Here is a 144,179-nt window from a genome sequence, read left to right on the forward strand (position 1 = left end):
GTAAACAGTTTCTTTATAGGTATTTGGTGTCAATTCATAGAACATGTAGGATTGTTTTTCAAGAAACTAGGTGTGTAATGTCTGGTAAAAAAGTAGTTCGCCAAACCAATGGGGGAAATTCCACCTATGTTCACTTATTATAGAGAGTCTATTGTGTTTTTTTGTGAGAATTTGATTGGATTAAGAAATCTATTATGGCAGCTCACTGACGGCATCATTCAAGATATATAATAACAACAGGTAAATGCCCTTCTGAGGTCCTGTAATAGGTTTTATTTTCATTATAAACATGACAACAGGACCAACAGTGTCAATGTAAAACTTCATGTTAGCAAAAGCTTAACTGCTGGAGGAGCAGCATGCTCATTTAAACACACTGCAGCCAAGCTGTCAGGGGGCACACATATTCCTCAGTGGTCTGGTAAAAACGTCAGCCATATATCCAGAGAAAGAGCGGTGGAAGCTGCTCAGCGAAAACATTTCATTAGTACGCAGGCCACTAGTTTCCCGATGTGTTCAGATCCAAAGGCACTAATTTAAATACCATCAGCATTCATGTCTCCATCCTCACCTGCTCGGAGCACAAGGAGATCAGAAATCGAAACAGTGTTTACTTTTCGCAAGGAATAATATTCAGGGCATCATCATGAGCATTGATTACAGTTGTAGAATGCTAAAAACGTTGACTGCATGAGTAGATTATCTTGCTGAGGATTTGTATATAGAAATAGGATCTAACTTTGTCCCTTATGCCAGTATTGGGCCGGGGGAATATGCTTAGGTTTCGAATTCACAATTATGCAATGCCTGTTGTGAATTCGGCTTTATGTTCGCGCTCGCTTATTTTCTCCCTTGCTTTTTCTATTCTCCAGCGGTGCATATTTGCAGGTGTACAGGTGTCTGATGTGTACATAATAACCCATGTAGCCGTAATACAGCAGAAAAGATATCCGCTCTCAAGCAGAATGCAAATGCGACTATTTAGCGATGATTTATTCCTAAACAAATAGAAAAACAATAGCCAGAGCAGAGAGAATGTTGTTGTTGTTGTCAAGGAGAATTCGCTACGCTGGCGGAAAAACAATCAGCAAACCTTTTGTGTAATCTCTACCATAAATACTTTGAAAAATAGTAACTCCCTCAGGCTTGCTGTTGAAGCCAGATAAAGTGGACATGCTCGGTTTCCTTCTAAAGTATTCATAAAAAGCATTGTCGCACTGTAAACTATGTGTCTATTTATTAATGTAACACATATTTATTTGACTTTGAGTGTCACGACTGACACAAAATCTTGAGTTTTTTTTATTTGTATTTCTCATTTTCAAAATGTCTTAGTATTTAGATAAAGTGTATACTTTTCTATAACAATACACAACAGCATTGCCTAATCCCCACGGTTGATATTTTTCAGAACTGTTGGTCCACAAAATTGTTTTTCTGAAAGAAATTACATTTTTATTTATTTTTTCAATTTCTCAAACAACAGCAATTTGATCATTTCAGCTTTGCATTGTGCCATTGTTACATATTTTTCTTCCACCTCTGGGAACAGACACACTTGAGTGCGTTACCCCTTTATTATTAAACAAAACAATGCACATATCAATAAGTAATCACATATATAAACGAATAAATACATATTACACCGGGATTATAGCATGGCCGCAATGTGCCAATAAACATAGTGTTAACTAAATCAATACATGATAAAAAAAGAAAGGCCCAAGTAGCCTAGAGTAAGGTCACTGAATGTAGTGTTCATTACCATAAGCTCACAATATGTCCCCCGTAGAAATAATGTATATAATGATACAACATGCCAGAAAGCACTGCAAGGTCATATAACATTTACTGAGTGCCATACATATTATAAAGACATGGTTTCTCAGCACTGAGCCGAACAACAATGAAGCTGGAAAAAATGTGACTGAAAGGAATGAAAGACTGAAATGTGACAGAAAGGAATTTCAAAAGTCTTGTGTATGGCAAAAAATGAAGTTCATTGTTCAGGCACCAAACTGAGTAATTACCTGTGTTATCTTGGATGTTATTCTACTGTTTGACCCCAGAGGGGCTCCATTTAATTCTACATTTATTATGGGCACTGTCGCTGCCCGATCTGTATTGCGTAGCTACTTTCTGTCACTGCCATCGTTTGACAGCGTTGTTAAAAAAACATTTTATATATTACAGTTATTTTTGTTTTCAACTGTTTTTGAACAACAGTTTCAACAACATCCAAAAAAAGGCACTTCCCATCCATGTTTATATGAAGACAACACAGCTTTCCAAATTATCCAAAAATCCTTCAAAATCATGGATCCATAACTACAATTCGATGTCCTCCTGACTGACTTTTAATTGTCCTATCAATTATTGTTGCAGCAGAGCCTTAAAAGTGGTTTTATTTCTTTCGGTATGTACAGCCATGTCGAGATGGATAAATTATATCATTTCTTTTGTCTTATTATCTCTTTTTAAAACTAAGCACTTTAAAATGTATCTACTACAATAGTTACTTCAAAATGTAAAAAATCACAATTAAATAATGTCATAATTGTACCGTTAAAACCCTGATCAGCATGGAGGTATATGGTATCACCTTTTTCCAACTGATCCCTAATCAATTGAACCACTACATGACAGCATGATGGTTTTATTCCTTTACATAATTAACCAACACAACCAGAGAAAAAAGTCAAAACAGTGTTTCTATGTGACTTTAACTGACATACAGCGACCTAAATGATGAAAGTCCTCCTAGTCCCGGTTCAATAACCTAGTCCATCATCCAATGAAGCCTAAGGTTTCCTTTGATTCCCTTTGCTTGCACTCATGGCAGCCAATCACTAATCAGCGTGCCCTTTATTAACCCAATCAGCGTTAACACAGTATTTAATTTGCCATGGTAAATGATAGTGTACCACAAGGTTGAAGCAAAATATATATGTATACAATTGACTTCACGGTCACAGTGTAACAGTATGGCTAATGTCGCAATAATGTCGCAATAATGTAAAGTAATATTTTCACACCTAAAACAAGAAAAAAATGTATATATATATTTGTTTATGTCTTATGATATGCATTCTTTGACACCATCACTTTTTATTTCCCTTCACATTTCTATATTGTTTATAAAATACTGAGGAATAAAAATAACAATTAGATGTATACATCTCTGCAAATTGCATCACAATTTTTGCCATAAACTGTTGGAGAATAAACCTCTGACTCCTTTAGGGAATGAGTTACGGTCCATCAGCTTGGCTATAAAGTCGATGCCATGGGCTGCGTTGCAGTTTTGGTGAAGATATTACAGTCTCTTTGAGACAAATCACCACAAGCGCTGTATGTGTGTATGCAAACACTTGCTGGCAAGCGTAAAAACAAAACATAAACCACTGTAGCAGGTCTATGAATAAATTAATGTATTCCATAAATTTGCCATGTGTCTGATCTGCTTCACTGTAGGGATTTCATCATCCCAAAATAGAATGAATTGAACGTTGAGTACCTCTCAAAAGTGCTTATAGAAACCCGTTTTTTCAGATTAACAACAGGGATTATAGCAGGCATGTTCTCGGCATAGTCTCTGCATGTATGATTGATGTAGAACAATGTCGAATAAATCCTCATGTTTTCCATGCCGGAGGAAACATATAGTTGCGCTTGGAGAAGAAATGCACCGGTTGACTAATGTGAATGTACAGCAGCTCCGGAGTCACAGTTCATTCCGCGGTGAACGCTGCAAACTGAAACTCACCTCTCTGTGAAGCGTTTTTTTATCTTGGAGATGAGTTTGCCTTTGAGCGCTGGCAACAAACGTGAAGTCAGTTTACAGGGTCAGTGCATTCTGCAGAGTGTAAGTCATATTAGTCATTCATTGTTTACACCCATCTGTTGCCTCATATTGTATTCAACAGCTGCATAGCGAGAATTCAATATAATCACACCAGGGCAGGAATCTCCTCTCAGCCACTGTCAAGGGTAGAAAAATCAATGGCTGCTTATCTCGTCCGCTGTCCCACGAGTGGAACAACAGTTAGCAGTTTGCTTTCCCAAACGGACAATGTTACGTTGGCAGGCTGGGAGTTTTATGCTGTAGTGTGTCTGGTTAACCAATTCACATACCCCTGCAGCATGTGTGGCCATTCATGTTTTTGTATACTCTTGAGCAAGAGGCGGGTGCGCGCTAGTGGATTGTCATGCAACGGGGGATGCCTCGCTGCGGGGAAATTCTACAGATGGCCAGTCCGCCCCTGAAAAATGTCTATGCACACGTTATTATTAATAATAATACAAATAAAAAACATTTGTAATCATCTCGCGACCCCCCCTCGGGGGAACCCCTGGTCTAGGTTGTTGTCACAGTTAAAATGCTGTGGGAACAGCGTTGACTGGATGTATGCCCTGAGGAGAAGTAGGGATTTATAATTGTCACACCATCCACCTGCATCTCAAACAATAACCAGGGGTGTTTAGAATAATGAGAATCATCATCCAGTTATAATCAGAAACCCAGTGTTGCTCCCTCTTACGCAGAGTTTGATCTCATCGGTGTATAAATAGTGTTTCAGTCCAGTCAAATGCCAGTGGCAACGGGGAAAACATCTGTCCAACATATGTGCAGCACAAGTGATATTTTTGCAATTGTTTATGGCCCACCACTTTGTGTTTGCTACATAATGTTGTGTGTTGTGTTTTTTTCTTTTGGGTATGCTCCAAGATCTGAGGAGATGCTTTCAAAGCAGACAAAGATGAATCATACTTTCCCGAAGTGTGTTGCCACCCAATTAAAATTCATAGAAAAGTGGTTGAAAACTCACTCTGAATCACGTCAAGGCCTTAAGGATGGTACCTGAACACTTTTTTTTGTAAGCTGTTAAAACATACCAATACAAATTGAATTATAGACAAATAAAAAATCTCTTCTGGCCCAATGACACACAGTATCTTCATATATTACATGGATTATTGCACTTTACTTATCTTAAACCCTTAGAATAGATGTGGTTAGGTTTAAAAAAACAAGATGTTGACTTATCCACCTCATACTATTTTAATAGGATTATAAGTGATGCACTTTGCGAAAACATCTGGGTGTAAATAGTTTCAGAGCGAAAACTGCTTGCTCATCCTCTCCTACGTTTGATCTCAAAATACATTTTAACATCTATCAGTGTTTCCCACAGATCTGAAATATACTTGGGGGGGTGGTGGTAGCGGGGGGGGGTTGAGGTGACGTGCAACAACATTAACATTAAGCTTTCTGTTGGTCGCTTGTTTGCAGACGCTTCATGCGATGGCAGAGTGAACAGGTACAGGCAGGGCTCATAGTGATAGCCCTATAGTTTAAATCTACAACCCACAAATAAACATATGGACATGGGTTACTATTTAACACAAATGGTAAATGTATTTAGGAACCTATCCATGTGATTTTAAGTGGGGGTGGACCTCAAATCCTCTAGGGGGGTCTGGGGGCATGCTCCCCCGGTAAGATTGTTTTTAAATGTTGGAGTTAAATGCGTCAATCTGGTGCACTTTGAGGGGGAAATAAAGAGACTAGATCTATGGAAACACCTGAAAAAGAACTGTATACATTTTAATAATCATAAAATCATGGCCATAACCACATACCATTTCCAATATGAAAAAAACACTGAAACTTGTTTATTTATTTATTTTTGGTTCATTTATAGTTGTGAGTGTATCTGTGCTCCTGAATCAGCCTCTCCTGTCTCCCCCTCTCCCCCCTGCTCCTCTTTGAGGCAGCAGCAAAGACTAGTTTTAGCTCTCAACAAGTTTTAAAAGTGTATCTTACCTTTTTTCACCTAGTTAACTTTTTATTTATCTATTCATAATAATTCCTTACATTTATTATAACGCTTTTTCAATGACTCAAAGCGCTATTACATATACACACATTACACATATATCATACATGCAATGGTCAGAAACTGTGGACAATACCCACAGGAGCAAGTTCAGGTGAAGTGTCTTGCCCAAGGACACAACGGCCTGACGCAGTGGTGGCAGGAGTGGGTTTTGAACTGGAGTTCCCCAGCACTCCCCCTTGATCTGATGATCGGATGCACAGACCACTGCACCACCCGTCCCATTCATGCATATTTTACTAATCACTACCCTCTCAAATGGAAATATGTGTTTTTCAATAAATGGTGACCAAACCGCTTGAGACCCACAGAGAACTTAGACTAAGTTAACTATCTAAACACACAGAGTCCTTTACCTCACCTGAGCTGAGGTTATCCCAAGCTTGAATGACACACAGAGACCAATCAAGGGCTTTGATTTATGATCTGTATGACAGTGGCCATGTCGGCAGGCCACATCATGTAGACAGCCAGTCACCCTGTGTGAGACACACTGAAAAAAAAAGGCTGTTGGATTAACATGATTTTAATATGGAAACCGGTTGCACACATTAAAAACATGTGTACTCAAAACTATTCCATTATGTTAAAGACACACAACTATGTTATGTCAAAGAAACATGAAATTGTTATGTTAATGTGAACATTTCCTTTAATATAGGTATATTCATTTACCCTATGTTTAACCAACATGACTTATTGTGTTAGAACACAGCAAAGAAGCTTAAAGGAAACTATTCTCCCGACCAAAATAAAGGTTTATTGGGCCAGATGGCAAAGAAAGGCTTATTTTTGTAACTCATTCATAGTAAACAATTAACAGAAAATGTTAACGCCTAGCCGAAAAAAGGAAATGTTCTTGCAAATCCATTATTTAAATAGTAACCTGCTAATATGAAAGGGCACTTTAATACAAAAAAGCAATGGCATTGCTTTGGAAAAATACATGGAAGTATAATAATGGACTGGTTTCTCACCACATATGCACTAAAGAAAGTATTACAAATAAAAACAAGAACTGACATTTTGAAGTAGCGCATTAGTACATTCTGAAACACATGACAAGTGGTACATTCTGAAAACACATGACCCCAGGAAAAACACACATTTCTGAAATGACGTCTTCATCTTCTGCCTGCAGAGCGCACAGTCACAAAGGGAACAGAGTGAGATCTAACAAATCAATACATATATATACCCATTACTAAGTCCCTGTGTTTAACAAGTGCATTTTGTCAGATTTTAGTACTTTTAAGCCTCCTTGTTATCTGATATACTCCTGTCTGACCTGATAAAAAAGGTTTCATTTCCTGTATCCGTTTTAAATTAAAAGCCCTCTAGCTTTTCAGTGTAGTCTGGCTATTAAACAAAAAAACAGGGATGTTCACATACTTTAGGCTATATACTATGTGGTGTTTCAATAAATACATATTTTAACGCCCAACAAAAAAATCAAAAGGTCAAATATAACTTCTACTGACCACAAACTCTCTCATTGAGGTGCACACACAGCCCCTTGAGAAGACAATCCCGGCCTAAATCGACATCATCAACCTAAGTGAAGGGGAATAAGAAAAGAAAGAATCTATTTTGCTCAATGAAATGTGTACACTATTGACTCGATGTATAATTTCCTTAAGATTAATTCTTACTTGAGTCACGTTTGACATAATACAGTTCAGACGCTGGCCTATCTGTCCTCCTGTCTTTTCAAAAACCTTCAGAGGTTTGTCAGATAGCACATCCAGCTGAGAGAGGACTCTTGATCGGAGGGGCCGGGTTGTTATGCGCTTAAACTCCGCATTTATCAAAGACAACTAAATATCACAGTCATAAAAATCATGAAATCATTTCATTTCCTAATGATGTTATGATTGTAGTTGTGTGCTTGCCTCAAAACGATGCAGAGAAACTAGTCCATGCATTTGTTACTTCAAGGCTAGCTTATTGTAACTCTTTATTATCAGGGTGTACCAAAAACTCAGTTAAGTTGCTTCAGCTGATTCAAAATGTATTGACCAGAGCACGGACAAGGGACCACATTACTCCTGTTTTGGCTCTATAGTGAGAATAACTTTTTATATCAAGTACGAACAACCAGGTTAGACTACATTACATTTCATTTAGTTTACGTTTTTTTCCAAAGCGACTTAAAATAAGTATTACTGTAATATAAAACTACATAAGAAACACCCTTATAGCCATTTCAACAAACAAAACATTATCACTTTTGTGAAGGAGGCTTTATCACAGAATGTTTGGCTTTTACCTCTCACTTTCTGAATAACTTTTGCCTAATAAATCAGAAAATGTGTATATCCCTGCAATGTTTGCAGTATGTAAATGTTATGAATAAATATTCAGAAATGGTCAGACTAATACCAGTTTTCAATTAGTTAAAGATCAAGTTTAAATTAGTCAAGTAAATCACACAAAACATTTGAATACTCACCATTTACTACAGAGCCTTTGGAACAATGTTCAAAGGAAGGCTGAGGTCAATCTTCTCCACACCAATTACCTATCACAGAAAAACATATTTGAAATTATTTCATTATTCACACAAATAAAACAAAAATGTTCTGCTCCTTAAAGGCGACATTTACCATTTAATTATGTACCTTGAGGTTAATATGAACCGACTTCAGCCGAGATGGGCGCCTCCAGTGTAAAAAGCTACAGTAGCCTATACTATTGCAATGAGTACAACTTTGTACGGAGCCATACACGTCAGCGTTGCGAGCTCATTTCCATTGGTTTCAATGGAGACGTGCACTGCAGCAGCGCGCACCGCTCGTAATGTGACGAGAAACAACCAATCACAACCGAAAAACATCTCAACTTCCGTAAACACAAGTGTACGGCAAATATGGAAGATAAATTCATTTCACAGCGGGTGGATCGTCACCCTTACTTGATCTGTCCGGCATGTCCCCATATTCATGGTATGTGCACCGCTGCTATAATGTAACACAATCATTAATATCCTCCATTTTCCAGTATCAAGTGTCGCTTTCCGGGACACACCCCCACACACAATATTGTGTCTCTGTTTTGATCTGTGTGTATTTACGGTATTTACATGAACACAGAGCGTATCAAATCAGAGACATAAATACAGTTTTTTAGGGAAAACACTGCGGTCCCACAGACAATATTGTATCTTTAACAATCAACACCTTAAATGGGTAAAGATGGTCGCTTAACGTAAGGTAGGCCTACAACCTGCATCAGCGCCCTTAAAAGTCGGCACAAGAATAGACATACAGAGCCAGACCGACGCAGTAAAGTTCTACACCGCCTGACAGCATGAACAATCATTTAAAACAAGACGTATAGACATGCAAATATGCCGCAAGCTCATCCATCATCTATGACTCCCCCCTCTTCACTGAGCTCGGTTTAATGTGCATAACTTTGGGCAAGGTTCATAGTTTTACATATTGTAAATCAAGCAACTGTCGCTATCGGATTTACGCTCTACAAATACTCACAGTATAAAAAAACACGCTAAACACAAGTCAATCAATATAAACTCATCTTATGATTTTCATGGCTTTATCCTAGCTAACACCAGTGAATGACAATGTTTACAAATTGACAGCTGTATTTACGTTGCTGGTTGTAACGGCAAATGTGAAATCTGCTTTTTGCAAACAATGCGTCTTGTGATAACCTGTAACTATGCCGAACATTTGATGACATTAAATAACTTTAAATAACTTTTACCTTGTAGAGATGTTCTCGGGACAGAACCAGCTTACTCCTCCGATGCGGGAAGAAAATATGGTCATATATTAAATGCATACTTGCAAATTGAACAACCCCACTTTCCCCTTTTTTCAGTGCAGGCCACTTAACAGGTCAGGCCATCGGGAAATTCCCCGGTCTTCCCGATGGCCAGTCCGGGACTGGTACAGGAGTAGTAGAGCGAGGGATCATTGTCCACAAGTTAATCGATCGCAGATGGTCACGGAGACGTTTTTGTGTAACTGTTTTCTATTCAGTTGAACACTGACTACAGTTTCAGCAGTGACAAGTGACTTGTGACTTCAACAAGGGGTGAAAACTTGGCCAGTGGGCAGACTGAAGTGTGTTGTATAGGTTCTGCGGGGGTCCTGCTCACTACCACCTGAAATGGACTCCACTGTGCGCCGATCACACGAAGAAAGCAGGAATCCTACTCCCTGCTGAAATAAAACTCCACCATGGCTCATGCAATCAATGGGGGCTCTAGTGCATTGTGGATGCTCAGTGGTATTGATGGGTTCAAGCAAGGATTGCCTGACATGGCTATGCTAAATTACTTAACTGGACTGACCTTTAAAAGGGGAGAGGTCATGCTGCAAGGTTCATGAGGTCTGCAACATCACATGTACATGACCTACTGAACAGTAGACCTGATAGAGTAAATCCATCATGAAGCTTTCCATCAATAAAGTAGAATAAGATGTGAAAAGTTATGGCTACTTCCTTGGAAACAAACCCTATCACCAGACAAGTCAATTTTGGATGTTCGTGTAACAAATTATTAATATTCTTTCCATAATACCTGCCAGTGGCATGTGGTTTGAGTAATAGGCAAACCTTTTTTAAAGTATAGAGTAAAACAATCCTCACATTCTTATATGTACATTTAGGGGAACTGTGCTCAATTGGTATTCCTATCTCACAGTCAAACATATTTGTAAACATGAACAACTTGTTTGTGAAAAAGTTAAACAGTGAAAAAGCATATTGGGTCAATTTCTGTTCCATAATTTAAAGACTACAATAGAATAAAGACAATTTGGATATAAGATAAAGAAAAAACATTTGTCCATTCGGTCTCTACTGTATGTAGTGGCTAGCTACAGGATTTGTGACTCAAGTTCACAAACATTGATTATACTTTCCAAGGTCATTGAAACAACATTTTGAAATTCTTAATCCGGGGGCTGTTTTTAAAAAGTAGCCTACTGCTATAATGTCACTTCTTTAAGCGATTTAATCTTCTATGTGAGGGACCTGAAAACATCCCCTTTTCCCTGTCGTTTGGCAGATTGGGAACGATTGTGGTTAAGGCTAATAAACTGGTTAAATTTAACTAAAATACTTGTTACGTAAAGATTGTCTTTACCAGGCTTAGATATTGTTGCACGTTATACCAAAACTACAGCAGTATCACAATACACTGAGCCCCAGTACCCCATGGAGTCTCCACAGCCTTACTCTATCCATTCCTACCTTTCAAATAAGGAAGGATTGAACTTTTTCTAAGGAAATGTATCTTTAATCGACAGTTACGTTGATTAGACAGTGTAAAAAGTCAGTATGAGTTTGCAAACAATTCAGCTAAGTCCAGGCAAGATGGAGGTTCAGGGAAGCCAGCAGGGAGATGAACCTTATTGTCTAAGACAGTGACACTTCAGATGTTTTCACCTCTAAAGTGGATTTCTCTGTTTGTCTGGAAACTGTGCAGTAGTGGTAAAAAAAGATGAAGAGAACCTGAGAGTTCTACTTCAAAGGTTACCATTGACAGTGCGTTAATGGACACCGGCATGAGATGGAGGGAGCTGAATTGTGTTTGTAAGACATGAGAGACTGTTATTGTGTTTGTTTGACAGCAAAGAACATTGACATGAATCAAGCCCCTGCTTTATGCACCGCATTTTGGCCCATAATTTGGTCCCATGTTGGCAATGCCGAGAGAACAATTTAGCCAATAGAATAAAGAGAAATTGTGCTCCTAAAACAGGTCCCCATGCACTTAATGAGAAAAAGGTTGTGACGTAAATGTCACCTGAAGTGCTGTTTGCTGGCCTGCTTGCAAAACAATAAGAAAACAAGAATATTTTACCTTTTCTTCCAGTCATATTTGTTTCCATTTTTAGTTGATATTCTAAGAATGCCATGTTTGGGCGCAGCCGTCATCCTTTGGGGACCTTCCCCATAAAGCCAAAGTTGTGTTAGAAACACAGCCAGGAACAGCACAGCATACTAATGTGTTCTTATTCACTGCAGTTTTTTGTATATTAAAACATCATGCCAGTGGAGCACACACAGGGATTAAAGACTACTGTAACCTGGGGAACTGGGGAGAGAGGTTGCAACAACAATGGCTCTGATGAAAAGACAAAACAACAACAAAGGCAGCAAAGGGAATGTTTGATCAGAGTAATTATTTTGTGGTTAACAGGTTAGAGAGATGGGAACAAAGTACCACAACAGGAAAAGTCCAACAAGACACCACATTCCATACAAAGAACAGATCTAGGCTGTCTTTCGTCCCACAAGCCATCAAACTCCTTAATCAATGATGGCTAGGACGCACTGTTTACCCAGCTGGTCTAGCACTGCCCCCCCCCCCCCCCCTCTCACAAATGAGGCCTCTTGTCATGTCTGCCGATATCTGTTTTTTTATGTCTGTTCTTTTTAATCTGTGTCTATGTTGTTGTCAGCGACGTATGTTTTATCTTTTTGAATGCCTTGTGATTTGCTGCAACCCATTTTCCCCTCGGGGACAAATAAATGAATACTACTACATTCAGTCTATGTACAGGGTGTCCGCGGGGTCTTAAAAAGTATTAAAAGTTGATAAATCAATTTAGCGAAAATTAAGGCTATTAAAAAGTATTAAACGGCATTTTCCAAGGTATTACGTTTTGTAGCTTGTTTTCAATAAGTATATAAATTGTCCAAAGAGGTTGTGTTCTACAGTCTGCCTGAATGTAATCATTGCGTAGGTGTGTAGTGTGATTCTGTGTAGTTTATTTCTGGCATTCCGTTGGATTTGACGTCATCTGAACAGGACATCGCACGCTCACTGCTTGATAGCGCGAAGGTCCGTTCACGCCGGTTGTTAAACAACATCGGTATGGGGAAATGCAAGTTTGCGTCCAAATGGTTGGAAGATAAGGAGGAAGGAAAATCAATACTGTAAATAGTAAATTTGAGGTAAAGTGTGTCGCCAATGTAACCGGTTAGAACTTGATGTGGCGATGAGGTCTTCAAATTTATGGAAAGGGTCTTAAAAAAGGTCTTGAAAGGTCTTACATTTGACTTCAGGATTCCTGCATATACCCTGATGTATCAAACTGTACCTGTGTAGCCAATTTGATCAATTGCCCAAATTACGAAGTGGAAATACATACAAATGACCTGATTAGTAATTTCAGTCTTACTTTGATAAAAAACGGACTGCATTTTTTCAATGGGGAAAAAGCGTCCCTTTCTGTAATGTTTGAAGAACTATTCTAGCGGACACAAATGACAGTCTAGACAGGTCTAAACAGTCTGTAAGAACATTTCCATCTACCTGTTTATCTAGGCATTTTCTGTTTGCGTATTGACAGAAACTGTTAAAATGATGCATGTACTGTAAAGGCCTTGGCTGACGTGGACAAATTGGAAGGAAATAGGCACTGAACCGTAGAGTAGGATGTTCTCTGCACTTCTCACCATGAAAACTTACCTGGTATTTTGCTCAACTCTGACAAAGCTGTGGTGCTGACTTGTAGCAAGGAGGACACGGTGGATCCTGCCTGTAGACACCAGAGGTCATAAACACGTCTTATGTTAGCAAATATTGCTGCTAAAACCACCCAAGTAATGCAGTATGTTACCAGTATAAGATGAATGTATCTTCTGTTTCCTGTCAATATGCTTAATCGTGAAATGTGTAAGATATGGCCAGAACGTAATACATTCAAAATCCTATTATCATACTGGATTCCCTATTGAGTTACAGGGCTTCTCAAACTCCGGACCAAGGTCCGGATCGGGACCGAACTGCAAATTAATCCGGACCGAACCCAGTGTCCAATTATATTAAAAAAAAATATTATAAAAAAAAAAAGTGGACCTATCATGCTATATTGGAAACATATATTGTAGGGCCATACCTATACAAAACATGTCTGTGAAGTTTTTTTCTTAAAATACCAAACCGTTCACCCATTGTAGCCATGCCACTGCTCATACCCCTCTTTTGCAGCCCTGTTAGAGAAACGCGGATTTTGGGTCCTTAGCTTGAAAAAAAAATAAGAGGAGGCGGAGCTTATGCCTGATCAGAATTTAATAAAGTTAAATTCTGCTGTGATAAAACGCCATCCTGTTCTAAACCACATCAAAGATTATTTCTGAAACAGTATGGAGCTCAAATGCTTTTTCTCTTGCGGGTTTATCACAAGGTGAGTTCTTTGTTTATTTCCTGCTTTTTAAACACATGTGCTCTTCAGTACAGGTTAGCTCTGAGTGTTAGCGAGGCTTGCTAATGTAAACAAAGACGAGATTACGTCCAAAACACGTCAGGCATTGTTTCTGATAGCCATTTTCTGTGGGTCCTCTGCCGATTTGACGTCAGATCTGCAGCAAATCTGTATCCACTCATTGTACCCCTGTTTTTAAAAGATTTGGGTACGGAGGAAAAGAGAGGGTTTCATTTTCTGACACTGCGTGAGTTCCCCGACGCACCGGGGACACATATTTATGTATAAAACACATCACAGTGCATTTTGCATGATAGGTCCCCTTTAATGTATATTTCCTTGTGTCTAACGCGTTGAGAATGAACGTGCATATATATTTACTTACTGCGCGAGCATGACACGCATTGCAGTTAACCGCAAGTTTATCTTGACTTTCTAATGCTTCTAATGGCATAGGTTACAGACAAACAGTGCCATTTCTCCCACTAGTTCAAGCCATCATACTGTATGTATGTTTTGAATGTGTGTGTATACAGGGGCGCCGTTTACCAACAGGCAAGTGCTTGGACCAGAAGGGGGCCCCCAAATAAGGTAGATTAATCCAATCCAATCCAACGTTATTTGTATAGCACTTTAAAACTTCCAGACCAAAGTGCTGAGATACATAACATATAAAATCACACAGCTCAGCTCACAAAACATAAAATAAATACATTTAAAATAAAAGATACAAACACAAAACAAACCAGAATAAACGTAACAATTTCAAAATTAAAATAAGAAAAATGTAAAAAACATAAAAAAAGATTAAGAAGGTCCACAGCAACGACAACATGAAACACCCTTTAATTTACTGCAACGACATGTCGGGAAACCCCCTCAAGGTGGCCCCATGCATAGCATGCCGAAACGGCTTCTTAATTTCAGTTTCGTTACTCCGCTCCGCTCCGGGGGTGGGGGTGGGGGGGGACTTTACTGGCATTGATCCCGACCATTGACCTTGTATAAAATTCACAAGTGGACCTTCAACAAAAAAGTTTGAGTACTCCTGAGTTACAGTATAGCCAAAAGCTTGTTCAGTGAAATCTCCGTTACCTTGACCGTTGACTACAATAATCTTATCAGATCATCCTTGAGTCCAAGTGCCAGATTTGAAGAAATACCCTCAAGACGTTCCGGAAATATTGCATTTACAAGGATGGTACAGACATGCGGCAGCTCCAGGAGACAGGCCTTTTGTTAGCAGTTAGCTCAATTTCAATCTTTGCAAACTCCAAGAAGAAGAGGCTGATCCTGCTGGATCCACACACATCTGTTGCTTCCTTTGACCAAGTACTCCCCATCCCACTGTGGCTCTTGGTGCTTTACAACCAAGTCACCACAGCCGCTAACTGAATAGCACGATCCTCTCCCGGTGAAGTGCTCCCTGCTCAGTTGGATGTTAAACACAATTAAAAAAAAACCTTGACATTATTCAATGTACTGTAAGGAAGGAGCTTTAATAAATGTGGAAATAGTTTGTGTACTAAGGAAAACAACACTGGTATTATTTGCTGCTGCAGCTTCTCTGTTGCTGGGTCCCTTTTATGTGTAACACTGTTCACTTTTCTGCAACCTAGCAACTGAATTTGCCGCTTACGTCTTTACATCATGAGTGGGAGACCCACTCAAACAAAAGCTAAATTAAGCAAAATGAGAGATGGCCCACAGTTAGACTCCCATGCATTTCCAAACATTTGGACTACCTATGTTGCAAATGTATTATCTTTTAGATTTACACACGGCATCTATTGCACGTCTGTCCGTCCTGGGAGAGGGATCCCTCCTCTGTTGCTCTCCCTGAGGTTTCTCCCATTTTTCCCTTTAAACTGTGGGTTTTCTCCGGAAGTGTTTCCTTGTACGATGTGAGGGTCTAAGGACAGAGGGTGTCGTATTGTCATACTGATATTCTGTACAAACTGTGAAGACCGCTGAGACAAATGTAACATTTGTGATATTGGGCTGTATAAATAAACATTGATTGATTGATTCACTGTGATGTAGAGACATCAGTCTAAATGCTATCATTAAACAACTTAAATATTATTTCTCAATACAAGCTGCGCATATGTTTATACCGTGCAAACTAAATAGTTCTCTAGATGACCTTCATACAAAGAGCAGAAGAAGCTATTCCATTTACTTTATAGCTGAACCACACTTAGACTGTTTGCCTCAAGAGAGCAGTACAAACGAACATTGATGACCGTCTGCTAGATTGATGAGGAGTAGCTCCTTTTCTCTTTGTCTGTCCCTGTGTTTCTCTCTGTCTCGACTCTTTCAAACACACACAAAGACCCTCACTCTGAAGATTCTATTAAGATTATCCTGTATGGAATGGTACAAATCGAAAAACTGAAACTTCATTTCAGCTCCAAATAAAGTACACTAAGCGAGAGGCTCTCCTTTTTATCAGTGAAAGCAAGTCCTTGATTCTTTATCCTCCATAGATTAAAAACCCCAAAAGTCCACTCAGCAATCTCTCAATAAAGATTTCAACCTACGATGAATGTAGATTCCACTGGAGTTGTATTGATAAAGAACCAGTATCCTATAACCCTCACATTTTCAATGGATTAATGATATGAATGTGTCATTTGGAGTCTGGTAGGGACTACACCAATGTTTCACTTAGCACTTATTGTAGTTTTATAGAATACAAATCACTACAACACACTTACAGTAAAGGCAGACGCCAAAACAGACCGAACAGCCATAACTCCCTGCCCCCCATTGGAAACAAACTAATATCCATCCTAATCTTTAGGTGCTAACTGTTGTGGGTACTTCAGCACTGTAACTTGCAAGCCCGGCAAAGCATCTACTGTAGCAATTGCTGCCCCAAATGCAACTTCGGAAGTGCTCAAGACAGATAACACTCTTTGATAATTCTTTGAAAGTGGAGTCAAACTGGCAGGTCGACACTTTTATCGCCTCAACAAACTGTAGGAGAATCCGCTCTTAAGCCTACAGTGACAACAAAACAGAACATTGCGTACAAGACACGACCCTGTAGTTTCAGTACAGCTGCTTACATTAACCAAAAGTAGCAACACTTGCCTCACTCTTTGTTGTCTCCGTGACAAGAAGATTGCACGAGGTGAACCTGCTTACTCGGCTTCAGTTGATCTGATTCATAAGTTATTTTTACCCCATCAAGCCATTTTTTAAATCAACAAATTCAACTGAACTAATCTAACTGTTTAGGATAAATCCCAGACGAGCCCCCAACCGCTACAGCCCAGCTCAAATAATGCAACAAAGATGGGACACCAGATGAGGTTCGATGTTATAAAAGGCATATGTATGTACAACTAAACAATAAAGCACTGAAACAAAAAGTAAAAATGCAGCAAACAAAACCAACAGCTTTGTCCATATGAACAATGAGGGCAGGGGACTTTGTTAAACAGAAACAAAGAGCTAGCAAGCACATAACACAGACAACCCTACTAGAGTGTAGGAAGATGTAACATAGTGTAAAGAATATAGGAAAGTGAGTCTTTCTTTATGTTCACAGTGAAAGAACAAGTGATCCTCCCTGAAGCCTCAGCTTCAGACGAACACAACCGTTGCCTTCATTTAAACTTTCAAGGTCATTGAACACTCACATTTCTTCTTTGATCAGGCGAGGTTACCATCTGAGTGCAGGATATTCGCTTTTCTCTACGCTCAATGCTATCATGCAATTCAATTCAATTAAAAACCTTTATTTATCCAGGTAAAATCCCATTGAGATCAATGATCTCTTTTTTAAGGGAGAACTACATCAGTAGGTTCCACAAGAAGACATAAAAACATAAACAACAGAACAACAAAAGGACATCATACAGCTAAATGTACAGGGATTACAATTTACATATTTAACCACATGTACAGGTACCAACAGCATCTGATTTTGTAGCATCCAACCGAGCTTTAAAAACATGTAGTGGTACTAGCTTGGTAATTTTCCATTCCTTTTGCAGTCATGCTTTCTGTTGCATTCTCTCTTCAATGCCAGTGGTGCTTTACAAGGTTCCAGAGGTTGTATATAAAAGCCTGTAAAATACAAGTTAAAATGTTACTTTAGAAATATAGTATTTTACAGTAAGTTATTATTTAAAATGGTAATGTCACCATTGAAATGATTTGATATTTTACATTTAAATACTTTTTGCCTACTTTCTAACATAGTATGTGTGGCTATTTGTCAACAACAACAAAGTTTCAAAAGGCCACTGAGGCACCAGGCACAGTGGACCTTACGCAGATCAGGAGCCGGTAATTAATCCATTGTCCAGACAAGGCATCGACGTTTTTGTTGTATTTATTAGTTTCACCTTGCGGGAACAATACAGCAAAAGGTGTTTAAATGTTTTCTGAACTCAGCCCTGACACTGGTAAAAAACCATAGACCTTCCCGGTGCCCACTGATTGCTGCTGTGCCCTGATTGCCTTAAATAAACCCAGCTGTGTGCCCAAATTGACCCATCACCTTCAAAATAAAAGCATTTTAGCTGGAACACAACTTAACTTAAATAATGGCTGTAAATCAATTAATTCTACAAAACAAAAAATAACAAATAAATACATTAAATAAATGTGAAAAATACTGAATAGCTTCCACAGTATGCACTGCATGATACAACATTACATATTTTAAAACATAAAATAAACCAGGGTGTAAACAGTTCTCAACACTAATCACTAAACCTTTTATTGTTATAAACTCTTGATATCAGTTGAATTTAGATTAAACAAGAGGAACACATTTAATTCAATATAAGCTCTCTACAGAAAACTTCACATTGGGACGTACATTTTTTGAAATCCGATACTTTCATTAGTAAATGTAATTCAACAAAAACATTTCTTGTTAACTGTAGCCTATATTTTATTTATCTAGGGATTTAAGTCTGTGATACTTACTCTGCTACACATCAAACTCCCTCCTGCACTGAATATTAATGTCATTACTGATTGCAAATTGTCCCAGATTACCCTGAGTATCTATAATTGCATGAACTGTTTGTTCCACACCATGACTACCGGAAGAGAAGCTTTGCACATGAGCTGTGTTGTTATCCAAACTCCACAGGTGGTCATGTTCTTTTTTTAGAGAACATGTTAGTAGTCCCTATAAATCTCCTGTCTATTTTTAAAATGGAAATGTGTCTGTCATGTGTCGGTAACTCATCTTCCTTTTCTCAGGAAGATCCTATGAAACAGTATATCACTGTACCTTATGGTGAATGTGTTCAATTTAACCTATATTAAATTGGAGAAAAGGTAATAATATATTTATTATGTGACGTGACAGGAATGAGTAAATTGTGTTTGGGATTCAAGGCCATTTTACATTACAATGGCTACGTTTGAGAACATTGTCTTGTTTTATTATTTATTTGCGATAATGAAGAATAGAGAACTATTGCCCCAAATGCTAACATCAGAACAGACATACAGGGCAGGGCAGGGATCGTCCAGGGATAGCCTTCAATCATTTCTAACCACAGGATGAAAAGGAAGAGTTGGAAAAGCATCCAACCAATCCAACAAACAAACACAAGTGCAGTCTGATCTTTGAAAAGTGTTTTCAAACCGTAGCGGGGCGATCTGTTCACATTACATGGGCTGTCAAGCAGGCGCTAGCAGGATAGTTGTTATTGGAAAAAGTGCTTTTTGAGCCACTCCATTGCTGCCTCTGTCCATCACCTTAATGAAACGTTTTTATATCTAATATATTATACTGACACTGTTTTTATCTGAGATATACCATGACTACAATCACATACCAGTCAGATACCTTTCCCTGCATTTTCTGTATGTGATGCATCTCATATAGCAGTCAGGGGTTTCATTGGGATGTGTTATATTGGGGGTTTCTGTGTTGACATTGGTGTGCATTTGGGGTTGTAATGGTTACAATTCCTTCACAAGTACCGTTTTCAAGTACTATTTCCTCAAAGAGGGTACAAATAAACTACATGTGAACTGGCAGGATACAAATGATCCTGCATAATTATAGCAAATGTGATAATCACTATTACTTTGATCTGATATTGAGATATTTTTTATCAGAATTATTCATAGGTGTAAGTGACAATATATCTTTATTGCACATATTTAAATTGCAAGAGCACTTTTTTTTTTTTTTTTTTAAATTGCAAGAGCACTGCTTTCAAAATCCATGTTGTGCTACGACTCCGCTAATGAAACATGTTAGGCTGCACCTACAGACAAAACAGGCATTGTTATATTACACATTCCTTCAATATGTATATCAATATATAAAAAGAAGACCTTTTGTGCATTTCAAACTTAAATGAACCAAAGTATTGCACTTTAACATCAAAATTCAATGGGTGGATAAAGATGATAGGCAATCTTGTTCTCCTATTAACAATTTAACCAGGAAGACATGTGGTGTATGAATGCTCCTAAAGCACACCCACAAAGCATGGTTAATGAGAAAATACAATGCATTTCACAAAAAGCAACAAAAACATAGCGTATTTTTTAGAATTGAAGTCCGTTATGCTTTTGTTCTCAAGCCACCTATGCTACGGATACTATTAATTGACTTTACCAATTAATTGTTATAATTTAAGTTGTCTGACAATTCATATTGGTGATATTGGTGGGTCTGTTGCCTGCTGTTCTTATAGTCACAGTACCTCAATTATTGTTGAATGTGGCTTTTGTATCGCAATGCTGAAGCAGTCAATGGGCAGTCTGTTTTTTAGCTGTCTTTGAGGTAAACCTTTTTTTTGCATTAGTATCTTTACCTTTTGATATTTCACTGCCTCTTTTTTGTCTTAAAGGAGACCTATCATGCTATATTTGAATAATATATTGTAGGGCCATACCTATATAAGGTATATTTATACGTTTTTTTTTTCAAAATACCAAACAGATCATGCATTTTAGCCATGCCTTATTTTACTCTATTTTACTCTCCTCTACCCTGTCTTTGCATGCGCTGCAGCTGACCACGCCCCCCCTGTAAAGGAGGGGGCCGAGTTACGAGCGTCATGTTACCATGCTGTTACCATGCTGTTACCATGCCACGGCAACCTCTCATTCCCCTGATAGGTGGTCCAAATCTGGATCAGTCTGTATCAGATCCGTTGCAGCCCCGTTTTTAGAGATTTGGGTATGGAGGAAAAGAGAGACGGTTGTGTTTTCTGACACTTGGTGAGTTCCCTGACACACCGGGGACACATATTCATGTGTAAAAGATGTACAAAAGTGCATTTTGCATGATAGGTCCCCTTTAAATGACATTTGCAGTCAGCTGGAGTATGGTTTGAAGCTTGCACATTTAATTGCGTGTTGAAAAATAACAGTAAATCAGTAACAGTGAGTTTGAAGAGATATCATAGCTAATGCAGACCGGTTTACTTTTCACTTTTCATTTACTATGCTTTGTGGGTGTTTTCGCAATTGTTCTTGTTTGGCTAGACAACATATCGATATTATTTCGTGATATGAGACCACAAATTATCTTACATTTTGGATCACGCATTGTTGTTGTAAAATAGCATAAGTATTTTCTTCTCTTGGTTCTAAAGACTCAGTACTTAGATTTAATATGATGTAATTTATTGAAGCCTCAATGCTTTTGAAACAGTTTTATTATTTGACTTTACCTTCTTAGTCATTATATCCGAAAACACTGATTTATTTATAAACATCTCGCTCTGGTAATATTTTTTTAAAGCCACATAGTCAACCGCGCAAAATCATCGAGGAAACACGATTATACTGAAACATTTTCTCCATATTGCCCAGCCAAAATCGAAAGTCCTTCACAAGCATATTGAAGACCTATCCTAGACCGTGCTGCTACCAGGAGTCCAGAGCCTTAGCAATGCCTCGTTGCACACATTTGCTTTAATAACAAGAGATCAAGCATTTCAATAACTCTGAATTTTGACCCGGCGCAACATATTGCTATCACAGTATGTGATGGTTTTGATGTTCGGTCATTACAAGCCCTGGATTGCTGTCTGTAGATTATCCGAGCCAGCAAACAGTTTCCTGGCCTGTGCCAAGACTGTAAACACTGTAAACACATTCTGTGGTGGAGAGGCCCATCAGCTTCCTCCATGCCCTGCTGACCAGCCAAGGGTGAAAAATGCTTTTTAGCTGCTAGTTCATCTGCCTGGCACAGCTCAGCCATTAGCCAGAGTCCAACATGACCCTCTGAACACCTTCCCTTAGAGCAGGGGTGCCCAACCTTGTTTTAACCGAGAGCTACTTTTAAAGTTGCCAGTCTGCCGAGATCTACCAGTCCAAATAGAGAGGCGTAGCCATTACTGACAGCCTGCTACCAGGTAAATACACACTTCTACTTGTATAAAACTGACCTTTGTACGATTAATACCTCATAAAATACTGCAGATCCTTTATCTTACCTCTTTCTAATCTACACACATACAAGTATTTAACTGAAGTTACACAACAGTGTTGTTGATACAGAGTTGGAGTTTATTCACACGTCACATACTACAGTGGGTAATGTTTTCAAGACACATTGAACAGTGCTGCCACATATGACACAGGAAAAAAAGAAAATACGCTGAACCCTTTTTTTGCCATTATATAAAAATAGTGTTGCTACAAAAGTATAAATTAGGCTTACTAATAAGACAACTCAGATCTGAAGCTACACAGGAATCTGCTGCCAAAGTGCAATAAAAGAGACAACATTAATAGAATCAAACCCTTTTTTGTTGCATTTTAGTAGAGTAGAAAAATGAATGCCTTTAATAGGATGCAACCAAAACTAGTTTCTTAACCTGAATTGATAATAGACTATAATCAATTTACGTTTGCATTCTTATACCATTGTGTACAATAATTATAATGACTAAGTTCAAACAAACAAAAACGTACAGCTGATTAATAACGGTATCTAACTTGAGTTTTTATCAAAAACCTGTTGAAATGCTACTGTTATTTTTACTGTCCTCAAAAGCGCGTCGACAGCCTCCAGGAAATGCTTCTTTCACAACTTCGCCATCTTTGAAAGACTTCATGTGTTTCGCAAGAACGTGACTGACACGATAAGATGCTATGGTAGCAGCCTTGCTCTTGTTGTTGGGCCTCGTGAAAATGGACTGCTGTGCATTTAGCTGTCCTTTCAGGCCCCTCCCCTTTTGGGAGCGTAGGCAGATGCCGCCTACGCTCCTAAATGACCCTTCTTCGATAAAGCCACGCTCGCATTGCAGATGAGACAGATGGACTTTGAATTGGAATAGATACAAAAATAATCATCCTCCCACTCGGAGTGAAAATTATATATTTTGGGCTTTTTTGCTTCTGCCGTAATTGCGGTCTTGTGTGTGTGCGGACTGTCACTCCTGTTGACACGGACAACGTCAGCGAAATAGTGCCCACTGCCCACCAGCCACGCCCCGACACATGGGGTCACGCCGGCCAATCACAAAGCTTTGATGCGTTCAAGTGCATTATTCTGGAAGATTGTGTTATAGGACATTAACGATAAAACAGAATATTGTTGTTCTATTTTTAGACACATCTCGCGATCGACTGGGAATCTCCCCAACCAGACTGGTTGGGCACCCCTGCCTTAGAGCCTTCAAGTTCAGGGAACAAACTATGATCTGCTGGTGGACAGCAACAGGATGCACCTCAGCAGATGCAAGAGCTCACAGTGTGCCCTCTATTGAACTGTTAATGTTTATATTAGGGCTGGCAACGTTTCGAGTTAATGCTTGTGAGCAATCTGGAAACCTTCACTCGTTTAAAACATATGTAATCAATGATATTATCAAGTTTGACCACAACTTCTTCCCGTTACTCCTCTAATGAAATCTCTGGCAGTGAAAAGCCATAAGACAGAGATTTAGAAGTTGGAACAACATCCTGCATGTTTCGGACATCAGCAAGAACGACATGCCTAATTGGTCAAATATGGCAACTGCACTCGCTCTCTTCAGGTGCGGTTCAAACGGAGAAAAGTAATTTTGCTGAACCATTGAACTTTGGAAAAAAAACGGTCTTTTCTTCAATTCCTGTATGTTTTCATATCGCAATATATCGCAGGGGGAAAAAAATCGCAATGTCAGTTTTTTCCAATATCGTGCAGCCCTAATGCCAATAATCAATAAATAATGGTATAAAAAAAGTAAAACACACGTACAAAAGGATATTTGCATAGCACGATTAAATGTTTTAATAGATTGATGCTACTTGCATATGATACATGATATGTTTAGATGTTTTTCTTTCAATCAGATGACATATTTCTCAATTAGTTCCTATCAATATATGACTATTGATCACTTCAACTCTGCTCTGAAGGAAGTACATTTTTTAAAACCATACCCTCCCTGCACTGGCAATTACCTCTTCCTTCTAGGGAAGGGCACTCCAATTCAAAGGTGCTCCCACCTGTTATTTTGCTAACCCCGTATATTGACAAAACACATGCCTTTGCATTGGCCCCGCTGTGGGCAAGATGAATGCAACTTCTTCCATATGACTGATTGAACACTGGGCAATTGGCGAAACCGAGCATCATTGTCCCATGGTATCCAGCTTGGTTGTTAATGCCAATGCATAACTATGTTCAGCAGTATTTCTTAGCTGATGTCTGTCCCCTGGCATCGGCTAGAACGGTGTCATAGCTCAGTATGTAAGTACCCTGCAACCACGGCAACATAGGAACATACTGTTGGAGCCGGTGCTGATTCATGGCTGCCAAAAGAAAAGTTACCTAGGTGTTTGGGTCATTAATAGATGGGCTTGCGGCAAGTGATCACCATGATGCGTATCCATATTGTCACAGTCTTAAGGAGAACCCAAATGCAGCACTCGAGAAACCAAGGAGAATTGGTAATATCCTTTATTGGAGATTCCACTGGATTGGAGGAATACCAACCGGGCAGTATAACGCACCGGAGGACAGCGGGCAGAAGGTGAGTCAGGGACAGGCAGAGGGTCAGGGAATAAGCGAGGCGGTCAGCGTGGATACAGGCAGGGTCAGATAACAGGCCAGGCAGGATAGTCGAGGGACAGGCAGGATCAGGAAACAGGCAGAGCAGGCAGGTCGGGGACAGGCAGGGTCGGAACCGGGTAGGCAATCTAGTTTTGAACGCGGGAGAGACAAAGCATGAGGCAAAGTACAATCTGGCAAAGAGTGTGTGTCAGGTGCGAGTTTAAATACTGGCAGAAGCTAATGGGTGCAGAAGAGAAAGAGAGTGAGTTAACGAGTGGGTGTGGAAAACAGGTGAGACAGGTGAATGGAAAACTACTGGTGAATGATGGAGCAGACTATGACACATATGTTTTCCCCTATAATTACATTACACACAAGATCGCAGTCACGCACCAAAAATATTTCTGGCTGTCAGTGTTGTGTATTGATGAAACTTCACCGGACAGGATGAGCGCTGGTTTATTATGATAATGTGACCTTATCCGCCTGACTGACCTCTGTTTATAATGTTGAATAATTGATACGCTTCCTGCCAATTCATATCGAAACTTACATGCACCGTTTGGTTTAGTTAGGAGAAAGATTAGGCCTGAAGCTTCCGCTTGTAATTCTAAACTGATTTACAAAATATGACACCAGCCCTCCTTGGATTTGCATCAGCTTAGATTACGCAACCTCAGTTTTCGTTGTCTTTTCAATCTTTTATATCAAAGTCACTTTTATTTAAAGAGGCCCTATAATGATTGTAGGGGTTTTCTGACACATCTTCCTATACCGTTATATAATATCACGAGTTCCCCAGCGCCACCAGTTAAACGGTAACACCCCCACCTCCCGGACAGTTTACAATCAAAGATGCATTTGCCCGACAATGCAAACATGTTGGTGTTCCTTGCTCGAAATCTTATGGACAGTGGACTGTACACTTGACTGTTATTTTAAGGAAGTTTTTTTTTTGCTTGTGAGACAATGTGTGCTCATATTTATTTATATATATATATATATATATATATATATATTTATTTATATATATATATATATATATATATATTAGGGCTGTCAAACGATTAACATTTTTAATCAGATTAATCACAGCTTAAAAATGTATTAATCATGATTAATCACCATTCGAACTATGTCCAAAATATGCCATTTATTTATGTATATTGTTGTGGGAATGGAAAGATAAATGAAAGCAGGCGGATATATCCATTTAACATACAGTATCTATGTTTATTATAACATTTTTCTGCATGTCAAAATGAAAGACAGCCCACACACCTATCAATCATCAAACCGTGGGGTCTTAATTCATTACGTGTTGATTTCTATCAACGGGGGAGTACTTCAGGAAAGTCGACAGAGGGGGGGGGGGGGGGCTAGTGGAGTACTTCGTGACCACAGAGTGTAAACGTTGTGATCAGCTGTTTTAGCGCAGTTCTCCAGTGAAGGGGGGAGTCTCCCTCCGCAGCCGGTTGGCGTAGTTTTGGCACAGTTCCGTTGTACAGACCGACGTTAACAGCAGCCCTGTCTGTGCACACGGAGACCGACTCTGTCGTCCGGTGATCTAACCGCCTTCTGGAAAAGCTTCACAAGTACGTCGGTACGCAAATGCGCTTTGTGACACAAGAGACGGTACGCATTTCAGATTACGCACATAACCTGCGTACCAGTTATGTGCACCCCTGTACCAGAGCCATATTATTACTATTATATGGCTCTGCCCTGTACTACAGCAAAAGTATTCTGCGTCGGGGCTTCCTGCAACAACGCCACGCCGTTATCAAAGATGTTCTATTGAGAAGACGCCTCCTGGATGCCTATCTGATGAGCTACACCTGGTGAAGCGGGATAAAGGAGGAGCCCAGCCGGTTGCGTCACTCTCACTCCTTTGGGCACTCTCTCTGCGCCAGCTTCGGGGACCTGATGCTGGTGTCCATTTAGTGTTGTGTTGAAACAAATAAACTATATATTCTTACCTCTCGTCTCGCCTCCCTGTTTTATGTTACAGCCCAAGAGCCGGGTTGTAACATATGGGGGATCGTCCAGGATGAAGGGGGTATATATCGTGCAGGGAGATGGGAAGAGAAAGCTAATCCACACTGGGGTGAGCGTGAGATGCGAGGTCAGCCACAGGGTGAGCGTGAGATGCGAGGTCAGCCACAGGGTGAGCGTGAGATGCGAGGTCAGCCACAGGGTGAGCGTGAGATGCGAGGTCAGCCACAGGGTGATTCGGAAATCTGTCATTACTGCAGGGAGAGAGGGCACTGGAAGGCTGACTGTCCAAAAGCTAAGGCTAATAGGGGGAACTGTGTAGGCCAGTTTAACTCTGCTGCTTGTGCTGTGTCTGTGGTGCCGTTACCTGTCATCTCTCCCTGTCAGCAGATTAATGAGCCATGCGGGTGGAAGGACCCAGTGTTTTCTGCATTTTGGTCAACCGGATACGTGTCATTGGTGGGAAGTGATATCAGCGTGCCGGTAAAGATTTCGAGAGACACTGCATCATATGACTCATATATTCTGAGCTCTGTGTTACCGTTTTCGGACAAATCTGGAACTGGGGATTTTGTCCGGATGCGAGGGATGGGAATGAATGTTGTGCCTGTTCCTCTGCATTCTGTTGTGCTTAACTCAGGTCTGGTGCAGGGTGAGGTCACCATGGGGGTCCGTCCTGTAATGCCAATTGGTGGTGTGGATGTTATCCTGGGTAACGGCCTGGCTGGCAGCCGTGTGTGGGCTGAGGGTCCACCGCCTACCATGCAGTCATCTTCTCCTACTGGGATTGTTAAGGCAGAGGAGAATGCCAAGTGCTCTCCTGCAGTGTTGGTGGCTTGCTCTGTGACCCGGGCTGTGAGCCGTGCACAGGAGGAATCTGAGCAGGGTGAAGAGGTCAGTGCGAGAGATTCTGTGGTTATTCCTGACTTGTTGTTGTCGGTATTCCGCAGTGAGTTGGCGATGGAGCAGAAAGCGGATGTCTCCCTCAGTCCGTTTTTTGAGGCGGTTCTCTCCACCGAGGATGGAAATGTTGTCACCAGGGGTTGTCAGCTGCATGGGGGATTGCTGGTCAGAAAGTGGTGGTCACGTGGGAAAGGCTTTATTGGTGGGCCAGGGTATCAGATTGTGGTTCCTGTCAATCAATCAATCAATCAATCAATCAATCAATCAATCAATCAATCAAACAATCAAGCAATCAATCAATGTTTATTTATATAGCCCAATATCACAAATGTTACATTTGTCTCAGTGGTCTTCACAGTGTGTACAGAATATCAGTATGACAATACGACACCCTCTGTCCTTAGACCCTCACATCGTACAAGGAAAAACTTCCGAAAAAAACCCACAGTTTAAAGGGAAAAATGGGAGAAACCTCAGGGAGAGCAACAGAGGAGGGATCCCTCTCCCAGGACGGACAGACGTGCAATAGATGTCAGGTTTCGCGGGGAGGTCCTCAGAAAAGTGCATGGGCAGTCGGGACATCTGGGTGTCCGTAAAACATGTGGTTACCTGTTGCGGTATTTCTTTTGGCCTGGTTTGAGGAGAGATGTGTCTCGGCATGTTAGATCATGTCACGTGTGTCAGACGGGTGGGCCTGTTCGGCAGCGACCTGGGGGCCAGGTCTTGGGTTTGTTGCCGGGGGCTAGGTTGCGGTCTCTGGAGGGACATTCCGGGTTCTTCCAGGTGCTTGGCCAAGGGACTGGCCAGAGTGGTCTTCTGTCCACGCCAAAATATCGGAGAAGAGCTCCTAGCTATTTAGGTAGTTAACGGTGTTCTAGTGGAACTCCTTTGTTATGGGGGGGAGTGTGACGACCCCTCCACATCACGTGGGGTGCCGTGTGTTTGTGTGTGTGTGTGTGGTTTGTTCAGGTTGTTTCAGGTGCTGATGAGCCGCACCTGTGGGCGGATGCCTATCTGATGAGCTACACCTGGTGAAGCGGGATAAAGGAGGAGCCCAGCCGGTTGTGTCGCTCTCACTCCTTTGGGCACTCTCTCTGCGCCAGCGTCGGGGACCTGATGCTGGTGTCCATTTAGTGTTGTGTTGAAACAAATAAACTATATATTCTTACCTCTCGTCTCGCCTCCCTGTTTTATGTTACAGCCCATGAGCCGGGTTGTAAAACTGTGTTTTGACACCTGGTTATTGAACACGTCCTTTTTTTAGCAATTAAATTGTGAGCACTTCGAAATATCTCATCACCCCTTAACTTGGAAATTCCTTGAAACTCTGAATGCCCTCCGTCTATAGAGTGTGGTTTTACATATTTTGAAACTCAGGTACCAAGAGGTTCATTTTATACTTTCAGTTTATTAAAAAAGTGATTCCTTTACAATAAAAAGGCATATTATGGGGAATCACATCATCACCCTCAGATACAAATGGGCTAATTGAAGGCTCTCAGCTTTCCAGTTATAACCAATTTACGATTTTGAAAGACTCCTTTGGGACACCATCATCATCTTAAAACTCATAATTTTTAGAAAAATCGACATTAAAGGTTCTTTCTTTTTTTGACACAATCTGCATGGGATAAGCAAAAAGTGGGCATGTCTGTAAAGAGGAGTCTTGAGAACCCCAGTATTTTAGTTTTGCTTGTTTTCCCTTTCCAATAATGTAGTGTAATTTAGGAGCATTGTTTAGCATTCTTTACAACAAGCTAGCATGGTTTTTACCAATGACTAGAATAGGTTATTTAGTTTGAAACATCTTTAATCGAGTTTCAAAACCAAGCCTGTCGCAGCTTCCCAGAGCCAATAACTGTGTCTTATTGAAGTTTAAGGGGCTGATTTTCTTTTTCATTTCATCCCTTCCACTACTATTTCAGGCATTCACTTCATACATTGTTGCAGGAAACTAAAATGACTTGCAGTGATTAATCAATTATATAATTACATGTAGCAAGTCAAGAACACCATGTCAGTGATCGCACCACCATAGTGAGCTACTAGAAGATACTCTTGTCACTGCCTCTGCAACATAAAGCTCTCCCTGTTGAATGTTGGTGAATAATAGAGAGACTGAAACACAACTGCTGATTAAGAGACATTGAAAAACCTTAGCTGAGTTTAAGACACTAGAACTGCATTGTTGTTGCATTATTTAAAAAGAAACACAACCAACCATGGCTTAGAAATACACTTTACATCAGCAATAACACATGTAAGAATGTTCAAAAGTCTGGACTCTGCATTAAAAATGAAAATGTCTCACTCTTCTCTTCTTCAAAGCGGAGACTGTAGACTGGCTCTGGCATCAGCAGGGGTGATGTGATGGTTCCCTAGTTGGGACATTGAACAGTCGTTTTTCACAGCACAAGCTTTTGTTGTCCTAGATATGACAAAAAGTTTGTACCCCTGACTTGCAACTGATTCAACAACAGAATCAGGAGCAGACCCTTACTCTAATCACATCACTACTTCAGAGCATTGGAACACACAGAGGAAGAGGAAGCTCTGTTTTTTGCCCTTTTACTCACAGCCGATAAGCATTTATGAACTGTTAGGATCTGTAACATGCACAAATGCATGCAACACAATTTGTAACATTATTTCATCATACACATCTGCAAGGGGGCGACATTGAAGGTAATCTAAACCAGAATAAAATTGAACAGTGAGCCAAATGCACTATCTCAATATATTCACTTAAATATTTTTAACTTGAAGATAAATGTTACAAATTGTATTACTGCATGTTCAGACACAAAACAATATATTTCCTTCCTTTTTTTGCATAATATTGTCCCAATTATTATGATAGCTACAGTACTGTATATGGATACAAGCATATGTCAAAAGTAACAGGAAGGACTGAACAGTAATTATTTTCAATAACTATTTTTGATTTGCCTAAATGAAAACCTTATCCAAACTGGGTTTATATCACAAACAAAACATATTTTAAATCCAATTTTGAAAAGAAAGAGAAATAAAGAAAACTCTCTTGGGTAAATGGCTAAAGATTAAACAGATTGCATTAAACAAAATGCAATTTAGAAAAAAAAGGGTTAATGATTAGATCAGCTTTGATTACATTGACGGATTATAACAGTTTTTCCAGACTTGGGGGGTCCAGGTGTTTCCTAACGTAAAAGTAATTCAGTGATGTATCGAGGCCTGAGACCATTTAGATCTTTATAGACTTGTAACAGGATTTTAAAAGCTATCCGTTGACACTAAGGAGGCCAGTGCAGAGATTCAAGGACGGGTGTGATGTGCTCCACTTTCTCGGTGTCAGTGAAACACATGGCGGCACAATTCAAGACAAGCTGCAGCTGTACGATTGATTTTTTTTACATTTGAGTAGTCTAGCCAACTGAGGAATTGCATGAATACGTTTTTCTGTAACTTGTTTTCGACGGAAGACATGAATTCCTGCTATGTTTAAAGGGCCTGTTATGCTTTATGGGGTTATCCCTTTCCTGTAGTGTATTATACTGGTTTAAAGGAATGGTATGCTCATGACACTCATTTTTAAATAATTATCATCTGATAAAACAGACCAGTCTCTGCCAGTCTTTCTTTTTTTTTTTTTAATCCGATGACATTATCAGTGATTTTAAACTGATTATATACCGAAATAACATCAACACTGTGGGCGCCGCCATTTTCCGGATGTGACGTAAACCATGCGTTTGGTTTTCGAGGACACGTTGATCAGTACTGTACTGTTATTTACTGTAGTTTCTCTCTTCAAATATGCCTCACTGTATCGCGAAATATTGCCACAATTCTCCACGGAATGCTTAGTTCCATCTGTTGCCAAAAGGTAAGCGTAAGAAGTACATTCAGAGGCAGTGGCTAGCGAAATGTGGCCGGCCCGAACCGAAAGATTCACAGGCTCATGTATGCAGCGAACATTTCAAATTTCCGGACGACTACTCTGAGAGTATGATAAAACATAACATGGGATTTATGGAACAACCATTACTTAATGGAGATGCAGTACCATCGGTCTTTCTGGTGTCATCACCGACCAGGACACCAGTTCGGCCAGTTGAGAAATCGCCCTCTGCAAGTGTGAAGCGACGGAGGAGCAGACGTAGTGCTCGGAGTAAGAATAAGTAAGGGATAATGTGCTGCGACGCGGTCATTATGGGGAAAAGAACACCGACAGGCTGATCAGGAGCCCGACGCGAAGCGGAGGGATCTAGATCGGCATGAAGGTGTTCTTTTCCCCATAATGACCAAGTCGCTGCACATTATCCCGCTTATTACATGGCCACATTCTCAACAAAGTAACGGTATGACTCCCAATATTAATTGAAATGCTTTTATGGATTTAGAAAATGATTTTATTGATTTAAAAAATAGTTGTATGTATTGATTTAAATTTAAATGCATCCGCGAAGAAAAATAGTCCGTTGTTACTGTTTGAACTAACGTAGCAACGGCAGGAACTGCTTCTATAGCGTTTTTGAGGAGCTTTCTAATTACAGATTTGAAAACATCGCTGCTTGCTTTAAAAGTAGCACAATTCATGATGTCAAACCTTGGAAAGTATCTCGATATCCCTGCCCTGATGCCAAAGTAACTGCACACTGTATGTTTTGCCGTTTGATGTCTATGTCTGGACCGCTGCGTAAAAAGGAGGGTTTCTGCCCGTTACTTCTCCGCTGTTTTCTTGTCCCTCTTGTCTTTTTCTTTTCTTCACTGGGGACTCATCAGCCACTAACCATTACTCCAAATTACTGTGCTCTCTAAATATATTAAAATGAATGTTAAAATCCTCCATGTTGCTATCACACGACAGCGGAAAACTAAAGACAATCAGACAGTTTGCTTGCTTTTCAAACTGTTACATTTGAAAAACAGTTAGAGCGTCTCTTGTCAGTTTGAAAAGCCAACGGTAGGACCTGCTTGCGTTTTTGAGGAGCTTTTTGATTACAGATTTGAAAACATCGCTCCTTGCTTTAAAAGTAGCACAGGAATCTACAGGTCTTGATAAAAAAGAGCTATAAAATCATTATTTACCGGGGAATATCGCTGATTTCTTCTGGGTATGGTTTAAACATAACGTTTCACTAAATACTGAAGTTTTGATGAATTATCTAATGAGTGGACCATTCCTTTAAGTGAATGTAAATGGTTTGCGAATACAAACATCCCAAAGTTCCTGTAACGCCTTGATTGTAGTCCTTTGTTTACTTCCACGACATAGTGACATCACTATGTAACACTCAAGCTTCTATAGGATAGTGCTCCAACACATTGTACGTGATAGGCTAAGGGGCGAGAAATCTCTAAGCAGTTGACCAATCAGAGCAGACTGGGCTTAAATGTGACTGTTGAAACTTAGTGCCCAGTCAATAACTACACTAACATTTATGGAATTATTTGTCGATTTTAGTGTAGTAGATATTTTAATCTTGCTTTTTCAGGGCTAAAAACAATAATTAGTTTTTTTCACACAAAAAACAAAACCTTCTTTATGGGAACTCTGAGTAATCAACCCTGATGCTGTCATCCGCAGAAAAACATGCATTCAACTAAACGCTGACGTCATGTTTGTGTTGCAATGTAAACGCTCTCTATGGTTTTAGGAATTCTGCGTCTGGCTCTATAGAAGCAGAGCAATAAACAGCATGACGTTGATGTTTTTCTTTTATCCATGCACCTGTTCCTTATCCCTCACCGCACGGTTATTATTGAAACCATGGAAACGAACAAACGTAAAAGAGAAATGGTTAATCCCAATCGCCTGCCAAGTATCTTCCTAACCTTTCCAATGACGGTTTGTCAGATAGTTGTCTGCAATAAACAATCTGGCGAGTCAGGTTATGACTTCTTGTTACGTACTTTCAATTTCAAGCTGCAAGCCATTTTTATTTGCAAAACAAATGCTGAGTTTGGCACATTTAGTGACGTCAGCTTATATAGCTTTTTCTGTATTTATCTTCCCTTTTCAGATCCCTGTTGTCTCTTTCTACACTCCATCTTGTCTTTTTAATCAACTTTCTTTTGGGGGAATTTCTTGTTTTTTATTTAGTCTTTCAGATGTGTATTTAATCCTACCTGTTGACTTTTACCCTCTCTGTTGCTGAGGTCGAAAACGCTATTGACCTCCGCTCTGTCCCAATGTTGAACCAAAATAATTATGTTTCCGAACAAAGTCTTTTTTAGATCCAAACCTAACCCACATTTTAAAACACCATTTGAGTATTTCATTATTTTCCAAACAAGAGCCATTTTCCCTTCGGTAGCAGGAGGCCTTTTTCACATAAAGATGTCTTATAGAGACAGACCCCAAGAGACAGACATGCTTTTCACAGCTCACCCAAGTGGCATCACCTGTCGTCCTCCTCCTCCTCCTCCTCCTCCTCCTCCTCCTCCTCCTCCTCCTCCTCCTCCTCCTCCTCCTCCTCCTCTTGCATTTACCTGACACCTCTCTGCTGACACCACATTTCGTTGCTGTTTGCCATTCGTCCTCTTCACAAGCAGCACCAAGGCCCCGTCTGAGGTCAACGAGGAGAAGGAGGAGGTTAGTGGAAGGGGTTTGGGGGGGGGGTACCCATAGCGCTACTGATTTACAGCCCTGCCTCCTTGTGACATGCGGCTCCATGGGGACGGGGCCAACATCAGACCTCCATGGGCCAGCTCCCTGCGCTTGTTACATTCATTTCACGGCTCTTGTCACTGCTTGTCTCAAATGTCATTCCTGACTGAGCTGCACTGGACTAAATGTTATATCAGGAACTAAATGTTATCACCGGGGCGGACTCTATTTAAAAACATGGACACATTTCCAGAAAGCACTGCAGGAACTGGATAATAACAGCACCTCATTTTAGACGAGAGCTAAAGGATTTAATCCTGTTTCTCCGAAAAATCTTGTCTTTGAGGTTTCATAAATCCACACACAAATAAAGAAGTGGGGTTGCTATGTGACCGGCTCAAATAAACAGAACAAGTCAGACAGTTAAAGAACACATCATTATTTTTGCTGCTGTTGGTCTGACCACAGAAAGCCAGATACTTTGATTTGCCCACAATAGAAACAATCGACTAGGTAATCAGGTAGGTTTTGTACCCCTGTTGCTCAGTTTGCATTTACATTCTTCCATTTCTTCTTGTTATAAAGATTACTGTGACACATGCACACCAAACTAATAATTTGAACTCAGTTTGCGACTGAAGACATGCAGGGTTTCTGCTGTCGTGATCACAGTGGGGAGCTCGTTCCACCATTTAGGAGGATAGCAAACCGGCGTGTTTTGGAGGGGTACCTGGGTCCCACTCGCAGAGATGAAGAGGCAAGCCGATTGGCTGACTGGCCGAGCGAAGTGCACGTGATGGATTGTATGGTTTAACCAGGGCCGGAAGGGGCTGATCCCTTTATAGCTGGGTCGGCCAGTACCAGTGTCTTGAAGCAGATTTTGGAAGCCACTGGCCAAGACACTGGTACATGGTTCACATTACCTGTAAACAAAATCTAATTAATTATCTAATCCAATTATCAAATTATAAAAGAATGTAACCTGATTACTTTCCTTACTACTTTTTATAACCTCAATATCAGATGCAATGCAACTTAATTAAATATAAAATTAAATATCATGAAGATGGTTTTGCTGTACTATACAGTATTAGACAACCTTAGAAAATAAGAAACCAAGTTATTTTGTATCATTCCTTCCTTATCAACAGAACATGCTCTAACTATAGTATATGGAGCATAAGAGCACCCACAGTATTTTAAACAAAGCAGGTGTCCACCTACTGAACTGTCAGAAGAAAAGACACAGTGAAACACACGCCTCAGGATTTCAGATACATTATAGAAAAAGCCTGCCGATGACTAATGCTGTTCAACAAATGCTTTTGTAGTTGGCCTTATTATGCTTTGTTGAGTTTACCCTTCCCTGCAGCGCGTTATATAGGATTTAGTGCATGTACCTGGTCTACAAAGGTTAGAATCCCAGAGTTCCCTCCAGAGTGAGATTCTCTCCTGCACACCCTCCCCCCCCGCCCTTCCATTGGTTTCCTTTGTTTACTTTCGCGACATCACTCGTAATACTTGTGCTTCTTGGCTAGCGCTATGCTAAGAGTGGGACATTCCTAAATAGATGAACATTCACAACAGAGCTGGCCTTCTAACCAATCAGAGCAGACTTGGCTCTTGCTTAAAAGAGGTGCAGCAACACAGCAGTATTAGAAAAATAAAGCACCTTTTGAACATTAAAGCATGAAAACATATCACATTTGAACAAATAAACCAACACATAAGTATAATAGGGCCCCTTTAAAAAAGGATTACATATTTTTTTGACTTCCCCTTTGTACCAGCCTGCAGTTTCTCTCAATGCAAAACCCAAAGCCTGACTGAAGACAGTTAATCGTCTGTATTTGCTCACTTTGAACGTCCTACTGTACTTTCAATGTCACACCGTCATAAATGTTCACTAAGTCACTAAATGGTGTGCCAAGACTATCCCAGAAGTCACGCCAGGCTGGAGCTATTTCTCCTAATGGCAACAGTTGTATAATTGATTTTTTGTCCTAGTGTCTGAAACATCTGAAAAGAAAGTACCAATTTAGAGACCAAATACCATCCTAGGAATAAGAAAGGATGAGGGGGGGGGACTAAATCAAATATTTGAAGGTGTTATGGACTGTGGGGATAACTTTGCAATACTTCAATCTGAGTATTTCATGTTAAAGAGAATTCGCATTGCAGTGGGACTTTTATTGGGATACAATAAGGATTATAATGGCTGGAAACAACCATTTTCTCTCTAATTCAGACATTGACCGGTTCCCTAATGGTATACATGCTTCACTGTTTTAAAATGTCTCGGGGAAAGTATTGCTGTTGCAAACCCAGGCAATACATCCTTGCTATCCACAATAATTATGCAACAAGAGGTGGGATCAGGCATACCCACTCATGCTATAATGATGACCACTTAGCCCTCAGCATATACACCTGCATAATGGACATGGTAAAGCAAGAGACTTCATTGGTTTGTTTGTGTCGGTGGATATGGAGAAAATCCCATCCACGAAAAAAAACTACAACATCTCACATTTGACCATATCTGCCTGCAGCTGTTAAACACTGCATTGAATCCTCTTTCCCGTTTCTTGTTCTCCCACGTGCACACGCGCAAACACACGTCCCCCACGCAGCCGGGCGCGCACACGCGGAACCCGCTCTCCGATGCGCTGCACACAGGAGCCCCTGACAGTGCCCGCGCCTGCTGCCTGCGATCACTGCTCGCCTCGCGTCTCCGCTGGATGTTTGCGCAGCAGAGGACACCTGCCTCGGCCGATCACCGCACCGAATCCCACCTCGTCGTTAACTTTTGCACCGTGTGACGTTTTTTTCACCTGTTCCAAGACTATCGGTTGAAAACAAAACCTATATACCCTGGCGTTTGACTTCCAACTTGGATGGATATGTGCGACATGTTTAGAAAGTTCCCCCTGCGTCAAGGAGCATGGGCGCAAACTTTAGAAGCTTTTTTATAATACAAGGCAGTTTTTTAGAATGAAGGCAGGCGAGTCACCCGAAGCGTGAGTGGCGCGTGGAGCTGCGGGGGCTCTCCAGGTGCTGGGAAAGGAAAAGGAGACAGGAGGAAGTCGTGATCTGTGCGGCGGATTGCGCCACGGAGGACCGGGGGGGAACGGACCGATGAGCCATCATGGGTAAGTACGAGCAGGCATCATCAGTCTGAATCATCACTAGTATTAGTTGAGCGTATATGTGGTCCTTATTATAACAATGAGGGTTGATGTGACGCATATGATAGTGTGGATGTTTGGATAATTCCATCTTTCTTGCGGTTTATTCGCTCCAGGTAACTACTTTTTTTCCAACTGCCAATATTTCTTGAGATTATTTTCGTCGCATCATCACCACTGAGAGGTTTTCCTGCTCGATTAAATGTAAAAACACAAACACTGCAGGAGGGAGTGGTGGTGCCTCAAGAGGAGGATGGAGACAATAATGCTCACACCTTTATGATGTGGAAGTGAAGCCAAAATGTGCGACGTGCAGGTGCACAATGAGCTGCGGCTAATAATAGACAATTATGTGTCATTTATTTTCATTTAATGTAATCGTTTATTTGAACAGGGACAATGCACATTGATGAACACTTTAAACAAATAATGCTTCAAGTGTAAATATGCCGGATTTGAGCTTTGAGCTAATTTCCATCCGTAGTCCCTGACAACATTTAAGTGTCATATATCCCCCGTATTGAAGTTGCATATCCCCCCCCCCTCCCTCTTCTCCTTATTTTCAAATCAGAGCTCTGGCATGTTTTGACTGCATCCACCTCCCCTCTTCTCCTGACAGCTCTGGGCACCTACAATCTCATCCCACACTGCCTATCAGCCTCCTCCATTTTACTGACTGTGGGTGCTCCAAACCTCACAAACCCACACTTCTCGTCGGTTTTCCCAGCTAATTTTTTTGCATATTCTTTAGGTGCTCAAAGAGAACGGTGGGTGTTCAGAATGTCACTGAAAATGCGTGAAACGAGGTTGAAATTCAAGCCCTCTGCAGGTGTTATGATGGAAAGCCTCATCTCCTCATAAAGTGCAACTTTAGTTGAAAATCTCAGTGAAGGACTATTATTCAGCAGAGGCACACTCATGCACACTTGTTTGATTGGCGGTTAGGTGCAGAGAGAGGCGTTTTGAAACTGCAGCCCCACTGTGATGGATTTTTGTTTGTCTCGCTTTAGTTATGCCTCTTCTTTTGTTTCGTTTTTTATTTTTAAATGAACCGGAAAGCTGGCACAGGCTGCAGAGATGCGCGCGGCCCCGCACATCTGTGCAGAATGGTGGCACTTATCCAAGTAATTAGCAGTTTAGCTCGACTAATGAGCACATGCTTTTACAGTTTTAATTATGTCATCCCAGTTACTTTCAGCCAAAATAAGTGGCTGCATTGCTTAGGATATCAACACTTGTGACTGAATTGCTCCCTCGCAGTGTCTTGTTTTTCACAAATTACGTAGGAGGGCAACATTAACACTGTCTCTAGATATGACCTTTTCTTCCTTGGGACAATTAAACATGACATCAACATGATGTGGCCTAATGCTTGTAGTGTAGGTAATCGTGGTAATCTTCCATGCAAATTATCCTAAAATGCTGTTTGTAGCTTCTCAAATATGGGGATTTTCTGGCTGATGTCATATTACACTAAACTATGTTCAGCTTTTTAAGTGACAAACACGATTTTAAAACATCAACTTGGATTTTGAGAAACTAGTAAGGCCATCATTCTCCATTTTCTGATATTTGTTATCAATCAATCAATGAATCAAAGTTTATTTAAATAGACCAATATCACACATTTTACAATTGTCTCATGTCTCACAAATTTTTCATTCTAATAAATCAATGAATCTAGAATGTCAGGCAGATTAATCAATAATGAAAATAATCCTTGTTTGCAACCCTGACAGGGCCCTGATTAGGATCTGCACGGACACTTGTTGCTGTATTTGAGAATACCAGCGTAGTAAGAACTACTCAGAATAGCAACTAGAGTTACAGCAAACAATTATCTAAAGCATGATATACTTTGACTACATTTGATTAACTCCCATCCCAATTTCCCTGAAATGCTTGAATTTCCTGGCCACAACACCATCATTTGCAATTTACAGTGATATAAAACCAAAAAGAGCAACATTTTCTCACATTTGAAATGCAGAACTACAGCATATTTTGAATTTGTGTTTAATTTTATCTTCTATAATTGACTAATGTCAATGTCCCCTCCCTCTGGAACTCACTCCCACAACCCATCAGAGACTGCACTGACCTCACCACCTTCAAAACACTCAGCTCTTCAATCTGGCTTTTAATGTGATTGTTTTTGTATTATTTGACTTTGACTTTAACTATATATTTATTTGTTGTTCCTTTCTTTTCTTTTCTCTTCACTATATCTGTAAAGCGTCTTTGAGCACCTGTAAAAGCGCTAATAAATTAAATCTATTATTACTAATCTATTAATGTATAGGCCTGCAATTTACGAATATTTGCAGAATAATCCCTTGATGATGTCTTTTTTATCTGAAAAATGAAGAAAATTGTGTAAAATGGCGTCCAGTGTTTCTCAGAAGCCCAAGATTAGGTCTTTAAATGTTCCATTAGTCAAGTGAGAAGTAATGAAAAGCAAATAATATTCACATTTGAGAAGCTAAAGTAGACACTTTATTGTTCTTAATAAATTACTTAAAAAAATGAATCAATTGTTGGCGAATCAATAGTTGACAATTTATCGATTAATAAAGCATCAAGTAATGTCGTATGGTTAGGCCTAAGGGCTTATACGAGCCAAAACAAGCTACGAGGTACATACTGGTTACTGACGAGGCCAACACTGATTCTAATCACATGTGTGGCCTTAGCTGTGAAATGTATATTCAGCTCATCAACCCACAACAACAAAGCTCTGTAAACGATGCAAAGAGGGATACATTAACTTTAGTTGGGGCGGACAAAACAGGAGTCATTGTGAACAACAAGAGGCCTGACAGACTGTACTCAACTCATGTTGTAGTACTGCTTAGCAAGAGCAACTGGACAATTATGTTGAAATAACCTTCAATTGTTACGATAATCCATCAGTTTCCTACAGCACACAGACAGTAATTGGCCTTTGGAGCCATGTCTGGAAACATAAGCTGAATTTCTGCTTGAAAACAAAACAAACCTGTGTACACATTTTTTGCAATTCCAAACATAATTAGAAGATCCAGAGGTTTGCCACTGGCTGAGAACCGCTAATTTCTCCTGCAGATTTAACGCCATTATGCAGAATTTGAGAATATGATTGGATCAAATGTCTTTGCTCTATCAATTAATTATCAAGTAGATGAAATAAACATTGAAATTCTAGTTCTCTCTATGCAACAGATTAAAGGCAGTGGCAGAAAATGTTACCAGTACTTCTTCCGGAGCCATGTTATGCATAATAAAGACACATTTCACTCACATTTTAAACGGCAGAGAAGAAGTAACCTTGAATATTGTAAATGGCTCCAGCAGCTCCTTTAAAACAAGCTCAAGCCATCAATAAGGATTACTGTGTCAGCGTGATGCATGTTTCCTCATTCTGAGCTGACTGAAAGCTCCCATCAGGCTCTTTCTGCAGCAGTTTAGTAATATTCACTTCACCACTTCCCACACACGCTTTTAAACCGCCAAAACACAGCATATGAAATTCCTTCACTGCAACTCTTGGTCATTCCTTTCATTTCATTCGTCCTGGTCGACCTTTCGGAGTGCTGGACTTTCTAGCATCTCAAGGTTTGGACTTCTCATCTGTTTTGTGTTCTCAAGTGTGAAAAACAAAGAGTGTGTCCTGCACATTGAAGTAGTGCAATGTGATACGGGCAGAGACACAGAACTGAGAACAAAGTCTGGCAGTGAGCAATGTGGGAGCTGAGCTTGCACAACAACAAAAAACAGACTACAAGCACATGGTAATGCGTTGTGTATATGTGTACGTCCCCAAAGCCCACTACAGCCTACGTTGTTTTTTTATACATTTTTACGGTCTCCCTGAGAGCTCTGAAAATTAACAATGCTTGCAAATAGACACAACACAAGCAAATTAAGAAACACCTTCACCAGTTTCACAACACAAACACAGCAAGCAATGACAAAGGCAGAAAACCCCTGCAAGGAGCTAACAACGGAACCAAAGCAGTTATACATTGGGCAGCACTTGTTGCCTTTTCTGTATTATCAAATTATTTAAGTCTGCTATCCTTCAGTGGTGTTGAAAAATGACCTGATATCTAAAAAAAGCTTGATTGCTTTTACATTTAAATGGATTTGCAAACATTGCAGCCCTTGCCAAAATAGTTAATCTATGCCTTGAATAAGCCTATATCCCCCAGGGAAAGAGTTATCTGTATTTATATTTATATATAACGTAGTTTCAGATTTTTTAGATATACAATGTGTTCGGCGTCTTTGGCTACTTTTCTGCGTGAGCATATCCATTTTATGGCATTTTCTTTTAATTTAAAGCTACCTCTGAATGCTGGCTGACTTTTTTATTATTATAAAGTCAGTGTAATGTGATTACCGTGCTAGCCAACTTCGATATCTTCATAAGCCAAAACTATAGCAACAGCTAGCTTGTTCTCACTGTTTGCACCACTTGTAGTGTCCCCCGGAAAAAGTTTGCGTTGTTTTGTGACCATTTTTTGTTTTCTTAACAACATGATAATAATTGTACTCCACATGCCTTCAACCCATAGTCGTTACTCTCTTGGCCACAAGAGGTCAGCAGAAAAAATATTCTAAAGGAATCAGGTAAGATTAAGCAAAAGTATTCAAATAAATGTATATTTTATTACCTTTCATCTTAATTTGTCGCTTCCTGTAACTTTACTAAGCATTCTTGTCGTTTAAAGTTCAAATGACTAATTAAAGGTGGGGTAGGTAAGTTTCAGAAACCGGCTCGAAATACACTTTTTGTTATATTCCATGGAATGCTCTTAACATCCCGATAGCAATGAATATCTTAAGTGCTTTGACAAAAAATCCATAAAAAAATGTCATCTGTAGAAGCTGTAATACTGTAAAAAGTACAACCAATCGATTGGATGGCCTACCTGCCTGTCAGCCTTCCATCGGGGCACACACTTATCTCGTGCCCTCATTGGTCATGTGCGCGTTCGTGTGTTGGAGGAGGGGCTCTATAAGGAAGTGGCAGATATTCTCCGGTTGTGTATTTTCAAATTCTAGCGATCTCGAGCTGGTTTCTCAAACTTACCTACCCCACCTTTAAGGAAAAATGGAGAACAGTAAATGATATATAGTCTATATAAAATGTAACTTTAATTTTAAGTATTTATTTTTTCACTTCAGAATAAGTATGCTTCTGACCTTGACTGACTCCCAGCATACCCGACACACACTCATCATCCATGGTGTGAACTCCTCGGGCTTTACATCAGGCCCTCCTCGCCAGCTTTAACGACTTGTGTGTACTGATCTTTTGACACCAGCACTTATATCGATAAATGCAGCTTTCTGCCTCTCTGCACATATTTCTAATAACTTGGGTGTGTAAGTAGGTCCATTGGAAAGCCACTCTCATTTAAGTACCGAACATATAGGCTTGTGTATAGTTTAAGCTGTCACATTTCAAATGGCTGTTTAAGATTGATGCTGCTGTTAGAGAGGCAAACTGTCCACCTTGCGCTGCTGTACGAGAAAAACTGTATGATGTTGGAAAATTCATATATTCTATATCGAAAACTATGTTCAACATGAATAGGTTTAATATTCAAAGTAACATTTGCCAAGTTAAAGTCATACCTCACCGCGTTATGACCTTTTGAATTCCCTCATATCAAAAAGTGTCCATTATGCTGTAATCTTTTTAGGGGAACACATCCTTAAAGAAGTATTTCACAGCTAGAAAAATGTTCTCGTCACATGAGACTAGACACAGCTGGACTGTCTAATATAATATTTTTGATATTGCTACATGACTTTAAAGAAAAAGGGAAAAGGGGCTGTGGTATTCCCTTTAGCTCAACATTTAAAAAAACTACAACAACCAGAATGCACCACACTAATTATTTGTATAAATGTAATTATGATCTATCTTTGACGGATCTTCATCAGGAAGGAACTTGTGACATATCAAAACACTGCTGATAATCACTTTTGCCCTCTGTTTAGTACCATCAATATTTTTCATTTGGAATATTCACATGGTGCATAGGTTGTTTACAATGAAACAGGATTCATCCATGTTTTCATTTAAATATCCCTTGCATGGTCAACATGGTCATACAGAGGCTTAATTGTGGATTTCCAAAGGCTCAAAGCCTAAACAGACTTTCTTCCTTAGTCATTCTGCATTTCTTTCACAGCAGACAGCATTCATGTCCCCAAAGACATGTTGTGTGAACATTTTGACATTCAAAATAACCAATTAGCCTTTATAAAGGCTAATTGGTTATTTTGTACCCTCACCCACAAAATGTCAAAAGGTAAAAAAATAATGATTTATATGAAACGACTGTCTGGCTTCTATCATTTGTTGTTTTTAAATGAGTACATCCACATACAAGCTAGTTAAACACAAAAGAGTCACAATCAAGACGTCAAAAACATCAGATTTTTTACGAGAAATGCATTATTAATCAACTATTATTCAAAACATGTTCTGCCCCAGTTACTTAGAAGTGCGGATTTGCTGCTGTTTGTCTTATACCAAAGTACATTTAATATCTTTATTCTTTGAAGTGTTACGCAGACAAACACCTTTTGCTCTGGGAAGGACTGTCATCAGTCAGTTAACATAGCTCACCCTGTTAAACTTGCATGCTAAGAATTTTTTTTCTTAATTTACAGATTTCAAAAAATGCAACTTGGAAGGTATTATCCTCCCTATACGAAGTCGATTTGTTTAAAATCCATTTATAGTTTAAATTACTTTTAATCAAGTAACTTTGTTGTTCGTAAGATAATAAAATATAGATCCTTAAAGTAGGAATCTCACCTTGTATAAATACAAAAGTAATACAGTCTAAAAGTATACAAACAAGCATCCTTGCAATAATTCCTGCTGCTTGTAATGTAAAAACAATACTGTGTCTACAAGATGTAAATAGTTGTGACACATATTAACATCATAAGAGGGAAACAAATCTGATGATTGCCAAAAAAACACACTCAATTTATAGGATTGGTGAATAATCCTAACCTCAAAGTTAACGGTGTAAATTGAAATGTTAGACACGTGAATCAATAGACATGGTGGCCAGCTATGCTGCACTGCACTTACAGAGAGAAGTTGTACATTACAGGCAGTTTGTTTTGTGGATACATTAAAACTATACACACCGTATGTTAAGTCCCATTCATCTGGAATGTTAATGCTTGGACTTAGAAAATCAATACTCCTTGTCATGGCATTAAGTCTTTAAGTGGTAATAATTTAGGCTTCTCTCTTTTTCCACATAAAAGTGCCAGCAGGATAAGCTATAGCAAGCAAAGCAATATGTCTGTCTTCATTCCCCGTCTGTTATTGTTGCACTAGAGTAAGTCACGGACTCCATGGACATTAGTAACTACATCCCTTACAAATCCAAGCAGAATAGCTGAGTTAAGATAATTGACTGTTCATTTAATTAGAATTGTAAATGCTTGCTGCTCCATTTAAGCCGTAGTTTGCCACTACTGGTGTGATATTTGCCAGCTTTACTCTATTCCTCCATTTGTCTTGTTCTTGTTGAATTGTAAAGTATGTGTTTCCTACTGGCATGTTTGTGCAGCTTCAGTAGTAAAATAAGCTTTTATCATAAATCTGCTGTGAGTTGAAATTACGACTGACTCCAATTTTCAAATGAATGTGCGTGGAATAATGGGTTTTAAGTGTGTAAAAGGTACCTCATTTTAATATTTCAATGTCGCATGATGGGCCATGTGACTGGTAATATGTCACACACTTGGTTGCCCTGAAATCATTTTTAATTTTATTTGCCTTAAATCTGGGCGAACACACTCAATAATGTAATCCATCACACATGCTGTCGTGCCCTAGAATTCTGCTTGCCTAAGCTCAACCACACTTTAAGACCCTTGGCTCCAGTATCAGAGAGTAGAACAGTCTAAGAAGGGCGAAGGAAATGATGGAGGCGGTGTTGGAATTATTATCAAATCCATATTTGGGGTTTGTAATGATTTAAAAAGACCTATTGTATATAAACGACAGCCTCCTGGTTACCAATAAGGCACTTACATATTAATTGTATTTTTCTATAAAAGAAGATCAAGCTAAATATACTGGGAGAATGGTTTATTCATTTCTACCAGTGTATAACCTTGTACAGCTGCCACAAAGAACTCTCCATTGTAATGTGTATAGCCTCTTCTAAAGTAGACCACTTAATAAGAAATATTCAGTTTTCTTCCTCACTTTTCATTTCTTTGAAGTGCCCCATGTGCGGCCCTAGCCTCTCTGGCCAACCCACTTGGGCACTCTGGGTAATAGCCTTTGCATCAGTGCTCGGTGTATTCAAATGAAATATCAACTTGTCGCACTGCCAAGGAATACGACAGCTGACTCCGTTAGTCCTGCCAGAATCCACTCTGTCCCCAGCCAGGGGGAGGGGAGGGGAGTGGTCTCACTTTTATGGGATTCCAGAAACGTCGGAAGTTAAATGTATAGGGGAGGTAATTGGGGATAAGATATATTTGATGGAATTATATAATGATTTACCTTTTGCTGTTGTGCAACAAATTTTCATTGACATTTAGTCTGAACATCTGAGTCCAACTTCCATAAACTACTCCCCGTTGGTCTGTAGTTGAGCCCAGAGGGAAGCTGGAGAACAGAGTTTGTTCCGTAATGGATATTCATTGGCCGCAATTGCATCTTTATCAGACACAAATTATGAAATTGTGACACAAAAAAAAGAAAGAGCAATGTGCTTTAGCCTTTTTGAGGCCATGAAACCATATTGTGCTTCACTATTCCACTTGCTAAAGGGCAAAACACTGCGTTTTTCGACATTCCACGGTTAGAACTTAAATTATCTTAATATGAAACGTGTACTCTTGCAATGAGGTGATAAAGGTTTCAGGTTTTTGACATAGGAGAAACATGGTTTCATTTTCATAGATTATGATACTTTGTGATGAGTCTGACATTCTTTTAAAGGAGGAAAAGCGTTTTAATTTAAGCTTTAACATTGCCGGTGTGACTCCAGATTTAAGCTAAATCAGGTCACCCAAAAAAAGTTCTTGATGGTTAGGGTTACGTTTTAAAGGTGACATCCCTGCAGAAAATAGGGAGCAATCCATTAAAGTGCTTAGAAATAAATGAATCTATTAATCTATAAGACTTGCAGCTTACCACACAAACCCCATCCACTGCTGTAAAAAGTAGAGGGGAAAAAATGACTTTGGACTTGAAAGTTAGGAACAGATTTATCTTCGTGATAAAGCGCCCTAATGTGTACTTCTGTATTACTGCAGTGCAAGTTGTTCAAAACCCCGAGTTCTACAAGATATGAAATCTCCCAAACCCTCTGGCTGTGATTGGTCATGCTCTACTAAGAAGAGAGAGCCAGGTAAACAGATCTATGTGTGAAGCTTAGCACAAAAGATCAAATCTCTTCCAAGAGGGAACAGATAGCATTTCCTGCCAAAGGCCATGGTTGTAGCATTGTATTAATATTAAAGGGACTACAATTTAGTTTCTTCCCATAGATGTAGGGATATAGATCCTCGCAATTAGAAATAATGTTTCTGTCGGCTACTGCCGCTGTTAGCCAGACTAAGAGACAAGTGTTTGAAATGATTCATTTGAAAAGCTGTAGGAGGCCCGGTATATATTTTGTCTGATGGGAGTCCTTGTTTCTTCTTCTTACAGCATCTGATGCATTGAAGAACATACAACAAACCTGAGTGATGCCTGTGCAGAATACAACATGTGATAGTGTTAGATAATCAACCTGTGCTTAAGAGAAAGCCTTATATTCATTTTGCTCTGTATTGCCTCCTATGGAAGCTTGGTGTGCACATGTCCGGTGGGTTTTTATTACTCCTCCGTCTACACAGAAATCCATGCTGAACCAATGTGTGCTAATTAAAGATGGTGTCTTGCGGAGGCGTTAATGAGCCAGTGGCTGAATGTTGTGGCTTTCGATAACATTTTCCTACCATGTAAAATATGTGTGAGTCAAACTCTCTGTTTGATCCCAAATGTATTTGTTTCCCCTAAGGGCAGAGCCTTTTTAAAGCTCCAATGGAATCATCATTTAGAGAAGACTAATGACTAGAGTGCCGTGGATGCTTGGTCAGTTTGGTACCTAATGGAGGTGATGAGAGTGGCAGTGTACTGTATCTGTTGCTTGGAGGACTTTAGGGGTTTATTTATAGCGCACATTATCACAACGGGTGATATCTGCACTGAATTATCATACTCAGTGTCACTAGGACTCATTTACCTCCTCTATCGTTCTACTTCTTTTTCACTTGCATTCTTGCATATTCAGAATCAGAATACCTTTATTAGTCCCACAGAGGGGACATTTGCAGCGTTACAGCAGGAAAGAGCCACAGACAGCTTAGTGTTGCATATCTTACATGCGTTAAAAAAAAGTACTAAGTTATAATATAATAAACAATATGCTAAAAAAGTACTACGTTTTAATATAATAAACAATATGCTAAAAAAAGCTAAAAAGTTACATAATTTTCAAAAATACAGATCAAAAACAAATCAAATCTACAAATCAAATCCTATTGACATAAATCCAGCAATAGTTTGCATTCATTCTCTTCTTCAATTCAATGTGTTATTATTTATAAACTCATTAAAGAAGCAGTTTAAAGATTGTTGGACTGCCTATCTTATTGTTAGTATGCAGGAAATCACAGTGGAAAATGTCTATTACTTTTGCCATACTACTCTTATCTTAAGATATGTCTATGGAAATATACATATTCAACCCATGTTTGTCATTCTCTTATATTTCGATGCGAATCCAGATGCACAATAATGTGCTTTTTAGTAGTAACATGGGAAATGGAATTTGGGCAGATCCATTAAGATTGTGCGATTTTCTGAACTAACATACACCATAACTGATGTTGAGCAGAAGCTAGGAATTAGGAACAACTTTGCCATGTACGACTTCCACTCATGCAATTGCAATAAATGTCAGCCTCAAACCAATGTATTGTTCCACATTCCAACTCATTGCAGCATGGAATCAATTCCAACTTCCAAAAAATAATTATTGTTTTTGAAAAGGGATATAGTTTCTCCATATTTGGTCTTTATATGGCTCAATTCAAACCTGCCCGTATTGAGTATTATACTAACACTGAAGTAGCTTTTGAATAGTTGTATCTGGATGACCCACAACAAACTGTGTTGTGGGTCATCCCTTAAGGTCTTGTATAATATGGCATTAGAATGTGTTCCGCATACTATGAGTTAGACAACAGAGGATTACAAAAATTAGTTTACAGCTAACAGCAGAAGCTCAACACATAGAAATGATAAGTAAACTAGCTGCACTGATTGTACATTCCTTGCCAATTCCAATTTTTTTAAATGTTTGCTGCTGATTCCATTTTCAGTTTTTCTTATAACTATTTTGCTTTGAAACACACATTTTATAACTTTTGTTCAATGGAAAATTGTAATCCAAGTGTCTGATCATAGTTAAACTTGACTTTTGAAAAACATCATCAAGTCACAAGACCTTCTCGTACTTTAACTAGATGTGCTCGATGATTGGCTGTTCTAGCAAGTGGCTCTTTTCTTAATTCGGCAGACACATTGGGGGCATATGCCAGCAATTGTTCATAGTGGAACGCGAGTGACCAACACAACACAGTGTGAGAAAAAGTTTTTAGAGAGTACTTGTCCATGGACAAGTGAGTTTGGCAATTTACTTGTCCGAATACATTTTTCACTTGTCCAGAATTGACAAAAATTGGGGCCACTGAAATCTTCTTCTTCGTCATCGTATTTTTTACATTTTCCCACGGTTTTTACAACACCGCTCAACGTAAGTGAGCGGTAAGATTTTACTGCATCACACATAGGGTTGGGTATCGTCTGGATTTTAACGATTCCGGTTCTGCTTTTCGATTCCGGTTATTTTTGTTTCTCGATTCCGGTTCTTTGAGAGGGTAAAAATAAGCCCCATGACAAACTGGGAGAAAAATATATTTATGAAAACATTAAGTCAAATCTGTATTCCTATTTACAAATCACTTCATACTGTTTAATTTCTTACGGTTATTGAATACAATTATATAAAAATAATCTCTGCATTGTTTAGTTAGTTCTAAGTGGTGCAGTTTGAGAATGTACAAAGACTCCAGCTCATTAAAAACTCTGCAGCTAGACTACTAACGAATACAAAAGGAGGGAACACATTAGTCCTGTCTTAGCTACTCTACACTGGCTTCCTGTAACTTTTAGAATTGATTTGAAGGTGCTTCTCCTCATATACAAAGCTCTAAATGGACAAGGACCCAGCTACATTGCTGACTCTCTAATGAACTACACACCTGCCAGAACACTGCGATTATCAGATGCAGGTCTATTAGAGGTCACCAGAAAGAGTCATAAGAAGATCGGTGATGCAGCCTTTGTAAACTACGCCCCAAAACTGTGGAACATGTTACCCAACAATATTAGGGAAGCCAATACATTAGGCATTTTTAAAAGGCTTAATCTCTTTACCAAAGCATTTTTACTGATTTTACACTATTATACTGCACTATTCTCTGTGATTGACATTGCACTATTTCTCTATGTTTTATTCCCCATGTTTTTATTTTTAATTATTTTATCCCACTTTATGCTTTGCTCTTGCTGCTTGTTTTACACTGATGTTATGTCTTATTTTTTACTGATGTAAAGCACATTGAACTGCAATCCCCTGTATGAAAGGTGCTATACAAATAAAGTTATTATTATTATTATATTTATAGCCTATCCTAGCGCATTTCTACAACTCAAAGACACTTGCACGCTTACACATGTCCTGCAATACACATGCTGGCAGCTGCCCAGCTACTCACTGTTTGTAAAAGTTAATAAATAGTATAAATAGCATTTTAATAATTTACTTTCTATACCCTGCTTCATAAACAATACTGACATCCCTGTGCTCCTCCGAGTCTGGGGGTCCAGGGATGTGAGGACAGCGCAAGGACACAGACAGGGAGGCTGCTTCCCTTCATAAAGGAAATGGTGGTCAATATTAACAACACAGGAGCTAAAACGCTTAATAACCTTCATTACGTGTTAGAGACAGAACATAAGAAAGTTTGACAAAGATGAGGCTGTTAAACGGGCTGCGGATCCGCTGTGTGTAGAGAGAGAGAGAGAGAGACGCTGAGCTGCACCGTGCAGCGATCAGCTGATACGGAGCATAGAGAGAGAGAGCTGCTGTCCGCGGGGCTCGGCCTTGCCTCCTGTCCTCACAACTCTTAATCACGGGACCGGAGAATTGTTATTTGTTCCTACTCGGAACCGAGTTTTGCTTCCCAACCCTGCCACTGTGCTACACTTCCCGCCCCGCTCCGCCCCGCCCCCGTCTAACTGTACAGAAAGCGGCGAGATGCATTTCCTTAGGAATCGACAAGCAGAACCGAAACTAACATTTCTAAACGAACAATGGCGGACACGGACAATTTGCGAATGAGTTCTGCCATTTGTAAACTGAATTTATCAATCATTTGTCAATAAATCGGGGCGAAAAACGTCACTTGTCCGCCGGACAAGTCAATTGAAAGATCTACTTGTCCGATATTGTAAACAACACGTCCCGGACGGTGGGACGTGTACTTTTTCGCACACTGCAACATTTAGCTAGAACAAAGTTATTGAGATGGAACAGATAAACATCGTCCACTGCCATTAACAACCATCTTATTTGCCGATAGTCCTATGGAGGTCCACAAGGCGAGTACATAGATGCATCCCAAATAAGATGTAATTATCCGACTTTGAAATAAGCCTGGAGCCTTTCTAAGTAGCCAACTTTCTAAAATACTTGTCGATTTGAATACAAAGTGACTCAAATGCATATTTTTGAATTTGCATCTTCAATTCTTGCAATCTTTCCATCACAATCATGGTCTTCCTCTGTTTGTGAACCTTACATTGCCTGTTTGTCCGTACTGGACAAGCAATATGTCTCTCCAGAACTTAAGTATACAGAGTGGCACATTCTGCCAGTAATGTAATGCACTTTTGTTTTTGTATTCATGTCATTCACTTGCTGTCATTTCAAAAACCTTGTCCAAAGTCAAACAGTAACTTCTCATGCATACTGTATACCCAGTGTTGGGAAAGTTCACTTTCTACATGAACTAGTTCAGTTCACAGTTCACATATTTTAAAATGAACTAGTTCAGTTCATAGTTCATAATTCAAAATGTTGAACTAAAGTTCATGGTTTCAAAAATGAACTAATTTATAGTTCATAGTTCTTTTTTCAATAAGTTGCTGCGAGCTATTATTTGTCTCCTGTACGATGTTAATGGGCCATTTCAATTTTTACAATATCCTCAGAGGGCCGTACAAGTTATTGACCTCTGCTTAAAAAAACTAAAATCACAGCTCATTCATTTCATTCTGTGCAAAGAAAAAGCAACCTCCTAATCCAGATATCTCACCATGACTCGCGTATGCATGCACGTGCAGGGTGTGGCGTGACCACCTAAACAGAAAGATAATTTATGGACACAAGATGTGTGCAAATGTATTTAGTTTCCTATCCATGTGAACATGGTTTAAGTGGGGGGGACCTAACCTCCTCTAGAGGGGTCCGGGGGGCATGCTCCCCTGGCAAGATGTGTTGCACTTTGAGAGCAACATTAGGAGATCTATGGACACATCTCTCAACACCCAAACACAACTGTAAGCAGATTTTCTTTTAATTTATGGATATTTGACAAATCACTACCCTTTCAAACTGTATTCTTCTTTATTAATAACTGTCTTATAGTATTTTATACCTGTTTACTTTATTCTCTTATTTTTTTTATAACTATAATGATCATATAAAGATGTGCCTTTACCTCACTGGTTGTAGACAAAGCTTCTTATATTCGTTAGCATAGCTAGCTAACCAGATGCTAATGACAACAACACAGTTATTGACTGTATGACAGATGAGCAGATCGCCACTGGGCTTACAACTAAAGACACAGACACGCAGAAACTGTGGCATGTGTACGGACTTATCGGTACTGCAATTTCTGAAGTGCTGGAGTGGCGTTCTGGTGCTCTCCGTCAGAACTGCACCCCTGTCAGTCGAGACATATACCACGTGATGACACGTTAGGCTCGTGTTGTGTTCAAGGACCCTGACCTTGGCCAGGAAAAACAGGTACTCGCTTGTTTAATTTTTTTGCGGTCTAGATTTCTTTCATTTTTTTATTTTTTGCGTGTGTTTATAAATTACCTCGAGGGCCGTACCAAATTGTCTCGCGGGCCGTATACGGCCGGAGGCCGGAGGTTCCCCACCCCTGCCGTAGAGTCTCACTCTGAGCGAGTGCTGCTGCAGCTGCTCTCGGCTTCGTCCATACTAATTCATTCATTCATTCAATGCTCGCCGGTTCCGCGGTTCCACATTGTTTGTTGTGAGGAGTCTGATATATTTAGTATATTTATATTTTAGTTCGACAGCCAGGGGTGACAGGCGCGTACGCGTCACAGGCAGCTTGCTGTTGCCAGATTGGGTGGTTTTCCGCATTATTTTGAAGCCTGTTTACGGTGTGTTTTAACTGGATTTTCGGCTGAAAGGCATATGAAATCTGGCACACTTTTGAACGCCGTTATAATACAGTGCTGAGAATGAACGCACGTTTGAACGCCGTTATACAGCGCTGAGAATGAACGCGTTCTCAATTACGTTCATCTAGCGGAAATACAGTACGTTCAGTTCACGTTCGCCCAAAATATGAACGCGTTCATGAACGATCGTTCATTGAACGCGTTCAGGTACATCACTGTGTATACCAAACAAATCACAATATTTGGAGTTCATGTGTGTGCTCTTGTACTTCAAATTCTTCTGAGAACAAATTGTAGGGGGTTAGACCTTGATAGAGAACCTTTTTCCACACCCTACCTCTACAAAATTATGCAAGTTTAGATTTGTGTAAATGGCTGAGGTTAGTATCAGGTTAAGGTTAAGATATCGGTATTTTTAGTTTTTCCGAACGAGATAGGATGACAGTGTATATGGATATTGTTTGATGTTGTCATTCATGAGCCGTTTCTTCTGCCATCCACTCACAATCCGCTCACGATCCCCCACTGCCAGCCCCCCCTTTTTGGCTTCACTACAGCTAAGCAGGGGACAGCACTATAAACGTGAAGAACTTTCACTGACATTGACAGATTGAAAAAGTCGCTTCTGTGCTCACGTTATTCCATCAGCTGTTTCTCTTTCAAAATGAATCAGCAAAACAGTTTCTCAGTTCCTAGCATCCCCTCCGCAATCAGCTAAACTTTTCCTCCCTTAAACGGTTCAGTTTTTTCTATAGGACTATACAATGTGTATTTTCCCGTTCATTTGTTTCAATCATAGTCAAGTCTTGTGTTTGTGAGGTGTTGACACAGTTGACTGCATAGTTAATAAGACAGAATATGGGTGTAGCTGTGAGGCGTTGCAAAATACGGAGAAAGGCAGATGCACTTAGAGCAGGTGTTCAGCTGTATTAGCATAACGTTGTCAAATTGTGGTAAATATACCACCACAAAATCCAAATTCTAGTTTGTATATGAAGAAACAGTTTTCAGCCAAATTCGCTGTGGGTATGTCTGTGGGATGCTAGCTGGTCTGGCGAATAACACTTAAGATTAGTCATACAGAACAAACCATTTTTATGGCCTCAACCGTCTTAGGATATATACATTTTTATCAAAAGTGCTTTAGACATCTTCTAAGTTGCTTTAACCTGCAACTCGAAATATATCTGACTTCGTAAAAAGTACCGAGATGTATATTGTGTATAATAATTTCAAGCATAACTAATGGCCTGCTGTTGTTCTTATTATTTAATGCATTTTTACCCTAATAGTCTCCACCAAGAGAAATTATTTATATCATTCTCTATAGAGTTTAATAATCACCCACGTTTATAATTTTAGTAATTCACCAACTAATAGTGCTGCCTACTAGAATTTACAAACTTCATGCAGGTTGCATCATGTATCATTAAAATCCACTAGACCTTGAAACCGTCTATAATATTAATAGCATAATTAAACACTACTGTTTTATACATTTCCACAATGTTTATAATTCCCGCCCTCACATACCTCCTACTTTGATACCATTGGCATTGCAGCCTGTTCATACAACATCATTCCTCCCTTTACGCTATACTAGACAAGCTCCTCATTGTTAATTGTCAAATCTGTAGCTGTTAATAGCAAGGCGGCTACTTTAAGAAACAGAGCAGGGAACAGACATGTGCCTGCGGGGAGGTCAAAGTACATTTGAAAGCATATGAATATCCTTTGTCGAAGCGTTACTCAGTGTGAGACCAGATAAGAGCCATGGGTCAGGGATTTGTCCTTTGTGCAGTCTGAATGTATTAGGGCAGTGACACATCTTCTTACGTGTTTGATCCGTACTGCAGGATGTTGAATTAGAAATCAAAAGAGAATGTTAAATTAAAACATGAGGCTACTGACAAGGACATTCAAGCACCTACCATTATTTAAAGAAAAACCCTCGATTGCCTTGCTTGTTTGTTGAAAATGATTGTCCAGTCGCATTGTCATTTTAATTGTAGTATTGCTTTAAAAGCAGGCCACAAGTCCTAGACTGATCATACAGCATGGATATAAGCAACCTCAAGCAGACCCTGTAATTTGACAGCCGTTGCATTTGCATGGATTGAAAGGATTCAGGTCATGCCATTGATCCATAGGACAATATATTTATTTGGGCTGTGCATCTTCACTGGTCTCACGATTCGATTCGATTACGATTATCCTGTCAACGATTCGATTCGGTTCGATATCCCGGTGCATCACGGTGCATCACGATTCATACCAATGCGTTGCATCCTCAATTTTCTATATTACTGCACATGGCTTATTTTTCATCAATGCATACATGCAGTAAATACATATGAACTCTCTTTTTATTATTTAGAAAGTGCTTCAGAAATCAATAACATAACTGTCTTGACATTAATTTATAAACCAAAATAAATGAATTGTATAGGTCTAGCCTCCCTATATCTGTGTGTGAAGTTGTTCCATCCTCAAAAACAAAAAGCTAATGCTTCTGCAGTCTAGCTGCAGCTTCTAGCAACGGTCTTCTGTTAAAAAAAGGACACTGAATGTCCTGAATGTGGCATCACACACAGGACTTGAGTCTGAACACAGGAGACAACAGGAGTATTTACAACAGCATATACAAACAAAAATACTGCATGTGGGTGCACACTCACATTCTCTGTCTTACTGTTACATAAATCCCATGAATGTATGAGATTAAATTAGCTTCATTATATCTCAGTGATTAAGTGAATAACAAAGTTTCTATCGGGTCAGCATGTCACTCATTATTTTCAGGGAGGGGGCGGGGCTTAGAGGAACAGAGGAGACGGTGATCGCGGAAGCTTTTTTCCTCGTGCCTTCACAAACTTTACACACGTATATATCGTCTGCAAATTGCTAGAGGACATTCATACTTTGCAATCCAGGACTTAATTAAATCCACCAAAAACCTGACATGATTGTAACGCGATTATTTTTGAAAAACATAAATCCCTGTGCAGCAGCGACACGGAGTGATTCAGAGCGGGTCATTCTGCTTTTGGTTCTGGACTGGTGGTGTTGTGTTGGTGGATAAAGCAGACTGCTCCGTGTTTGGTGTTGCTGTGCCGCTGTCACGTCTGTTCCCTGATCTCTGCGTCACCGACCGATTTGATATTAAAGTGACAGAAAAAACGTTATAGTAAAGCCGCGGCCGGAAAATCAGGAAGCAACGTTAGCCTACTACTCTATAACCGATTATCTTCCATCACTGCATCGAGACCGAATCGTCCACGTCCGCATCGCAATGCATCGTAGAAACGATTATTTATAACACCCCTAATATTTATATTATTGGTTTGGCTCAATTTGGTTAGTAAATATCATACAGCATCTGGAGTGAATGAGTGTTGGACCTTTAAACCTTTTTATATGTCTTCATTATAAGTGGAATGATCAGATAAGTACATCTGTGTCAAGTAGGGCTTACCTGAATATTCGGTCGTTGGAGTACTATTCGGATTTCGTTATTCGTTTTTTTGTTTTGTTTTCATAGCAACAACATAGCAACAACAACTTCCTGTCAACAGCGCTAACTCTCATTCAAAATAAAAGCATGTCCATGCAAAATAGGAAGCCAAGCCAAGTTACACTTATGACATATACAACTGCAACAAAAGTAACAAACACAATGCAATATCCTTTTCAATTTCAAAGAACATAAATTGGGTTGTAACACATAAATATAAAACAACAATACTGTATAATAACAAAATGGATGCCTTGAATAAACCGAAATACATGTGTTGAAGCCCGCGCCGAATATTCGCTGCTGATTACTACCGAATATCCGGAGCCTGAAAAATGGTATTCGGGACAGCCCTAGTGTCAAGGTCCTCCTTGTCTTTGACAAAACTAACTAGGAAAACAGTATGTTCATATACTCGTGTTATAGTTTTGCCATTCATATGCATCTGTTGACATACAACAAAGAACTTTAAATGAGTTCTAACATCCGTTTTGAACCCTTTCTGCTTCACAGGGGATACTGAATTTTGTATTTGTCCATGGCTTTTTTGTATATAACATCTGAAAATGGGACTTCATTAAAATCCTCTCTTCTCTCTCTGTCTTATTCTCTTTCAGGTCCATTGATGTGTGATGGACGCCTGACACACCTCCTCCTCCCTCTCCTCCTCCTTTTGCGGGCTCCCCCACTGTTCAGCTTTGGTGAGCGCACCTGTCCAAATAGCTGCCGATGCGAGGGGAAAACGGTACATTGTGATTCAGCTGGCTTCTTAGATGTTCCTGAAAACATCTCAGTTGGCTGCCAAGGCCTCTCCCTGCGCTACAACGATCTACACACTCTGCTGCCGTATCAATTTGCTCATCTGGGCCAGCTTCTCTGGATATACTTGGACCATAATAAAATTTCAGCTGTTGACAGTCGTGCGTTCCAGGGGGTTCGCAGGCTTAAAGAGCTGATACTGAGCTCCAATAGGATCACATCGCTGCACAACTCAACATTCCATGGAATTCCCAATCTTCGCAGTTTGGACTTGTCTTACAACAAATTAGAAGTCCTTCAGCCAGGTCAGTTCCATGGCTTACGAAAACTACAAAACCTACACCTGCGCTCAAACGGTCTCTCCAATATCCCAATTCGAGCATTCCTGGAGTGTCGAAGTTTGGAGTTTCTGGATTTGGGTTACAATCGTATCAAGGCTCTTACCCGCACTACATTTTTGGGGCTTCAGAAGCTAATGGAGTTGCATCTGGAGCACAACCAGTTCTCACGGATCAACTTTTTTCTGTTTCCACGCTTGGCCAATCTGAGATCACTCTTCCTGCAGTGGAACCGCATTAAGGTGGTCAACCAGGGCCTTCCATGGACTTGGTATACACTGCAGAAACTCGATCTGTCCGGAAATGAAATCCAGACCCTGGACCCAGCTGTGTTTCACTGCTTGCCCAACCTTCAAGTCCTCAACCTGGAATCCAACAAACTGTCCAATGTGTCTCAGGAGGCGGTGTCAGCATGGATATCCCTGACCTCCATGAGCCTTGCCGGGAACATGTGGGATTGTGGAACTGGGATATGCCCGCTTGTGGCTTGGTTGAGAAGTTTTCGAGGTAGCAAAGACACCACTATGATATGCAGCAGCCCTAAGTATCTCCAGGGAGAAAAAATTATGGAAGCCACAAGGAACCATGGAATTTGTGAGGAAACTGATTACGTTCTGACAGAAACACCCTCACCAATGTCAGAACTCATTTCTGAAGCAACAGGAGAACCAACCTTTGCCCCCACTAGCGCCTCTCCACCAATGCCAATAGCAAGCACCTTTGGTCCTGTCCCACCATACAGACCTCGACCTATTCCTCATCCTACCTTTCCAGGGCATATGAGCAAAGACCCAATAGACTCAGTTGCCCCCACCCGACCCACCCTCATACCACCTCCAGAGCTGGAACACATGACTCTTCACAAAGTGGTGGTGGGCAGCGTGGCACTCTTCTTCACTATGTCCCTAATCTTGACAATTATCTATGTGTTTTGGCGGCGATATCCAGCTGCAACGAGGTTGCTGCCGCAGCGATCCATGGTGGGGCGGAAGCGTCGTAAAAAGAGTCCAGAGCCTGAGCAGAACCTGAGCTCCCAGCTCCAAGAGTATTACATGAGCTACAACCCTGCTGCCACTCCAGAGGCATTGGAGGTGCTAAGCAATGGCACTGGTTCCTGCACATGCACAATTTCTGGCTCCAGGGAGTGTGAGGTATGATTCATCGCATCAGCCAAAAATAACAAATCTAAATCAAAATGCAAAGGCTCAACAGAGAGGTAAATCCTTTATCAAGTATGCCCTGTAACAAATACACCGTTGAATCACAGTTAAGCATCCTTGACTCTTGATTCACAAACTCCAAATGTTAGATTTGTCCAATTACTCAGGTTTTACTTTTAAAACCATAAAGTGGAGAATAGAGAATCTAATTTGATCCATGGTCTGAGGTTGATTGAGTGTACAATTAACACACGTATAATCTGTGCGTTATTTGTTATAGACATGTTATTGTACATGTCAACTTGTAGAGAACATGAATAATTGGACATTATCTAACAATTTTGCATAATATCACATAAGCATGGCATGACTCATTTTCAAGCAATTATGTTCTGGCACTTGTGTGTGTTTCGGGGAGTTTTGTTGGTGGGTTCATTAATGCGTGTCTAAAAAACATTTTCTTGTATTTTTTATCATGAATGGAATTATATTCAACATTTCCAGCACTTCACAATGGATTGCGTATAATTGAATTTTTTGTTTGACAGTTCTGCTGTAATGGAGCAAAGCTATTATGGAGTTGCATAAGAGCACTTTATTGCAACTGAAAGTGGAACACATTGAATTGTTTGTTACAAGGTCCAACATCAGTTATACAGTAGGTGACTCAGGTTTATGTTGTCTTGTTTATGGAGTTGCACTGTAACTGCCTTTCAGATTTTCTCTGGAATATTCCACACTTCCTCAACTGTGTTGATAGATTTATGGTAATCTGCACCGAGGTGATGTACGGTAATCCCGAAGCTTATGAGATGGCTTGAAAGTGGATCCTTCCACTGTGATAAGGAGTATATTTATAAACCAGGGTTCGCTTGGAAACTGAAAAAAGATTTGCATGTTGTCTTTGTTAGATCTCAGGTTTCGGGTATGATAGATTCACCAAGGGTCATATAGAGTTTAAAAGATTAGTAAATCATCCTGTTTGATACATGTTTTGTATAAAGGTAAAGAAATAAGTGATAAACACCAAGAGTGTGTGATACCATTGCAAATTGCAATTTGGTGATAAGTTGCAAATAGTTTTGACTACATTCTCACTATAAAATTATTTACAAACGTTAGATGTTGAATATATATATACTATTCTTTGGAAACAATGAATCAGCTTTTTAAAGTTATGATTTTTTATTTACAATATACCCTGTGCTGTAAAATATAGTTATATAACTTACTTAAGGGAACATTTTTCACTTGACCTGAATGCAGCTTCTCCTTTTCAGTGGTGAAAGAAACTGCTTATCTTGAATATTTGGTTACAAATAGCGCAGGATATATTATTTTCCGAGGGATCCATCAGCATAACTGCAACAGGGAACTCAAATCAATGTCACCTCAATCCATATAAGATGTGCATCTCTTAATATTGACAATGGAGCAGTTCCAGCTTTTATCTTTTTACATGGATTGTAAAAGTTTACTCAAAAAGCCTTCCTGCAGTTACTGCATTTCCTTTATTGCATCTCTCTCTATGCTGTGTGTTCAAGAGGAAATCTTGACAGTTACAACAAAGTGAGTCTATTTACATGACAAGTCATTACATTTGGAGCTATAGTGGATTGTTGCAGTCGTGCTGAATTATGATTATTTTAAGTAGTGTATAAGCAATTTTGAAAAGGCATTTGTGAAGAACAATATTGTAAGAGTGAAATGGTTTTGGGGCGTTCACGATGCACAACTGAAAGATGTTTTCTCCTGCCTCACTGAGAGATTTGTGGTCCGTTGATATATGCATATGATTTGGAAAGGTGGAAGCTATTCAATCAATCAGTGACTGGAGCTGTCTTCTAGGTGTTCTCTTTGAGTGAATGAGCTTTCAGAGCAATGTTAATTAATGGGCGGAACCAATGTTTAATCTAAACCAAATTATAATGCTATTTGTAGAGAAAGCTCCTTTCACATATTCGACAATCCACCTACGTACTTCAACTACAACCTCAACTTCAACTACAACTCATAGCTCCACGGTTAGGGAAAGGGGTTAGGAGAAACGTCATATATGCAAATTCATTTGTTGTACCATGAGATGAGCCACAGCCTAAAGTCCACTTTCATCCAGTAAGTTTAAAAAACACATACAATTATGTGGGTTTGTAAACAAAGAAGCTGTTTCTTTAGCATGCTCAGCTACAGCCTCAATAATGAGCGTCTCTCAGGAGACGGAAAAAGCAGTTGCTGAGTTTTCTTAGAAAACAAATGTAGGGCTTGTGCCGTGTACACGAACAAAATAAATCCCTGTGTAAATTGCTAAGTACCATTGCGACATCCGATTAATATTGATAGAGCGGGGTCTCATTATGTTCCAAACCTGGCATTGACGGATAATCATTTTAAAGCTGCCAACATGCTCTATGCTAAATATACTATGGTATTTCATCAACAAATTCCCATTATTACAAACCCATTTATTTTGAGACTCAAAGACAGGCACAGAAAAGGTTTATGAGACCCAATCTTAGTTGGTGGCATGCACTGCCATGTGCCTGATTTGTTAGTCATACATCTGGCACCAATATGCTGCTTGACTGCACTTTGCCACACGACAAAAGCAGGGTTCTGATTCTCTCCTCAAGCAATGCACATATTTCTGTAGCAATCAGTGCCAGAGTATTGTCTCTCGAAATATAACCATAATCCAAATCCAGTGTCTTTCAAAGACACTGACAGGTGTTTGCAGTAGTTGTTGCAGCGAGTTGGGGGTGCTTCACTGTTGCTTATTTCAGGCGTTTAATAGTTGAAGAAGCTGGCGTAAGCTTGGTTTAGTTTGATGAAAATGGGATCTTGCTGACCGGCTCAGTTGGCTGTGTCTTTTATCTTTGGTCTGTGCAGCGCCTGCAGTCTCTGTGGAGGAACAACAGGCAACACAACACATTTACCCTGCTGTAGGACTGAGTGAGCTATTATCAAGAATGTTTTAGGCAGGAAATAGTTTGAACCATGTACCGTCTATCACTTTGGGCCTGGATATTCCAAAAGTATAAGCCCTTGCAAACCAAGACAGGTGCCATTATTTATTCAGGCTGATTGGATTTTGGTTCACTCTGGAGTTATGCTATGAGATTGCTGAGATTACCAGAATCCCTTTAGCCAATCCCACATTCCCATCATGTTGTACAGAATGTAAACGTCAGCAATTAAAAAAGGTAATACAATTTAGGTGGTCTAGCCGTTATTGGGAATATCTGACAGCCACAAACTCTTTTTTAAATAAGAGAACTACCGAAGTGTACCATAACAATTATAATACTAAGAAAATAATCTGGATAAAAGATAAGCCTATGAAGGGCTGAATAATTAGGTATTCCTATATCCAGGGGCAATAGCCATATTTTGTTATTGTAATTAAAATAATTGATAAAGCCCTAGTGTATGCGAATGAATGACGAGAGAATTTCAATGATTCTGAATCAAGTCAAAGATCACAAAAGTAGCGCATTTAATCCAAAAAAAGGCGAATGTTCATGCCAATTTTGAATTCAAATGTATACATCTAAAGCTAAAATAGGCAACAAGGAAAATAGCTTTTCAAATTAAGATTGCAGCATCAACCAGTCAACTCAGAGAAACTCACTACTTGACCAAACTTTTCCCAACCGCGATGAGAGAAACTAAATGAGTAAACTCACATCCCTCCCTTGTACTAAGCTCAAAGCACGGAATGTATTCTCCATTGCCAGAGATATAAAAAAAATGGACGAACACTCTTTTTTCCATTTCTCTTGAGCATTTGGATAAAATGTTGTTTTACAAGAAAAGATATATCTATGGATGGTACCCAGTACATTATTAACGTTACACTTTCCTTTGAGCCGTTTACTCCCACACAATTCTCTCTGCTTTCTTTTCTTAAGTTGAGCTTCATCACCAGTTAGCTCAACTGCCAGTTATGTTTCATATTGCATTTCTATTGACCTAATAAACATTTAATACATAGTCCATGATTGTATTTAAGGTTGTTTATGTCATGTTCTCATAAATGTTCTGCTGTGACCATGTTGGCAAAAATTGGTCAAACCAATATGCTGATTGTTTTTATTACTGAATATTTTGCATTTGTAAATTGTACACAACAAACATTCTTATTGACAAGGTCTAATCTTTCAAAACACAAGTGGTTGATTGGCAAAAATACATAAAGCGTCGCATAACGCATCGGCCAACGTCATGTTTCCCCCCCCTGAAGCATACCCTGCCTTATGGTTTATCATACACTAAATCAGAGATGGGCAACTTTGATGGTGGTGGGGGCCACATCATTTATGTACTGGCCACCAGGGGCCGCAGATTCACTTGGAACACACACACACAAATTCCATGTATTGTATGTAATTATTAACAAATATAATAAGTCTGACATCTGCATTGACATTTTACAATCTTTCAGGGAACATCCTCTAATCCTCTAAGCTCACTAAACAAATATCAGTTCACAGAAATGTTATCTAATTTTTACAAGTGGCATGTTTGTATTGAAAAGGTTATTTAACAGTGGAATAAAACAATTTTAAACTATTGGAAAGCACGGAAAATGTGTGTGCATTGAGATGAACCATTAAGATGACATCAACATGAAGTCATGAACACTAACCCAGACATTAGTTGTCTAACTTGAACCGAAGACACTTGTAGCCTGTCTCTGCATTCCCCGTATTCCACAATAAGGGGAATGTCAACGCAGACACCCGCAGCCCTCACTCTGCTGTTCCTCAGCACCACTCCCCCCCCCTCCCGCTGAAATTATGAATGAAAAGCATAGTAATCATAGATAACACGGCAGGGTCCGTGACAGTTTGTTTTCATCTAATTTCAAATAAACAAAGTCTTGGTTTTTCGCCAAATTCAGATGATAAAAACAACTTTGAAGCTTGTAAAGGCATAATTACAAGCGGTGACTTAACATCACAGCAGGCATAACAACAGTCGGTGTTTCTTGTGAGTGTTTCCTCGGGAAACAAACACAATACACACAAACGCGTCACAGGTTATTTTTGCGGTATTTGGCTGCCGAACAAAATCATGTACGCAGCTCGTGACCTAACTAGGAGTCTAGTGGGCGGTATCAGTACTAAAGGTAAATATATATATATATTTTTATTAATTACGTTGTTTATAAATTAATCTGAAGGCCGCAAAAAGAGGAGGTGGGGGCCCCCGGGCCGCCATTTGCCCATCCCTGCTCTTAATGAAACTCTATATTAGAAAATCAATATCATGCTTTATTGAACCAGGCTTGAAGCTTAATATCAAGACCATAAACTCATGTTTACAATATTAACTCAATTGCGAGGTAAGATTTGCTCACAGACTTCTAAACAATTTCACAAAAAATATTTTGACAAAATGTTTAAGACAGTTTTCAAACATTAAAGTTGCAGTAGAATATATAGGTAAGTGTTAGGGCTATGGGGATTACTTTGGTTAGAAACTCCATCATATTGGTAATGCTTAGAGTACTGGTGAAGTGTTGATTGAGAGGTATAAGCCGCGTTCACACTGCGGTACTTTTCCCACAAAGGTTCATGCGAACTTAGTTCATGCGAACTTAGTTCATGCTCGCGTTCACACCAAAAAGAGCCGGTACTAAAAGTAGTTCATGCGAACCTTTTAATCCCCTCGAAAGTCCCTGCTAGAAAGCAGGGACTTTCGAGCGGCTCTTTTTTGAGAAAAGAGCTATATTCCTGATTGGCTGGGCGAATTGCAAACCACGCCCCGTAAAACTCCCAAAAAGTTTTGTGAAGCCGCCATTTTATTATCCTCGCATTAGCATTAGCATTAGCCCAGCGCAGAAACGCAGAGAGACTAACTTATGGCAACACAAAATAAAACATGGGAGCGGTGGAGATGAGGAGGTGTCGGCGTTCTGGCGATTTACTCGGAAGTCCCCAACTCCGGGGACTTCCGGCCGGGGACTTTGGGCGGCAGTATACGCCGTGAAGTGGGTTGCGGCCTGCCAGTAAACCCAAAGCAGAAGAAGAAGAAGTGACGTCAGCGGCTTAATTTGCCTAATCCACCCCAGGGACTTTTTCTGATGTGAACGCGATCTGTACTTAGTTCATGCGAACTAAAGAGTTCGCATGAACTAAGTTCGCATGAACCTTTGTGGGAAAAGTACCGCAGTGTGAACGCGGCTATTGATCAAATGCTAAGGACACCCATCCTTAGCCTTAATGGATGTTGTAATTCATCTACATGTACAACTTTAAAAGTGCAAGTAAATGAAAGGAAAAGGCATAAACATTTGCAAAAAGAGACTCGAAATCAGCACTTCCTTACAAGAGACAATCACTAGCCCGGATTAGACAGCCACCATCTCCCTGTGGTCTTTTCCTCAAGCACTCCCTGCCTCTTGGAGATTTTGTGCCTGTGCCCCTCCCCCCTCAGACAGCTTTGAAGAGAGAAGGATGTCACACATCCAGCCAGAGCACTCACTTTGCATGTCTCCTGGCTAATTCCCCCCTCCCCTAGTTCCGTTCCACTTGATAGGCGTTGCTCCAAAATACATTTAAAAAAAGAACACTTTCATTTTACGCTCCCTCTCCTCTCCTCTTTACCTCATCAGTTTTTAAGGAATCATTAAGAGCTTAAGGGCAAGCAGGGGTATAGCACAGAGGGAGATCTCAATGAAAATACACACTGGGTCTCATATTCCAGTTAAGTCTTTTGACTCCCGCCTTTTTTTCTGTCTAGCAAATCCCCCTTCCAGGAAGAGGACCAGCAGCTGGAAATGTGTATATCATGAAATGCTCGCTGGCCTTAAATTATTAAATCTCTGTGATCAAGATAACGTTTTTAAAGAATTGAATTATTAAGGGGGTTTTATATTTCATAGAAAGCTTTCTGTTTCTTTCCAATGCAGCCTTTTAACTCAAAGTGTTGTACTTTTGAGTGGGAAGGAGACCACGCTGCTGTTTTCAGCCAATAAACAAACTACTATAATTGGATATGGGGGGCTAATGAGGGCAAGATATATGTTTTTCTCTGCTTGGCGCTGGTGTAACAAAACTAAAGAACAGAAAAACACCCTGTTTATCATCATTTGGAAATGCGCTGCGGTGAGAACAGCTGCTCTGCTCAACCTCTCGGAGAGAAGTATTTCCACTTATTCAGTGCAACAGCCTCTCAAATATCTCTGAGGGGCAATTTCATGCCCTCTTCCCTCAAATGGCGGGTCACCCTCAAAAGAACTCCTGTAGGGGAGGATGATGCATGTACTGAAATGTTGTAAACGTGGCTTTTCACCCACGGCACTTCTTCCAAGTGTACACGCAGTAATACTGCCATACGACACAAACCCTAATGAGCGGTGTGTTATTGGCAACATCTGGAGCTTGGATTAGCCCTGCAGCAAACACAAATAGAGATCTTCCATTTTAAAGGGTGTCACAACAAAAAACACCATTGTACAGCAGCTTTTAGAAAGTTTGTGCATGTGTTTGTCTTTTCGATGGAGACGGGGAGAAGAGCTCAGTGACGCCTTTATATAAAAGATCCACCCCCTCTATTGCCCTAAATTGAATTGTATAATCTCCTACCTGCCCCTATCTATCTCTGTCTAAGAGTGTAACAAAACAATCCATACAAGAGACGCCAGCTTTGGGACTTTGTGATCGACTTTTTTTGTCTAATTTTCTGACATTTATATCGTGATTACCCAGAGAACAATATCTTCTAGTTCCAGACTAACTGCCCATACTGGTCGGAAACAATCTCTTTGTCGCACCTACTCTGTTTATGGGGGGCAATTCTTGGGGGGTCTTGACTTTGTAAAATCAAGTTCTTGTGTTTGAGTCTTAAACTGTCTTGTGTTTCTGCTGCCCGTGTGTACTCATGGTGGAAGGAAACCTCCTTTAGATTTCATTGCCGAGGGTTTTATACCACCTGATGGACTATGTGCATTGATGAACTCAGACTGAAGAGTTATGCAATCCAGGTGGAAAACACAATTTGGAATAAACAACTAGATGCGATTAGTAACTTCACTTTTTTGGGTTTTGTGTTTGGGCCCTTTGTTGGCTGTGTGACAAGGGCTAACAGGATTTTTATAACAATTATTTTCCAATCGGGATATGATTGATTGCGATATTACTTGTTACTTGTTAGGGCAGTTGATCATTTCTGAAATATTAAGAATATAATAAAATGTCCATGGAGAAAGAGGATCTGTACCGAACAAGGACTTCTTAATAAGTGTGTAGAATACCGTTTGTTGGCCGGGACTTCTCTGCAACAGCACAATACTACTAATGATAGTTTCACATATTTTGCATGTACTTAATATAGGGCTTCAATATGGACTTTATTTAATGTGCAACCCTTTTAGAACCACTGTACTGAATGAATAATACCTTTATGAATCTTGAGAATAATTGTCTGACCCATACTTCTACAGAAAATTAGCCGATCAACCCATTTTCTTTAATAAATGAAACCTTTGCACATTGCACCTTTAGTTACATTTTTGCAGTGTTATCTACAACTGTGATCGAACTGAGTTTAGCTCACATGGGAAAATATACGCTGCAGGAAACCAGCTGGAATCTAGTGGAAAGAAGGAGGCTCCATGCTTTTTCCAAGTTCTATTTATATCATTATGAGGTTGGGAGATAATGTGCAATCAGGCAAGCAGTGGCACGAAATCACCTCCATAAAGAGAGAGCTGGGATGCAGCCCCTTAAGGAGAGACAGCAGTGACCAGGGTACTCTAAGAATAAAGGATGGTAACAAAGGGAAACTGTGAGGAGGCGCACATAAAAGCATACAATTGTTCTCATCAAGAGAGACAGGCATTCGGAAATAGTTTATAGTTTGAGTTTATGTGCTTTCATGAATTTGACCATATGAGTCCTTTGTAAGTAGTTTATGCTGTTCATTGTTCCGTGCTCAGAGGCATTTTGGGATGAAAACATTTCCATTCAGTTAGAAACAAATATGTAATTTCCACACCAAAGCTCCCAGTATAATCTGAATCACAGTGTATAACATTCAACACAGTCTATTTTTCATCGTCTTGACCTTCTAGTTCTGAAAATGAACCGTGTCTGCGGTCCCATGTTCTTTTTTGCTACTGTCACATGAATTTTCATTTCACAAGGCTCTGTCTCTTTCTCCGCAAATGTTTGAATTATTAAAGTGTGGTTTTCAGAAGGGAGCAGATACATTTGTGTAGATCACATCTTTTTGAATGGTGCCCACAAGGCATAATGTTCGTAGAACCAGGCAGCAGCAACAGCCGCCCACGGAGGCGTTGCCTATTAAAGAGCACTTTTGAAAAGTTTACATTTTATTAATTTCATGGACCTAAGAACAGTTTTCTTAAACTGAGATTAGGAAAGCGAAACAAATGCGAGATGGGGCTACGGAAGACGCAATGGTCCTAAATCGAGGTATTCAATACTCAATAATCAGGCCTTTCATTGGGATTAATTTGGCCCCGCCTCCAACGTTGTGTCCAGTTTTCTTTATACATCCATGGTCATACAAGTCATACAGCTGGAGGAAGCCATTAGAAGACACGGACAATGTGTTTCTAAAGGAGGGGAGACAAATATTTCAGGAATAATGTGGCATTTAAACAATGTTCACTTCACAAAAATATCCCACACACCATTAAACCCTCAATAGCAACATGAGCTATTGATGGATAAATCCATTATGTTATGTTGTTTACAGCAAATCCAGACCCTACCATGAATATTGCAGCTAAGATAGAAGGTCATTGGACAGTCAAGGCTTTTCTCAATCCTCTTTTGTCCAATTTTGAAGATACTGTTCTAGTAGTAGCCTCAGTTTCCCGTTTTTAGCTGGCAACAATGGGTTTTCTTTCATTTTCAGGGTTCAAAGAGTTGCACTCTTTGCACTCTTTTGCGTACCTCAGTTGTATTGAATGCTTATCACAGTTATTGTTAATATCAGCTCGGATGTTGGCCCTTCGCCACTGCCATCAACAAGGCCGTTTGAGCTGCCATTCACTGCATATTTTCTCTCATTTGGATCGTTCTTTCGAAAGCCTCTAGGCTTTCGAAAGAACGATCCAAATGAGAGAAAGTGAGAGAGAGTGGTTGTGCGTCGAAACTCCATTAGATCGGAAGTTCCTGAAATACTCAAACCAGCCTCTCCAGCATGCCACGTTCAAAGTCACTTAAATCACCATCCCAGGAATGGTGTGGTTATGTTTTATGTATACTGTAGTGGTGAGTCTATTAAGTGGTTCGATTGAGACACATTTCAGGTGACCTTTACAGAAATGATTGATATTCACTGTCTCTTTGATATTGAATCCTTGGATTGCAGCTGATGTTTCCAATTATTAAGAATTATCTAGCTTATAAGCATAACAGGGCCCAGTTAAGACAATTACAAAATCAGCCAAGTTCAATCTTTAAACATAGCAGGAATTCATGTCTTCCGTCGAAAACAAGTTACAGAAACACGTATTCATGCAATTCCTCAGTTGGCTAGACTACTCAAATGTAAAAAAATCAATCTTACAGCTGCAGCTTGTCTTGAATTGTGCCGCCATGTGTTTCACTGAAACCGAGAAAGTGGAGCACATCACACCCGTCCTTGATTCTCTGCACTGGCCACCTTAGTGTCAACGCATAGCTTTTAAAATCCTGTTACAAGTCTATAAAGATCTAAATGGTCTCAGGCCTCGATACATCACTGAGTTACTTTTACATTAGGAAACACCTGGACCCCCCAAGACATTTGGGACAAGTACACATGCAGGGTGTATCGATAATGTGAACAACAGGAGGGTGGCTGTGTGTTTCTAAGATCTCCACCAATGGAACATGCTTCATGAATATCTGAGGTCTGGAAAAACTGTTATAATCCATCAATGTAATCAAAGCTGATCTAATCATTAACCCTTTTTTTTCTAAATTGCATTTTGTTTAATGCAATTTATGTTTAATCTTTAGCCATTTACCCAAGAGAGTTTTCTTTCTTTCTCTTTCTATTCAAAATTTGATATTTGATTTAAAATATATATATTTGTTGTGATATAAACCCAGTTTGGATAAGGTTTTCATTTAGGCAAATCAAAAATAGTTATTGAAAATAATTACTGTTCAGTCCTTCTTTGTAGTCTTAACTGTTACTTTTGACATCTGCTTGTATCCATATACTGTAGCTATCATAATCAAAATGGAAGGAAATATATTGTTTTGTGTCTGAACATGCAGTAATACAATTCGTAACATTTTATCTTCGTGTTAAAAATACTTAAGTGAATATATACATTATTGAGATAGTGGATTTGGCTCACTGTTCAATTTTATTCTGGTTTAGATTACCTTCAATGTCGCCCCCTTGCAGATGTGTATGATGAAATAATGTTACAAATTGTGTTGCATGCATTTGTGCATGTTACAGATCCTAACAGTTCATAAATTCTTATCGGCTGTGAGTAAAAGGGCAAAAAACAGAGCTTCCTCTTCCTCTGTGTGTTCCAATGCTCTGAAGTAGTGATGTGATTAGAGTAAGGGTCTGCTCCTGATTCTGTTGTTGAATCAGTTGCAAGTCAGGGGTACGAACTTTTTGTCATATCTAGGACAACAAAAGCTTGTGCTGTGAAAAACGACTGTTCAATGTCCCAACTAGGGAACCATCACATCACCCCTGCTGATGCCAGAGCCAGTTTACAGTCTCCGCTTTGAAGAAGAGAAGAGTGAGACATTTTCATTTTTAATGCAGAGTCCAGACTTTTGAACATTGTTAAATGTGTTATTGCTGATGTAAAGTGTATTTCTAAGCCATGGTTGGTTGGTTCTTTTTCAATAATGCAACAACAATGCAATTCTAGTGTCTTAAACTCAGCTAAGGTTTTTCAATGTCTCTTAATCAGCAGTTGTGTTTCAGTCTCTCTATTATTCACCAACATTCAACAGGGAGAGCTTTATGTTGCAGAGGAAGTGACAAGAGTATCTTCTAGTAGCTCACTATGGTGGTGCGATCACTGACATGGTGTTCTTGACTTGCTACATGTAATAATATCCCAACTCTCCCACCTATTGATTGATCAATTCATGCAAGTCATTTTAGTTTCCTGCAACAATGTACGAAGTGAATGCCTGAAATAGTAGTGGAAGGGATGAAATGAAAAAGAAAATCAGCCCCTTAAACTTCAATAAGACACAGTTATCGGCTCTGGGAAGCTGCGACAGGCTTGGTTTTGAAACTCGATTTCAGATGTTTCAAACTAAATAACCTATTCTAGTCATTGGTAAAAACCATGCTAGCTTGTTGTAAAGAATGCTAAACAATGCTCCTAAATTACACTACATTCTTGGAAAGGGAAAACAAGCAAATCAAAAATACTGGGGTTCTCAAGACTCCTCTTTACAGACATGCCCACTTTTTGCTTATCCCATGCAGATTGTGTCAACAAAAAGAAAGTAGCATTAATGTCAATCAAACAATTATGAGTTTTAAGATTAAAAAGTAAATTGGTTATAACTGGAAAGCTGAGAGCCTTCAATTAGCCCATTTGTATCCGAGGGTGATGATGTGATTCCCCATAATATGCCTTTTTATTGTAAAGGAAGCACTTTTTTAATAAACTGAATGTATCCAATGAACCTCTTGCTACCTGAGTTTCAAAATATGTAAAACCACACTCTATAGACGGAGGGCATTCAGAGTTTCAAGGAATTTCCAAGGTAAGTGCTCACAATTGAATTGCTAAAAAAAAGACGTGTTCAATAACCAGGTGTCAAAACACAGCATGTTTTTTCAATGGTGTTCCTCCAGGTTTGGTTTCTGAATGTGATGATTTGGAGGCATCTTTAACCATTTAAATTAATACTTGAATGGACAAAAGTGGTTAAAATGTGGCACGAAATCAGTGAAGAAAATGCTATCCACCCAAAAATTGCTTCAATCACATGATCATGTGAATTGCCATCATATACTTCTATCACTATGTTTAAAAATCCTATATGCTAAACATTTCCATAGTTGGAATCGTCGCCAAACCCAAACACAATTTTTCTTAGAGATAAAGAAAATCTTGAAACTTCACAAATACATTTCCCCAGGTTAAGAAGATGTACAGCACAAACTGTTGATCTGCTATCTGCACCTATCCGCTTTACCATCTAAAGAAAGGGAAAGGGACTTCAGAAGTGAGCCATTAAAATCGAGTTTTTTAAAGCCAAATTCATACTTCTGAGTCCATGATTTCAAGTACAATAAGTGAACTGTAGCAGTAGACAAAGGTAAAATGGTCACCTGGAGGCAACCGACAAACTACTTTCTTTCAGCCATCATTGGTAAGTCTTTCAGAAAGTGGACATTGGAGGCACTAAGGGATATTGTCTCCCTTGGTTGCCTGGCAACACTTTGAGGCTAAACCCTCTAAACTTTTTTAAGCAATGTTGAAAGTCCTTGTAACTAATAAATGCCTCTGCTACTAACTTGAGCTAGATTTTGCCAGGTCTCCATCAAAAATATATATATCTCTTCCTGGTGAAATACATTTTAAAGAAGTGAATATTAATTTAAGTCTGGATGCGTCTGCCTCTTCTTGTTTTGTCTGGTTATATGGCTATAGTTATTCGTAGGGCTGGGGGATATAGAGTATATCAAATATTGCAATATCTTTTTACTAAATACATATCGATTTGCAACATTATTCTAGGGTTGAATATTGGTGCTTTCCTCAAATATTAACCAAATTAGATATTTGGTAAATATCCATTTGTACTGTGAATATATTGTATATTGGAAATTACATAAATTAACTGTTATGCAGCATTTTTACCCGGAAGTAAAAACAAATCAACAAATATAGTATGCCTTATTTGTTGATTTGTTGGATGCGACATCCAATTGTGCATTTAATTTTGTTGAAGTTAAATGCATCAATCTGGTGTACTTTGAGCACAACATGCATTTATGGATACAGCTCTCAACACTCATATGAAAGGGAGCTGTATACTTTTCAATAATCCAACCAATAACAAATCATTTAAACTTGTTTATTCTTATCTTATGTTACCTATTTTTACTGTCCTATAGTACACATTGGAATTATTTCTTACTTTATTTTGTACAACTATATGACATAGATAAAGGTGTGCTCTCTCTAATGGGTCCGACTAGAATTACAAATATCGTTAGTTCCGCCAATACCGTCAGCCAAGAAATCGTTTAATCATAAACTTTTTTTTTCTTTTCTTCATTTTCAGGCGGGCCACAGGGGGGTCCAAAGTCAGTGTTAGGGGGGGCACTGGCCCTCTCTGCCCCCCTAGAACCGCCCCTGGAGTGGTGATGAACAAATGTCTAAACTGCCAGTGCCTCCAGTTTAAAGCTAATTAGCCAAAAGACAAAAACAAATATAGTTAACTAAGGTAGGCTACTAGCTAATAGATAAGTTAGCTCAAGGATGCTAAGGCAATTTATCATAGGCATACAGGCTAATGTACTGTACTTAAGGGGAGACTGACACTAAAGGTGAATACAGTAACATGTGTATCTGATAACGTCATCACAATCGGCACATTGATATGCAAATTAGGCGTTAACTAGGCCTAATTAAAATGCACTAATTTGTGCTCTCAGGGTGGACGCCCTCTCAGCCCTGGTCTGGCGGAAACACTGGCTTCAGGATAATATATTAAACACAATAAAAGGAAAGTATAATTTATATTACAATCACAATTTTAAATGATTGCAGTTCATCTGGAAGTTGGTGCATTTCCTGTTATATTTGTTATTGAAATACAAAACGTTAAAGCAATTTGGCCAATACATTATTTCCCATACTCGCATATAACAAATTCTAGCATAGTCTTTTTCAATTGTATTCAATTAGATTGGTTGGGAACCTGATCGTATTGTTATACAGGTTCATAAAAGTTCAAGGTATCACATTCAGGATTATGATATCATTTGCATAGCCTTTTCTTGTTAAATGTCGCATTACGTCTGCCACTGGTGAACAGCAGGGTATGACATTGTCACTAGCAGTTGCAGTAGGAGTGCTAATTGCACAATTGGACCCTCTGGCAAGTGTCAACAGCCACTCCAGTGGGAAAGAATGGGATATGAAAAAGATTTGGCAGTTCTTCAGAATCATATTCTGTTATATCAGGAATTCACTGCCGATTTAGAACGGAATTTGCATATAAAATAATTAAATAATATGAAGACCTAATACTATTCTTTATAGTTAACGTAGATTTTTTGTTATACTCGCAGATCCTTGGCAGGGTCGAGTCCAAAAGAACGGCAATTAATTATTCGAAACAAACTATAAAACATACACTGGTCATTTTGGCCAGAAATTAGAAGGCCCAGCTGCCTGAAAATCAAATTGTAATTGGAGTATTAAATTGTCCAGCGCGAGACTACACCAACCCTTAACGACATCCAATTGTGTATAGTACGGTTCTTAGGTTGTCATTTTTTATCCCCTTTTTTTTTTATCAACTCTTTTCAAAGCCAGGAAACTAATGTAGGACCACAAAACCTAACATTAAACAAAACATAAATGTGACATATAATTCTGCATTGGTCCAATAGAGATTTTTTGGAAAGCAGCCTTTTTGACTAAAAGGTCAGAATCGTATTAGATGTGTTGTTAGGAGTGTGTGAGTAACGCTCTCCCCCTCAAAACAACTGAATGAGGCACTATTCACTCGGCCCTGGTCTCCTGTCATTTCATATCATCTGCACCATTGTCTTCAAATGCAAATGCCCTGTGCACAACACAACAGAACAATATTCATTCCAGACTGGAAGGACCACATTAATAAGATGAGTAAATACAGGTTTCATAAAAAGAAATGTGATATGTTGTCCTTTGCAGTAGTCAGTTTAACTGCCTTGCATCCCGGATAAAATACAGAGGAGATATTATTTTGGGCTAATGTACCTAAAGCTGCCTGGTAACTATCAGAATTGCCCAAAGAAGAAGAGTATCTGCACCTTGGCAGTTAAGCAGTCAAGCCACCGTTAGCTAGCGAACAAATATACCAACTTGGGGATGATTCGTATTTATAATCAACAACAGTTTTACAATGTTCACTGTAATAGATCAATACTCTATTACCCACACACATCATTCAGTTATTGTACTAACTCTAAAATAAGGGACATTTCTTAACTTTATTGCAATACAACTGAAAAGACTTGCTGCTTCACATTATTGCACCAAACTATAAGAAGTCGAGAACTAATGTGTTTTCCATGCTTATGGGGTGTTGATAATTGAGCTGTCAGATGCAATACACATAATATAGACTGACTTATTCTTTCCTCAATAAGTTATTAGAGGGTCATTTCATACAGCAAGTAATTACAATCTGTCAACTACTTAACTTCCCATATAAGAAAAAGTCTATTAGAAAATTAGAAAAATTTATTTTGCAGCTAGGAGTAATCACAGTGTATCGATGTCTTATTAACTGTTACTCAAATATGAACCATTCTTAGCAAATACAAAAGGAATGGCTGGTTATGGATTTAGCAATTTGTATTAAAACAAGTCTAGGCACTGGTGTACAAGCTTTATGTTAGTCAAAGAAAATAACTGAGGGAACATCCTGAGCTGAGATTAGTGGATCTGCAGGGAACCAACATGACAGAACCATTGCGTTCCTCAATTTCCAACAGGGCCCCAGATCAGATGTGGGGAAAAAAAGAGAGATTTTGATTGGAACACTGACAAAGAGAGTTTTTCTTCAACTGCATATTTTAGGCTGGAATCTTATTTCTTATTTGTCCGGCAGTGGCTCAGTCAGCAGGGGCTTGGACTGGGAGCTGTAGGGTTGCCGGTTCAAGTCCCCGACCAGGCCTAAAAAATATGGAGTGTGAACTACTACTTGGAGAGCTCCCAGTTCACCTCCTGCCCTGCCGTGGTGCCCTTTAGCAAGCCACCGGACACCCCCCTTCCCCCCTCACTCCCATTGCTCCCCGGGTGCTGTACAATAGCTGCCCACTGCTCCTAGTACTAGACTCCTGGTACTAGGATGGGTTAAATGCAGAGAACACATGTATGTGCTGTGGGCTCTGCATGTGTGACCATTAAAAGAGGGTTTCATCACTCCCAATTCTATTCTAGAATTCTTCTTCTATTTAGTTTTGCCCAAGATATACTTTATTTCAACTTGATAATAATAGCAGCAATTTTGTCAAGTTTATAAAAAGTGTATTAATAATATTTTCCAGAAAAGGTACTATATTAAAGGTGGGGTAGGTAAGTTTGAGAAACCGGCTCGAGATACACTTTTTGTTATATTCCATGGAATGCTCTTAACATCCCGATAGCAATGAATATCTGAAGTGCTTTGACAAAAAATCTATAAAGAAATGTCATCTGTGGAAGCCGTAGTACTGTAAAAAGCACGACCAATCATTTGAGCCGGCCCGGCTAAAGTAACTGGATGGCCTACCTGCCTGTCAGCCTTCCATCTGTGCACAAATGTATCTCGTGCCCTCATTGGTCATGTGTGCGTTCGTGTGTGTTGGAGGAGGGCTCTGTGAGGAAGTGGCAGATTTTTTCCGGTTGTGTATTTTCAAATTCTAGCGCACTCGAGCTGATTTCTCCAAAATTACCTACCCCACCTTTAACCTTTCATTTTAAGTATTTTTTTATCACATACACAATAAATGTGCGTAATAAAATGTATTTGGCTTTCTCTTTAAAAATGCAATGAATAATATCTGGTCACATGCTCAAAACAAATATGGATTGAATTTTAAGTCTAACAGTGAAAAAAATATACTACTTACTAACAGCAGAGCAAGAATATGCGATATTCGACCAACCTGTTTGCATCTCTTAGAGCTAACCAAAACAAGATTCAATTCAAATTTTATATAGCCCAATATCACAAAACATATTGTGAAAGATTGCTTTCCAAGAGTCTCTACAAGTTTCCTTATGCAAGGTCCATGCACGTTTTTGATAGTTTAACAGTTGTTTCATTTGTATTTACTGTGTTTTGGACATCTAGTGGCAGAAGCGTGAAACCAACTCATATTTTCGTTTCTACCTCCTCACCACCAGTAGACTTATTCGCGTAGAGTTAACAAATCTGGAGACAGACTTTCAGTTTGCAGCTAAAGAAACTCAAATTCAGCCATCGCAAACTACAACCATTCGAGTTGGAATTTCATGTGTTAATATAACATGTAGAAAAAGGTGTTTCAAGATTTGAATTTTAAATGAATCTGCCAACCCCCCAAAAAGTGGATTACATTTCCAAGTGCTGTTTCTGACTTCAGCCACGTAACTTCTTTGCAGAGTGTAGACTTGCAGGGTTTGAAGGACAGCTATACGGGAAAAGAAAAGGAAAATGTGAAACTGCTGACATCTCCTAATATTAAGGGGATAGGGAGAGTTCACAAGATTGAACGTGAGAGAGAAAGGAAGAGATGTCTGTGTTTTAGTGAAAAATAGGTGGAGAAGGAGCGAAAAGTTAAGTAATGCATTTCTCAGATCCTCTTAACCTCCACTTGTCCGTGATGCAACATCCCTTATATGCTGTCAGTGTGTCCGTGATTCCAGAGCAGACAATCACTGAGGCTTTGTTTGATGAAACCCTAAAAACCTGTATCCCTGCATAGTCATACACTTGTCAAGCTGACATCAGCCCTTTCATGTTTAGCTAGGCTACATGTTGCCAAGCAACCCACGTAGCAGTATTTCTAAAGCGCAGGAGCAATTATGTTTGCGTTATTTATAACAAAATATCAAAGATAAGATATATAACAATAACAAAACAATTATAACGATTTTCAAATTGAAGACCTGCAGCTGTGTATCCCTTCATGTATCCTAACAAGGGTGTTCTTGCTTTGTTTATAGGATTTATTTTTATTTATTGGGTGCCACATGATATATGCAGAGGAAGACTTAGGAGTGGGAAAGAAAATGCAGCTCCTAATGTGGTCATCCATCACCTGCATAAATGCCTATAATCATCAATCATAACACTCTCAGACAAACATCCATGTGCATTACATAAACAGCACAACGCGACGTTTCATCAGGAATGTGCTCAGATTTTTCTTCTCCCAGTGTCAACTCACGGGCTCAGACTTCCTCGGGCAGATCGTTGAGTTCTACCTTTTAGACTGTGGTTTGCAATTCTTGCTTACCGCATACAGTACACACACAGAACGTCTCTCTCTTTAACTTCAAATGATACTCTTTGAGAGCTGCTTATTCTCACTGGCCCACTTACATATGGGTCACTTCCCCGCTTCTAATGAAATATATTTTGTGATGTTCCGTACATGCATATTGCATCGGGGGAACACACTTGTGCTTTTTTCTCTTCTCTCAGAAACTGTAGTTAGTCACAAACTTGGGCATAATAGTAGGCTATATTAAAAATACCTTTTGTTACAAAGAAATATACAAAAATAACAGCTTTTGCTAGATCTCCATCATAAAGTCAATATCGGCCACTAGTCTCTTCAAGAGGCGTTGCAGTGACTAAAGAAACATAACACCGAAACAGGAAACTGACCCTCAGTCTTCTTTCTTGAAGCAAATGCAATTAGTTTAATTTCACCACTGCTGCCGTAGTTTTCCTTACAGCTTGAATAAGCTAATGAGGTGTTTCAAATAAATTGCTATATTTTTTACATGCCAATCAAACTCTTCTGTGTGAATCTAGTTATTGCATGTAGGTTGAAATTATGCATTTGTTATATTATATCCATACGGTTACCATCTGTTTTGCTTTATTGCTGCCCTGCAACAGTCTGAATGCTTGCATTGCAAAGACTGCATTTTTAGTTGGAGTCATAAAGTATTGCTTGGAGGCAAAATATTGCATATTCTGTCAAGTGTTATATATATTCATAAATTCATGCTCTCAGCACCAATATAAATATAATAATTTAATAATTCCTTACATTTATTATAGCGCATTATCAATGACTCAAAGCGCTTTACATATACACACATTGCACATCATACATGCAATGGTCAGAAACTGTGGACAATACCCACAGGAGCAATATGGGTACACTTTATTTATGTATCGATAAAGAGATGGGATGCATTTAAAAAACAACAAATTGGTGCAATCTACTGCATGTGTTTTAATTATCAACCTTTTAATTGGTAGAAGACATGGCATATCATCCATGAAGTGGTGTCTGCTTTTAAAAAAAGCAATTTAATTTCCCCATGACTGCTGAGAACACAATTAGAACTGTGTCAGACCATCAGCTGGAGTTCCTGTCTGTCAAAGAGTGGATGCCAATTATTCCAAACTAACTTCTAAAGACAAGTACAGAAGTCTTTGTTCACAGCGATCTATCTACCGCTGTTCTTTTACAGTCTACTGACACCTCAGACAGGAACTCATTTCTATAGGAATATCACACTGTCTTGGTTAATCAGAGGATTCAGTATTTGTTTGAGTCAAAGAGAGATAATTCAATCAGGAGAGACGTGATGTATGAAATACATGTTTATTACCGGACACATAATATGAAGGAATCATGATTGACGGATTACAACAAGTGAATGAAATGATGTTTGGCAGTTAGGCCCCGGTTTGCAGGATGATCATTCAGGAGGGGAAAACCGCTCCGATGAACCCCCCGGAGTCTAGACACTGGTGGTGGTGATAAGTAGTTCGGTCTGGTCTGGAGGGAGAAGGTTTTTTTTTTTTTTTTTCTTGGCCCTGTATTAAGAGACAGGAGGTGAAGGGGTGGAGGAGCGTTGACACCTGAAATGACAACTGACAGAGAGGGATGAGCAGATTTAAAGGGGTTAGCGGGTGCAATGATTGGCTAGCCGGGGAGTAACGCCCCTGATCACTTATTGAGAGAGGAGAGAGTATTGAAATGACGTGTAACACCAGAGGATATTGGTCTTCCTTATTGAACTTGCGCTAAGCTTCATTAGTCAGAGCAATAGCTTAAGAAAAAGTGTGTTGCTAAGATCAAGAGCTTATGCAGGCGTCAGCTCCTTCAAGAAGAGTGACCTTAATGATCATTGTTTCTCTTTAAGCTGAAATAAGCTCTTTTGTGGTGCTTTAATTTAACCTCTTTTGTCTGTATTGTATATGGGGATTACAGCTGTTCCATGGTTGCGGTCAAATTGATCATTTTGCTTAGAAGGGTTCCTCACTGAAGTACTGACCCAGAAGTACCTATGTGGCAGCCATGATTAGGGCTACTCGATTATGGCAAAAATAATAATCACGATTATTTTGGTCAATATTGATATCGTGATTATTAAATACGATTATTCGTTGACTTTGAAAACATCCATTTATTGAACTTTAAAAACAAATACAAATTATAATTTGAACAGTATCTTTTTAACAGTTGATTACCCTGAACTTTAAGTATAATTCAACTGCAAAGTATTCAGCTGAAGCCACATCTTTTTCAACTTCCCCACGACATATGTCATATAGGGCAGGCAATGCAGATCTGGTGAAATTATGCCGGGATGGCATGGCGTAACGCTTGTCCATAGTGTTGTTAACCGGTTGTCCACAGTGTTAACCGGTTGTCCACAGTGTTAACCGGTTGTCCACAGTGTTAACCGGTTGTCCACAGTGATAACCGGTTGTCCACAGTGTTAACGGGTTGTCCATAGTGTTAACCGGTTGTCCACAGTGTTAACCGGTTGTCCACAGTGTTAACCGGTTGTCCACAGTGATAACCGGTTGTCCACAGTGTTAACCGGTTGTCCACAGTGTTAACCGGTTGTCCACAGTGTTAACCGGTTGTCCACAGTGTTAACCAGTCGCTTAAACCCCTGGTTGCTTACCGTGCTAACTGGGCACATGTCTTTAGCAATGTAGAATGTGATGGCATCTGTTATATCTTTGTGTCTTTGTGAGCTGGTTGAGTAGGCCGTTGCACTGTAAAGCGCGTCCTTAATTGATGACTGTGATGTGGTGGATGAAGTCGAGGGGGCACGCTCGTGAACTGTCAACGGGGGGGCGGGGGGAGACTCGATGCGGGGAAACTGTGGACCTCTGTCGCCTGTCAGTGCAACTGAACTGATGACGTTTAAAAAAAGCGGCCCGGCCCGGCCGTCAGCAACCCGGGCGTCTGTGATTCTCCAGAACTCACAGATGGCCAGTACGCCCCTGCTGCACTGTACTTTTCTTTGTTCCACTCCTTAAACCCAAAGTATTTCCAAACAGCGGAATTCGTTTTACCTTTCTTGTTCACGAGTTGCTCTTGTTCTGCCATCTTCGCTCGCGCTGAACTCACAACTAATGTCACTGACAACCTGACCGAGAGGGCTTTTAGGGAGGGGCGAAAGCGCAAGCAGCAAAATAATCGTTTTATTATCGAGATTAAAATACGATTAATTGCACAGCCCTAGCCATGATAAGAGCTGTTCAAAATCTCTGGATGCTAGGAAAGGCGCTTCAATACTTCCCTTAAAACCTTCTTTAGTTTAGTATACACTGGATCATCCTTTACCAAGGTACATTTTGTTGCCAATTTCAATTCCAACTTTGTAAATGAAGAAAATCCCTGTTGTTTAGTTTACAAAGCATAACCATAAAAGCAAACGGGGCACAGTATATAGATGTGCTTATAATAGTCTCCACGGCTGACGCACATCACTAAAATCCGCTGGCGCATCATAATTACGTTTCCCAGTGTTAGTGGAGTCAGATTCTCTAAGCACCGCAGTTGACCTTAGTCCTTATGAATTAATCGTTCTTTTAACCCCATGATGTTTTTCCCTGAAGTTCAGGAATAGTGGTAAGAAAAAGATTTTTTTTTGACAATTTAGCCGCATCCCAAGTCAACTCATTGGACAGATTGTGTGAGGTTCACACTATACATATGCACATACTGTACATGATCATGAATGAGCAGCTGTGATGACGCATTGAAAACATGCTTGACATGCCTGCCTCTTCTCGCTGGTGCTTCAGGGAAATGAGGGAAACATGAAAAGTCACACTATCACACAGGCGTGGGGGTGGGGGTGGGGGGTAGGACAGGGTAATTGGAGCTCCGAGAGGAATAAGAGCCTTGTGATCCCTTTGCGTGTGGCTTTTATACGTCTGTTACCTCCAGCTGTCCTGACTGAGAGCAAGCTAATTACATCATGCCTGATAATTAGTATTATAATTAAAAGAACAGAAAGGCGTCAGTGGGGGTGGATTAAAGTAGGAATGGCCTCAGACATGTAACCTGTGTTCTTGCAAAGACCACAACTTACTTTTCAGACGTGGTCCGTTTAATTTTGGAATTCCTGCTTAGGCAGGGGAACAACACTTTTAATTATGTACCTTTCAATTATGGTTGTTGGTGTTGTTTTGTTGTCCATGCAATTATTTCAAAAATATTGTGAGTAATAATTACATTCAGATACTCATAGTTGAATAGATTCATGCAGACTTTATGCCAGATTTGATCTCCCCATAAACACCCAAATATTGGTTTCTTGCCATGACAAACATGGTCTTCTCATGATGTTTAAAGCTTGGATAGCTTGTTATCTTATGTGACATTCTAATTTAGCACAGAATGATTTTTGGTATTTTGTCACATATCACAATCAATGTAAGTGGGTTTTTTGTTTTACTGTTGCCTCTAAAATTATCATCATCATCTTTATTTAAAGAGACTCTTGGTCCATTATTACAAAACATACAACACTCAAATACAAACTAAAAAAAGGCAGCCATACCAATGTTTCCACAGAGGTGACTGGTATCGTACAGCACTGAGACACGGATTTGAAAGCAGCATAATGACAGAGTTATGAGAAACATTCAATCGACAGATGAATTTGTACATCAGACCTCTCAAACGAGCATGGAACGTGTTGACTCGTGCATTACAGAACATTTCACTTGCACTGCACCACCTTGGTTTTCTAAGCAGTATACGCAAACAGTCATTATATGCAACCTGGAGCTTCCGGAGGCTCGCCTTCTTATACTTGACCCACAAGGGGGCAGTATAGAGAGGAGTGCAATACGCTCTAAAGAGGTTCACCTTAACCTTATCTGAACACCAAGAGAATTTTCTAGCCAACATGTTGGCTTGTATATATAAGACACGCCGCTGTCTATACATGTCATCATCATCAGCCATTTCATCTGTGATGATGTGTCCCAGATACTTCGTGTTACAGCAAACAGACAGCACCTGTCCTGACAGATAGAATGTTGGAAAACAAAGGTTCTTATCCCCTTTTGCTCTACAGATCATTACAGCGCTCTTCTTAGCATTGTATTTAACGTCAAATTTGACTCCGTAATCAGAACAAACATTTAGCAACTGTTGAAAACCAGCACTGCTAGGAGAAACAATTGCCAGATCATCGGCATACATAAGATGGTTTACAATCACATTACCAATCACACACCCTGTTTTACAGACACTTAAATCATCTGATAGATCATTCATATAGATATTAAAAAGGCTCGGTGAGAGGAGCCCCCCCTGGCGGACTCCATTACCAACACCAAATGGCGCCGAGACTGCATTCCCCCATTTGATCCGCATGCTCTGGTTGGCATACCAATAAGCCAGGATCCTAATTATACTGTTAGGCACACCTCTTTGTCTCAATTTTAAAAACAGTTTATGATGGTTAACTCGGTCAAAAGCCTTAGAGGCATCAATGAAACCAATCAGAACAGTGGAATTCTGTCTTCTATATGTTTCTACCATTTCCTTCAAAGCATAGATGCATAGCTCAGTACCATGCTTAGCCTTGAAGCCAAACTGGTTATCTGAGGTACATAAATAAGAACATAGTCTATCCAACAAAATTCTTTCCAGGACTTTGGATAACACACTGGCCAGAGCAATTGGTCTATAGTTATCCAAGCTCCCTACCTTGCCCGCTTTGTCCTTAATGACAGGGACCAAGGTAACCGTCAACATGGAGTCTCGCAACATACCATGAGTCATGAGGCCGGTAAAACAAATGGCAAGAAGAACTGCAACCTTCGGGCTTGCCAGTTTAAGGTGCTCTGCAGTGATTCGGTCAGAGCCGCATGCTTTGTTATCAGCTAGCTGTTCAATTGCTCGATAAACCTCTTTAGCTGTGATTCCCACTGTGTCACTTTTCACAACACTACCAACTTTGTAGGGGTCACTTTTAACACAATTAAGTATAGTAGAGTAATGTTGCCTCCACAACTCGGCTATGTTATCGGCTCCAGATACTCCCTCTATGGTACACGGTAATGACGTACTGGCCCTGTTCAGAGCTCTCACCTCCTTCCAGAAGCCAGTCACATCATTATGAAGGAGCTTTTCAGCCATCGAGTCCGCTCTCAATGTTTCTGTGTGTTTGTTGACATAACGAACTGCATATTTATATCTAGCATGTGTACGCTTTTTGAGATCCAGGACAGGCCCCTCTCTGGGCCTTCCTGCCTGGACCCAGGCCCCAAAAGCATTCTTGGCTTCAGCGTATTGATCAGCCACATGTGTATTCCACCCTGGCTTGACGTTGTGTCTCTTCCTAGAGTAGGTACAGCACGGTCTACTGGCCTCCCATACAGCTCCCACAATACAATCATACATGTTACAGAGGTCTTCACGGTGAGAGCTTTCATTACAACCCACATCAACACACAGAGTTGCCACTTTGGGTAGATATACATCACTTAATAGGACATCAGTTCTCCCATAGTACAATAGCCTATCCTCATTTGTGAGCTTGGACCAGTCCACTTTAGTGGTACAGGCATGTTTAGCCTCCTGAGACATCTCAGGGAGACTATCACAATCTAGTGACATTATAAAAGGAATGTGATCTGACATTGATGCCTCATACACAATCTCAATTGATCTTACAATGTCATGGGCATTAGCGGTGCTTATGCAATGGTCAAGCCATGAAGTTGTATGCCAGGCCTCGCTTATATATGAATAGCTATCTGTAGGCAGAAGTATTTGGCTTGATAATATAAGATTGTTATCATCACAAAACTGTAGCATATGCTTAGCAAACAAGGACCTTTTGTCTGATATGTCAGCATTCATATCACCCACTACATAAACACTGGAGGAATGATTATCAACAATAAAAGAATGTATAAAAGCAAGTCTGTTCAGGTATTCATCTTCATTATGCTGTGACTCATATGGTGTATATACATTGAGAATGCTAAACTCCTTGTTATTCATTTTGATCTGTACAGCAATACACCAGTCAACTTCAAGCCTGATGACATTAATGACAGCGTCCAGCTTTTTGTGCCACAGGATAGCCACGCCCCCTGCTATCCTTCCTCTCACTATTCCCAGAGATAGGTCCGTAGTGGACTCACCAGCCCCGTGAAAATTGTCATTAAGAGAGTTCAACTTTCCCAAGTCCTGCTTAGGTAAGAAAGTTTCTTGCAAGCATAAAATGTCACATTTTTGTAGCAAGTTGTCCACCACTACACGTCGGATCCTATCAGCAGCGCTGTTGCCCAGGCGCAGCCCGCGACAGTTAAATGATCCAACCCGCATAACGTTTAGCTAAGCAGCTCAGCCGTAGCCCCATTCAGTACCCTCGCACCAGCAAAAGGTCTAGCTCTGCTAGCCCCTATCACCTCCGCTTTACGTGGTTCATAGTATCGCCTCACAACTGAGCCTTCAGGCCAGAGTTCTGGGTTAAACATCTCCGCAACTTCATTGCACTCAGCACACACTTTAAACGAGCTATATCTGCTGCTCGCAGTGTCAATACGGTGACAGTTAACATCACGGCCGAGTTGTTCAGTTAGATATTCGGACAGTGTCTCAGCGTCAAGGTCTGGCGAGAATTTGGTAGCAAAAACACTCACCAACTTCGTACGGATCACTTTTATATTCCCTTGTGCAGCAGTGCCAACAATAGGCTTAGGCATCCTCCGTTCAGGTTTCCCAACAAGCTGTTTAGATAAGGCAGACTGGCCCTCGGCCCTATTCCTCCGACCTCGGCCCTGTTTCACAACTTGACTCCATACCTGCGAATTTACCGCAGTTCCTCCAGGGCTCACACAGGCACTCACGGTCCCTGACGCAGCGAGCGGGTCAACACAGTTGGGATGTACATCAGTAGAAGAGCCGGGGGGGCTCGCATCCTTCACCGACACCGCACCATCCTGGCCATCACCCTGAGCGCTCCCACAGATAATTTCAGCGTCACTTGGTACAGCCAGTCCTCCACCATGACTCGGCTCCAACTGGCGTTCTACGGCAGCAACTCTGCTGTCCATGGTCGCAGCCACAGCACGCAGGTTCTGACCGATATCTGCCTGAACTTCCACTACGTGTCTTAATGCGCAAACCTCGCTGTGCAGTCGCTCCATCTTGCTCAGCAGGTTGGACACATCCAGGTTGTTAAACGTAACCGGCGGCAGCTCATCCAGGTAGTGGGAGACAAAACGGGGGATGTTTTCACCGCATTCATTTAGTACTTTTAGACAGCTTTTGATATTGTTTGCATCCTTATGGTTGCCTTTAAAGGTCACACACCGCTGCTTGGTTTCAGGACAGAGTTCAAACAACGTCTTTTTAGAAGTCTCGATCCATTCGGATTCAAAGGTGTTAGAGGCTACAAGGACTATCTCGTCCTGGGTCATAGTTTTAATTTTAACCGCCAGGAAGTTGAGTAACTCATCCTCTACAATAACTAGGCCGTCAACAGTCTTGTATATTGTAGGTTTTAATCGAGGCCAGTGGTTTGAATCAGGAGCTACCGAGCCACGACACACACCATCAGCCATCTTATATAAATCAGAAGCAATGTTTGCACATTTTATGTCCAGGCAGTTAATTATACTGTACATTTATTTTCTAACTCTGTATTTCTAACTCACAGGGCTCAGCTTTCATGCCAGTTTTTGTACCTGGATGTTGGCTTTGCACAAACATTCTTGCCTAAAGGTGGACAGATGGACACAGCTGAGGTTTTTCGCTGTAGAACAGATTAATGAGACATGCAGGGCGAGGTTCATATCATGTTACTAACAGAGAAAGGAAAATCTGTCACTAGGCTCATTTTTTGGTAGCAGAGGTTTGTTTGCTGTAAACGGAGGTATGCTAAACTAAATAGGCTAAATTATAAAATCAGAGTAGCACTGCCCAAATTGTCCTGTTTGTTCAGTCTTTGACTTTGCTTTATTTAGCCATGACAAATTGTGATTTGATGAAACATTTTCACATGTCTGTTTAAATTAGCATGAGTTAATACTTTGATCCATTAGATTAATTGGATGTATGAGGGCCTTGCATGTAAGTACATACATTAAGTCCATCATAAAGAATCAGGAATCATTCAAACTTCAACATTGTCTCTACACTATATCAAGTTTTAGAAATAATGGGTCAGTCCCCCCCAAGGTTGGACGCTGTGCATGCCATTTATCCATTGTGACAATGTGTTCGGGGCTCAACAGCATGATGCCTACATATGCCAAGTAATCTTCGCCTATCGAGCGAAAGTTGTCCAATCTGTAACCACCAGGATCCCCGCCAGCTTCTCTTGTCTTGTTTTCCAACAACTAGCAGCTCATGCGGGGGAAGAAAGTCATAAAGTATGAAAACAAAATCCTCTCCAGGGTAGATGTCATTGGGTGGCCTGAGAGCCACAAAGGGCAGTGGTTTTTTGTCCTTTGGCGAAAAAGACATGTCCTGTCAGATTTTGGCTTGTCTTTTAGGTGATTCCTCCTGGCCAAGCAACAAAGGTTTTCTGAGATCTCAAACAGTGTAAATAGCCGACAATTACACTTCTACCACGCGCTGCCATGATGCATTGTTGGAAAAGAAGGAACTCTGACCATAGTATTTGCCAAGTTGGTTCTGGGCCTTTGCCATCTTTTCTTCATTTATGCTAACACAATCTTCTCCAGGGTAGATGTCATTGGGTGGCCTGATATCCACAAAGGGCTTTGGCTTTTTGTCCTTTCGTCAACATGTTCTTTCTCTTACCAAAATTGATGAAACATGATTGTATCTTGTCAGCTTGACCTATCTCTTGGGCATAAGAGATTCCTCTTGGCCTAGCAACACAGGATCTCTGAGATCTCGAAGAGTGTAAATACAGTAGCCAACAGCTACCTTTCTACCACACGCTGCCATGATGCATTGGTGGGAAGGGAGGACCCCTGACCATGTTGTTTGCCAAGTTTGTTCTGGGCCATTGCCAGCTTGTCGTATGACTTTGGCTATCGGAGAGGAATCTACTTTTGCCTAGCTTCCAGAGATGACAAACTTCCACTTTTGTGCTGTCTTTGGTAAGTTGAAGATGTTACCTTGGTGAAAAAAGACAATTGCTCCTTCAGACATATTAAGAAAGTTGCTCTGTTAGAAAGGCCACTCTTTCTATCCAGGTTTCCCAAAGATCAATTCTTGTGAAATGCCAGCAGAAAAACCCTTCTTCCAATAAAAAGTTCCACTTGTTCCAACAACTAGCAGCTCATGCGGGGGAAGCAAGTCATAAAGTGTGGAAACACGATCCTCTCAATGGTAGATTGTCCTTAGGTGACCAAACACACATTCTTTCTCTTTCCAAAATTCTAAATCAAACTTAAAGTTGGTCAGCTATTGGCTTGTCTCTTGGGCATATGTGAGCCCTCTTGGCACAGCGACATTGATTATCTGAGATCTCAGAGGATACAATTAGCCAACAGTTACACTTCTACCACGCGCTGCATTGGTGGAAAGGACCATAATAGAGATGACAAACTCTTCTACTGTTGGGCTTTCTTCAGTAAAGTGAAAGGCGTAATTGCTGCTGACAATTGCTACTTCAGATATATTAAGACAGATGTGAAAGGATACTTTGTTTATCTAGATGTCCCAATTTTAGAGAACCGGCAGCAAAAAGTGTTTTTCTTTTGCCACTGCAAAGTTTGACTTCTGAAAGAGTAAAGAAGGGAAGAACATGTCCCTGTTGACAGAGACAAAGCCTCCTCACAGAAGCATCAGCACTTCTTTATTGTCACAATAAAGAAAGCGAGCTGTCATTCAATGCTTGCAGCAAAAGAGATGTGAATTAGTGGAGTCTGGGGACAGAAACATTTCAAAGTCATCCGGTCCTTCTATGAAACTGATGTAAAAAGACCTGTCTTGTTGCTTCCTGTTAGCTTACCTGGTAGATCGCACATCCCATGTACTAAGATGTAGTCCTTACCACAGACGCCCATGTTCAACTAATAGGTGATTTATATATTTGTATTTATCATTGTTAAAAAAAGTCTTTTTTTATTGAAAAGTCTTTAATAGCTTTTATGTCATGTGACATTTTGACTTCAATTCAATGCAGAATTGAAGTCACAAGACAAGTAAGATAAACCTCATTTTATGATATTTTTTTATTTAATTTAAATATTCTTTAGTGTGTAAGGCCGTGAATATTGTTATGAAAACTCAGTACTTTTTAAGTATGACTTTTTTTTTATCTTCTATAGTGGTAATCCATGGAACAGCTACTGGCTGTTTGCAATGCACGTTTTGAAGAGGTGTGAGCAGCAGAGTGAATTATAGTTCCTCTAATTAACTAAGCACTTAGAGAAATCATGTTGGATGAGTATAATGAGTTTCTGCAAATAAAAGCTCAGCTGTGTCCATGAAGCAAAGATTTAAACGGCTTCTGAAATGGCTATGCATCGTGACAGCAAGAAAAACTAAACTGTAAAGTAAGATATTTGGTCAGGTTGTAAACAGTGCTCCTACCATCAAACAAAGCATAATGAGCCGCACAACAGTTGACCCTGTGATCTCAATATAACAAGCAATGCACTTAACCAAACAAAAAAAAAGGAACATCTCTTGGATTCACATGTAAGAGATGCGACTGCAATTACTTGTAAATTGCTGCTATGTCGGTGCATCTACAAAGCACTGAATATATTTTCATGTTTGTTATCACCAGAAGGACCCTTTGTTACAAACCTTTATGTCCACTTGTCAGAGATTTAGACTCAACGAAGCCCTATTATGCTCCTTTTTGAGGGTCATATTTGTATTTTGTGCTGCGAGACGTTGTAGGCTACATGTTTTAAAAAAGCTCTGTATTTTTCTCTTACTGCCGTTGCCGCTTCACCTCTTTTCACCCTCTGTCTGAAACCAGAGCCCAGTCTGCTCTGATTGGTTAGCTGTCTGGCTCTGTTGTGATTGGTCAACTGCTTGGAGATGTCCCGCCCCTTAGCCTACGCACAATCTGTTCAGGCGCTAGCCAATAGAAGCATGAGTGTTATGTGGTGATGTCACTATGTTCGGAAGTAAACGAAGGGCTACAATAGAGAACCGCAGTGACGCGTCCTAAAACACGGATGTAAACTCCTTCCGGTTCCTTCGTCAAAAACGCAATACAATTTCTCCATAGGATTTTGGAAAATAGCTCGAAATAAGGTCTGTGGTTGACACACATTTAAGAGAGGGATCACGTTTTGTTCAGCCGGATAATCTCCACATGTCTACCCTACTTTTATAATTTTTGAATCATAAATCTAGTCGCCAAAAGCGAAATGCTAACGTTATGCTATAAACGAACTACAAGCCAGTACAGCAGCAGGGTCGCACGACTTCAACGTCATGCCAATTTAAGATCGTTTCAACTGACTTGCACTGAAACTGCACTTTGAACACTTTAAATATATTAACATTTTAAACTGTATACCCCGTTTATCTAGGCCCTTTTTGTTTTGTTTTATGTATACCACGTTTATCTAGGCCCTTTTTGTTTTGTTTAATGTATACATGTCACACTGTGGGAAACGATATTTCGATATTTCTGGATGTATAACACATGTCGAATTTTTTACAATAAAGCGGACTTTGACTTCCGCGTGCTTGCATATTTTAACAAAGCTTTTCATTTTAGCCACACTGAATTTAACTAGAAGTCATGGCTGTGTCAATTACCAGTCTGATATTGTTTTACAAAGATGACAAGAAGAGTGTAGATAGAGGAGAGAACCGCTACAAGTCAGGACACGTACAACAGTGCAGCCTAGATGAAGGTGTGCTTACCGGTGTTGTCAGGGCTAGCATGAGGCACAAGGTTTATAGAGTGTCGGTGAGTACTAGTGTTAGTGTATTCTAGAACCCTGATGGCAGGAGAGACTGAAAAGAGTCAAGGGAAGCTTATAAAAGTTAACAGCATTTAATTACACAAAAGATGCGGTGGTGTACAAAATGAAATGTGCGAGTGGAGGCGCTCTCCTCATCCGACCGGTCAGTCCAGGTCAGCAGGTAGAAGAGGTCAATTATTGGCTTGCTCTTCCTGTTGTCATCTGAGGTCTTCTCCTATTGGCTGGCGTCGTCGGGGGGCGGGTCCAATGCAATTCCTGCCTTTTTCTGTTGTTAATTTACATCATTCTGGTGTCTGTGGTTATTTAAACATTCCCTAATAAACGTTATTCAGCGGCAATACATGAGTGCTAAACCCAGTGTGCTCAGTGTACAACATCACATGTCATTTCACCTTTGATTCACGGTTTGAAAATGCAGCATTTCGCCACATGCTAATGCTAACCGGAAGTGAAGAATTTTCAGAATAAAAGTATTACGTTAATAGTAAGTGAACTTCAGGTTTTTCAGAATAAAACTGATTTAAATTAAATAGTGTATTTAATTCCAATTACGCCATATCAACATTGATTTTAATTTCTAACAGTAGTGATAGCAAGAGTACCGTTAACCTAGAGTTAATTTATTCACATTAATTCCCATCAACAAATCCATTTTATGTGTCACATGAAATCTTTATTAGGCAAGGCAAGTTTATTTATATAACACAAGGCAATTCAAAGTGAAATGGTTACGTAAATGTGTGTGTGTCATCTGCATAGCTATGGTAACTTATTTTGTTGTTCTTCATTATCTGAGCCAGTGGTAGCATGTCGACGTTAAAGAGAAGAGGCCCCAAGATTACAAATATTACACACCAGAAAACACAGAAATATCCATGAAATAAACATACAGTAGGCTCTAAACAATTAAAGGGATAATTGGGAAGGCATTACAAATGTAAATATATTTTAAATAATAAAACAATCCCACCACCACAGGTATCTACAGGAGAAGAGGGAATTCTCTCCACAAAATGTGAATGCCCACGTGGAGAATGGAAATGCAGTCATGCGGCTGCATTAGCCATCTTTGCCATCCACAATTTCAGCTGCATTGACACCCCCTGTCAGTGGAAGAAGCCAAAGGCAGCTAAACGTACACATTCAGTGGAGGAGCTATTTCCTCCAACCAATAAGTCATTCAACCCGCTGACAAGAAAGCCCACCTCCGAATATCGTGACTGGCTGAGGGACAGACTCGGGGGCAGGTTCTCAGGAATTTCTTGGCTTATCTCCCCCGAGCCAGAAGAGGAACACTACAGCTTGGAAACACTTACTGTTCCTGAAATACTCAAATCTGTTGGGCATCAGGGACCTGAGGCAATTGTGGCAAGCATGGCATTGTCTGAGGAGCAACAGAGGGCAATTCAGGTGGCTACCACTGGTCAGCAAACCAACCCAAACTGGCATTTGTTCAGGAAAGGAAGGTTCACTGCCAGCAACTTTGGAGCTGTGCTGAGGTCAAAGCGTGTGACTGCTTCCCTTATTGCCAGGGTGCTAGGGCAACAACAGGCCCTTGATGGTGTTTTGTCTGTACAATGGGGGACTATGAATGAATGTGAGGGTGTCAGGGCATTCACCACTGCAACCCAGATGCAGGTCCATGAGTCAGGTTTGTGGCTCTCCCAATCAGGAGTGTTGGGGGCATCTCGAGATGGTCTGGTAGGGTCTTTCGCTGTGCTGGAGGTAAAGTGTCCCTACGGAGCCAGGGCAATCACAATTAGTGAAGCATTGCAAATCAAGGGCTTCTGTGTCAGTAAGGAAGGAGAAACATTCAGCCTACGTGAGGAGCATCCTGACTGGCACCAAGTGCAAGGTCAGCTTCACCTCACTGCAAGAAAGAAGAAGAAATTAGGAAATTGTGAATCGTTTTCAATTTACATTCACTCGCCTTTGCAATGTTGTGGTTGTTAGAGTGTTAGGTTTCCTGTCAGCTCGTCTGTTGGGAAGATATAAAATATTAGTTTCATGGAAGTCACACCGTCACATATAAGAGCATTAAGACATACAGTACATAGGCTAAAACAAAACATCTAAAGATATAACCTTGCACTTTGTCTCGTGAACATTTTCACTATTTTGACATTTTTATAGATGAAAATTGAACTAAAGAAATAAATGGTAGATTAATCCATATTGAAAATAGGTGTCAGCTGCTACACTAATTATAATAGTTATATTTTTTATGAATTAAGATAAGATATTACTGTATTGATCCCAATTTGGGAAATGTTTGTGTTGCAGCAGCATAACAAGAAAAACTAAATATAAGTTATTATATATACAAAAGTATGTGAGGGATGGAATATTAAATTGAATATAAATGTAAAATGTACATGTGATTTTACATCAAAGAGAAGCTATGGAGCAGAGAGTTCTCTGCCAGCCAGAGGTGATTTGTTATTAGTTCAATATGTCAAACTGATTTCCCTGACTACAATCTTTAGTTACATGGTGAAACGTTATGCTGCTTGTACTAATTAGACTTATCATATAAGCCACACAGGTTTTAATAGGATGTATTCATTATCTTTACTTATGTTGTGGTCTTTTCAGCAGCGCCATCTCTAAAACGGCGATACAGACTGTATCATACAGTCACTACCCATAATTTATATTTCACCGTGACATGGACAAAAATGTAACGTCAGCTTACCTCATAGCACGAATCCAGACTCTCCTTTGGAAAACATTGGCCGGGAAACGATAGAACGAGCACGTTTCATGCGAAGACCTGTGGCTGCAACCCGGAGCAAAGCAACACACCATTGCGTAGCTAACTAGTAGCGCTAGCTTTAGCTAGCTTTAGCTAACGTTAGCTAACGAAACGAACTGCCGAGTAAAATTGTAAAACACTGGTAATTAATTATTCTATAATTTGTAAAACTACGGTGTTAAAAACGACAATTTCAAAAATACAGATTCTAATGGTCAGATATAGATATACAGATACTACAGATAGGCAGGTACTTACTTTCAAGCAGAACACAGGGGAAAACAAATTTAGCGCGAGTGTTTACGTGTTAGGCGTAATGACGTACAACGTCCTCGACAATTTCTGTAGTCCTATTCAGCCACTCGGTAACAACCATCGTTTTTCAGACACGTAAACTCTTCAAAAATCACCAGTGGGGTCACTGCTGATGTATTTAATGTCGTAGAACAAAACGTGAATTATCTCTTAAATTTGTGTCAACCACAGACCTTATTTCGAGCTATTTTCCAAAACCCTATGGAGAAAATGCATTGCTTTTTGACGAAGGAACCGGAAGTGCTAAAAAAGCTAACTTACTTCCGGGTTTTACGATGCGTCACTGCGGTTCTCTATAGTGTTGTGGGAGATGTTTTTATACCCCTGTTAGACTCTTGTTCTTGTCTACTCATCTGTCGGCTGAGGAAGCGTCCAACCATTTGCTTCTTATTTACTTTTTTCTTTACTTTCTTTACCCTTTAATGTAAAATTGGTTTATATTATAAACAATAAATATTATTATGTATGCACCCTGCCATGTTTTTGCTTACATAATCATGTGTTTCCAGTATCTCTTATTTGCTTAGTTGTACCAGTTAAACAAGGCTGTCAACATCAGCGCATGCTCCATTACCAGTTTCAGTGGGGCGAACATTTTAATATGAAATCCAGAGTAATGATAACATCTAGACGGGTAGATGATCGCCTTATTACATCATGTATTGCATCCTCTATTCCACGACCATCATCAAAGGGTGATGTGTTCCTGTCTCTCTTTGAGGGTGTGCTTTTGTGTCTGCATCGTTGCTTGAAGTTCAGATTACCACGCATGTGTTCACAGCCAGGGGCGGTTCTAAGGGGGGGCCAGTGTTCCGCCACTGTTCACAGCACATCCTGAGCTTTTTGCTGCAAATTGTGTGTGTGTGTGTGTGTGTGTGTGTGTGTGTGTGTGTGTGTGTGTGTGTGTGTGTGTGTGTGTGTGTGTGTGTGTGTGTGTGTGTGTGTGTGTGTGTGTGTGTGTGTGCGTGTGCGTGTGTGTGTGCCTCTGCTTAAAAATGAATTCAAAGCTTTAGTGAGAGTAAAATGTCAAAATCCCTCGAGAATTTGCAACCAGATCTCAACAAGTTTGAGTTGACCAGCGCTGACTACGATACGTACAACACTGAACAAGAATGGAGTTCATGGGAGGACACCACGGAGGAAGCCACTGCTGTCCAGAAAAAACATTGCTGCACGTTTGAAGTTTGTAAAAGAGCACCTGGATGTTCCACAGCACTACTGGCAAAATATTCTGTGGACATATGAAACCAAAGTTGAGTTGTTTGGAAGGAACACACAACGCTATGTGTGGAGAATCCAAAGGATTCAACTGTATTGTTGTAGGCCGACAAAAAATATCATAAATTCAGAAAGATCTATTTCATAAATGAAAACCATTTTTCTGATTCTTAAGGAGGCCCTGTTATGCTTTTTAGGGTTTTCCCTTAACTGTACTGTATGATATAGATGTGTGTGCATGTTAATGGTCTTCAACGGATTAGGGTAGGCTCATGGGCAAAATATCTCTTAGCGGTTGACCAATCATAACAGAACTGGCCAGCTTACCAATCAGAGCAGACTGGGCTCTGGTTTCAGACAGAGGGTGAAAAGAGGTGCTGCAGCACAGGCAGTATGAGAAAAATAAAGACCTTTTTGAACATTAAAACATGGAAACATGTCACAGTGGTGAAACTAAATACAAATGGGAACCTGAAAAGGAAAATAAGTGCCTCTTTAAAGCATAAATGCTATTGCAATAGGTAAAATGCTAACTTTAGGCTATAAATGTAACACACGGTAGCATGACTTCATATCACCTCCACCGAGCTAAAGGAGGGCTCGTGTTTGGCATGATGACACTTAATTGACTAATTTTGCCAATTGTTAGCAATAGGCAAGGCAAGGCAAGTTTATTTATATAGCACTTTTTTGTACGCGACAATTCAAAGTGCTTTACAAAACAAATTAAAATACTTTTTAGGAATAAATACATTAAAAACACATTATACAATTTTACAACAGACATTACAAAGCAAAGCTAATAAAATAATAAAAATAAACACCACAGGTATACAATACATGTTTAAAAGGTATACTGTAGTTCGAATGAGCATCTCAATTAAAAGCAGCGGCAAAGAGATATGTTTTTAGTCTCGATTTAAAAATAGTAAGCGTTTCTGCGGACATGTATGATTTGGGTAGTTTATTCCAGAGTGTCGGGCATAATAGCTAAATGCTGCCTCTCCATGTTTTGTTTTTACTCTTGGAACCGATAGCAGACCCGTCCCAGAAGACCTGAGGTACCTTGATGGCTCGTAATTATGCAGGAGTTCAACAATATACTTTGGTCCTAAACCATGTAATGATTTAAAAACTAGCAATAGTACTTTAAAATAAATTATTTGGCCGACTGGAAGCCAATGTAGAGATTTCAGAACCGGACTGATGTGATCCACTCTTTTAGTGTTAGTGAGGACACGTGCAGCAGCGTTCTGGATCAGCTGCAGTTTTCTGATGGTCAGCCCTGTGAATACACTATTGCAGTAGTCAAGTCTACTGAAAATAAAAGCATGGACAAGCTTTTCTAAGTCCTGTTGTGACATTAGTTTTGTAATCCTCGATATATTCTTCAGGTGATAATAAGCAGACCTAATGACTGTTGTAATGTGGCTGTTGAAATTCAGGTCTGAGTCCATCACTAGACCTAGATTTCTGGCTTTATTAGTGGTTTTGTAGTCTGCTGACTGAAGCTCTGCGATTACTTTTAATCGGTCCTTCTTTGCTCCAAAAACAATGATCTCAGTTTTTTGTTTGTTCAGTTGAAGAAAGTTCTGAGTCATCCAGTCAGTGATGTGCTCAATGCACTTGCTCAGTGTTCTAATCGGAGAACAGTCTCCTGGTGTGATTTAAAAATAAATCTGGGTGTCGTCTGCATAGATGTGATAACTTAGATCGCTCTTTTTAATAATTTCAGCCAGAGGTAGCATATAAATATTAAAAAGCAAAGGTCCTAAGATGGAGCCTTGAGGAACCCCGCATGACATATTTATCAGGGTTGATGTGTAGTTGCCTATTGAGACACAGTTTTTTCTGTCCTTTAAGTAGGTACTAAACCAATTTAGAGCTGTTCCTGAAATTCCCACCCAGTTTTCTAGATGGTCTAGCAATATGTTGTGGTCAACAGTGTCAAAGGCAGCGCTGAGATCTAATGATACTAAAACTGATATTCTGCCACTGTCTGTGTTTAAATGAATGTCATTTAAGACCTTAACAAGAGCAGTTTCAGTGCTGTGGTTAGGTCTAAAGCCTGACTGAAACACACGAAAACCGTCATTTAAGAAAATGAAATGACTCAACTGTTGAAAAACAACTTTTTCAATCAATTTGCTTAAAAAAGGAAGGTTTGATATTGGCCTGTATGATACTTCATTACGGTTGTGTCCAAGTTATGCTTTTTTAGGAGCGGTTTAATTACTGCAGTTTTCAGGGCCTGTGGAAATACACCTGATTGAAGAGAGTTGTTTACTATGTGTAGTATATCTGAGGCCATACAGGGAAAAACTGTTTTGAAAAATCCTGTCGGAATAATATTGAGGCTACATGATGTCTGGATTGGCTTTAGGTGGACACAGGGAAAACACATTTGCTGTACCTGATGCAGAGGCACTGACTGCCTGTCTAAATTGCATGATTTTGTCAGTGAAGAAGGAGGCACAATCATTGCAGGCCCTGGTGGATAGACATTCTGAAGCTACTGACACTGTGGGGTTAATAAACCTTTTTTTTTTTTTATTATCTAATGACATATTTTATTTTAACAAAACATGTTTTAAGCTAGACCTTTTTTCAGGCATTTAAACAAAATAACATTCAAAGACCTGCTGCTCTCTATGATATATTTAGAGCAGGAATACAATTGATAACCTAATTCTTGAAAATATAAAAAACGTACTGGCTGTCATATTATTAACTTACATACACTGAACTAATTATAGTTTGCATCCAGCTTTTGTTCCAATGGCAACCAATGCTGAATAGAGGATAATTGGAATCTCTACTGTTGCAAACAACCTGACACGGGTGAATCTTTTTTTTATTTGAGCAGCTTCAATGGAACGGCTTTATTTAAACGTAATTATTTCAGTTTTAATTGAAATGTTGAACATGTTGGAGTGTTGCGCTTTCATTTAATCTCTGAAAGACACTGGGGAAGTCTCTCCACCTCAGCCTTTTCTAAGCTTTCTCAGTACAGAACAGGATTTCATCATCTGCTTAATTGCTCACCCTAATTTGCTTTGCTGGCACTGTCACAGCCCCATTGTACCGTTATCAAATCACTGGACACTGTAATTAACTTTACATTGTAACCACCACCTCTGTATCTGCCGCAGCCCAGCTGTTAAATGGTTTTAACTTTATTGTCTTTCTGTTCTTCTTTCCTCGCAGAATGAGTATACGTGCCCACGCCCGCTACCTGGTGCCTGGCTGGGAGATGTGCCTACGATCCATTAACCGCTAAAAGGAACTGCTTTGAAGGAAAAAGGAAAGAGACATATGCAGAGAACCTATCCGGATCCTACTCACATTATTCAAAGGATACATTTAAACGGTCCTCCACGCTAACAAGGGCAACCACTGACAAAGACAAAGAGGAGATAAAACGGTCTTTTTCTTAAGATTTTACATTGTCTTATTTTTTTCCCGCTCATAGGCTTTGCTGCATCCCATCATGCTCCATCACTAAATGAATACATGGTTGTGGAAACGCAGTCCTATGGTAAATAGCGGAGCCTTGGAGGAAGACTCATGAGCGCTGATGGATGGTTATATCCAACACGAGAGCTTATTGTATAGACTCTAATAGCCTATTGTCTCCCTGAGGACAACATGGCATTGTTTTAAACCAAGGAAAGAGACTGTACAAATTCAAGAGGCTTTAAAAAAAATTGTAAAACCCAGCAAGGAGTTTTTGACTAAAAATGAATTGAGCAGCTGGAGCTGAGCACTCTGCTAATGCAGTTATGTATAATTTTAAGTGTGTTTCCATACTTTGACTTCCCCACGTTATCACCTTTCAACCTTTTTTTTTTCGTAAGAAAGCCCAATTAAAGGCGAGGATGGTGTAAATGTGCCTCACTGGAGCAGAAACATTATTGAAAAGGAGCTTCGGTGCACCTGTCAGGAAAGAGGACTCCGCTCCATCAGGTGGAAATCGAGCAGCAGCTGGAAGATTGCTTTCGAAGCCTGAGAGGAAAAGCAAACTATCCCCCAGCCACCTTTGGTGAAGTCTTTGTGGTTTGTTTGCTTTTTTTTAAAGAACATTTTTCTAAGTTGTTTCTAATTGCAATCAAACCTTGACTATATCGTTTGATTTGGAAGACCTGAGGGGTCAATCAGAAGCAAGGGGAAAGTAAAAAGCCCCTATCAAGGGTATACAATGTAATTTTCTGCAATTATAATGTTGTTAATGTTGTACTTTATGAATATGTGTTTCTGCGATTTTCAACACCAAATACCAAAGAGCCAAATGGAGCACTTTTGGCTCTCCCAATTGGGTCGTAACAGATCCAGGATTTGATCTACGAAAAATCTAAAAGAAGCCTCAACTCGCATCATGTCCAGTAGGCCTAGTGCTCCATTACCCGATTGGCTTTTTTTATTTTCTACGTGTGTAAACTAATTTGTACGTCTTTGTGAACAAAGGGTCTTGCAACCACGGTCACTAGGATGATCTTGTCTTGAAAGATTACTTTGGCACTGCTTGCATTTTACGACTTGCGTTGAAAACATGCTTCACTTTCCTTTGAATAACCCCCTCAAAGAGAATGCAGATGTTGCTGCGCGGCTCCGCGTGTGCTTGTGTTCCATCCATTATGAGTTATTGATTACATTTGAACCACGTTGTGAATTGTTTCAACCCTCAGACATCTTTCTACACTGGAAAATGATAATTTTCTATTGTAAATGTCTGCCCCCCCACCCGTTGTTGATATTTAGTAAGTTGCTGTGTTCTTGGTTCACTTTCAACAGTATGTTTTTTAATGAAAATAACTACTTTGTTGGTGAGCAATATGAATTGATTAAAAATGTTCATTAATAATTTCCTTGTGTTCCAGCTCTGTGTGTATGAAGCAATTTCTTATTGAGTGTGCGCTCCCTGGCCACAGTGATGTAATAACACATATCCGTGTCTCCACTGATGCCTATTGAAATCCTTCCTATTCCCCGCAGATCGCCGGTGACAAGGCGGTCACATCAACATTAGCCTCATTCATTTAGAGAGCAGAACATTGATCTCTGTTCGACCGTTCTGCTCAGTGACGCTCACTGCGGGCCCTCACCAGCCCTCTAATTACTCCTCTTGTGCTATGTGTTGTATATCTCAAGAGGGGGCCCTGCTCGGTAAATTTGCTCCACGTTCGATGCACTTGGAACATGTCAAGCTGTCAGCTCGGAGGTCCAGATGGCCAATCTGCCCGGCCCTCCCTCTGGTGTTTTCTCATCCTCCTCTCTACCTATCTCCCCGTTCCTACTCTCCCCCCTCGCTCGTCTTGTGTTCCGGGTGCCCGGTTTATTGTCAGTTTTCTGCATCTTTATGTCAATTTATTCCTTTTTCAAACTATCAGTTTACCCAAATTAAAGAAATGTATCCTCTTAACTCCGGGGGTAGAGTCTTGCAGATGGTGACTGTTTTACACTCCTTATTGGAATCATTGCAGGGCTTATACGTTTTAGACAACTAAACTTTTTTTCAGTTTAGGTCCCCTTAGCATCGCTTTGTAAACACCCTCCCTAGCTGATACGGGAGGGTGTTTAAATCCTCCATTACGCTTTCGGTAAACAGGTGGTCAACGCTGAGATATCAAACAAAACTATCTGATCATTTTGAGGAAATTGCGGGTTTCGGCTACTACTTTTATTACCAAAGTTAAGTAGCCTATGTTGCTTAACATTGTATCCATATCAGCTAGTGCTCCAACACATTGTACGTGATAGGCTAAGGGGCCAGATTTATCTAACCGGTTTACCAATCAGAGCAGACTGGGCTCTGGTTTCAAACCTTTTACTTCATTATTGACGGACAGGAAGCATTAAGAGTTAGGAAAGCCACATGCACCAAAGTGTATTTGCCATTATTTTAACAAACGATTATGCTAACTAATAGTTTAGAAAATTGTCATCCTAATTTCCAGTCCAAGGTGACACTTTTAAGACTTTGTTTTGACAAACAGACCGAAACCCAAATTCATCAACCTGTACGTCTTTGTCTTTTTGGGCTGTTTAATGCGGGGAAAAGTAATTTATTTGTAGACACCACATAGGCTCGGCTCTGTGTAATTGTCCCATTTTCTGAAAACAAATCAGTAGTTGCAGTGGTTCGTGAACATTTTAATTTGAGTGAACTGACCCTTCAAGTATCTTGTCGTTTTATTTCACTGTCAAGAGCATTGCACATCTCTTTGCTCCTGTTTCTCCTCACTGCGTCTGTGTCTTCTCTGCCGATGTTCACTATGATCTCCGTAACTCAGTCTCCAGCACAGACAGGGCTGTATGCCTGTGAGCAGACACCATGCATTATTCATGTGGCATGGGCTCCCTCCTGACCCGACTCCTAACAGTTGGCAGTCTGTAATACTTCCGCAGAAAGCTTCCACAGGCCCCTGGAAAGAAAAACCATAATCAAAATATACTAATATATACACCATATCAGATGAGATTGTACTCTGTGAAGCAAAGACAAGCCAGGCAAGACAATGGGTTACAATTTTGAGACCTTGAGAAAGTTCAACATATGATAAGAAAGAGCATCTCATTTTATTCTGATGATTTCATGGGGAAAACTATGGTAGCTGACAAGGGCAAAAGCGGTGCAACGGCCATTTCAGAAACTATGCTAATTTTAAAAACCGCTGCCTAAACAAAACGCTACAAGAATCTCAAAACACAACGGAAACTGGGATGCTAAAAGTGATTCAAACAACTGCGACCAGAGCGCTTGTTGATGTTTGGGGATAATAAAATTGGCCAACTGTCACTGGAAACTTAACATTTAAGTTTTATCTTAATTTAACAAATGATCAAATCATTCCTTCTGATATAATTGCAGATCTGCTGTAAACTAGCTATCTAAAGTAGCTATAGTCATTTCAAATATACTGACTAAACACTTATAATATGAAACTGACTAAGTCTCCGACAGTGGCACTTGGCCAACTTTATAATCCTGAATGTTAACAAGCACTCCGGTCCCGGCTGTGTGTGTCACTTTCTGTATCGCATTTTCCCCTGTCGGCCTCTGTGGTAACAATAAAGTAAAGGACACCTAATACGAAAGGGCCAGCTTCAAGAAGATCAAAAAGCTAGCAAGCATTTTCAGCACAGAGACCCTTTTGAACCATAAGTTATTTTGATTGGCAACAATGTGAAAGGAAGCAGAAAAACAATGCCCTTTGATTCCTGCGTTCCTCTTCCTTCTGGTGTTCTTGGCTTCAAACAAATGTTCCACTAATAACTGTTGACGACTGACTCAAAGATGAATAATGTTTTTCATGTTGGGCATGTTCATTTGATTTGACACTTCAATGCACGGATTTCTTCAGGTGTGTTTCTATTTAGCAGCAAAATGTCAGACTGAAGGAATCATTCGCTATCACTCGTAACCTTATGAAATCTCCAACTTGACACAAAGTTCAATGGGTGTTGTTCAGTTTAATTATGACTTGTCGGGGCAATTAGTCAGTGACGCATCAACTAAAATGTCATACTCCATCATCGGACTGAATGTCAACCCTTCATGTAAGCTCCATCTTTTTCCAAACGCAGTCACTGCCTTTGCAACCCACCCCAGGAGGGGCGTTGGACAGATCATGTGCTCCAGCCATCTGTTCCTCAGTGGGGGGGACCACAGTGTTCTCATGGAGATCATCTCTGCTGCCATCATCGGCCAACTGCTGGTCTGGTGCTTCCTCCTGTTTCCGCCGCCTTCCTTAACCTTGAATCATGGTGAGCAAACAGTGCCATGGAAACTAAGGATGGATTTGCTCTTAACCCGTGTGCCATTGCTTCCTAGTGTGCACTCTCTAAAGTTACAACTGTGAGTGAACCTCCAATGCTTTAAAAGCTGATTTAAAAATACCAGGTATCTTGGGGGACATTTTAGAAAGTCAGTCAAAAATAGCATTATTTACCAGTGCCAAATAAGGGCCATTATACATACAAATACAAAATACAGAGCCAAGGGAAGGGGTCAATTCATCTGAGAAAAAAATGGATTTCATAAAACAAACGGGAGAGTTATGGACACGTTGGGCAAAATACAGCATAGGGTGTATGGTGTATTTTTAGATATGTGCCAAAGATCATATTTGAGGCTTTTTTTTTATACATTTGAGTCTCTTAAATCTATGACGTGGACTTGAATGTCTCCCTCCACGGCCCCATATTTATTTATTTTGTCATGGCCCTGATACATCTTCATAGTATTTCAATTAGATAACTTATAACAACTGGATTTATTGACTAAAGTGTGCAGACATGATATCTTTGATCACAAGAACACTCAGTGCAGCAGTGTGACAGTAAACTTAATTCCTAAAACTTCATATGATACAGTTATATAAAGCTACTGTATGATATCATTACCATCTGCTGGAGAGAGTAGCCACAAGAAAGCATCTCCAGCCACTGCAGGAAAATATACACTACCCTGAAGTGAAATGGTTCAATTTATTTGGAATAATCCACCTGATGTCGGCAGCAGATGATGATCAATGTACGGATATTAGAATCAGACATTCATTCCGTGGGGCAGACTATAAGAAAGTCATGTAGTGTTGACAGATGCTATATACTGTATGAGTATAAACATAACATGAACTATGGATGAGGCTGAGTGGAGCGGCAGAGTAAACCATCAATAGGAAATGGCTGAATGTTGGCTGAATATAAAGTGTGTGAAAAGGACTTGAATACTTCTCCTATATGAGGCATTGATTTTCCCTCTGAGCCATTTGTGGGGAATAATTAAATGAATGGGCTGTGAGCAGCACAGAAGACATATGTATGCTCTGAAAGCCAACATACATTATTGTGTACTAGCACTTTTCCAACAACAACCAGCCCATAACATTCAAACACAAGTACTTATAAATAAAACTCACAAATGTGGCATACAATCATCACAATGCTCCTGACGAACAATAACCTAAAAAAGAAACATGAGCTCTGTCACACCAAGGGATTAACTCAAAATCTGAATGTGTAACTATCGCCCAGAAGACAAGCGTAGGCAGTTAACACACACTGATTAAACACAGCCCAGGCAAAGGATACACATGTTAGCAGAAGCACCACTTACTCTGTTCAAGTGAAACAGTGAGTGACCACTGGCCTAGCTGATGATAACCCCCACTCTGGGAAATTCTAGGTGCTGACAGCAGGGCTCGAAAAAAACTTGGCTTTTGGGTTGAAGTGGCATTTGAGTCAACACCGCTGATTTAAGCCCCTGCCCTTTGAAGAGTCAAAACCAGAAGCCTGCTATTTCCTCCAGAAACATATTTGCTCTATCCTTACCCTACTTCTCTCTTTAGGGTTACAATATAGCCGACAACAAATCTTAACCCTAAAAAGTCAAGGTCAAGTAAAAGGTCTACCTGCACAATCAATAAATTACAGGGTTACATCCAGTGGTGTGAATATTGATGGTGGCTGTTAGGGGCATTTACAGGAAGGACATTTTTTGCTCCTATTTTGAAGTATTTAAACCCATTAAAAACTGATGCAGTTTAAAAACATGGTTACTGTTGTGAATTGACACAACTTAGTTGGTTACAGTATGTTCATTCACTTTATTTAATAACTCTAGTGGGAACTTTGGGAATTTAGCCTTTGCAGACCATTTACATCAGGGTCCAAACTATGGCCCGGGGACCAAATGCGGCCCGCGGACCATTTTGAATCGGCCCTCAGCTAATTCAAAAAGTATAATGGAATATGGCCGACAAATGAAACTTGTGCTTATCTTATATTGTACTTCTTAAATATACATGTACAAATATATGACACAGTAGTATTCATGTGTTAATAAGACCACTTTTAAAATACGTTCAGTCAGCTAAAGTTGGAAACATTTTCTAGCTGCTAAGAAAAAAGACCAATTACTTATTTACATAACAAGCTTGAAATACACCCTTCCTATTTCTCCTTATTATAATCAATCTGAGGCTTCTGTTTTAAGCGATGAGCTGCTAACACTCACAAGCAAAATGTACCTATTTGATTGATTTTGCTAACTTATAACTGAACTTATGAGGCAATATACCTCTAGTGAGCAGCCAAGCCCTTCGTATATTTTTTCTGTATGTGGCCCTCGTGAAAAAAGTTTGGACACCCCTGATTTATATGCACATAAACCTATAAAATACACTGCAGGAAAGAAAAAAAAAAAAAAAAAAATAGGGCCCCTTTAAGGCTTTACTAAGCAAAAGGCCAATATTATAAACTTCTATAGCATGAGTTGGGGATCGATGATTTCAATATTTAGCAAAGTAGCCTCATTGTACCTCTCATATGTTTCAAAATGTGCACTCACTGTAATCTGTGTCTGGAATGACAAATGGCTGCTCAGTTCAGGGCAGGCTGTTATATTAACATTGATATATGCTCTCTGGCTGCTGTCTGTGGTGCTGACAGGCTGGTCTGAGGAAGGGACTTACATTGTGGGTTTGGCCGTAATGACATAGCAATTGTCTGGAGAGGATGTGTCCGTACCGTGCGTATGTGCTTGTGTTTGAGGCAAGGCACGAAGAAATAATTTGAATCGGGCCCAATTACAGTTATTTTACATTGTCGGTTCTATCCATGATTGCCATATTCAGGGCTGACAAGTTTTTCATGTAATTTGGAGTGACATTTCAGTGTTGGTAAGGTCAATGCATTTGAGAAGGCGTTCTGTGATATTACCCGACGCAAAGCCCAGGGTCCTCTGCCAAGCAACATTTTGTTATAAAAGTTCAGCGACCAAATTCACAATTTTCAAGCATTAATAGATTAAAATCCAAGCCCATACTCACGATCAATGATTACTAAGTGTGGCTGTTCAGCATACTTGCCAGACTTCAGACACCATAGCCTAAAAATTATGCGGATAAATCACCCTTCACCTCAAAAGTCCTGCACTAGGGAGTACTTACTCTTTTCCACTCATGACTCAGGACTGTACGTTCCTGCCAGTCTTTGACTGCGGCTCAGCACGTCATGTTTAAAAAAATGAGAGGCTGTCCAAAGTGAATACTTCTTTCATATTTGTATTCTGTGTCTCTATTGTGACATGTTTACATGCTTTAGTGTTCAAAAAGGTCTTTCGGCACCTCTTTTCACCCTCTGTCTGAAACCAGTCTGCTCTGATTGGTTAGCTGGCCGGCTCTGTTGTGATTTGTCAACCTCTTAGAAATGTCTGACCCCTTAGCTCTATCACTTACAAAGTGTATCGCTATTCAATATAATGTAAGTCTTACGTAGTGATTTCATTATGTTACTGAAGTAAAGGACTACAATAAAGTATGTAACCCTCAGTCAGGGGGGGGAGAGTGTGTTGGAGAGAAAGAACATTTACTTGAATAGCTATTCATTCAAACCTTTATTTAACCAGGTGGTCCCATTGAGATCATCGATCTCTTTTTCAAGGGAGACCTGTCCAACATGGCAGCAAGTAGGTTACAACATGAACATAAAACAACAGATAACACAAAAGGACATCGTATTTAAAAGGCTACATTTACATACCTAGAGACATTGACAAGTACCAACAGTATCAAGTATCATTGCATCTATCCGAGCTTTAAAAACAGGCAGTGGAACCAATTTGCTCAGTTTCAAATATTTTTGAAGACTGTTCCAAGCAAGAGTAAATGCAATGTAATTGAATCTGCACACATAAAAGCCTTGTCCTTGCACTTGGCACATGTAACAAAACCACATCATGAGATCTCAGGCAATAGCTACCTGCAACTCCCTGTGTGATCAGAGAGCAGATATAAGATGGTAGTATCCCCAACATGGCTTTGTAGATGAACATGTACCAGTGACTGAGCCTCCGTACAGTTAGTGAAGGCAAACCTGCCTTGGCATTCAGGGTACAGTGATGAGTAAGTGCTTTACAATTTGTAACAAATCTCAGTGCACTGTGATAGGCGGTAATGGGCAAGTGCATTCATATAGATCAGAACACCATAGTCCAGCACAGGTAAAAAGGTCACAGAGAATAGCCTTTTCCTGGCCTCAAGCGAGAAACAGGACTTGTATCTGAAAAAGAAACCTAGCCTCACCCTCAGCTTTCTAAGCAGATTATTGACCTGAAGTTTAAAAGAGAGGCAATCGTCAAGCCAGATACCAAGGTATTTATAACAGACAACCACTTCAAGTACTTTTCCTTGCGCAGTAACAATATCTAAAGTGGTCTCCGGTGTCTTTTTGGCTTTTGAAAAAAGCATTACCTTAGTTTTATCAACATTTAAAAGAAGCTTTTCAGAGAGGATAATATTAAAAACAGCCTGCAATTTAACAGCAGCCTCCTTAATTGAGGGACCTGCACAATACATCACGGTATCGTCCGCATACAAATGTAAAGTTGCTCCATCCACATTTTGACCTAAACTGTTGATATAGATGGAGAATAATAGTGGACCCAAAACAGAACCTTGTGGTACACCATGTGTAATGTTTAACCACTCAGAAGTGAGCACATCAAACTGAACACATTGGGACCTTTCAGAGAGGTAGTTCACAAACCACCCCACTGCATGGCTGGATATGCCAATACTGGCCAGCCTCTGCTTCAGGATGCGATGATCGACAGTATCAAACACTTTGGAAAGGTCAATAAATAGAGCTGCACAGCTCTGCTTTTTGTCTAAGATACCCGCAATATCATTCACCACTCTGTTTCTTATCCTATATCTAATAGAACTGCTCGGGTCTTGATAGATTGAATGGGGAAGTTCATGAGATCTTTCTAGAGGGTTATCAAGAATAACTTTTATCCAATGACCTTTTCCCTCTCTGTCTGTGTATTCTCTTGTTCCGATTAACCCAGCCAAATCTTTTATCTTGTTTTGTATCTATATCTACGCCGGGATCCGGAGTCGAGGCTGATCCTCTTGCTGTAGTCCTGTGTCTTGGATCCTCTATCCTGAGTTCTGGATTAAGTCGTGGACTTCGGGTCGTGGCTGAACCTGTCTCTGTGGTCCTGCCTTGGGTCTCGTCATGCTGCTTCCCTGATGGCTTCCACAGGATTGTAGCTGACATCTTCGTGGATTCATCTTCTTATTACAGACACATGCATTTGCTAACATTCAGTCTATATGCTGTAAAATGTATTATCTCTTCGATTTACACACGGCATCTATTGCACGTCTGTCCGTCCTGGGAGAGGGATCCCTCCTCTGTTGCTCTCCCTGAGGTTTCTCCCATTTGTTCCCCTTAAACTGTGGGTTTTCTCTGGAAGTAACAGACTGTGGTGTTCACAGGGTTGGAGAGCTTTGACCTAATGTCCGTCATCTCTCTTGTTATAGCTGAAGTCCAGGGGTGTTTGCTGCAGTTACCATGGACTTGTGTGCTTGAGAATAGTGTACACATGTTGTTAGCTAAATTAACTGAAATTCTTTAGATGGACTGGGATGTTTGAGCCTTGAATTATTAAAAACAAATCATTATTATTATGTGCTTGAAAACACACTGAAACTTAACTCATTAAAAAAAGGACGTATTCCACATAGTTGAAAACAAAAGAATACATCAGGTAGCTAAATTCAAATGCTGTCAAGTTCATCAGTAAATCAAGGCTGAAAACATCCATGTGCATCCGATGAAACTGAATGCTGTGCGCTAATAAAAAGAGTTGATAATCCAAAAGGTCTGATTCAACATTATGACTTTCATGGCCATGCATAAGACCAATTGAGAATTAAAAGCACGTTGCAGATTTGAATTAAAAAGGCTCTTCCGCTGTCGAGACTTTGTATCCTGAAAAGCCTGAACTCTCTCTGGAATCACTTACAGTTTTCTATGAAGTAATGAGCAGAAGGTCTGTGCCATCCAGCCCATTTAAAGCCTTCAGAAAACAAGCAGCAGAATTCAAAGTACCAAAGAGGTCATGTCCTCTCCCCGAGCAGAGAGAGCTCAGCTGTAGGATAGACATGGACAGGGAACTAATAATTTCAAAGATGGAATTACTCTGAGGCGAACTGTAACAAAGTGCATTTACTCAAGTTCTTTATATTAATATATATTTTAGAGTATCATTTGTCATACCTTTCCTCTCCAGTGAAAACAACATGTTTTTATTTATTTTTGCACACAAAGTGTTCCTTAATGGGTGAACGCAACTGTACTACTTCCTATTAAGCTCAATGAATTCAAATGTCAAATGCATCGTCACAGAGCAGAAAAAGGGGGCTGTTTTTCACAATTGTTTGAGGTAAGTGGTTTCATTGGTCAGATTAAGAATCAGAAATCCTTCATTATTCCTGCAGCGCCAACATTTACAGCAGTAAAGCAGAAAGGGCAAACATCTGCTAACATATTAAATATAAAGACAAGCACACGTTAGTAAAACAACATTTAATAAGACAAATAAGTATCTTAAAAAACAAGTAGCAGCATTGCACATAGCAGGGTTATTTCATAGTGACATAGTGATATCATTAAGTTACAGAAGTTATCAAATGAGTATAATCAAAGTGTTTCAGGCAGGGGGGGAGCATGTGGGAGAGAAACTTGGGATTGGGACTTTGGGATGATAGCCTTTGCAGACCATTTACATGCACAAAAGATCTATATAAAAAACGACAGGAAAGGGAAAACCCCCCAAAACCACAATAGGGCCTCTTTAAGCTGAGAACTGTACGGATGTATTTAGTTACTTAGGATCCTATAGGCAAAAGACTGAAGCAACTGTGACCACCATCAGTCAAAAACATGTCACAACTAACCACAGAAACTTCCCTGACAGTTGTTATTATCTCCATCTCACCCCCCTATATGAACACTTCTCATCCTTTATCTAAAGAATGTGACGTGGCTTGGAGCTCTGGCAAAGCTCAGTTGAGCTTTAAAGGTTGTTTATTTTATATCTAGAGCATTATAAAAAAATAAAAAACGTATTTTTGCAAATATATGTGTGTTATCTGAGTCTCTCCTTCCTTCACCCAGCCGGATCGTCGGTGCGCGAGACCCACGGTGTTGAAGCTGTCCTGGTTTGCAGTCTTGTTGTTGTTGCTTTGTTAGCATGCGGCTCAGCTGTGGCCATGTTCAGTGTTGTCTGGAGACAATTCCTCTGTGGAATTGAAATCCTTTTAAATTGAAATTATGTTGTCCCTCATTCTGTTGACAGGATCAGGAATACACTTCAATGCTAAAAAAAACTACAAAGGAGTGTTGGGAATTCATTTAAGGTCCAGTAAGCATTGATGTGGCTTTTTTTAATGGAAATATTTATGTTATGTACATAGAAATTGCACTTATTTAAAAAAACAAAACAATGAATAAACACATTGTTTAAAATATGTTTAAACCCATTCCCTGGTGGTTCTTCCAAAGCAGGGCCTGCACTTTAGGAAACTGTTCCACTTACTTGCTAATTTTCTTTGCAATCAAACCAACATTTATGAGGGAATGTTTCATTAAGGGACATATATGACATACTAGTTCAATAGACATGAATAGGGAGAAAGACGTATCAATCTCACAATTTCAGGGGGTGCGCGCAGAGCAACCCACTCACCAACACTGATAAATAGCCTGATTCTAGAAAAATGTATGATCATTATCAGGGCCGGTCTTTGGCATAGGCATAGGCGGTCACCTAGGGTGCCAGATCTGGGGGGGCGCTGGTAGTTCTTGGAGGGACATTTTTTTTTTTGTCTCATCCTAATTTTCAGCCTTGATGTAACAACATTCACAATTACACGGTTACACTTTTCATTTGCCCTGTACGATGGCCGCTGTAAGTGATGAAAGTGGGGGATGTTGACTTATCAGGCGCCCGCAGCTCACAGCCAAAGTGCGAGCGAGCCTCCGAGCGAGCAAGAGAGAGAGAGAGAGAGAGAGGGCGCGCATCGGTACCACAGATTGTTGTTGGATTGAGGCTGATAACTACAGCTCAGTGAGGTAAAGGACTCTTGAATGTTATCTCAGTGGGTCTCAAATGTTTTGATCACAATTCATGTAAACAAATATTTCCAAGGCACACCTTTAAAATGATTAGGATAAATAAAAACAGGTTTGAAATCATTCCAATGTATACTATAGGACAGTAAACCAAAAATATCGTTTAAAACTGGAGATTTAAAAAAATAAATGCACGAATAAAAACATGTTAACTGGTAAAATAAGATATAAATTAAAAAATAAAATAAAATGCGTTACATTTATTTGTTATTGGCTGTGGTATTTTATTGGTTATGTTCACATACTTATTTGATTATTAAAATGTAAACCGATCTTTTTTATATGGTGTTTAGAGCTACCCCCTAGATCTAGTCTCTAGTCATTCTGCTCAAAGTGCACCAGATTGAAGCATTTGACTTTAAAATGTTAAAAACTAAAATTCCGGGGGGGCATACCCCCGGAACCCCCCTAGATAATGTGAAGTCCACCCCCCAATTAAAACATGTTCATACAATAATGAATACATTTGAAACCATCAAATCAAGTTTTATTTATATAGCACATTTAGAAGCGATTTTTGGTGAGCCAAAGTGCTGTACATGTAATAAAAACACATGACTACAATCACAATAATGTATATAACCAACATGTCAATATGTTTCAGTTTTTGTATTGTATTGGTCTTTTGCAGAGATTTTTCATTTATTCTTTATATATTCTATTGTGTATTGCTTGGAGGGGTGGGGGCACCAAATCATAATCTCGCCTAGGGCACCCAATTGTCTAGGACCGGCCTTGATCATTATGATATATAACAACAGGCCCCGTTTGTGCTGGTGGGGGCGGAGCTTCATAGTGGAACATGCGATGTTGTCCACACAGGTGATAGTCATGGTGTTAATTCATGTGGAGGGAGGTCCACTAACGCCCACTTGTTTAGTTGAGGTTGCTAGCAGTTTAGCGCTGATAATAGACGTGTTACATGTTATCTATTGCCAATGTATATAACAGCTGCATATGGTCAGACGTTGCAGCACATGTTGGAACACTTGAGAAAATGAAAGTGAAGAAAATCGCTTCTTTAGTCCCAGCGAAGCTAGCAAGAAGCTAGCCCTTACCTGCTAGCATTTAACAGGTGCATGCAGCTCGTTAACTCTCGCCTTAAACCTGGACTGCTGCTGCATTCAAACTTTCTCTTTTCTTTACTGAGAAGAAGTTTCCATTCGCACCATGGAGTCCTGTTTAATTTGCGGAAGACACTCTAAGTTCATCTGAAAGTTCTAGAAGAACAATAATGAGTGTGAAGATGTTATCTCCACAAAGCACCGACACCTCGCCGCCTCCTGCTCGTTTAATGGTGAGTGCTGCTTTTTATAAACCGCTGGCATCACTGAGCTTTTGTTCTTTTGCTGTGGTTGAATTTGTACTTGCTCATGCATTCCTTTGCTTTTATTCATTACTGTCGCTGTCCTTGGTGCTGGATAGAGCTGCGTGTTTATTGTCTGAGGTAGAATAAGTATTCAATTGTTGCATCAAGTATAATTTAACTGGTGTAGACTAACCCCAATGTATTCATGTTTAGGACTTTTAGAAGTTTGTGTAATAGATAATTGAACATTTGTGTGCCTCAAACATTTATTCCGCTTGTTTCATCTTTAGAAATGCATTATGTGAAAAGTGTATCCCATGTTTGTAATGCTACATCTTAATCTAAAAGGTGATTTAAGCCTTATAATACATGTAGTGGAGTAAAATATATGATTACCCTTTACAAATGTTTTGAAGCAGTGGTATAAAGTAATATTTTAGAGTTCATTTTGGCCTCTGTCTGCAGACCATTTTCATGCAAAAAACCCTATACAACACACTACAGGAAAGGAAAGCATAATAGGGCCCCTTAACTGAAACACAAGTACTTCAAACGAGTACTTAAGTACAGTACTTGAGTAAATAGGCATAGTTGCCTTCCACCACTTGTTGTGTATTCATAAATGTGAGTTGTAGTTAGGTTCTGGGTGCCCTTTTGGTCATTTCTATTTGTTTACAGCCCTCTGAGGCTATATTCACAGTATTGCCATGCAGTTGTCGTATGCGTGTCCAACACGTGTACATCTGAGTGGAAATCAGATTTGTTCTGCACTGTATATAAAGATGTTGGGTTGTTGGCCTGGACACAGCCTGGAACAGCTTAAATGAAACCAGGCTGCAGATGATCCAGTGCAAGCTGGTGATAACAAAGACAAATAGGAAGCCATACTGCCAGACTACTGTTCAGTGGTCAGTGGGCGTGTGAGATCCTCCCTAGGAGAGAAATGGGGGCAGACAGAAATCCTTTCCATCAGCTGTGCACTCGAGTGATAACGCTGAAACTCACTTTCTCTGGGATGTCTTTGTGTATTATTGGATCATGCTGTTATATCAGTCTACAATCCTGACTACCTGATCTTCGTCCCCTGCGATTTGTGTAATATTCCCTTGAAAACATTATGATATAAAAACGATTAATTTTGCAGCTGGCTCTTTCTACTTTTCTAACAATGTTGATTTTTAGACCAAAGATTACAGAAAAAGAGTTCTAAATCAAAAGTTTCATTACAACGTGTTTCAATATTAGCTGATAGCACATTGCGCCAAAATACTTTGAGATATTTATACATTTGTCAGTCAATTTGAGACAATATCATTATGCTCGTTTGACCTAATGAGTTGGCTTTATATCAGCTCTGAAGAAGCAATTAAAATAGAATTTGACAATTTGAATACTTGGCTCTGAAGAACAAAGGAACTTGGACGGATAAGGTGTATTGATTATAAAAAAATAGTTGTATCTAAAGATGATGATATGTTGACGTTTCCTTTTTAATGAATGACAATTAGAAAGTGAATAATTTAAACTGCACGTCATTTCAGACCACAATTGTTGTAAGAGTACAATTCTAAATTACACAAGTTAAGAATATTGTTATAAATGGAAGCCAATTAGTGCCGTGGAACCATGCAGTTTGCACGAAAACAAGTTTTTAAATGTTGAAGCAAACAATCACAGCAACACAAACAAATCATTCATTCGCACAATATCCCAAATGTAGGAAAGCTTCTCTGGCAAAGAGAAGCAGTGGCCATACTGTACGTAAACACATGCCAACATATTAACTGAAAGGCCCTTGATAGAACATTAGCATAACAATGCTACAAAATGCAGGCTAAAATCACAATTGCCGGAGTAAAATCAACCCGGTGCAGACATCATTTTAAATGAACATTATAAGCTTCACAAAGGCTGTATTTATTCCGTTGTTGCTGAATTGCATTATAGTACTCTTGTACTTGTCAGCATGACCTGTATGGTATGATCGCCACATCAACTTAAACAAATAGGGTTGGTTTTTCACTTGGAAAAGAGTTGTTTATGGTCACAGATATTGATTACTCTGCAGCAATGTATGAATTTTTAAAGTTGATGCTATGGCCTGAAGGCAAACGCTAAGGCGAGCGCTCTGACAAGTCGAGGCTACGGTAATTACAGCCTCATCCCTTATCCAAAAACAAATAGAGTCCAGCGTGCAGAGCAGAGGGTGATATAGGGGGAAATATGCTGAGGCTGCTATTCTGTTTTTTATTTGTGCCATGTTGAAAAGCTTTCAGGGGCTGAAACATTTATAATTGCACTCATGCTTATCTTGGGAGCTTCAACATATCGAGCATCTGTCATCATCCAGATTTGATGTGAAACACTGCATTCTAGGGCTTTCTGCAAAGACAAAAAGTAGCCTGCAAAGGTTGTTCAGTTGTTCTATTGCTTTTCCAACCCAGTTTAGATTCAACCACGCCCTTTTCCACATTGATGTAGCTCCGCACGACTGCGTCATGGATGAACAAAGAGAACGTCATTGTCCCTATCTAAATAATGTTCAAGTAATATGACATATTTATGAATCCATTGGCAAATTAATATTAACCCTTAGATGCATAAGTGGGTCTTTTTTGACCCGGTGAGGTGGTTTTCTTGAAGTATCTTTGTAAATACATTTTTTTATCATTTCATATTCCAGCTATTCCTCAAAAAACATGTTTTGGATATCATGCCATTCACATTTAAAATTTACATTTTAACAAATTGTAGTTTTTGTATTTCTACCCAAGCTTCATGTGGGTCAAAAATGACCCGCATGCATTTTCTATGGGAACCTTTGATTCTTATCACCTGTGGCTGTCAGGAATACATTCACTGTGGACCACACAGACTACATCACAAGTGACACCTCTCAGGAAGATTATTTTACACGGCAAGATCTGATACCTGTCAGTATAATAATACATTATATTTTTATAGGGCTTTTCAAGGACTCAAAATCGCTTTACAATATAAGGGAAGGTTAGGGTGGGGGGTATAGGACTATCAAACTTGATCAACCGGCATGGATTGATGGGGGGGGGGGCTATGAGTAGACAAGAGGAGAAGAGATGAGTTCTGAAAAGGGACTGGAATACTGTGAGGGTCTCATAATAGCAGAGATCTTTGCATCAATATGTTCAAAACGTTTTTTTTCAAAATGTAAAAAGAATGTCGAAAAATTAAATATAAAATATTTCTAGTGTGAACCAAAATATAATATAACAAGTGATTTTTCTTAACCAAAATGACAAAAATGGCATATATGAAAATATATGGCATATATGAAAATACTAGGGAAATGTTTACTCAGAATTTTACTCAGAATTTTTCTTCCACACTTGCCCCTGCTAACACCTCAGTAAATGAGCTAGTAGATCATTTTAATTCAAAAATTAAAAATGTTATAGATGCCATTGCTCCAATTAAGGTAAAGGAAGTGACTGGGAAGAAAATATCTCCATGGAGAAAGGCCATGACCGTTAAAACAGAAAAAAGAGAATGTCGAAAAGCTGAACGCAGGTGGCGAAAAACAAATCTCCAGGTTCACTTTGAGATTTATAAAGAGAGACTTGGCCTTTATAATTTGGAATTGAAAAACGCACGACAATCATTCTTCTCTGACATCATTACCAAAAACAACGCACGTGCCTTGTTTGCTACCGTCGACAGACTAACTAACCCCCCAGTGTCAGTAGCCTCTGAATTTCTATCCACCAGGGCGTGCAATGATTTTGCCTCCTTTTTCACTGACAAAATTCAGAAAATCAGACAAGCAGTCAGTGCCTCTGCATCAGGAACAGCAAATGTGTTGCCTCTGTGTCCACTTAACATCAATTCAAACACCATGACACAGTTCCATCAGATTAATGATAAAAACCTAGAGGACATTATACAACTTCTGAAATCCTCCTCCTGCTGCCTTGATATTATTCCAACAGGATTTTTCAAAGATGTTTTGCCTTGCATGGCCTCAGAACTACTTCATATAGTAAACAAATCTCTTCACTCAGGTATTTTTCCACAGGCCCTGAAAACTGCAGTCATTAAACCGCTCTTAAAAAATAATAATCTAGATGCTTCAGTAATGAACAATTACAGGCCCATATCAAACCTGCCATTTCTAGGTAAGATCATTGAAAAAGTTGTTTTTCAACAGTTGAGTAATTTCTTGCATTTAAATGGTTGTTTCGATGTGTTCCAGTCAGGCTTTCGTCCAAACCACAGCACTGAGACTGCTCTTGTAAAGGTCTTTAACGACATCCACTTAAACACAGACAGTGGCAGAACTTCAGTGTTAGTATTATTAGATCTCAGTGCTGCGTTTGACACTGTTGACTATAGCATATTACTGGACCGACTGGAAAACTGGGTGGGACTTTCGGAAACAGTTCTAAATTGGTTTAAATCCTACTTAAAGGACAGAAACAACTTTGTTTCTATCGGTAAATACACATCTGAGTTGACAAATATGACATGTGGGGTTCCTCAAGGCTCCATCTTGGGGCCTCTTCTCTTTAACATCTACATGCTACCACTGGCTCAGATAATGAAGAACAACAAAATAAGTTACCATAGCTATGCAGATGACACACAAATGTACGTAACAATTTCACCAGAAGACTATGCTCCAATTCAAACACTGAGTAAGTGCATTGAACAAATCAATGACCGGATGTGTCAGAACTTTCTCCAATTAAACAAAGATAAAACTGAGGTAATGGTTTTTGGAGCCAAGGCAGAACGTTTAAAAGTTAGCGCTGAGCTTCAGTGTGCAATGTTCAAACCAACAGATAAAGCCAGAAATCTAGGTGTAGTCATTGACTCTGACCTGAGTTTCAACAGTCACATTAAAACAGTTACTAAATCAGCCTACTATCACCTAAAGAACATATCTAGGATTAAAAGACTAATGTCACAGCAGGATTTGGAAAAACTTGTCCATGCCTTTATCTACAGTAGACTCGACTACTGCAATGGTGTCTTCACAGGTCTCACTAAAAAATATATTAAAAAGCTGCAGCTGATTCAGAACGCCGCTGCTCGAGTCCTCACTAACACTAAGAAAGTGGATCACATCACTCCTGTTCTGAAGTCTTTACACTGGCTTCCTGTGTGTCAAAGAATAGATTTCAAAATACTGCTGCTGGTTTATAAAGCACTGAATGGTTTAGGCCCAAAATACATTACTGACCTCCTGCTAAACTATGAACCATCCAGATCTCTCAGGTCTTCAGGGACTGGCCAGCTTTCTGTCCCCAGAGTCAGAACTAAACATGGTAAAAGCAGCGTTCAGTTATTATGCTCCAAATATCTGGAACAAACTCCCAGAAACCTGCAGGTCCGCTGCAACTCTGACTACTTTTAAATCCAGGCTGAAGACTTTTCTTTTTGTCGCTGCTTTTATTTGAACTATTCATATCTTAAACTGCACTGTAACTTTTATCCATGTACTTTTTCTTGTAATGTTTAATTGAACTATTTATATTTTAGACTGCACTGTAACTTTTATCCATGTATTTTTTTCTTAATGTTTATTTGATTAGCTTTTCTTTTTTAATGCTTAATGTCTTTCATTTTTTTTTTTTTTTTTTTTGTAAAGCACTTTGAATTGCCTTGCGTTGAAAAGTGCTCTATAAATAAACTTGCCTTGCCTTAAAAGATGAAATGACATTTACTCAGCTCTGCATATCTATGATCGTCAGTTACATCATAAAAGAGCTATTTTCATCCATTTACTTTGAAAAAGTGGCTCTATTAAGCGACTGTGGCTGTCAAATTCATATTTCACGGGAGGAAAAATGGCAAGTAAACACGTTTTCAGCTAATAAGCACGACACCTACATTTGACACACTCATTGTGAGGTTAATCATTGATTTAATGAATTATCTATATATTATCTCTGCGCTCTAAAAGCATCGGTAGACATTTGTGTAGTCTCAGTGGACTTTGTTTTACTTACTTGCAATCCTTACCGGTGATTTCCAAGGTTTTCTGGAGGACCCTGTTTGATGAGAATGTCCCCGTCTGTGCAATCAGTGCAATTATGAATGCGTTTTTTGGCTAATCATTTAGTCAAACTGTGAAGATGTCCTTCTACTGTGAAGGACGCTGGCATCTGGTATTATAGGACTGTATAGAACGATGCAGGCTGCTATGTGTCGCTGTGCTTTCCTTCACATTTCCTGTCAGTAAAATCGCATTATGGAACTTTGAACAAAATCAAGGTGACGATGGTGAAATGTGAACATGTTTTCATCTACAATTTATTATTATTTATTTATATTTCTCTGAGATTTCAACAGCAATGTTGTCCTTTACTTGCACTGTTAAACTTTGACAGTAGGCCTTGAGCAATGTGTGATTATATAGTTAATGAAGTAGAATTAGTCATCCACACAATAGTCTAGTAAACTGGATTGCATGAAATGAGGGGTCGAAAGGTAAACACTATCTTTTGTATTTTTACATGATTGTTAAAACTCAAATCCACATCATTACTCTGACTGAACAAAAGATGAGAACATCAGGGATCAAATGGAGTTAGACACTCACACACGTGAGGAGATGTTGTGCTGTTGGTCTAGATTCAGCTGGGTTGAGTGAAACCTGGGGAGAACAGGCAGCTGATCCAGTGCAGGCTACTGATAACAAAGACAAATGGCAAGCCGTGGCGCCAATGGAGTCACAGACTACCGTCCAATGATCAGTGGGCATTTGAGACACTCTCCGAGAGACACAGGGACTGACACAAATCCTTTCAATCAACCGTGCAATCCAGTGATAGCGATGAAATCACTTTCTCTGGGACGTTATCATTGTGGGGCCAGTTCATCCATCGTATGCTCATTCCAACGTCTGCTGGTGGTTTTGTGGGCGCACAACCGTGCGTGTGGCTCCGCTCCAAGCCTCACAGGCGGCTTTTATGGCTTTCTGGGAAACAATGCAAGGCATGCCGAAAGCTCACTGTGCTTTAAAGTGGATTAAACACAGCAAGGTCGCTCTGAAGCTCTAAGCCTGCAAAACACAACCTACATTTGAAATGTTGGACCATAAGATGAAACATATCCTTAGAGAGAACACTTTTTCTTTGAAGCCCTTTGAAACAACTATGTAGTTTGTTCCATGTTAAATCCATACAGGTGGGAAGCAAACCTGTGTTTCAGGTCTGCGTTATAATACAAATATATTATGCCTTGTTGTTGTAAATGCATTTGTAAAATAAGCTTTGGTATTTAGCACTGCATTCTGATTCTGTGCCAACAAGACAGCTGCACTTACAGCCAGTGTTGCTATGACCACAGCCTTGCTGGTGCCCAGGTAGCGGAGTTTGGACGTTGGTGTTTGCTTGGCTGCACCTTCATCAGAGGGTTTGTTCTGCACAGCGTCCTGCTCCTCCCGAGTCAGGCTCGTGGGGAAGAGCTCAGCCAGAACCTCCAGAGCCGCCCGGTGACCCGCCTGCACCGCCCCGCTCATGTAGCCGCACCACAGGGAGGCCGTCTCCGTGCCTGCCCAGTGGATCCTGGAGACCAATACAAGTGAGAGATTTACTAAACACATGGCTTTGTCTTGCTGTTTGAAAAGGCTTTGGTTGTATGCTTTTTAGCACATTTATATAATATTTGAAGCCATTTACATTACCAGTTACCAGTGTTCACATATGAAGCTTTTTCTTAACAACTGTTTTTACCCTTTTCTGTCTGTCGAGATGCTCCATGTTCACACATCTCTGATACAACAAGCTCGCTAGAAAAAGCAGAAAAGCCACAATGCTTCTGTTCACATGTATTCTGCGCCATGACATTGAATTCGTCTTTAGAAAGCTAATACATCTCTGACGACAAATGCTGTTACCATGGTAACAGCATTTGTCGTCAGTCCACAGGGCTTTGTTCTTGGCAAGAAGCTGCAATTCTGAGTTTGATTGTTTAACAGACAGAAGAAAAAGGGATAGGAGTTGAAGCTTCGGAGGGAGAATATGGAAGTGGATGTTGCTGCTGCCAACTGCCAGCCCCCCCAGAAGGTTCAAGACAATGGCGGAAAAACTGAAGATGATGAATTAGTTGCTTTTTACCAGTCACATTGTGAAAACACATCACATCTAAGGGCAGCTTAGCAGCATGCTATCTGCTTGTTCTGAAAGACCCACTTCAATGGCCACAGAGGCAAGAGGTGAGAGATGTAGGGCCGATCTTCTGGCTCCTTTCTATGACCCATAACTTATTGGTGAGGTGGAGCCGAGTCACAGCGCCACATGAATAATGCCTTTCAATGTGATCCTCCCTTGGGCGGCTACTCTACCTGTAACGAACAGAGAAGCAGAACAACAGGCGAATATGAGAGATTACAAGCTTCTGCGCCTCGTCCGACCACCCTGCAGCCTCTGATGGATATGATCATATGTAATGGCATGGTCTTATGGAGCCGAGGGACACTTTGAACGTGTCATTTCATGTAAGAGAAAAGGGCTCGCTAACGGCCTCTAAAGAAAGAAAGGGGGTTACAGTATTCCACCGTGCTGCCCTGTGAGCCCCTGTGACTTCCGATTACTCATGACTGCTGTGTTGAGTGTAATCACACAGTATGTGGTACATGTGTCCCGGGAGATCCATAATCCTCGCCTTACTATAGGAAGCTAAACGAACATGGCTACCTAAGCGTCAGGTTCACAGCAACTATTTCTATATTCCACTAAAGCTGCCTCTACATCATCTGTGGCTTGACCCTCTGTGCTTCACTTCAATGTTCCAGTGATGTAAACTGGGACCCGAAGGCACTGTCGTGTCAAAGCGCAACGACCGAGATAGATGTGTTGTAAGAAGCGAAACAGGAAAGCAGGCAAGGTAACCATGGAAACAAAGCTAACTAGCTGTCTTCACAGTAAGACTCTGCGCCCTACGTTGCAGTGAGCAAAAATCTAATCTCTTTTAATGCGAGGGAAGCCAAAGCTCCATGATGTTCCACTCACTTATCATCTGAGGGATAGTATACAGTCTATCCAGGGAGCAGCTGAGGCTCAGAGCCATTGTCCAGTCTGTGCCTCCACTGCCCACCTTTACTATCTATACTTGATGTCAGGGTGAACAGTGTATTAACGTGTTTCAATGGGTAAAGGCCGACTTGTGTAGACGTGCTTTGAGTGGTGGCAAACTTCAAGGCTCCTCTGCTATACCAACCCCCCCCCCCCCCCCCCCCCCCCACCCCTGATCATCCATCAGAGGAACAGCTCTCCCTTAGCACCTTTAATCTGGCCAGCATCCTTGATGGTTAATTTATGTTATCTGAACAGCAGAGTCCTCAGCAGCAAAGAAGTGTCCCCGAGTACCGAGTTCACACACTTCTCTCATGCTGGAAGGCGGACAGCGGATTTCACAAAGGGACCCCTTACTATTCAGTAATGGATGAGCGCTCAGAAGTGAAGAGTTGTGCCACAGCTGCGATGACAAATGCTCAGAAGTATGTTGAGTGTACAGACCGGCCTGCGAAAGGATGCCACTTGAGACTTCATCAGCAGAATATCCCAGAAGATGACCCCAGACTAAAAGGCCTTTTTAGTAACATGTCAACAAGCTCTGAGTTTCCTTCCGATCCACTGAGGGTCTTAAGGGCCTGATTGATCTCCTCAAACTGAAACTTTAAAAAAGTAGAGATTGTTAAAGTTGCCTGATGTTAGTAGGATCTGTATTCAACACATGTATGGTGCCATACTTATACAGCAGCTAAGAGAGACCCAATATTTACTTACATATATATGTATAAATAAATAATGTATGAAAATGAAAAGGGAAAGCAATGCATTTACCAAGTAAGGAAATCAAAACAACAGGCAGGAGGGATGCAGGGAGAACTCAATCACCCCAAACATTACAGCAACCCGCATATCAGGTGGCAGGAGAACGAGCAGCAGCGGTATACTGAGAAGAGTGAGAGATGACCAGATTCAACAAGGCTGCTCGAGGAACTTCAATGCAATGGGATTTCCAAACAAGCAAACCGGAAATGTCAACATGCTAACCCATTCCCAAGTGTTAGGACTCATTCCTGCACCATTCTTAAAAGTGAAACGGCAGTAATGTTTGTTTTAATACGTTGCTTTGGCACATGAACATGTTGCTCTCCACTTTGGAGGATATCCAAAAACTGCACAAGTAAAGGATTAATCTCTTCTCTAAAACGGGCGGATAAAGATAAAACAATCCCTCTGAGCTCGTGGAATATCATGTTGACCTCCGCTGTACTGTATACAGACTGTTGTGCTGTGTTCACTTTAATCTCATTTCCCAGTGGGCTGAGTCAGATACTATAACAGCAGATGAACACAATGCATTTAGAAGGAAACTGCTGCATGTTGTCACATTACGTGCGAACAAAGACTGTAGGAAGATGAAAGCTTTCATTCTTTTCTGTCATAAACCTTCTAAAGCATTTGATCACAGTGAGTGAAGCGTTGTCTGGAATAACCTGCCCTTTTCTTGGCTGTACTGTATCTGGAAATACGATGTTTTGTGTAAACTGCCTGACTGACTGGAATTGTAGTTGCCTAAATCAGCAAACAAAGCCCAGTATACCTAATGTTTCTTTATCCTTCCTAAAGATGACTTAATTACACATAATAGGGCCTAGGGCTGCTCGATTATGGCAATAATCACGATTATTTTTGTCATTGATATCACGATTATTAAATTATAAATTCATTGACTTTGAAAACATCCATTTATTGAACTTTAAAACAAATAGTAATTTGAACAGTATCTTTTTAACTCTTGATTACCCTGAACGTATAATTCAACTGAAAAACCAATACAAAAATAAATTAAATAAATGATACATTTAAATAAATAATAAATACCAAAAAACAAGATCAACAAATATTTTGGAGCGCACTTCCACAAGCTACTAAACATATATAAATATGATAACTACAAATAAATTAGACTAAAATTAATTAGATCAAATATGTTCTAGTGCACTGTCACAACCTAGCAAAGCTAAATAATTGTTTTTTTCGATTATGTTGTTTTCGTAATTGTGGCAGGCCAACATCGTAATTGCGATTAAAATACGATTAATTGCACAGCCCTAATAGGGTCTCTTTAAAAGATGTTCTGATTCTGCTCAAATGTTCATTGTGGTTGCCTTTACTGCACAGTCTTGTCAGTAGTAACCCATATGAGAAATGTTCTCTATTTGATGTACTTTCTAAAGTCCCATGATGCATCTGTGTGGTAGTGTCTTAGTGTCATGATCATGAGTAGATGTTTAACCAAATTAATTCACAGCCCCACACACTGCCTAATCTTTGTGTGTTTTGGAAAGCTCCGTTATTCCCTAGGATATGGGTGGTGGTACAGCAGTTCACATCTTCCTTATAATTGAAATAAATGAGTAATTTAGTTTTTGTTATTCCTTGTGGGATCTTGCATATGTTAACTCGTTGTTGGTATACTGTGTCAGAAGGTTCAGCCGGCGTGGGTTGTATTGAAAGATAAGAACACTTGTCTACTTGTCTGTTGGCTGCAGAAGCATCCTGCCACTTGCTTCTTGTTTACTTTGTCCTTGGAAAAGAAAATCAACAAGGCACTTTTTTTTTGTTTTAATTGATGTCCTTTGAATTAACAAATGTGTTTCGTTCAGCCTCTGTGCTGGCATTTCACAATCATATTGAATGTGTTGGCAGACAGGAGGAGGAGATGTGTGCGCAGCTTCTCTGTGTTCATCACTTTGGACGCTTTGGATGCTGTTGCTTTGAGATTATACCTTGAGGCAAATGTGTTGTGAGAGTAACTCACTGCTGCTCAGTGCTACTCAACAGGGCTAGGCGATAATGCAATACAATCATTTATCTTTTATTGGAATCATATCCAAATAAAAGTGTAGATTTACACATTTTAATACAGAATGATGTCATCTGCATTGGTGTTGAATGAAGCACGTACTATCTTGTTTACAATTCCAAGAAAAGTTGATGCAAAGTATTTTGAGGAAATATCCTTTTTGGATTGTTTCTACAAAAATATAAACTTCACTATTTATCCTTATTTTCAGTTGAAGCTGATATGTAAATTATGCATTGATGTTCTTAATAACATGATAAATAATATGACATAACCTATATCAGGATAGTAGATTGTGGTAGTATTGAAATAAAAAAACTTAAATAATCTCCCTTTTTTTATAATTTATCGACCAACTTGTTATGAAACCATTGCTTATTCAGCACTATAGAGCCCATTTGTACATGTAGATCAAATATGAACTCACTTTATCTAAATGTTTTGCTTTTACCATCTCCTGGAGGACATATCTGGCTCGAGAGCTGCTTTATGCTCCACTTTGTTCACCAGCTAGTCACTAATTGTGTCTCTCTGCTGTTACGTACGGTGGTTTTTATAGCTGTTTTGCAGAAAACAGCTGAATGTTATGTCTGGAAACTATGAGAGCTGTGAGCTTGCAAAGAGGATATCAGTAAAGTTGCTTTATAGTGAGCTAAACAATGAAGTGAAACTCAATTCTAAAGGTCCATAAAGCCAAATGGAGCAGCAGATTTGGTATAGACCTGATACATTAATATAGACACCCTTTAAAGCCGCCTTTAAACAGGGAGAAATAATCGACTCCAAAGAGGTTATTGGTTGTTTACACCAAATGGTAATCATAAGTAAACAAAAGTTAATATTTATACCATAAATAATGTAAACAGTGCAGCTCAGAAACCTAAGAAGAACCTTATCGACTTTAAACATGCCATTTATAGACGAACCATAAAGACCTGCACATGTTTTTAGTACAAATACTTTAGTGCTGTGACCGTTTTGTTTGGGACAGATGCGTTGTTGTTGATCAACTCATGCTGAGCTGTTGTTTGTTGGTTTACAATCCTTTTGATTCACGCAATGGGGAAGTAACCATCAGTCATTGCCCTTTAAAGAAGCAGACGCCCTGGTTTAAAGAATGATTTGAACATAGTGCAAATCTACGGTTTTAATAACAAGGGGCTCACTGAGGAATCACTCGGGTGTTTCAGGATGAGGAGCAGAGCTGCTGCTGCTGCTGCTGCTGCTGCTGCTGCTGCTGCTGCTGCTGCTGCCCTTTTTAAAGAGAGCAGAGAAGGACTAATCCTGAAAAGCTGGATGGATGCAAACCTGACCGTGTTGACACAGAGATCAACAACCCGAAGCCCCTCCGAGATCCCCAGTTATAATTATCAGAGGAAGGTGTATAATGGAACAAAGTTTTTATAACATTCAACATGTATTCTGTAGCAGCCTGTGTATCATGGGTTGAATGAGCTAATCCTTGAGCAGCCAAACATATATTGTATTGTAGTTCTTTATTACAGAATCCTTACAAATAAAAGTCTTGCAATTGTGAAGAGTTTATTCCAACAGCATTTTGTAACTAAGTAAAGCATGAACCCACTAGGGTCAATATATTCGTGGCAGATTTTCTTTCATTCTTGTTTCCACTCTCTCTACTAACCACACCTGCAATTCAGTTGGAAGCTCCTCGTTGTAAAGGCCTCACATACTGAGCTCTCTGGCTTCCACCTCGGAGAATTACTCTAATTATATTTTTACGACAGTGGGTCTGCATTGAGATTCATACCCCTCACAACATCCCATCATTAACCGGACTCTCCCTTGCTGTTAAATACAACTCGTTGAAACACCAGCAGCATTTTATCTTAACCAAAGACGGGCTTGCCTTCATTTCACGCGCTGGAATCGTGTCAAGGTCACAACGTGTCCTTGAGGATCCATTTTCTATATGGGGTAGGAGCGTGGGCCGCAGCCTAATGCTGCTGTTTGAGTAACGTTATGTAATGAGCTTCCTCTGCTCCCCCGTGGACTTAATGTCATTACTGAAATACATTACCTGGACCTCCCCCCTCCCCACCTCTCTTTCCTCCCCTCAGCCGTGTGCTTCTCAGAACAGCCCATTAGAAATTGATTAATGGACACTTTTCTATGAGGACACCACTGCTGACCACCTCGTGCTACTTCTTTAAATATTAAAGTGTACAGTGAAGGCAGGATCACTCCCATGACTGCATGGTCTAAGACAGGGGTGTCCAAATGACGGCCCGGGGGCCAAATGCGACCCGTGGACCATTTTGAATCAGCCCTCAGTAAATTCAAAAAGTATAATTGACCCACAAATAAAACTTCTGCTTATCTTATATTGTACTTCTTAAATATAAATGTAAAAATGTATTACACAGTAGTATTCATGTGTTAATAAGAACACTTTTCACATAAATTCAGTCAATTCAAGTTGGAAACATTTTCTGACACATCTTAGTTGATGAGAAAAAAGCCCAATAACGTATTTACATAACAAGCTTGAAATACACCCTTCCTCTTTCTCCTTATTATAATCAATCTGAGGCTTCTGTTGTAAGGGATGAGCTGCCAACACTCACAAGCATCATTGACCTACATTTGATTGATTTTGCTAACTTATAAGTTATAACTGAACTTATGAGGCAATATACCTCACCTCTAGTGAGGGGCCCAGCCCCTTCGTATATTTTTCTGTATGTGGCTCTCGGTGAACAAAGTTTGGACACTCCTGGTCTAAGGCATTCGGTGGTAGTAAAGTAATACCTGGTTGCCGAGTTGTAAACACATTTAATCTAGTACAAATGTGAGGTACTTTTAATTTTGTGTTTCCATTGTATGATAATTCATAGTTCTAATCCTCTACAATCTTGAAGAAAGTATTGCGCTTTTTACTTCATAGGTTACTAGCTACTTACAGATTAATTGTATTGATGAAAAAATATAAAGCAACTAATGAATTATCATATATAATTGTAGATTATTTTACCTTATTTTAAAAAATAAATGTAATTCATTAAAGTTAGCTCCACCTTTACCAGCTGCAACATTAAAATAATGTCCACAATAATGGATCAATAATTATATTATATAACAGAATAAGTATACATTATAACAACATTTGCCATTCTGCATAATGAGAACTTTTAGTTTTGGTACTTTAATATATCTTTGGGGCGGTGTAGGGACTTGGCTGGGGAACCGAAGGGTCTCCAGTTTGAGGCCAAATCGGACCAAAAGTACAGAGTTGGACTGGTATTCAGAGTGGTGCCAGTTCACCTCCTGTGCACTGCTGAGGTGTCCTTGAGCAAGGCACAAATCCCCAAACTGCTCCCCAGCACCAGAACACTAGCCCTTTGTATTGGTCCTTTTGTGCATGTCCAAAGACGGGGTGGCGCAGTGGTCTGTGCATCCGATCATCAGATCATCAGATCAAGGGGGAGTGCTGGGGAACTCGCCACTGCGTCAGGCCGTTGCTTCCTTGGGCAAGACACTTCACCCGGATTTGCTCCTGTGGGTATTGTCCACAGTACATGTATAATACCAATGTGTACTTGTAAAAGCGCCTCGATGACCTCGAGGCGTGAAGATGGACGGTGTGGCGCAGTGCGCTGTGCAATGATCATCAGTTCAAGGGGTGAAACCCGCCGCTGCTGCGTCTGTAAAGCCGGTGTGTCCTTGGGCAAGACACTTCACCTGAACTTGCTCCTGTGGGTATTGTCCACAGTATCTGACCATTGCATGTATGATATATGTGTAATATGTAAAAGCGCTATAATAAATGTAAAGGAATTATTATGTGTGTGTATCTGGGCCTATGTGTGTAATTGCAAAATAAGTCAAAAACAGAATTTCTCCTCTGGGATCTTAAGCTTATACATAGTTCTTATATAATATTAAAGTATTGATGCTAATACTTTTGTATTTTACTCATACAAAAAAAAAAAGAATGCAGTAGTTTTACTTACATGGAGCCTTCATACAGTGCAGACGCTTTTCTGCTTGCTCTTGCCTCTGCTTACTTTTTTCGAGCAGCGGCTCCTGGACATTAACTATCACTGGGACAGTTATTCTTTGTAAATAGACGGAGGGTTTCAGCCATATTTCAATATGTTTACGACGACCTCAGTCTTACAGTAGCGTGGCCTAGCAACAGCGAAAGCCTTGTATGCTACTGCATGCTATTTAGCTTAAGCTAGTTAGCAGCAAAATGCCTCCGTTCTCTACAGATGACTTCCACAAACTTCTACAGAAGATGGCCGTGTTGGAAATGAAAATGCAACGGTTGGAAGTTAACGTGGAAGTGAATGGACTATGTTGGAATGACACCACTTTACCAGTGTTGCAAAATAATGGACAAAGGCATGCTAACTCAAAGCTAGTTAGCAGCTACAAGGATTCCAAGGAACAGGAGGGCTGTGTGCCGGATAATAAATCTACAAGTGGTAGTCCTCCCTCGAACTCTCTGGGTGCAAGGCCGAAGAGTAAATCATTTCCATGGGATTTGGGAGGACGAACAACAGGCAGAGCCCAGCGCTCTGAAATCTGTGATGCGACCGGCTGGCCTGCATTGTTATCACCCAGGAAGAGCGCCTCTTCAACCCCTGTTCCTACTAGGAAACAGACGTGGACATCTGCTAAAGGGAGAATTACAAACAATCCTCCTAAACCACCAACTGTGCCAATCCAGAACAGATACGCTCTGCTGACCGAGAACCGGAGATCTCTTTCTGATGACCTGGATAACCTGTCCTCTTCACACAGCAGGGTAAAGACCAATAGCTACTCCAAAAGTAAAAGGCTAGAGGGAAAGCTAACGACTGGGCCTGAAACTCTGATTGTGGGTGACTCTGCTGTAAGAGATGTAAAAGGTCTGTGTAGTAAGAACAACACCAACGTACTCTGTTTTCCAAAGGATATGGTCTCTGACTTGGCTGAGAAGATCCTGCATATTGGGGCTGAACATCCGACTGTGAAGAATGTGGTACTGCACATTGGAACAAATTATGTTGTGAAACAACAGTCAGAAGTGCTGAAAAAAGACTTTAAATGTTTGTTGGAAACTGTCAGCTCCCTAAATGCAGAGGTGTTCATCAGTGGCCCTCTACCGCCAGTCAGAAGAGGAGTGGAGAGATTCAGCAGATTGTTTGCACTGAATACCTGGCTTTCAACTGTCTGTATTGACCATTCTGTCAATTATATTGACAACTTTAACTTTTTCTGGGACCGCAGACATCTTTTTAAGGCAAATGGAGTTTGTCTGAACAAGTCAGGAGTGAAATTGTTTATCTCTAACGTCTTCAACTGCTTACGTCATCAATCTGTTCCCTCTGCCAAGGACAAGCAACAAGAGGAATCAAAACAAGAGAAAGACACAACACATCGCTCAGAAAACCTTGAACATCTATTACTGCACCCGCCTGAGGAATGTCTTGATTATGGGAGACAAATGGAGGAGTCTCCACTGCCCTTCACCCCCCCTATCACCTCTGAGGATACTCTTCCTTCACCCCACAGCTCTCTCTACTCTCCGTTCACCCTTTCACCCTCGCCCACCCTCCTGGAGATCGCTGAACACACGACGGAGATACAGAGGGTTGGCACCGATTCCTTCCTGGAGTTCAAAGACTAAACTAAGGCGATACGCAGGGTTGGCAGCATGTCTTTTACCCCCGCTCCCCAATGACGCCCACCAAAATCACCGCAGAGACGCGCACCATCTCCCCCGTCTTCATCACCGTGCCTACGTCAACCACCTCCCCCCCCCTGGCAGCATGTCCTTTACCCCCACACCATCTCCCCCGTCTCCATCACTGTGCCTACGTCAACCACCTCCCCTCCCTTCCAGAAAGCATCTGCAGTCTCCGAAGCCTGATAAGGATGTGTGTGTACAAAATGCAACAAACTCTTACTGATATGTGCTGGGTCCAGGCTCAAGGGCGTATGGCACTCTCAACTCTTTCCAGGACATGCCGGGGCCCTGCCTGCCAGTAGCTTTGCCGATATCTGTGTTGATAGGTAATAGATTAAGAGCGGTGAATCAGCTTAGAAACAGGAAGTGCTCAAACGTTTGTGTGAGTTTATCAAATTTAGCAGTGATTCCATGTCAGCCACAGCTCGTCACAAAAAATCTTACTGATAGTGTGTTTAACAAACTTAAACTAGCTTTATTAAATGTCAGGTCTTTGGCAGGAAAAACATTTTTAATCAATGATTTTATCACTGAGCACAATCTTGATTTTATGTTTTTAACGGAAACTTGGATTGAACAAAATAACAGTGCAGCTGTTCTTATCGAATCAACCCCTCCCAACTTTAGTTTTATGAGTCAGGAAAGAATGCATAAGAAAGGGGGTGGAGTTGCTATTTTGTTCAATGATTCCATTCAATGCAGGAAGACATCTTATGGGAACTTTGCTTCTTTTGAATATGTGGCCCTTCAGCTGAAATGCTCCTCTCGAGCTCTGTTCCTAAATATCTATAGACCACCCAAATACTGTGCAAGTTTTGTTGATGACTTTACTGAACTGCTGTCTATAGTGTGTATTGACTTTGACCGTCTAGTCATTGTTGGTGATTTTAACATCCATGTTGACAACCCCCAGGACAGAGGGGCTAAAGAACTGTTTTGTGTTCTTGATAGCTATGGACTGACTCAGCATGTGACGAAGCCCACGCACAATAAGGGGCACACTCTGGACTTAATTATCTCAAAGGGTCTGAATATCTCTAAGGTTGTGGTGACTGATGTTGCACTCTCTGATCATTCCTGTGTTTTCTTTGAGAGCTCTATTTCTGTTCACAAAAATGTTCAAAAAGAGGTAACCACAAAGCGATATTTAACTGAAAATACTAGGGAAATGTTTACTCAGAATTTTTATTCCACACTTGCCCCTGCTAACATCTCAGTAAATGAGCTAGTAGATCATTTTAATTCAAAAATTCAAAATGATATAGATGCCATTGCTCCAACTAAGGTAAAGGAAGTGACTGGGAAGAAAATATCTCTATGGATATATCTCATGGCCATGAACGGAAGAGAGCAGAAAAAAGAGTGTGTCGAAAAGCTGAACGTAGGTGGCGAAAAACAAATCTCCAGGTTCACTTTGAAATCTATAAAGAGAGACTTGTCCTTTATAATTTGGAATTGAAAAACGCACGACAATCGTTCTTCTCTGACATCATTACCAAAAACAATGCACGTGCCTTGTTTGCTACCGTCGACAGACTAACTTACCCCCCAGTGTCAGTAGCCTCTGAATTTCTGTCCACCAGGGCGTGCAATGATTTTGCCTCCTTCTTCACTGACAAAATTCAGAAAATCAGACAAGCAGTCAGTGGCTCTGCATCAGGTACAGCAAATGTGTTGCCTCTGTGTCCACTTAAAATCAATTCAAACACCATGACACAATTCCATCAGATTAATGATAAAAAACCTAGAGGACATTATTCAACTTCTGAAATCCTCCTCCTGCTGCCTTGATATTATTCCAACAGGATTTTTCAAAGATGTTTTTCGTTGCATGGCCTCAGATCTAGTTCATATAGTAAACAAGTCTCTTCACTCAGGTGTTTTTCCACAGGCCCTGAAAACTGCAGTCATTAAACCGCTCTTAAAAAAGAATAATCTAGCTGCTTCAGTAATGAACAATTACAGGCCCATATCAAACCTGCCATTTATAGGTAAAATCATTGAAAAAGTAGTTTTTCAACAGTTGAGTAATTTCTTGCATTGAAATAGTTGTTTCGATGTGTTCCAGTCAGGCTGTCGTCCAAACCACAGCACTGAGACTGCTCTTGTAAAGGTCTTCAATGACATCCACTTAAACACAGACAGTGGCGGAACATCAGTGTTAGTATTATTAGATCTCAGTGCTGCGTTTGACACTGTTGACCACAACATATTACTCGACCGACTAGAAAACTGGGTGGGACTTTCGGAAAAAGTTCTAAATTGGTTTGCATCCTACTTAAAGGACAGAAAAAACTTTGTTTCTATAGGTAAATACACATCTGAGTTGACAAATATGACATGTGGGGTACCTCAAGGCTCCATCTCGGGGCCTCTTCTCTTTAACATCTACATGCTACCACTGGCTCAGATAATGAAAAACAACAAAATAAGTTACCATAGCTATGCGGATGACACACAAATTGACATAACAATTTCACCAGGAGACTATGCTCCAATTCAAACACTGAGTAAGTGCATTGAACAAATCAATGACCGGATGTGTCAGAACTTTCTCCAATTAAACAAAGATAAAACTGAGGTAATGGTTTTTGGAGCCAAGGCAGAACATATAAAAGTTAGCGCTGAGCTTCAGTCTGCAATGTTCAAAACGACAGATAAAGCCAGAAATCTAGGTGTAGTCATGGACTCTGACCTGAGTTTCAACAGTCACATTAAAACAGTTACTAAATCAGCCTACTATCACCTAAAGAATATATCTAGGGTTAAAAGACTAATGTCACAGCAGGATTTGGAAAAACTTGTCCATGCTTTTATCTTCAGTAGACTCGACTACTGCAATGGTGTCTTCACAGGTCTCACTAAAAAATCTATTAGAAAGCTGCAGCTGATTCATAACGCCGCTGCTCGAGTCCTCACTGACACTAAGAAAGTGGATCACATCACTCCTGTTCTGAAGTCTTTACACTGGCTTCCTGTGTGTCAAAGAATAGATTTCAAAATACTGCTGCTGGTTTATAAAGCACTGAATGGTTTAGGCCCAAAATACATTTCTGACCTCTTGCTAAATTATGAACCATCCTGATCTCTCAGGTCTTCAGGGACTGGTCAGCTTTCTGTCCCCAGAGTCAGAACTAAACATGGAGAAGCAGTGTTCAGTTATTATGCTCCAAATATCTGGAACAAACTTCCAGAAAACTGCAGATCCGCTGCAACTCTGACTACTTTTAAATCCAGACTAAAGACTTTTCTTTTTGCCACTGCTTTTAATTGAACTATTCATATCTTAGACTGCACTGTAACTTTTATCCATGTATTTTTTCTTTTAATGTTTATTTTATTATCTTTTCTTTTTAATGACTGTTTTGAAATGCCATTTTCGTAATGTCTTTCGATTTTTGTAAAGCACTTTGAATTGCCTTGTGTTGAAAGGTGCTATATAAATAAACTTGCCTTGCCTTACAATATTGTGGTATTCGTACTTTTACCTTTTAAAATGATCTGATTACATTTTTCTAAGGTATGAAAATAGCTTGAGTATGCAGCAACCACAGTAATTACCTCATGTAATGTAGTTTACAATTACTGACCTATACAAATGTAGCTCTTGAAAAGATCGGCCTGCTGGTTTACTCCACTACTTAACCACTCTTACTCACACCATTGAGAGCCTGGAGGAAAGGTGACTCGTGGAGGAAAGGTGTGATGCTGTATGTCATCAGGGGGTGATTACCTGCCACAGGGCTTCCTCAGGCTGGGGTGGTAATATGTTAGCAGCCCTGGCACCATGACATTAACAGGGCAGCCACCGCTATAGTCCTCCTTAGCCCAGTCCTGTACAGCAGAAAAGTTCAATGACGTTAACATTGTACCATTTTTACATTACATGACATGTCACTTGTTAGACGCTTTTATCCAAAGCGACTTACATACTCAATGCTGTGGGCAATCCCCACAGGAGCAATTTGGGGTGAAGTGTCTTGCCCAGGGACACAACAGCATGCATGCAGTGGGGTTTGAACCGTGACCCCCTGGTCCAAACACCAACGCACAATCCACTGCACCACACGCCTCCCCATTTAAAAACACGGCACAAAGGCAGGGCTTGTTGAAACACACTCTTCAAATGTTTGTTATTATAAGATAGCACAGCTCATGAAAGCACACCATATTCCAGGGCCTCTGTTAGACACGACTGACATCTGTCCCCCTCCAAACGCCTTGTGATTCGTTATCTTTAGTACGATGTCAGTAAAATTATATAGTGTGTAAAATAGCCATTTTTGTATTTCATCCACGGCTTATTTGAATACTTCTGATTTATCATTTTGGACATTTCAGAGGTTGTCCATTCTCACTATCAAACCGATAAATTGTATCAGATTTACCGACATTGAAATCAACAGAATACTGTTTAGTTTCTTCTCATTTATTTTGTTGTATTTTCACTCTACCTACCAGATTCCTTTATTTTGTTGGTATCTCTCTCACAGACACACTAGTAAAACATATATTGCAATACATGTACTCTACTGTAAGTTGAATAAGTTTTATTTTTCTATGTACATGACTAAGTCATTTGCAGTCATATCAACAGACAGAAAGAAATCTGGTAAATGTATATTTAGCTGTGGACAACAAACATCCCCGTGTCTCTGCACATTATCCCATACATGTATTTTTCCAAGTTGATTCTAAAACTGTAGCCTGCTTACTAAAAATTAAATGAGTACATTTTGACTTGACAACACACATGCTTTTCTCCTAACGTGGAGATACACACGAGTGGAATGAAGCCTTTTACCTGCCAGACAAGTTGGTAGGCGAATATATGCTAAACCCAGAGGAGCGGCTTGTCACTGCAATGACAAAAGTGGGTACACCTTAAAGGTCAGACAATGGTAAAGTGACTCTGTGGACCTTAACATGGTTATGAAACTGTAATAATGATGCCTCTGTATGACCTACATAAGGAATGTAGACATCAGTGAGGAAAGTGGCTATTTCTGAATTTGCTTATTTGGTTGAATACGCCAAAAACTCCTTCGGCTCAGATTCCAACCTGCTGCTTGGATTTAACCCTAATTCATTATTACTGTACTAGTTGGAGAAATCAATTGGTGTCAGTGCAGCTTCTGTATAAATGTATATATGTATAAAGCTTCTTTATGTAGCACCTTTCAACACAAGGCAATTCAAAGTGCAAGACATTAAGAAACATATTATAAAATGGCATTTAAAAAGACTCATTTAAAAGCAAGACTATTCCTCTTTTTTATAAATGCACATTAGTTAAGTTTACCTTGTCTTTCTAGCCAATAGAATGTATGCTCAAGTAATGTCAGAGAACATTGCATGCCTCAGAGTACCAAATCAAATGCATCCAGTCTACTTTTACAGTCTCACACGGTTTAGTTGGCAGCACAACACACACCGGCTGCATCATGTAGCATTGAATATAATGTGTAACTACTGCAGTACACACGATGTTGCTCTGAGAAACCCAGAGCTCCTCATATGGAAATAACTACAGCATGATACACAACATGAATTAAAATGATGTTTGTGACTTCTCAGATATGTACTTAATTATAAATAGTTGAACGAGTACAAACCTAATTATTATGAAATACTAAGACACTCACTTTGAATAACGTTAAATCAGGCCACTTGTGTCCCTCAACACTATACTGTCAATTCTACCGGGGTTTTTTTTTCTCTTCGCAAAGCTCTGAGTGGTTCTTATTGCATTCTTCAAATGAAGGTTCCTGTTGAATCTCTACTAAGTGGAATTGTGATGTCCCCCTTAACATAAATGCCTAATTTCCTCAGGGCAATTTGCCTTTCAGCGATGAAGTGTCCGGGGACTGAACTCATATGTCTGCATGACTAATGTGCTGTTTCACAGTCTACCAATGTGTGCTCGGCATCATTTAATGGGCCAAAGTAGCACTTCTGTATTCAGTGTGTGTGGCGCAACATGAATATATATGTTCTTTTCACACGAGTTCTGCTTCTCTATCGCAGATTTGCCACGCCAACTTTTTAGTCATTTGGTATTCTATTTGTTTTATTATTTGGCATAAACGGTTTAATGAGCCTCCACTTTTGGGAGGTTGCTGTGCTACTAGCAGCAAAGCAGATCTATTGTTTGTTTCCCACACTGTGCTCCTTGTGGGATGCTGCAGCAAAGTCACCTTTTTGTTGTTTGTCTCTAAGGCTTTGCCTTCACATCCGTCGTAGGGCATAAATTGCCTTCTGTTGTGTCCCTGAGCAATTCCCAAATATACGATTTGTGAACCCATGCTACCTTACTATCAAAACGATTTAGGATGGCAACGTCATTTATAATCTGGTGTACCCAGTTGTGGTAATAACCATTTTTGACATTTCAATGGAGCCTTTGTTGTGTATGGATTTTGTTTAAAACCTTGGTGCGCCACATGTAGATGAAGGTGGATTATAGCTTTGCATTGCGGCATTTAAAAATGAGAAGCAATAGTTTTGTGATTAACTCAGGTCTGTGCTAGGGATGCTACCAATATCTCGGCATCAAGACTATGCCAACATTTGGTGATGGTACTTTACATTATAGTACATTATAATGCATTACATCTCCATCTGGTAATAGTTATTACTTGGCAAAGATAAATAATGTTGAATGTAAAGTGAATTATTTTAAGTTTTGGATTAGACAATTGAATAAATACAGTTGTTTGAAGGGTTATTTTATACTGCAATATAATATGGATATTATAAAGGAATTATGAGCCTATCAATTATTCAACTTCCTAATGCTGGCTCTCAATAGCTTTCAATACAAAATTAAAGTTGGGTTTATTTTTGTTTTTGGTTCGCTACGTATACATAACACTACACTTAAGGTCTATAAATACTCGGACAGGTTTTCAATCTTTTGCTACACAAAATAGCTTTCCCATTTTAAGAATGCAGAAAGTCGTGATTTACAATTCTGCCTCAAACTTAAATAGCATTATTCTTTTTTTATATTGGACATCTCTCACTGAACTACTTCCTTTCTCTTCATAGTGGAAGAAAGATGCGGCTTCTGTATTTGACAAGACTGGAAAGCACCTAATATATTGCAAAATGAATGTTGCTTGTAAAACATAATTATTGGCGGGACACTTAAAGAAATACAGTTGTTTTGGAGGATTTGTTTTCACAACAATATAAAATGGATATGAGGGAGGGAATTATGACCCTATAAATGATTTAACTGCCTAACACTGGCTCTAAGCTGTTTCTAATACAGAATTTAAAAAATATATTTTCTCATTAACTTTTTTTTTTCTTCCCAACTTATTTGTCAAGTATAGATAAAACTACACTAATGAGCTATAAATACTCTGACATATAAACAAACAAAATAGCCAAAATGTCCCTCCCGTCTGGAATGCAGGAAATAAATAACAATGATGTCATCTGTCACTTACTTTCTCTTCGTAGTGGATGAAAGACCTGGCCTCAGGTCCCAGGTATTTGACCAGGCTGGAAAGTACGGCTTCTCTCCTCTCGCCACTCTGCAAACAGCACACACATGCATTTACACTCATCACTGTAACAGCAGGCTGCAAAAAATATGAATGCATATTTAAAGTAATCCAGCTGGACAAAGCAAGCAGCAGGCCATTTGAATAACTCAGGCGCTGTCAGCACATGCTCCTGGTCGGATTAGTTCACATTGTGAGTTATGTACACAGCAGCTGAGAGTCCTGAGGATCAAAGGGACGGATCACCATGAAACATGCTGACAGATGTTGCAAAACTGTCTCACATTCCTCATCTGCATATCACTTTACCTTTGCTCTCAGCATACCCTTGGACAATAATTCATAGCTCAAACTCTCTTAATGCACTCTCTGCAGAAGAACAGACGATGAAATCAAGCATGGAGCTAAATTGCTTCCAATTAGAAATGTATAAATAAAGAACTAAGTGTTATTTTGCTTCAGCAACTCCTTAGACATTACTTTTGAGAAGAGGCTCTTTAATAAGTGGCTGCACCTATGCAAATCAAAATGTCAGCCCTAACCATAAGACACTCCTATGAAAGCCAAATAAGAGAAACAAATCATAATTACAATGAAATACAGCTAGATCTTCCTATAAAGCTAAATCCTTGTATAACTGACACACTGATGTCCATTTGGCTCACACAAATGGACACTATAAACCTTTATTTAGCAGTGACGCAACAAGCAGAGGTTAATTATTTAGCACTCTGTGCAGTGTGGAACAGCAGGGCGATGACTACCCTTGAGCTATGGAGCATGTCAGGCTAATGACTGAACTAGCAAAACAACAGTAACTGAGATATATCTTTCCGGGTAAGAGGAAAGTACTGAAGCCAAGTTAAAATGTCAACACTGAAAGAAAGGAAGGAACATGGGAGGATGTGGGCGATTTTGTGCAAAAAGTGTGTTTTATTTACTGAATTAGAAGCAGATTATGTGAAATGTGACCTTTTATGAGTTGCATCAATATGTTTGCGTTTTATATTTACTAGGGATGTAACGATATACCGAATATCGTGGTATCGCGATAAATAAACGTCTCAATACCGCCGTGAAACTGAGAAAATCTACCACGATTTTTCTTTTTTTTAACTTTTATTTAACCAGGCCGTCCCATTGAGATCATCGATCTGTTTTTCAAGGGAGACCTGTCCAACATGGCAGCAAGCAAGGGGGGGGGGGGGGTTTGCCGTGTTGTGCATGCCCACCGAGATATGCATGCACCCTCGCTGGAGCGCGCACAGCGTAAAGCAAAAACTCCCAGACATTTCAATGATTTGTACGGCAAAGTACGGTTTGGAAACTATATCATCCCTAATATTTACCCATCTAATGTTCTCTTCAGTCTTGAATAGATGCTCTGCTGTTTTTGCATAACATGTTCATGATGCTGCCTGTGAGCCTTTTTTTGACATAATTTTAGAAAATGCACATTATGTTCCCTTTTTGTCCACACAACAGGTTAACCAGGCTTAAACCCTTGTGTGGTGTTCGGGTCAAATTGACCCGATTTCCATTTTCAATGAATACAAAAAAAAGAGGATATTTTCGTTTAACCTGAAACTCAATGGCCGGGGCTTATTTATTGTGAAGGACATGTGGAATTGTTTGTTTTTTTTTCAATTTATGAGAAAATGCCCCACGCATTTATGTCCTTCATAAGAGGTTCGGGTCAATCTGACGCGGATACAATACCAGGACAGACAGACAGAGAAAAACACACAGAAACACACACACACACACACACACGCACACACACACACACACACACACACACACACACACACACACACAATTGTATGCATAGAGAAGCTGTTTGATCCTGTTTTCCCTTGATCTTTACCCTTTGTAGTGTGTACACAAAACTATCCCAGAACATTATAAACATGTTAGATCTTCCAGAAATGTATAAACATTTGACATTTTCTCGCACTGTCCCCCCTCGCACCTGCACGCCGGAGGAGGGACTTAACAGAGACATAACCTCCCATTACAGTGTATAGTGAAGAACTACAATTATCTACCAACAAAATGGCCAAAAGATATTCTGCTCAGAGAGCCTTGGAGTTAATAATGGATGAGAGTGAGTGGAATGCTTTAGAAGAACACGGGGAAGTGGAACAGGAAGACATTTCTGAAGATGAGGATAATGTGGAGGTAAACTCAGAATTTGACAGCAAATTGGAAGATGAACTTGACACAGAGCCAGCTGCTGGAAGACCCCCACAGTCAGCTTCTGGAAGACCCCCACAGCCAGCTGTGAGGTCTGTGGACCCTCAAAGGACTCCAAGACACAGACTACATGCAGCAACTGCAACAAGTACATCTGTGCTATACACACGAAGAAGTTCTGTTCTGCAGCGTCACTTCATCAATATATTTTTCGGATATACTGTATTTTATGAATAGTGACTGTTAATTGTTTTTATTTGCTTTGTGTTTATATCTGTTCTATGTCATTTATATGGATGTTTCATTCCCTCTATATTTCACAGCCAAATACTTTTGGATGTGTGGTTCTTGTGTTCCAAAATTGCTGCTAAATTGCTTTATTTCCTTCAGGGCTTTGATTATTATATGACAGATTAAAAATAATAAACATTAATGAAAACATCTTTCATTTACATTTGTCCTAGGAAAGCATGAGCACAATGTAAACTTAGTTTTTATTACAGTGTCTTTTTTTTTAAAACATAAATTACATTTTTATCACAAAACATTATGGACACTTCCATTGTTAAATTTGATCTAGCAAAGTGTATTTTCAAAAACGAATCATATATTTCATTTATATTGTTGGGGAATGAGTTAAAGACAATATATATAAGGAATTGTGCATGTTGAATTTAGTTCTGTATTTTTTTTAAACCTTGAAATATGTCCCGGGTCAATTTGACCCGAACATTACCAAAGGATGCGAAATGTGAACATAACACAAGGGTTAACCCTTAACATGCATGAACAATGATTTAAGCTCTATTTGATGGTAGAGATCGAGATGCAAAAATAAGTAGATCTTTGTGTTCAAATATAAATTTAGAGTTAATTTAAATGTGAACACATAGATGTACCATACAACTTATGTTTAATGAATCTACCAGACATTAGATAGTTACGTTTTGAAAACCATCATTTTAATTTTTTGATTTACAGAGGGCCCAAATATAAGTGAGTCATGTAAACAATTACACAATGTCATTGGAGATTGATGATTAGCATTAATATATGATAACATTAAAAGCTATAAGGGATCGATTTCCTTTCATTCTAATATTGGACGAGCACTAAATCTGTGACTTTTCTTGGCTTGTCAGTGTTTTTATATTTTAATGCAGCTTCTACAATTAGCCTGACGTGTAACATTACAGCAGTTTGGTTTGACGATTGAAGTTAACCTCATTAGTATCACAATCGAGTCCCATTGATTCAGAATTACTTTATTAGTCCCACAGTGGGGCCATTTACAACGTTACAGCAAAAGTGGCACAGTCAACACACTCTCACTCCCTAAGCGTCCAGGAGCGACGTTTGGTCAGTGTCCGTGGCGTCCAGTTGTGACGCTCCTAGGCTCCTTCAGCGTCATAAAGGGACGCAAATAGCTTTCAACTGATTGCAATGTATTTGACGCTCATGGAAGCACGGCATTCGTTTGTGTCGGCTGCCCTTAAAGGCAATGTGAGCGTCCATTCCCATTGGATAACGGAGAATTGTACACCCGGAAGTAAGTATTCCTCTTACTGTCGATTGATTTTACAGTGATATCTGCACTACTCATCGACTAAAAAACACCAGATTATCCTTGTTAATTACACAACATTGATTGGTTTAAATTGTGTGCAATGCTTTTGTATTTTTCCCCATCGATTCGGAGAAACAAATATTTTTTCGGAGTAAAGGATGGCAGAAGACACTACACTACCCAGAATCCCCAGCTATCATTTGGACTACACCATGTGCTCTGTTTGACAAACCCCGTGATAGTCCTCAAGCTCTGTGATTGGAGAGTGTGCTCTGAGGGTTACGCTGATTCTCGAACAGCACTTGAAATGGGATGGAACCACGGCAGACTGTCCAAAACTGGATTTGAACAGGTCCACCGCGTCCCCCCCTCCACCACCCCGTCCCCAGAACTACACATGCTGGCTATTCTGTTTCGCAACATGTTCTCTATCTATGGCACGTCTCTACTGGGAGTAGTAGTTTTAAAAGACATTTTTGTATTTCCCATAATAATAAATTGCCAGTATTAAACTGTGTACATCCCTGGAGGTTTAGGGGACAGGAAACACTCACATTTAAAACATATAATTAATAAATGGGTGAACATTGCCTGTGCCCATTATGGGCAGTATTACTATATATACCCACATGCCAGCTAAGGTCAGAAGAGCTTTATTTAACAGCTGGTCTTATGTTTGTGACCCCTGTTGTTAATTGATAACATTACATTACATTAATTGATAAGCCTGAAACATGCACTTGTCAAGGTTCAGAGGCACATTTTGCAAATATGGCAGTAGCCATCGATCAGCTTAAGATAAGATATACTTTATTCATCCCAAGTTGGAACATTTGCGTTCCATCAGCATGTGTAACAGTTGTAAATATGCAGTGGTGTTTATTTGTAAATCATTTAGCATAATCACACAAATTCTGTGTTTTATATTTAACAATTCTGTGTTCTTTATTTATTGATTGTTCAATACCTGACAAGGCCAGAGATGAAATATCTACATACATCTTATAAGAGTATTATACATTATGTATAATATCAGTTAAAATAAGTGCTTCAACAAAATATTGATAGATGTCTTGTAATGCACTATTGAGGAACCTGCGACCCAAGTTTTTCATTCAATGCAGAACTACACCACAGTTGTGTAGGCCTATATGATATGTCAATAAACCAACAAGTCCTCCAACTCATACGACCAAATGGGTCGATTGTTTTAAGCCCTTATTACGACCAAATATGTCGTTTGTTCAAGCGCTTAATACGACCTATAATTACGTTTTAAAAGTGTCGGCCTCGAGTGCTCCCGTTGAATGCAAACGTTACAGAGGGTTGTTTATTCACAAATAACCCTCTCTGTAAAATCCTAAATTGTAGGATAGTTTGGCCATTAAAACGCTTTATGATTAGATTTCTAGCGAGAAGTATATATTGTACTTTTAGAATCCACGTCCAGTCGATATGTAGGATCTATAGTTTGATAGATATTACGAAGATGATTTGAGGTTTCGTCAGGAGAACGTGCGGCAAGCTTCCATGTAAAGTTACGGGTTGAAAACAGTATTTCCGGTCACGCCGTTTTCATAATAAAACCAATGATCAAATGATTTACCAGTGATATCTGCACTACTCATCCACTAAAAAAACATCAGTTTATCCTAGTTAATTATACGACATTAATTGGTTTAAATTGTGTACAATGCTTTTGTGTTTTCCCATAGGTTTTTCTCTTTCGATTCTGAGAGACACATTTCTTTTTTCAGAGGTTTTGATAGGCTAAAATCACGCCGCAATGCACGTCGGGATATGGTGTTTATGTGATATGAAATCGGAAAACATTAAAAATAATAATAATTGTAGAGTATTCGCATTTGGTCTCTTTGGTCCTTCTGCAGACACCGTACCGGATGTAGGGATCTACATGCGGCACACGAGTAGTGTTGTGATAACTACCAGGTGTATGTATGTTGCTCCGTTACTATCAAGGTTATTAAACCAAGTTCTATAACAAACATGACTCGTTTATGAGAACATCAAACATGGTGTCAGAAGTCAAGTCTCCGGAGTTTTTTTACGGCGGATTTTTCACGTCTGGGTGACGTTTGAGAGGACAACTAAGCCTGCTCCAACACGACGCATGCAGCTAAGCTAACATGGCGGAAGGATTCCGGAGACCCGACCCACTCGTCTTTGACGGTAACATCGCAGAGAACTGGCGAGTATTCGAACAGGAATATGACATTTTCATCGCGGCGGCACACTATGACAAGCCAGCACGGACACGAGCATACATTCTCCTCAATATAGCGGGATCAGAGGCCATCGAGCGCGAGAGGTCTTTCGTCTATGCGGCTGAAGTGAGGGGTCCTGGCGAGGATGCGCCCATCATCACTCATGCCGAGTCTAAAGAAGACCCGGAGTGTCTAAAAAGGAAATTTAGGGAGATGTGTAACCCTCAAACAAATGTCACTATGGAAAGACACAAGTTCAATACAAGGAATCAAAAAATCGGTGAGTCAATTGAATCGTATGTCAGTGCTTTAAGGATCAAGGCAAAGAGCTGCAAATTTGGGAATCTCTATGAAGAACTAACCAG

The 144,179-nt window shown here is 39.9% G+C and overlaps 2 protein-coding genes across 2 annotated transcripts in view; one reads left to right on the plus strand and one right to left on the minus strand.

Moving 5' to 3' along the window:
• Positions 1-37,284: 37,284 nt before the first annotated feature.
• On the plus strand, positions 37,285-100,320 carry lrrtm4l1 (leucine rich repeat transmembrane neuronal 4 like 1). Its single transcript, XM_034095322.2, has 3 exons — positions 37,285-37,724; positions 57,487-59,117; positions 98,667-100,320. Exons 1-3 carry the CDS (start codon positions 37,721-37,723, stop codon positions 98,730-98,732), a joined length of 1,701 nt encoding a protein of 566 aa, XP_033951213.1. The 5' UTR covers positions 37,285-37,720; the 3' UTR covers positions 98,733-100,320.
• Positions 100,321-119,277: 18,957 nt separating this feature from the next.
• The window catches only part of LOC117456532 (probable flavin-containing monoamine oxidase A), a 114,529-nt gene continuing 89,627 nt past the window's right edge, over positions 119,278-144,179 (minus strand). Inside the window, 4 exon segments of the mRNA XM_071205079.1 lie at positions 119,278-119,286; positions 120,023-120,302; positions 134,046-134,146; positions 137,770-137,856. Coding sequence (XP_071061180.1) covers positions 119,278-119,286; positions 120,023-120,302; positions 134,046-134,146; positions 137,770-137,856 — 477 coding nt within the window.

Source organism: Pseudochaenichthys georgianus, chromosome 12 (genome assembly GCF_902827115.2).
Source record: "Pseudochaenichthys georgianus chromosome 12, fPseGeo1.2, whole genome shotgun sequence".
Taxonomy (NCBI): Eukaryota; Metazoa; Chordata; class Actinopteri; order Perciformes; family Channichthyidae; genus Pseudochaenichthys; species Pseudochaenichthys georgianus.

Bases quoted from the DNA above. Each gene is read 5' to 3' on its own strand.
- lrrtm4l1 (XM_034095322.2), top strand. The intron at 59,118-98,666 runs GTATGATTCATC...CTTTCCTCGCAG, and splicing joins CTGGCTCCAGGGAGTGTGAG to AATGAGTATACGTGCCCACG.